Source organism: Choloepus didactylus, chromosome 3 (assembly GCF_015220235.1).
Source record: "Choloepus didactylus isolate mChoDid1 chromosome 3, mChoDid1.pri, whole genome shotgun sequence".
NCBI lineage: Eukaryota > Metazoa > Chordata > Mammalia > Pilosa > Megalonychidae > Choloepus > Choloepus didactylus.
The window spans coordinates 53,607,143-53,709,443 of record NC_051309.1 but is presented as its reverse complement, the minus strand read 5'-3'; the positions used below and the strand labels follow the sequence as shown (position 1 = coordinate 53,709,443).

General features: G+C 37.8%; 2 protein-coding genes across 4 annotated transcripts; both read left to right on the top strand.

Moving 5' to 3' along the window:
• The first annotated feature begins 8,530 nt into the window (after positions 1-8,530).
• Positions 8,531-29,411, top strand: SGCB (sarcoglycan beta). Of its 2 annotated transcripts, none has more exons than XM_037829787.1 (6): positions 8,531-8,633; positions 17,077-17,286; positions 21,674-21,859; positions 22,652-22,843; positions 23,173-23,304; positions 26,358-29,411. In XM_037829787.1, exons 1-6 carry the CDS (start codon positions 8,595-8,597, stop codon positions 26,559-26,561), a joined length of 963 nt encoding a protein of 320 aa, XP_037685715.1. In that variant the 5' UTR covers positions 8,531-8,594; the 3' UTR covers positions 26,562-29,411. The 2 variants fall into 2 exon arrangements, with proteins under 2 accessions (XP_037685715.1, XP_037685716.1); XM_037829788.1 differs by lacking the exon at positions 8,531-8,633 and adding an exon at positions 9,418-9,556.
• A 75-nt stretch (positions 29,412-29,486) lies between these two features.
• Positions 29,487-84,235, top strand: LRRC66 (leucine rich repeat containing 66). 2 transcript variants are annotated; one of them, XM_037829786.1, is made up of 5 exons: positions 29,487-30,120; positions 32,503-33,003; positions 70,196-70,365; positions 80,285-80,474; positions 81,726-84,235. In XM_037829786.1, the coding sequence occupies exons 2-5, from the start codon at positions 32,508-32,510 to the stop codon at positions 83,870-83,872; spliced, it is 3,003 nt and encodes a 1,000-aa protein (XP_037685714.1). In that variant the 5' UTR covers positions 29,487-30,120; positions 32,503-32,507; the 3' UTR covers positions 83,873-84,235. The 2 variants fall into 2 exon arrangements, with proteins under 2 accessions (XP_037685714.1, XP_037685713.1); XM_037829785.1 differs by having other exon boundaries at positions 80,282-80,474.
• Positions 84,236-102,301: the final 18,066 nt, after the last annotated feature.

Here is a 102,301-nt window from a genome sequence, read left to right as displayed (position 1 = left end):
AACATATAAAGATATAATTTGTAACAAGCACAATAAAAAGATAGGGGAATGGAAGGGCATAGGAATAATATATGTGTATGCTATTGAAGTTAAGCTGGAATCAAGCCTAATGTGATTATTATAGATTTAGGATGTTGAATTTAAGCCCAATGGTAACCACAAATAAAATCTCTGAAAATATATACAGAAAGAAATGAGAAGGGTCTCAGAATGGTACACAATACAAAAATTCAAATAAATATGGAAGCAGGAATTAACAGAAAAATTGAGTCAAAAGAAGTATATGACTTAAAAAGACCATATAGAAAAATGAAAGAAAAAGATGCTGCATTATCAGTAGTTACTTTAAATGTAAATGGATTAAACTCTCCAGTCAAAAGGCAGAGATTGGCAGAATGGCTAGAAAAGTATGTCATAACTATATACTGTTTACAGGAGACTCACCTTGAATTCAAAGACACTAGTAGTTGGAAAGTGAAAGAATGAAAAAAATACCATGCAAATAGTAATCAAAGGAGAGCTGGGCTAGCTATACTAATATCAGGTAAAATGGACTTTAATTCAAACAACAGTTATAAATTATATATGCACCTAATGACAGAGCCCAGAAATATAAGCAAACATTGACGGATTTGAAAAGAGAAATAGTAGGACACTTCAATACACCACTTTTAATAATGGATAGAACATCTCAACAGAAGATCAATCAGAAAAGAGAAGACTTGGTCACAAACCAAGTCTGAATATATTTTAAAATATTGAAATCATGCAATGTGTCTCCCCCGACCATAATGTAATGAAGTTATAAATCAATAACAAAGGAAAAACTGGAATATTAAAAAACATGTGAAAATTAGATGACACAATCTTAAACAACCAATGGGTCAAAGAAGAAATCATAAGGGAAGTTAGGAAATATCTTAGGTGAATGAAAACAAAAATACAATATACCAAAACTTATGGAATGCAGAAAAAGGCAGTACTAAGAGGGAAATTTATAGCTCTAAATGCGTACATTAAAAAAAAGTTCTCAAAACAGTGATCTAAACTTACAATGGAAAAATCTGTAAAAAGAAAAGTATGCATCCCATTTCTTTGAATAGAAACACAATTTCTTGGTACCAGTTCTAAAATATGTTTATTCTTTTTCCAGAGAGTTTAGAATGCTTTCATTCCATAGATGAAAGTGTCTTTAATATCCCCCTTTTTATAGAAAATATAGAAACAGTCTCGATAAGATTGTTTCTTGGAGCCACCTCTGATTCATGTCAAGGAGCTAACACTAGAACACATCTCTTGAAATAGAGGTTCAAGCAATTGATCTTCCATTTCTTAGTTCTCTAGTAGTGTTACTCAATACAAGCTTAGAACTTCCATACCTGTAGGAACAAATGGAAATCCTCATAGGTGCCTTCCATGGTGATACCCTCCACAGCGGTTTTGGTGGGTGCTAGATAGAAATCAATTAAGGGATAACTAAAGCCTGAAGTGCAAATATTCTACATTACCGATAAAAGATCCATAGGCTTTAAATTCCAATCATGCACTCAATGTTGATATTCTAGTTTTAAAAGTTGATAAGCCTGCTTTATATTTTTATATGGAAGACAATATCAGATAATTAAAGGATCTTTTTGGAGAATATTTTGATGCTATCGTTTTATTTCAATTTATTTTAGGCTATTCTCAACTAAGCAATTTTTTTGAAAGAAAGGATACAGATCAAACCTTTCATTCACTATCAGATTGCTTGGAGAAGTTGAAAGAACACTAAACTTGGAACATGGACAGCTGCTTTATCTTAGACTTTGTCAATCAGTGGCTTCTTATGACTTTACATAAATCTTTAATCACTCTGAGCCGCAATTTTTCCTATTATAGAATGAAGAGTATGGTGTAGCTCTACTACCTCTTGCAATTCTGATATCCTTAAAAGCTGTTTTTAACCTACTGATCAGGCTCAGGATTGAGCAAATCTTGCCTTTTGTTTCAATTTTTGGTTTATAGCTCAGTTTGACCCAAGCCCTGATTCTGAGAGCATTAGCCAATCACCAAAAGTTGAGTACCCTTGTTGAGTACAGTTTTATTCCATGGTCTTGCTGAAATAACTAATATTCTTAACCTTTAATAAATAAGAGATTTCTCTAAGATTGCACTTTTAATAAATTTAAACTCAGCTCAAACTGGCAAAGTTTTCTTCACTCCCCTAAGCCCTCATTACTCATCCTCATGCTCTCTTCTTTTGGACATGTTAATATTGTTGTAATTAGCAGAGTATATTATACTTATTTATCTGCCTCTTATATAAATTTTTGAGCTTGTTGAAAGAAAGGACAGAAGCTTATTTAGTTTTATGTGCCCAGCACAGTATCTGGAACACAACAGGTCCTCAATAAAAGTTTACTCTGAATTGTTAACATAAGGAGAAAAAAATGGAGAGAAAGAGGGATGGAAGGGATGAAGGAAAGAAGGAAGGAAGGAAGGAAAGAAGGGAGGGAGGGAGGAAGGAAGGAAGGAAGGGCGGAAAGGCAAGAGGGAAGGAGGGACGGAATGATTGGCTGCTTTATATCTGAGTCATAATCCCACTGAGGTAGAAGAAAGCAAATTCAACAGTTACTTGATTGTCTTATGGAGTCATAATTCTACCACCCAGACAGTATTCTTTTGATTTAGAGCAGTATAATGTATCAACATCTAGATGGAATAGGCTGAAAGTACTTAATTTTGTCCACTCTGAATTTTAAGTACATCAGTTAACTGGAGAGATTTTTAATTTGGGATCTTAAGATGCCAACAAAAGATTATCAGAATACATGCAGTGAAGTGAGAGCTATGTGTATGTAGTTCATGCCACACTAAACATAAATATATACAATGAGCTACAAGGATATACACTGGTATCTTCACCTTAATTTCCAGCTCTTCTCACTAAGGACACTTGCAAACCCTTAGCCAGCATGGCTAAAAGGATAGTCTATGTTCTGCACTGGCCTGGATGCCTTTTTAGGTGCCTGATTCCCATCTGTGTGTGCTGTGCTATTCTTGTCCCACAGCTGTCTGTGTTAGGACCTTGATCCTTTGGATCAAGGCTTGTATTATTAGTTGAAGAAAGTCTTTTAGCCTTTGTTGACTCATTTGCTTGAAATTCCCTTTAAATACAATCTTTATATATTTACTTAAGTAATGCTGAGGCACTTCGTCTCTACTCAGTAGTAAAATCTAGCTGCTTGATGATTGCCTCAAAATCAGCTTCTTTGTCAATTTACTCAGTATTCTCTCTCCTGAGTGCTCTGTGTTCTCATTTGATGAGCTTCATTTCGTACATTTTGTTCTCAGCCACATTAAGTTAAAAGAGAGATTTTTTTAAACACCCATTAGAGAAAAAAAGCAAATTGGTTAGGATCTGAGCTGAAGGCAGGTTCCCCATTGGGCAGAAGCCAGGAGGCTATGTTTCCTTTATAATACCAATGAATACTCTCCCTCAGAGCCACAATTCAGAATTTTTCTGTATAATCATTTCATTTCCACTATTGATGATACTACACAGCACAAGGAGAGTTTTAATATATCACAACTGTGCCATTGTAGCACTGAAGTAAATTGTGGAGCATTGGCAGCAAATACAATAGAAGGAAAAAGAATACTGTAGATGTAGTTTGTGTTTGAGGGCTGCCAGAGAGCACTCCTACCTCAACACGGGTTTCCATCATTATAGCTAGTTAAAAAAAAACAAGGCATCCTTGCTCTCCTCAGTGTTTTCAGATCTGCTAGCTGAATGTCATGACAAATACAGGACCCCGTGACAATGGCTGTCAAAGAGGTGAGCTCAGGAAACACCAAGCTACTGCGGAGGTGCACCAGGGCTGGCCTACCTTGTAACATACCCTTAAGCACCCTGGGGTAGGGACATGGGACGGCACGGGGCAGCCCTAGGATGAGAGATGTTGAAATAGCTCCTTTTCACACATTTAAAAATATTAACTGAATTTCCTATGGGGCAGAAACACCCACCTTAAGCATAAGGCAAACTTAGGCTCAGTCCCTGCTCCCGAGGACCTCATGATCTGTTCAGGAGCTACACCCAACGACCATAGTTCAATATGAAAAGCTATGATAGAGTAGATATAAATTCCGTGAAAACACTGACCCTTCCCTTCCCTCCCCCATATCCCACCCCCACCCCACCAGAGAAAAGAATAGGGAAAGTTATGGAAGAAAGTGACATTTAGAGTCAGTTCTGGACAAATGGGGAGGAGTTCATGAGAAAGAGGGAATGAGCAGTAGCAAAGAGATGTGAAATTGCATGCAGAGACAGGGGATGATGAATACTAGTCCAGTATGACTACAGAGAAGGCAGGGAATACAAGACAAGACTGGAGAGATAATCCTGGGTTCAGCTATGATGAGTCTTGCATATCAGGCTAAAGAAATTGATCTTTATTTTGTAGGCAATGGAAAGGCAGCAAAAGATAGCATGCAGAAAAATGATATTTTAGGGTCTCTATTTTATATCACTTTGGAGGTTCTGGAGAATAAATTTGGAGGGTGTTTGAACAGCACCCAGAAAGAGCACTGAGATAACACAGAGATGAGAGTTAATGAGTCCCTTCTCCGGGACAATGTAGGAAAGTGGTGAGCCTTCAAGTGGACATACATCAGAGACACTTACGTGTTAATAATATCCTAAGCACAGTACCAAGTACTGGGTTCAGTACTTAGACCAAACACAGAAGTAATAATACATGTTCCCTGCTCTGTAATGAACTTCTAGTCCAGGTGAGAGAAAACTATAAATTCATGAAAAGTAAAATACAATGTACTATGTTATTAACTATTAAATAGGTGTCAAATTGGTGCAATAACAGTTAAAAATAGAGAGCAATAATGTTGACCTATAATGGTCAGGAGGAGATGGAAGTGAGATTGGTCCTTAATGATGGGTAGACTTTGGACAGAGATTAATTCACATGCATGTAAGGCAGATGGGCAAGTAAATAATTTCAGGATAGTGGGATAAATGTGACAGTAGAGGCATATTTGAGGATCACAGAAAACAGAAATTTGTGGTAGGGAGAAGGTCTGAGAAAGGCTTCCCTGAAGAAACAACCCTTGAGTTGAATTTTAGGGGACAAGCACAATAGCTAGATTAAAAAAAAAAAAAAAAGATCCACATTTACAAAGAGACATTAAGAACTTGATGAGTTCAGACAAATAAATAAGAACTGCACTACAAATGGTTGGAGTGAAGGATAAGTTTGTGGGAGGGGTAGGAAATGAGGCTAAAAAAAAATAATAATAAGGTGGATGGGAACCAAAAAGTAAAAGACCTTATGTGATAACATAAGGTGTTAGAATGTTTGAATTTTATCTTGGAAGCTGTGGTGGCTTAAAGCGGCAAGTACCCCAGGAAAACACACTCTTAAATTCAATCCATTCCTGTAGACGTGAATCCATTGTAAGTAGGACCTTTTGATGAGGCTACTTTAGTTAAGGTATGGCCCACCTCAGTCAGGATGGGTCTTAATCCTATTATAAGAAGATGAAATTCAGATATAGAGAAAAAAGCTACAGGAAGCAAGAAGCTACATGGACAGAATCCAGAAGAGAAGGCAGAGACCAGGAGACGCTGCCCTGTGCCTTGCCATATGATAGAGGAGACAAGGATCACTGGCAGCCAGCCCTAGAACATTAGCCTTCGGAAAGAAAGCATTGGCTTGATGATGCCTTGATTTTGGACTTTCTTTTAGCCTCAAAACTGTAAGCTAATACATTCCCATTTGTGCCACTTTGGATGTATTATGTCTCCCAAAACATCTTTATCTTTAATGCAATCTTGTGTGGACAGGAAATGTATTAGTGTTGATAAGGTTGGAAACTTTTGACTGGATGTTTCCATGGAGATGTGACTCAATCAACTGTGGGCAAGACGGTTCATTGGGTTATTTCCATGGAGGTGTTGCCCCACCCATTCAGGGTCAGTCTTTAATGGATCACTGGAGTACTTCAAAAAGAGCCACATAGGCCCAGATGCACAGAGCAACTGACAGTGACATCTTGAAGAGGAGTTGAAGATAAGAGACATTTTTGAGAACGCCATTTTGAAATGCAAACTGGGAACAAGCAGACGCCAGCCACATGCCTTCCCAGCTAACAGAGGTTTTCCGGATGCAACTGGCCTTCCTTCGATGAAGATATACTCATGTTGATAACTTAGTTTGGACATTTTCATGGCCTTCAGACTGTAAATTTGTAACCAAATAAAAGCCCTTTATAAAAGCCAATCAATTTCTGGTATTTTGCATAACAGCAGCTCTAGAAAACTGGAACACCTAGTTTCTAGGGCTAGAAGCCCTGCCTTGATGTCCAGAACACCTCTGTTACCTGGGAAGGCACATGGCTGGTATCTGTTGATCCTTTGCTCCTGGGTTCTGGTTCCAAAATGGCTCTCTCCAAAATATCTCTGGACTTGTCTCTCTTAGCCTCTTCAGCTCCTGTGCATCTAAGCATCTGAGGGTCCTCTCTTAGCTTCTCTCAGCTCCTGTGAATTCTTGCTTGTTCTCCCAGGGTGTTTCTCTCTAAGCATCTGGGAGTCCTCTCTTAGCTTCTCCAGAGCAGACTCTGGGCTATCATCTCCAAGCATCTGGGTCTGTGTTGGCTCCTGAGCTCTCTTAAATACACCAGTGAACCAATCAAGACCCACTCTGAATGGGCGGGGTCCACACCACTGTGGAAATAACCCAATCAAAGGTGTCACCCACAGTTGAGTGGGTCACGTCTCCATGGAAACACTCAGTCAAAAGGTTCCACCCTAATCAAGACTAATAAGTCTGACCCCACAAGACTGCATAAAGAATATGGCTTTTGGGGGGAATAATGGATTCAAACCAGCACACTAGGATATCAGGCAGATTTCTAAGACATTTATTGAATTTCATCACTACACTAGACATTACAGAGAAGAATGAGTAAGCAACAGACCATCCAGTTAGAGCTCACCATCTTTTAGGTGAAGTCAGGAGGTAAACAAGAGAAAATAGAATGCAATCTGTTAAGTGCTACAAAAGACTAGGAGCAGAGTTAAGGGACAAACCAACTAAAACTGCCTGTGGGAACCTGGAAAGACTTTAGAGATGAAGTGACATTTGAATGGATTTGGGGAGGATAAATATAGTTGTGCTAGCCAGAGAAGGGAAGGACTTTCCAAGCAGAGCAAACAGAGGCAACACATAGGTATTAAGAACTATATTACTAGAATTGGAGACAGGAACTGAAGATCATTCGTCCCATCTGAATTCATAAATGGGACCAGAGCCAGACTATTAACACAATGACTCACTGTAGGCTCCCAAAAGCCCTGGGCTATAACTTATCATCTTCCTGCCTAAAATGCAGTTTTGTACTAGAGATTGGGGCAGGAGTGAGCCTAGAGATGTGAGTCAAGTGGTTCCAGCATTGGTTAAAAGAGATAGACAGAAATGGATGACCAGCTAGGTACTAAAATTAGTAAAAACCAGGGAAGAAAAGGGAAAAGATTATGAGGAATTTACTATGTGCCAGATCACCTAACTTAAACGTCCCTTTCACAAGACCCTCTGATTAAAGTAGGCAGAAAGGTAGATAACTGCTCCAGTCATTGAAAAGCAAAACTGACCTAGTTCCTAGAGAAAGGAATCCTTTGCCAGCTGGGCTCTGGTAAGTTAGACTGCCCTAGGGTCCAAAGGTTCTTACTAGAAGTGATTTAAGCACCACGAGGAAGAATTCTGGCATCTTGGTTGTTACTGTCTTCGCAGCATTTTTTTTTTTTTTTTAATTAAGAAGATTATTCAATTGTATTGACAACAGAGAACAACAAATGCATACTCAAGTTACTGGTACATTTGTTTGGCTTCCTGGTATGCAGTTAAATTAAACTGGGCTCCTGTTAAAGCAGGTTCCCAAGGATATACACCTTCAGCACTATCTCACTAAGTGGAAATTCCACCCCCAGTACCACAGAAAAAAAAAGCATCAGACTTCAACGGCCCTCCAAACTAGGGACCTGAAGTAACCCAATGTTCTCCCTGAGGACCCTCAATTTTCAGGATTTTAGCTACCTAACTGGCAATTTAACTGCCGTCTACATTGTCACTACCACTACCACCACCCCAGTCCTTGTCCACGTGTTTTCTGTATAAAGCCCCTCCCAGCTTCGCCAGAGCGTCCCTGGCCTGTGAAGCAAGGAGGGGTTCTCTGCATGGGGTGGCATCAGCCCTCCGTGATGGGGACTGCAGCAGAAAGGGAAAGGCATCCTCTGTACTTTGAAGGCGCCCTTTCTGGAGAATTCAGAAACGGGAATGCGTCCGTCTTCCGGACCCTTGTCTTCCGTTCTGGGACCGCCGCGGAGCCTGAACCTGCAGCCGCGGCCGGCTCTGAATCTGCCTCCCTGCGGCTACATGGAGCCGAGCCCGGTCACGGCGCCGGCGGCGGCATAAGCAGCGGGTGTCTATCCCCCGCCTCCCTCCACCCCATGCCGGGGCGCAGGCGCAGGCGCGGCCGCGGAAAAGAGGGCGCGGCGGGCACGGCCTGGCGGGGAGCGCGTTGGTGGGCGCGCGAACATGGCGGCGGCGGCAGCGACGGCAACAACGGCGGAGCAGGTCTGTGAGCCCCTCCACTGCCGGGGACTGGAGGAGCGGGGGTGGTTGGGGTCCAGCGGCTGGGGGCCGCAGTAGAGCGGAGCGGCTGGCTGAGGCGCGACACTCGACCGGGGCCGGGTTTCGCGGGCGGGGTGGGCCGGACCAGAGGAGCTGTCCGCAGCGGGTGATGCTGGCAAAGGCCGGGCGAGACCCGGGACAGGGTCCCAGCAGGGGCTCCCGGAGAGGGAGGGGAGCAGGCCACGGCCCTAGCACTGGCCTGGTTGTCCCTTCGGCGAGGGTGAGGAGACGGCGCCGTCCTGGAGATGCCAGCGTGGAGCTCTGCGCCGGGGCGTGCCAGAGAGAGCCGGGCTCAGCTGTCAGCCAAGATGCGTGTAAAAATAACCTCAGCCCCCTGAGCCCTGAGGCTCCCGGGACGCCCGCCAAGAAATGAACAGCTGTTGCCTGAGTGTCAGCTTGCGACCGGTCTTGTCTCTGCCATCCCTGGTACCCAGTCACAGTCATCCCAGGTTTTCTCTTCCTCTTTGATTTTTGGCGATTTTATTTAGTTACCAGTATAAAACTGCCTCGTGCCTTGTGGTTTAAAATCATTTTTTTAATGCCTTATCAATTATTTCCTAGTCTACATTGTCAACTTGTAACAGAATAGTTTACAAAGCTTTTTTCCCCCAAAGGAAGCTATACTTATGCAAATATATATGGTTGTTCATATCATTTATTATAATAAAAATAATTTTTGTAGTCATGTTTTTCCCTTAACTGTTTTCCTTTAAAAACTATTTGATAGTTTCTTCTGAGAAAATCTCAATCTTAAACATTGTTGAAAAAAGAAATACCTGATTCAGGCCGCCAAAATTCTATTGGAAAATCTGTTGGAAGTTGCCAAAATTCTGTTGTTCCAAAATTCTTCGGAAAGATTTTCTGAGGTAACTAATTGTTTTTAGAGACAGTCATGTCATTGGAGGAGCCATTCTAAGGGGTCTAAAAAGCTAGAAGACAAATCTGACTTCAATGAGTTTAATGTTATTCTGCTAAATAAATGCAGAAAAATCAGCTAAAGGCAATAGACAAGCAGCACATCCGTAACATTAAAATTTAAGGGAATGCATGAAAATGAAAGAAGACAAAGCTTCTTGGAGTTAATGATATTAAAACTGTTCCTTGGCTTTTCTGACTTCCCTCCTTATTTATCAGCTTCTATTTTAGTCTGTTCTTTTTTCTGTCTACTGCCTACATATTAATGTTCCCTGAGGTTCTGCCCAGGTCCTATTCTTGCTTTACACATAAACTCAGCAACCTGACTTCAGTTTCCACTTCATATAAAACACCAATGACTTATGCTTTTATGTTTCCATAAAACTTAACTGAATTTTCCACAGGCACCTCAAACTCAAAAATGTGTAAAATTGGACTGCATTATATTCATTATTAAAATGGTTACAGCCTTCCATGCACTTGATTAACCTAGGCAAAGATGTAGCAGAAGGGCTGGCTTAATGAGCAAATGACCTGTGCAACTGCACAGAGCTCCAAGCTCAGAAGAGACCCACTTTAATACTCTGGTTTAATGCTCTGCTCTCCTGGGCATGATGTTTGAACAAGGAGCCCCACATTTTCCTTTTGCTCCATACCCTCAGGTTATGTAGCTGGTCCTACTTAGACCCGTCTATGTCACCCTCACATCCAATCGGTTAGCAGATCCCGTCAGTTATACCTCTTACTTCTCTCCCCAATATGCTTTTCATCTTCAGTGCCACAGCTCAGTCAGGCCTTCCTTTGGAGCGTTAGAGAAACATGCTGTGGATATCTTGGTCTCTAGGCTCTTCTACTCCTTTTCATCTCTTTTTGGTGTGATTTTGCTACAGTGCAAGTGCAATTGTATCACTAACCTTTTAAAAATCTTCAGTAGTTCCCCATGCCTTCAAGATAATGTTCCCAATATTTGTCCTCATGCCCATTCTTTTACTGGCCCACAACCACATGTCTCACCTTATTTATTTATTTATTTATTGCCCCATTCCTCCTCAGCATCCACATGAAGTTATCAAAATCAGTATCACCAGAGGGGACTTGAACTCAGTGTCTTTACGCTGTTCCTTCTGCCTAAAATGCCTCTCTCTGCTCTTTCGCCTGGCTAACTCCTATCCATCCTTCAAGTTTCATTGCAAGCCTCAACCTTCTTTAGAAGAGGAGTTATGTTCCTCTTCTATGCTCTTTGAGTATTGTATGCATAGGTTTACTATAGCACTTAACATGTTGTATTCCGATTGTTAGTGATCTTGTCTAGCTGCCCTAGTGGGCTGTAAGTAAGCTCCTTAGGGTAGGCACTGTGTCTTACTCATCTTGGAAGTCTAGAGTTCCTGGCATATAGGAACTAATCAATAGATGTTAAATGCATCGAATTGAAGATAATAATGTACATGAATTGGCAGAGAAGAGTAAAGAATGGATCCCAGGAGGGAGATGGGGAGGACAATTGAAACAAAGGTATGGAGGTAGAAGTAAGTAACTTTAAAGCAGTGGTGCTGGAGCTGGCTCACATCAACTTGAGAGAGTTAATTGTTGAATCTTTAGATGTTTTGCCGCTGGTTGTTAAACATAGCCATTATTAAAAATTAAATTATGTTCACTTATAATTAAATAAATTATATTAAAAACAAAGGTAAAAAATCCTCGAAACTTGTAACTTCATAGGTATTTTCTACATTTTACTATTACTTATGCTCTTCAGTTATTTCTATTATATCTGTCTGTATAATGGAATACTCTATAATGGCGCGTACATGTCTTCCCAATTCCATGTTATATATCACACCAGTAGCTTGAAATCAGCATGGTGAGAGAAATAACACCCTGAAAATCAGCAAATGCTACAAATCAAGGCTTGATTTATTGCTATGTTGACTGTCTAGATCATGGGCTGGTAAATGACAGTCTGCAGCCCAAATCTGGACCACTGCCTATTTCTGTAAAAAAAAAAAAAGTTTTATCAGAACAGAGCTGTTGTCATTCATTTCCTTATTGTCTGTGGCTGCTTTTGTGCTGCAGTTGCAGGGCTGAATAGTTGCAGCAGATACTGTATGGACCTAAAGCTTAAAATGTTTACTGTTTTAGCTTTTGCAGAAAGTTTTCTGACCTCTGGTCTAGACTTAAGAAAGTGATGGAGAAAATGTTAATGCAGATTAAGTGTAAAAGTGGGTCATTTCTGTAGCTGTTACATTGTTGTGAGTAGCAAAAAAAATTTGAGGAAATATTCTTTCAGTATTCAAAAACTTGTATCCTACAGCAAAGAAGTTGCACACGTCATTAAGGTATGAATGATTTTTTGACAAACATAGTACTAAAGATGAAAGAGATTCAATGTAAATTTTTTAAGTTGCATGTCAAAATTTATTGGGAAAACGGCAAATTGGGATGATACTCCATTGTCACAAAATCGTTGAAAGCATTCAATGGCTATTTGTTGGCTATTTAGAAGTTAAAATAAAGACTATTGCATATTTTACTGTTATTATTTTTAAATTGTGTCCTACCATCCTTTATATCAGTAAAATGTATAATAAACTTATTTATGTACGTATATGGATACATTTTCCCCCAGAGAGCCAGTTGTTAAACATATACCTGCACACCACTCTTTAAAGAATCTATTAGTCAAGTAGAAGACGTGTTTGACAGGAGTAATGAAAGACGTATTAATAAAGAAACAAGGTTAATGAGGACCAATTAAGACTTTAAATTTCATCCGATAGATAAGAAACCACTTAGGTTGTTAAGTAGAAGAGTGAGATAAGGAATTTTTCTCTCTGACATTTCATGTCACAGTCATTTTAAGGAAACATCTGGCTTTCATTTTTCTTTTGAATTTCAGGCCAGAATTGAGGTAGGTATACCAGCGAGTATAATGAAAATAATGAATCCTCTGCACAGAACAGTGTTTGTTACAGAAAATTCTCTAGTACAAATATAGCATAAGACAGTGTAGGGAAACTGAATTTAGGAAGTCTGCTTAATTTGAGAACCAGAAGATACCATGATTTTTGGAATATAAAGGAACCACAAAATGTTTTAAGATGTTGAGAAGGAGTCCTATTAGGTTCCATGCTGAGTACTTCCCATATTTGACCTGATATAATCCTCATTATATCAGGAGGTAGGTGATCATATCTTCATTTCTGAGACTCAGAAAGGTTAAGTAATCTGTACAAGATCCCCCAGCAGGTAAATAATAGCCCAGATTCAAATCCAGTTTTAACTCTATACTATAGTGTATATCTTTGTTCTTTCCACCTCACTGTGTTAACTGCAGTGAAATATTGGACCTTTGAGAGTTATTTAATTGTCATTGTTTCATTTTTCTACACACAAGTATTGAATTGCATATATGGATGAAATATGTATCTATTTGTTGTTGTTAATTACTGCAGGGAATATGAAGATAGTCTTTTCTCAACAAGTTTATGATCATGGTAAACTAGGAATCCAGAATACAGATGCCAGAAGAATAGCACACAATTCATCCTAGCATTTCATTTTTTTGTCTACCTCTCTGTTATTCTTATTAATTGTCCCATCCTCAATTTAGATTCTTCAGTGCTATTATTCTTGGTTCCCCTACTGCTCTTTTGAGCTCCTCAAAGTACTTCCCCGCTTCCCTTAACCTTCATTTGGGAATCTAGTGTTCAGGGACAATTAAGAAGATTCAGTGGTGAGCTGCAACCAGCATTGCTCCTAATGTTAGCTTGTGAAATGTACTCTTTCCCTGTGCTCCTGCTTGAGCTGGCACACCAGTCTTTAAAAGTGGCTGACTTCTTTGCTAGAATATTTTACAGATTTTTTTTTCACAAGTGTCTCTATAGTCTTGTACTTCGACTTTAGAAAACTAAAATATCCTAAACTACTGACTGTCTCAAATCAAGGCTTTTTATTAAATGTTTCTTTTTTGTGGTTGCATGATCAAATCACCATCTAAAGTACAAACATAAGATATATTATATTTTATATATTTAAACATTTTTGCATATGTTACTATTGTATATATTTTATTAACTACTGTTAGAGATGGAATTTACATGTGAAAAGGAAGCCTTACTGGTTCAATACACACTTTCTCTCCAGATCAGATAGTCCCATATACAGTGTGAATCTGACTCTGAATCCTTGTCCCTTTCAGATCTTTAAGCTAAATTTCACCATGTGGTATAGGAAGCATATAAGGAAATACCAAGCTCCTTGCCTTCACTTCTACGTCCTGAGATTGAGCCTCCTTCTTTAGTTTTTGCACATCTCTGATCAATAACATACAAGTAGGCTGGTTATCTTGGATTTAATATGACCAGGATAATTTATTAAGTCTATAAACTATATACAGGGAGATAACTACAGGTACAGAGAGTAGATAAAAAGTTGATGGTTAGAAGCCAAGCTAGCATGGTGAAAAAAAAAGAGTGAATTTGCATGTTAAACAGACCCAGGTTCTAATCCCAACTCTGCCATTTACTTTCTGGATGACTTTGGGCATATAACTTAACCTCTGCCACATTGCTCACAAAGATTATTACTGTCTTTTTCCTTTCTCTGTAAGCCCCCAACCAACCTGCTACAACTGCCACCACATCAAGATTCCTGTAGCTCTCACCATTCATTCTTGGCAGTTGACTTTGCTTCTTACATCCCTAGGAAGAGTGTTTTAGTTTCCTAGGCTGCTCAAAGAAGATACCATGAATTAGGTTGGCTAAATATGGGAATTTATTCGCTCACAGATTTGAGGCTGGGAAAATGTCCAAATCAGGGCATCATCAAAACATTGCTTTCTTCCTGAAGACTGGCTGCTGGTGATCTTTGGCTCCTCTGTCACAGGGCAAGGCCCATGGCAGTGTCTCCCGGCCTCTCCCTTCTCTTCCAGGTTTCCTTGATTTCAGCTTCTTGCTTCCATGGCTTTTCTCTCTGTGTCTAAATTTCCTCTTATAAGGGACTCCAGTAATAACATTAAATCCCATCCTGATTGAGGTGGGACACCCCTTAACTGAAGTAACCTTATCAAAAGGTCCTTCTTACAATGGGTTTGCATCCACTGGAATGGATTAGATTTAAGAACATGTTTTTCTGGGGTATATACAGCTTCAAACCATCCCAAAGAAGATTACTTTCTCTTCTTTATACTCATTACATCCAGTTTTAAATTAAGCAGGAACCCAGTCTTTTAAGGCTGTCATTTTCTCCTGTACTCTGTATTACTTTCTTTCCCTCCTCCTAAAAGATCTTGTCTCCCACGTTATCCTGCCCTACTCTGCTATCTGGGGTCTTTCCCCTTTTTGCTTCTTTCCTTCTGCAATCAAATTAAGGGGAAAAAAAAGACACTAAAGAAAAGAACTTCTCCTTGAAAGTACTTAATCCTGTAGCTACAATCCTACTTTTTTTTTTTCCTACTTCTGGACTCCAAAATAGATGTATATATGCTGGCACCTTTTTGGTACTAACCATTCCTGACTTAACAATTTTCTGCTCAACGTTCATTTTTGAAAGTTATTAAGGCACATTTTGACAAATCATGTTTAGAAACACTGCATATCCTTGGTTTTCATACCATAATTATATTTCTCATTTTCCAGTGTTCCTGCACATTAAAATTTCCCAAGACTGTGTCCTTGACTCTTTGTTCTCTTTTCTCCGTACACTGTTCCTCATAGTCAACTGATAAAGCCTCATGGTTTTAATTCACCTCTATGCTGACATCTCTCAAATCTGTATTTCTAGCCCTGACTAACCTGATACCTAATCCCATGCTTGCAGTTGCCTTTGGGGCAATTGGTTATTTTTCATTCAGTTCGAATTTAACATGTACAGAATATTCTCCCTCCTTCATTCCCTGTATTTAACTAATCCACTTAATAAACATAAGATTATTTTTTTGAACTGGGTTACTAATTCAGTTAGCTTTCTTTTGAAGTATCTTTTTAATCTATCCTTTTTCATTCCTACTGTCGTTGTCCTAATTTAGGTCCTCACTACCTCAAACCTCTGTTTCTAACACCATAACCTCTTAACTGGTATTCCTGTTTTCTATCTCTCCTACATACACTCACATATTTAGCATCTTGGAGCACATGCCATTTGTCTGCTCAAAAACCTCCTGTGATTCCCAATTAAACGGAACAGAAAGACTACAATTTATAACCTGCTACTCAAATACTTCCACAACTTGGCTCTATTTTTCCAACTTGATTCTCTCTGCATTACCAGATCTGCCCCTCTACCCCTCCTCCCATTCCCCTAATAATTCCAGGTGATTCTGTCTCTCCTCCTACTAAACTCTGTAACATGTAGTATCTATACTATTGATTTCAGCACCTCAGCATACAGATTACTTTATTACACTGTTAACTATTTTATGTGTACAAATCTCACCTGCAAGAGCCTAGAGGATCAAGAGTCTGTTCTATATTTGTTTGAATTACTATTTATAGTATTAATATTTAAGCACAAAATGCTTAATAAGTGCCTACCTGATAAATGAGTTTTCTCACTTTTTAGCATTCTGAGATTGGGCAGTATCCATTTCTAGCCATTCATTTTCTACACAGATTATTACTAAGCATGTTATTCAACCATAGACTTGGTCAGAGCTTCTCAAACTTTTTGATCTCGGATTCTCTTTTAAGTCTTAAAAATTACTGAGGATCCCAAAAATCTTTTGTTTTTATGTGTTATATCCACTGATATTTGCCATATTAGTAATTAAAACAGAGAAATTTTAAAATAGAAAATACATAAGCAAACTTTCCATTAGCTTTAATGATGTCATTACACATGGTTGTGTAGCCTCTGGAAACACCACCGTACATTCATGAAAGAATAATAGGATAAAGGCATAATGTCATAGTATTATTTTAAAAATATTTTTTTACTTTTCAGACTCCCAAAAGAACTCAGGGGACCTCCCCCCCCCCACCCCATCCCAAGATTCTTCAGCCCAAACTTTGAGAACTGCTGTTCTAAGACAATCTTAGCATTAGTCAACTGGAGTGATAAACAACAAAATGTGTCAGCCTTTCTAAATCCTTTTCATATAAATGAAAATATATACCCAGACAGATTAATGAATAATAGAAACAAGATTATCTACTGTAGTATATACACATGAACTCTGTCCAGAATGAGCTGTACCCATTTTGTTGACAGTGGAACTATTAAAAGCAGAGAGGGAAAATAAGTTATCAAAGAGCCAAAGAAAAGTTCTTCTATGCTATTTCTCTAAGCATAATAATGTCCATTCTTGAAGCTTGCAACTCATTGTGGCATGTAGTTTACATGAAAGGCAGTTTATTAGTGGAAAATATATCACTAATCAATTCAGCTTTCTTTAGTTATGTATTTGCACTTAATAAATAAAGGCATCAAAAAGAGAGGCTGTGGCTGTTAACATTGTGTCGTACTTCATTTTTAGCCAAGTTCCAATGGTCCTGTAAAGAAGTCCATGCGTGAGAAGGCTGTGGAGAGAAGGAATGTTAATAAAGAGCACAATAGTAACTTTAAAGCTGGATATATTCCAATTGATGAAGATCGTCTCCATAAAACAGGATTGAGAGGGAGAAAGGGCAATTTAGCCATCTGTGTGATTATCCTCCTGTTTATTCTGGCTGTCATCAACTTAATTGTGAGTATATGGTACAGAATATATACATTTTAATTTCCATGGGGATTTTTTGTCTGTTTTACAGTGAAATCATGGGCTTTGTTTCTATGATTTCTTTCAGGACTGTCTTACTTTCTGCTTTCCCATAGTTTTATCTCTTAATGAGTTTTAATGATTATTTTAGATATAAAAAATCAAGTGCGCTAATATTTCCATGTATTGCTTCATTTAGGAAAAAAAAATTCATGGATTCTTCCCTTAAAAGACTTAGCTTGCTTTTAAAAGGGTAGAATCAATGCAACAGAAGAGACCTTTGCCAAGTTGATGTTCTTGCCTTCACCTCTCCTAAAAAATATAATGCCTTTGTTTTCATTCATCTTGTTTGACTAGTCTTGCTCCTCAGCAAGATTTTAAATTGCAACCCTTTGATGGCAGTCAGTGATTATATTTTGTAGTCCTAAGTCCCTAATGTCCAACTTGAAAGGTTCTGGTAGACTAATTCACACTGAAGTGCTGAGGACCTCATATATTGCCTTTTCCAAAGATATTTACTCTTTTTTAAAGAGGAAGAATTTTTAATCCAAGGTTGTGACTATCCGAGGATTAAATTTGAAACCTTCTGGCATGGGTGTGGATAGAAATTTTCAGAGAGAGAGCCCAATGGTATATCAATGACTAATCATGAACATGGTCTGCAGTACTTCTAAAGTGGTTCTATTTATGTTATCTTTAACTTTTAATGCTCTCAAACCAGTTCTTTGTATTTTATGTACATTCAAAACATTTGTGTTTAATTTCTACTTAAATCATAAAGAGCTGATACTACTCATTTCACAGCAGCTACTATTAGTAGCTTCACTAGAAACACACATCCTGAATGATTTTTTATAGGTTTATTTTATTGGAGATTTCTGAAGATGGCAGAATAAAGACATTTTTATCTCCTCCTCTAAAAAGCTCATCCCAAATCAATCAGGTCACGAAACAGAAATATCTTTGAAGAAACCAGGAGGCAACTGAAACTCTGATCCATAATCTATGAAGACAAAAAGTAGGAGGAGGCATGGTAAATAACTTATCAGAGATTAGAAAGTTTAGATCTTACTGCTTGTGTGTACTGGGGAGGGGATTCTGGACATGTTGGTGGAAGTGCCTTGCAGAATCCTGAAAAGCCTGAGAAATTTGTAGAGCCAGTACCTTGGAAAGCAGGGGTGGGGTGGGAAGTGAAAACAGAGCCCGTTGGAAAAATCTGTATAAAGAGCAGTAAGATTCCTAAACCTCCTTTCCTTTCTACCCAGCAGTTATGCAATTACAGAAAACTAGAAGCTTTTTCTTTGGACACGCTTAACCACAGAGAATACTGCCTGAGGATATTCTACAGAGGAAGGTGGGGCTGGGTTTCCATTCCAGAGCAGGGAAGTCCAAATACTGCTAAGTGAGACTTCCTTATCCCCATCCTCCAGCTCCAGATCCCTAGCAGCTAGATCCATAGGCCACAGAGAAAAGATAAAGGAGCTTTCTTAGGAGAAACTGAAGCACATAAAGAGGAGACCTGAAGATACTGACATTTGACAGGTCCCAGCAAAAAAAGCTATCTAGCCTCCCTACCATGTAGTCTTTTAGTGACAAGCACCACCCCATATAAGGAACTTTCTATGGACTTTTTACCACCTCACTATTAAATATTAGTACTGAGCCAGGAATCAATAGGCTTTTCGAGAAAACTACCTGAATTGTAGAATGATGGAGACCAAAACTCCCAAACCCGGGGGGCATGTAGGAACTCAGAGAGATGCAGGGAAATGCAAGGAATGACAGAAAGCTTTAAAAAGCAACACTAAAATCACCATCATCAGAGAAATAAGAAGATATTGCATTGGTGAAACAAGAATAGCATTGCCATTAAAAAGGAGCAATTACAAAATAAAAGAAGAACTCATCAAATATTGTGCTAGTTTGAAGCTGTTATATACCCCAGAAAAGGCCATTTTCTTTTAATCCATTCCTGTGGGTGCAGACCTATTGTAGGTGGAAACTTTTGATTAAATCGTTTCAATTGAGATGTTACCAACCCTATTCAAGGTGGGTCTTAATCCTGTTACTGGAGTCCTTTATAAGAGGATAAAAGCCACAGAGAAGCTAAGAAATGAAATTAAGAGATCACAGAAAAGAGCACCAGAGGAGCTGAGAGAGGGAGCTACTGAAGCCAGAAGCTGAAAGCAACAAGAGAAGAACTAGCAGACGTTGCCACATGCCTTGTCATGTGACAGAGGAGCCCTCAGTGCTGGCAGCCTGTCTTCAGAGTCCAAGTATCCTGTTGATGCCTTGAGTTGGTCATTTTCACAACCTAAGAACTGTAAGTTGTAAGTTAATAATCCTCATTGTAAAAGCCAACCTACTTCTGGTATATTGCGTTTTGTCAGCTTTACCAAACCAGAACAAATATATACACACACACACACACACACACACACACACACACACACACACACAGAGAGAGAGAGAGAGAGAGAGAGAGAGAGAGAGAAAAAATATAGAAATTAGAAGATAAAGAAAAGGAACTCTTCCAGAAAGTTCAACAAAATTAAAGAATCAATCCAGGAAATCCTACATTCTGTTAATAGGCATTTGAGAAAGAGAGAACAGAGAAAACACTGGAGAGAAAGTTATCAAATAAATCAACAAAGTTTCCTAGAATGGATTTTAAGTCCCACTCTGGGTTGATCTTAAAAAGACTTACACCAAGGCCATTATTATGAAATTTCAGGAAAACAAGAACAAGGGGAAGATATTAAAATCTTCCAGAAGGAAAAAAGCAGTTTATATATAAAGAATACAAAATAAGAGTGGCATTGGACTTCTTAAAAGCTATGCTGGAAACTAGAGGGCAATAAGGCAATGGCCTTCAAAATTCAGAGATAAAATAATTTCAGATCTAGAAATATATACCAAGCCAGACTATCAGTTAAATGTGAAGGATTATAGAGACATTTTTAGTCATGTACACTATCAAAAATTTTACTTCATACATTCTTTTTAAGAAAGCCACTAGAGGATGTGCTCTACCAAAAGAAGCCACTGAACCTAGTAAGTTGAAGATGCGGATCCAGGAAACTGGATGTCTGGCACCAGGAGAAAGAGACAAAAGGAAGTTCCAGCATGAAAGTGAAGGAAAAATTCATGATTAGAGCTGTGCAGCAGTCCCAGAGAATAATGAGTCTAGAATGGAGCACAGAGATAGGTGTTCCAGAAAGATTTCCTAGGGGAGAAAAATAGAACTAATGAATTATCTGAGAGATTTGGCCTTATGGAACATTTTATTGAGAGATTTTACAGAACTGTTGGAAGGTTAGAGATTATTTTATCATATTTTCAAAGAAACTAAGCAAACGAAAGGAAGACAAGTATTAAACCCGATCAGACACAAAGTACAAGAAAGGAACTGTACTACGCCCATTGGCTTAGCAGTAAACAACATTTACATGATTGTAATATTGAAAATACTGAAGAAGGATTTAACCAAAACTTGGGATTGATGTTTGGGGAGAGAAAAGGCATAAATGAGCTAAAACTGTCATCTGCCAAAATAGGATGTTAATAGATAAAACCTGAAATTGATGAATGAAGAAATAGCAATACATACTTATCGTCTTAGTTTCCAGGCTGCTGTGACAATACCACACAGTGGGTTGGCTTAACAACAGGAAGTTATTTACAGTTTCAGAGGCTCAAAGGCTTGCTTCCTCCTGGGGTCAGCAGCTTCCTGGCTGGCCAGCAATCTTTGGATTCCTTGGCTTTCGTGTCACATGGTGACATCTTCTGCTTTCTCTTCTAGATTCTGATGACTTATACCTTCTGGCTCTTCCCCATGGCTTTCTCTCTATAAGGCCTCCAGTAATAGGATTAAGACCCATCCTGGTTCTGTTGGCTACACCTTAACTAAAAATAATATCTTCAAAAGGCCCTACTTACAGTGGGTTCAAATCCACAGGAATGGATTAAGATGAATAATGTTTTTTTTTTTTTTTTACCCCCCTGGGGTACATAACTCAATCTGCCTCACATATTATTTAGATATATGAAGATAAGCTCTAGATAAAATAGCTAATATTTTTGGAAGTGGTTATCCTTGGGGAACAAGATGTGGTGTGGTAGAAGAAATGAGACTATCCTCTTTTTTTTTAAATTATAGACCTTTTAGCACTTTTTGAGTTTTAGCCAATTGCATATAATACCTTGATAAAGATAAAATTGGTTTTGTTTGTAACTGGACAACCAGTTGATATGTCCATCTCACTGAGGAAATATTTTTTTAAGTCTAATTCTTTTGACTGTGATCTTTGTGATTTGTTTTCAGGTATGTTATGTGTATGCTACCTATTAACAGTGGGCCTATTTTCTTTTTTAGATAACACTTGTTATCTGGGCTGTGATTCGCATTGGACCAAATGGCTGTGACAGCATGGAGTTTCATGAAAGTGGTCTACTTCGATTTAAGCAAGTATCTGACATGGGAGTTATACATCCCCTTTATAAGAGCACGGTGGGAGGAAGGCGAAATGAAAATTTGGTCATCACTGGCAACAACCAGCCTGTAAGTTACTACATTAATTAAAATATAGTGTGAATAGGGAGAGGGCATTAGAGGAAAATTCTTTGCAAAACTAAGATGTTTATTTTTATCAGAAAGATAATAGTTGATTATTGAAAATCATAATCATAAATAATAAATACATTTAATAATATTGTTGGACTTACAATCTATTAAAGTTAGATGCTTTCTTAATATTCCAGATTTTGTTCAATGACAAAAATTTTCTATGACAAATGCGATTAGTATAAGAGTACATAGTTTACTGGGCAATTTTTACATGCATTGTAAGAAGCCATTCCTTTGAGAGAAAAGTGTTGTAGAATGGCCACAGGGGGCTGCTGTCCTAGGAAGGCAAAACAGCAGGAGAGGATTGATTTGTATAGACTTGTCATCTTTGTGCTAGGCATCCACTAAAAAGCTTTTGGGAGTTTGGAAGAGAATATGCCAATCTAGTCAGGGGAAGACCATGCCCAAGTGTCTGTTACAACGTAGGTTTTCAACCGAACAGAATTTTAAGGTGGTATTCTCACTACCCTCCTCCCACCCCCCACTCCTCACTGTCCGTCTTAGGTCTTGGCTGTATGCCCTGTGACCCACAAATTTGTGCATTGCAGTACTCTAAGCAAATAAGCCTGTAAGCCTTCATTTTAAAGAACTTTTCCCCCAAGTGAATGGAGGGGGGACAAGTATTTGAAGTTATCCTTTTATTGTAGAGTGTTTTCTAAATGTTCTTCATGAATTCAGTCATGGTATTCTTTGAAAACACATTCACCATAAAGTGTTTCTCTAAAGATTGTTTTCCAGCAAGGGACAACGAAGCTCAGTGTGGAAAAGAACAAAACTTCCATTACAAGTGACATTGGTATGCAGTTTTTCGACCCAAGGACTCAAAATATTTTATTCAGCACCGACTATGAAACTCATGAGTTTCGTTTGCCAAGTGGAGTGAGAAGTTTGAATGTTCAAAAAGCATCTACTGAAAGGGTATGACTTGTTTTCTTTTCTCTTTCTGGGAATGTTAATGGCGGGAATTATCGTGCAAAGCTATAAGTTGGGAGGGAAGTTTTACTAGTCTACAGTGGTAAAGAATACTTTACAGAACAGTGGAAAGGATTAGTTCCAGACAGATCTGTCATTAACTGGCTTATGTGATCATTGTCAAGTCTTCTCTCATCTCAGTTTCCACGTCTATAAAATGTAAATTAAAACACTTGCCTTTCATAGTCTTACAGTTGAAATATTTGTCTATCTCTGATAGTAATTCTCATATTAATTTAGCAACTCTTTTCAGCCCTTTTTTTTAAATTTTTCAGATTACCAGCAATGCTACTAGTGATTTAAATATAAAAGTTGATGGGCGTGCTATTGTGCGTGGAAATGAAGGAGTATTTATTATGGGCAAAACCATTGAATTTCATATGGGTGGTAATATGGAATTAAAGGCTGTGAGTATATATATATTAAGATATTAAGAGAATTATTAGTGTCTTAGACACATAAATAAATCCATATAATGCAATAATATGCAATTATTAAAAATATTGGTGTAGTTGTATACTTTTGACATGGAAAGATGTTCATAAAGGTTGCTAAGTGAAAGAAAGTTACAAGGCAATTTGTGAAATATCTCATTTTTATTTTTCAAAACGTATGTATGTTTGTAGAAACCATGAAGGACATGCCAAAATGTCAACAGTAGTTAGGTATGTAGCAAGATAACCAACGATTGTAATTTTATTTTTATTTCTGCTTGCCTGTATTTTCTTATTTTTCTATAATGATTACCTGTATAATTTTAAAAGGCAAAAAAAAAAAAAAAAGTTCTTCTAAAAGAGAATTCTATAAAATCAAAGTAAGTATCCAAGCCCTGAAGTGTTTTCTTAAATAAAATTTTTCGTATACCTTCAAATCCAGTGATGTGAAAAAAACAATTAGTAAACTATAAAATGCATTTTTAATTTAAACATCTATTATTAATTATAATGGAAAAATGTTTGGCTTTATTGTGACTGTTGAGAAGTGAAATTTTCTTTATGCTTCGCAAGTTGTATTTGAGCTTTAACAAATATCATATTTCCTATAAAGGAGCCATAAGTCCCCAAAACTTTTCACCTGCTCACAATTCTGATCAAAGCATATTCAAAATGCCTTTGGGTATCTACCATGTGCTACTTCACTAAAACTGATTAAAGTTGTCTTACTAAGTATTAAATGACAAAAGTGCATTTAAACCTAAGGACTTATAAATTATTCTTTCCTGTTTTTATTAACATAATTTTCATAGTTCTTAGAAAAGTAAGCTTTAAAAAAATTAAGTAATGCTTTCACTTTCATAACAGATATTCTCCCTAAGGCACATATTCCTATCTCTAACTAATAATGATAAACATAAAACATGATTCTTACCAGAAACTCGACAGCAATACTGGGTATATTTTACATGTATTTTAAGAAGGCATGCCTTTGAGAGAAAAGCGTTGAAGAATGGCTGTGGGGGGCTGCTGTCCTGTGCACTAGGAAGGCAGAGCAGCCAGAGAGGAGAGATTTGTATATAGACCATTAGCAGGCTGCCTAAACCTTTTATTTTTTCCACCTAAAAACTTTGGACTAATAATTCTTATCCCTCCCACTTTGTTAATATCACAGATATTAAAATAATTTGAAATACACATACACACATATCAGTTTCTCCACAGTTGAAGGAAAATAAGTGAATATTGAAAAGATAATTAGCTTTATAGTGGCAGTTAATATCACTGGTTAATTTTAAAGTATATGAGCTAATCATTAGAAAAAATTTTATCAGAGAGCTTTCAGATTCTATTTAAAGAGTAAAATAACCACAAGATGGCGGCATTGAAACAAAACTGGAAAATCAGTCACAGCAGAATTATATTTATTCCAGATACTACCACTACATAATCAATTAGCCAATTCCATTACTTTATGACCAACTTTCTCTCATTGTTTTAAATAGCCTTAATAAGTTGATTACTCCCAAATTTGTAACTCCTGTTTCAACAACTTTCCTCCGAACTACGACTCACATATCCAGCTGCCTACCTACCAGTTGGACATCTATAGGCATCTCAAACTTAAGTCAAAAAACTACATTTCTTTCTGTCTTTCCATCTTATTAAGTAATACCCCATCAGCCCATCAGCAAAGCCTTCTTCAGAAGATGTAGAGTCTGGCTGCTTCTCACTACCACCATGGGGTTGACCACTTCATTCCCTGCCTGGATTGTTGGAACAACCTCCCAACTGGTCTCCCTGCTTCCATTCTTTCACTCCTCTAGTCAGTTCTCTACACAACAGCCAGAATGATCTTTTTAAAGATCATGTCATTTCCCTACTCGAAGCCCTCCAATGACTTCCCATATAATTCAGAATAAAATCCTGTCCTTCCCCTGGCCTTACATGTCTGGTGCCTGGCTATTTCTTTGACTCCTACCAGTCACCTGCCTCACTCACTCTGCGTTAGCCATAGTGGCACCTGTTTCTACAACACCAAGCTTATTACTTCTATCTGGAGTGCTCTCTCCCAGTTACCTACCTGGCTTACTCCCTCACTTCATCCAGGTTTCTGTTGGAATGTCACCTCACCAGGGAAGCCTTCCTTGACCACACTGTAAATTAGAACCCCCTCCTGGTCACTGTCTCTACTTACTTGGCTTTGTTTTCCTCATAGCATTTATCTCATCTGATACACTACGTGTTTTCCTTATTCATTTGTTTATTGCCTGCCTCTCCCCCCATTCAAATGTCAACTCTATGAGAATATGTACTTTGCGTATTTTTTTTTACTGCTGTATCTTCAGCACCTAGAATAGTGCCTCACATATTATAGGCACTTAATAATTATTTTTTGAATGAATGAATGAATGAAAGGAAGGAAGGGAGAGAGGGGAAGAGAGGCCTAGCAGTCCCAAAAAAGGAAGGGTTTTGTGGACTTACAATGCAAGAATTTTCTTGGAGCAGTGGGCTGGAAGATGAGAACCTCCAGGCAGTTTTCTTTGAGTGCCTGGTCTTCAAAATTATATGGTTTGAATCTTTTCATTTGTAGTGGTGCAAAAACATTGAAAATTAAAATTCATTCCCTATAGGAGAAAAACAGCTTTTTTCTTATCATCTTCAGAAGTTTATCAATCAGTAACTTTGTGTATTGATGTGCTTAAGAGTGAACAAATGAAAATAATCTGAGATTTTATTAATAGCAGTTTTATTAGACACTTAGGCATTTTGATGTATTGTACCTAATGATCGAAAAATAAGTTGTGTTGCACGTTAATTGACATACCTTATGGATTAAATAAGCCAAGAACTCTCTAGTTGAAACTTGATACTGGTTTGGGGCTTTTTTTCATTGTTATTGTTGTCTTGGCCATAACTTTCTCTTTCCTACTGCCTTTTTTCTTGTTAATTTCCCAGAAAGCTTTATTAACTTTTGTTCTATCCCTGTGCGTGGAAGTAAAATCATATTATTATTATCCTAATAGGAAAACAGCATCATCCTTAATGGAACTGTGATGGTCAGCACTACTCGCCTACCCAGTTCCTCCACTGGAGACCAGTTCAGTAATGGCAACTGGCTGCGCTACAAACTCTGTATGTGTGCTGACGGAACTCTCTTCAAAGTACAAGTAACAGGCCAGAACATGGGCTGCCAAATCTCAGACAACCCCTGTGGAAACACTCATTAGAAGAAACCCAGAGGTCATCAAATGTTCATTATTTTGACTCGACTTTTTTTTAACAGTATGCATCATTATTTTTACAGTGTGTGATAACTCATTGTAATTATTTTATCTGCAGAGCACTGCTCTATTATATAATCTCCACAATTAAAAGATTCTCAGAGATCCTAAATTCTGATTTTATTAAGTTGCACTGCTCTTCAAATTGCAGTTCGCTAAAATAATTATGGAAAGTTAGTAAAATCAAAATTAATCATTTAAATAATTGTTTTTAAAATTCCACTATTCCTTGTCTAAAGGATAAAGGGCTGAAGCAACTGTTTAGACTCACTAAGCTTTTGGTAACTCTAATGGAGATAGACGCACTGAAGACATTTAAAGGTACACCATCTCAATAAATGTTACATGCTCTGTCTTTTCACCTCTAAGAGGTAAAACACAGATTTTTAGTGCATTAACCTTGAACTACAAAAGAAAAGTCATTTAAAAACTGACTTATGTGAGATAGTAAGAAGCTGTGGTTCCTTATTTTTGCACTAAGAAGCAAATACTTAATATTTATAATAGAATGTTTACTTGAAATAATGACAAATTTTAAGTGTTCACAATGTGGTAGAAACTAAATCGTAATTGCAGCCTTATCTTTTAAATAATAATAATGAAACCTGTCATTTACTGAACATCTTATACATCCTAGGCATTATCCTAGGCAGTGCATGTTTAATGTCTTTAATTCTCACCACAACTCTGTAAGGTGTTATTATCTCAGTTTTTCCCCATTAGGAAACTGAGGATCAGAGAAGTTAAGAAATTTTCTTAAGGTCACATAGTAAGTGGCAGATGTGGGATTGGAATCCAGCTGTCATTCAAACCTAGGTAAATCCAATTCCAAATAGTATGTTCTTTTCACTACTTACACTGCATTTTTAATTACTTAAAACACTAGAAAGATAAACAGACTAATTCAAACTTACCTAATCAGATACGAATTAATAGAAGTATGCTTATTCTAGTTAAAATTAAATACATAAATATCATGTCAGCCAAAAAATGACCACTCAGATTTTAATCTACATTAAACCAATTCCAAAGCCAATATTATACTATAATAGTTGTCTCATTTGACACTACGTGTTTTCTTTATTCATTTATTGCCTGCCCCTCCCCCCATTAAAATGTCAACTCTATGAGAATATGAACTTTGCCTTTTTTTTTTTTTACTGCTGTATCTCCTGCACCTAGAATAGTGCTACGGCAGATTGGCCTAGTTGTGGGTGACAGCAGTTCCCAACTGATAAGGCTTGGCACACTCAGTACCAGAATGGGTAACAGGTAGGCCAAGATATTGACATCCTCAGCTCCTGGGGTGAGACAGTGGCAAGTAGAGCAGTCATAGCTCCTGGGAAGGTCCTGGTGGCTGGGAATGGCCTAATGGGTTGGTCCTAGTGTGTCATACAAATATTACCCTAATGGTACCTTTTTTAACTTGTGCCATGCCTTGAAAAATGTTGGGAAAACTGGACTCAAGGGTGCTAATGCAGGAGATAATGCAAGTCATTTTTAAGTAAGTATGAGAATTATCTCTGCTTCTAATATCAACAACTCATTGTAATTATTTTATAACCCTCAAGCCAGTTGATTTTTAATATATTTTATATTTGACTTGATAGGAACTCTCTAGTATTAACACACACAGCATCAGGGACAGGGACCCCAAAGTAGTGTGCTGTTAAACAGGCAGTAGAAATAAATCCCCACCTTTCTTTTAACTATAACAATATTCTGTTATGGTCACTTTGAACTGTATAGATAAGAAAATCTATACAAAAACTAATTTGTATTCAATATTGTTACAGTTATCTCTGATAGAAAACCAAATAACTTAGAGATTATGAATTCATTAAATTATACTAAATAAGGATTGACTTCCTACCTAATACTGCATAGTTCTTAAATTAAAAATAGTGAGATTTATGACCTCTGAGTGTTATTATAGTTGTAACGATATTCAGAACCCATTTGAATATATTCAATATCATTCAGAACCAATCCATTGGAATTTTCATTCGAATGTTCAGTATATTTTTAAATTGTACCTTCATTACCTGTTTGCTTTGTTTAGATTTGTTTTGAAAGTGTCTTTAAATAAATATTTACAAAAACCACAGAAGAGTATATTATATCCTTAGTATAATATAATTATATTATATTGAATATAATTCATGAAACAATCTATTTTTACTCCTCTTTGGTACATACTTGTGTTTTTGATACATCTTCATTCAGTGCTTTTGACTTGAGAGAATATTTTTATGCTTTTATGCGACTGATATATCACAGGCATAGCATTATAGAACACCTTACAGACAATCCTGGCTTTTTCACTGAAATGTAGACTTGGAAAATATATTGAAAAGCAAAACAAGAACAAACTGTCCATTTTACCTATGACCTATTTTGATTAACAGTAAAGCATCAGTTACTCATTCTTGCCACTAGATGGTATTTTTTATAAGCTGAAATGTTCACTTGACTATTCTGCTGGGTGTTCGTCCCCTTCAGTGAGCCCTGATAGGACAAGCAGCAGACTTGGGGGAGGTGGATGACTAAGACAGGATCCTTGCACCCAGGACGGGGGACAGATGCATGCTTGTTTAAGTAATTGTATTGACAAGGGGGACAGAAGAAATAAATGCAAGATATTTTTAGAGACTGTCTAGTGAGCAGACAGGAGAAATGTAAATTATCACAAAGCAGGGACTGCCAATACATGGTCTGCAATATTTAAAATAAATGTGTTTGTATTCTTTTTACATTATGAAAAAGCAAAATAAAGTTTGTGTGTTAGTTTTGAGACTGAAAGGTGGAAATTCTACCTTGTGTTGAGTTTTGTTTTTTTTTTTCTGAGAGGGCAAGAATGTTATGGTGCTAAACTCTACAAAGAAGAGACCATTGAAATGCTGATAATTTTAAGTCTTCCTAAAAGTTTTGAGGAGGCAAAGATTACAAATTATGTCGTACAAAAATAAATCTATAAATCTGTTTCAGATTGCTAACTTGAGTTTCAGTTAAATCAATTTCTAGTAACTATTTTTTTTCTAATAACAAGGTCCTCTGTTTACAATAAAGATTCTATAAATGGTTTGCAGTTAATTTTTTTTATTAAAGAAGAAGGTTTACAGAAAATCATGCATAAAACGCAGTTCATTTTTTAATGGTTATATAGTAACTTATTTCTACTTAATCAGGCAAACATGATGAATTTAGATGTGGCTTGAGAATGGGGCATGGTTAATGCTTATATAATCTCTCTGGAATCCTAGAACTCAAAGTTAAACAGTTGAATCTCAGGTTGGATAGTCCAACTGTCTGCATAGATGCACGCAGTGGGCATATGCATCCTGTCACCGTGGCAAGGAGGCCAGAGCCTGGAGATGAAAGGGTGAAGCTTTACAGCAGGACAGGCTTGATAGAGGATGGGTGGAGCCTGAAAGGCTTCTGTCTAAAATCCCCTGCCTGGCTTGAGTCAGATACAGACCACTTGCAACTACCTAAGGATCTTAAGGTATGCCTTAGAAACAGCATTACTATTGTGTTCTTTCCACATCTTTTGTCATCAGAAACAGCCTCTCATTTTTTTCTTCTAATTATTTTGGTCACCTTTTTCTTTTGTGTAAGGACTCTTCATTTCCTTTCTACTTTTTGTTTTTTTCTACTGCCTTCTTCCCCCTCTCTTTGTAAACAGGCACATGCACACACATACACATAGAATACATTGGTTTCCTCATACTTCAGCTTGAATGTGCCCATTTATAGATTTGATTTTACTTAATTGTTTCCAATTCCCTGAGGTACTTTTTCTGGGGTTTGTCAATAGTTCATTATTTAATATATATAAGTTTTTATACAGTGCATGTAATTTTTTTTTACAAATTAGTACCTATCACTTAAGACATAAGAGTACCCTTATCTAGCTGTTTTCAACTGAAATCTATTAGTTAATGAATGAATATCTTCAACTTAAAAATGAACCAAGTCCAAGAAAAACTGCTTGTGTCCCCTTAAGAAAAAGTATTTTCCAGCCACATCTTTCTCTTAATTATCGCAAAGTAATGTACCTGTGAATGGTAACAATATTCTTTTTGTTACTGATGTTACAGTACTTTGGTGTATAATTAATTGTATATATAATGATTGTAGCCCTGAATATAAGACAAATACCTTTCTGACTGTGCATATTAATTCAACCTGGTATTGGGTGAGAGGCACACTATAAAAGTAAATTACTTCTCCATGTCGTAGGGCACCTTTGCAGTTCACAGCCTTGTGTACCTGAATTTAGATGCCTTTCAAAATATGGGAAAATTGACCTTGTATGAAACAGAAGTTTAAAAAATTACATGGTAAATTTCATTCACTCCATGCATTCATTAATTCAGAGCATAGCTGCAGACCATTAAAAATATAAAATATAGAAAACATTGCCCTTACCTTCTGGAAGCTTCCAGTCTTGTGAGCGCAAAGCAAAACAATAGCAGTGCAGGATAGTATTGATATTCTGTCAAACTGAATGTTACTAACATACAGTCATTCATTCAATAAATGTTTACTGAAAGATTTCTGAAAAAAAAGATGAAACAGAGGCTAACACAGGATAAAAAATCTCAAGGCCATAGGATTTGGACTGAGGAAAGGAAACAGCATTGAGCTTGAAATTGGGAATGAACTAAAAGCTAATTTTAGCATGGGATCCACATATATTTCTTTGCACAAGCTCCACGTATACTTATCAAATGAATTATGTTTAGCTAGATAATGCAAAACCTTGAATGCCATCCTGAGAGATTTGGACTCCAGGCAATAAAGTTTTCAAATGAGGGAATGATAAGAGAAAAGCAGTGGTAGGGGAAAATAGCCCTTTGGAATTAACTAGGATGGGTTAAGAAGGAAAGTCAAGAGGCAGAGGCAGGAAGATCAATGAAGCCTTCTAGTATTTCCGACTGTAGCAAGAGAACTAGACTGGGTATTATAACAGAAAGGAAGGGATGATTTGTTGTAAACCAGCATTCCAGACTGAATAATGTGATAATTCGTGGACTAACTGCCTCTTAAGTGTAGTTTAATTAAAACAAAACACCAATATTATCCATTTAATTTTCTTTTCACATTGGTTTTTTTGTGTGCATACATTTAGCCATCATAATTTTATAAGTACTTGTTTTAAAACTTTCAATTGCTTCTCAAGAATTTTTGGTGAAAAAGAGACTTTATGTTTCTATATCTTGCTACATCTTTGTGGTTCTGAGGCAGAGCATTCTTTTGATAACCCATTTTATTTCTGCTGTTTATATCGAAATGATTTCAAAGTTATTTGAAAAGTCACAAAAGCCACAAAGACAAAATTTGAAGTTCTTAAGAGTCATAAAAAAATCGAGTCCCTTTTGTGAGTTGAACTTTCTACTCATAGTTATGAAGGTTCTCAATTTAGTGTAACTGGATGGCATGTCATTCATATAATAAATCACATAGCTGATTATAATGCTGTAGATAAGCATAACAGACTTTGCTCAGCTCTAATGAACAGCAAGGAAGCAGAAGAGGTCTTTAATCTTGGTAATGTTTCACTTACTCCAAAGAGGACTGCAGGGTGAACAATACTGGAGAAGCAGAAGCAAAGGTGAGGACTAAGTGAAATATATTTTCTGAAAAATCAGAGAGTCCTGTTTTTATAAATGTGACACCAATGTAATTTTATACCCTAACTGTTCTGTTTTGGTAGCTACATTTTAATGCAGCAATTTCTAAGGAACCATATATTCATTTAAATTGGCAATCAAGGCAAGGTAACTTTCCTAAATCTTAAATGGAAAATTAAATATTCTGCTTCTTATTTGCTATTACTTTTTATGTAAGTTATTTTTAATGTCAATCATTTTCTTTTTTCCAGGCATTATGAAAAACCTCTATTTCAGAGTCATTTCCATAGTTATAGGTCTATGTTTTACTGGAACAATGTCAAACACACTAAGAAAAAGCAATATTTTATCCAATTCTGAGTGCCAATGGAATGGATATCTTCTGATGAATTGTTCTTTTATTGGAAAGCACAACGTATCTGTGGACGTGTCACAGAAAGGAGCCTCAGTGGATATAAGTTTCAATTTCATTAGACTTCCCTTACGGTCTAACATGAAACAAAAAGAATGGAAAATAAAACATCTGGATCTCAGTAACAGTGTCCTATCAAAAATAACCTTAAGCACTCTTGCATATTTACATGTTTTGGAAATATTAAACCTCAGCAATAATGCCATATACTCCATCTCATTGGAGCTTCCACGTCATAAATCCTTGTGGATGAAGCACCATAGAAGCAGCTTCAGAAATAGGCTTCCATTTCTAAAGGTGTTAATTCTTCAAAGAAATAAACTCAGTGACACTCCCAAAGGTGAGTACAATTTTCAAAGACGGACTAGAGCAAGAAACAATGAGTATGTGGAGAGTATTGTCTTTTGTCAATATGAATTCTATGTTTTCAGTTTCAAGGAATCAACTGAAAGCAAAGCAAATTGGTAAAAGCAAGTATAATAAAAGGAATTTTGTAGTGAAATTTGAAATTTGAAGTTATAATATGTGTGGTTTATAGTCAATGCAATTTAGTCTCCCATTAGTATAACTTACATTAGAGTTTGATGGGGTTGTCGAGAAACACTAGGAAGTATTTAAGTGATAAAAAATAATGCATGACTTCAAATACTTACTTGGATTATCATGTTTTTTTATTAAATATAGAAAAGCACTGAGAAATAACTAGTTCAGATACTTAAATATGTAACGCAATTTAAACTAAATATGCTGCCATATTTATAATCTTTATCTTCTTAGATTCATCAAAGCAAAATCAGAATTCCTTATCCTAGCTTCTCACAAGATACCACTCCCACCCACCCCCATGTCCTCCTGTAATAATAGTAAGTTCTCATCCATTCTGACTTCCAATAGTCTGTATGTTGGAGTTTCTTAACTAACAACCCAAAGCTTTACTTTTAAAATTTGTCAGGTTCATGAAGCAAAACTTCCTTTGCGCCTTTTATATTCCTGAGTGCTAGACAGTTTCCTTTCCTTGTTTGTTTTTTGTCTTGGTCACTATTTGCTAAGCACATACTTTATATAAGATACAACACTAGAAAAGAAAGTATAAGAATATTGTCATCTTTTACTATCCCAAATTATGCATATCTAGTTTTTCTTTTTTCTTTTTTTTTTTGCTCTTTCCCCAGTTTCTGCCTTGTTTTTAGCATCATTTTGGCAATAACAGCCTGGCAGGTGAAGAAATGACTATTCCAGTTACCATATCAGCAGAACTGTGTAAGAAGGGTGGAGAGTTTTTCTTCCCCACCCTTGTCTATAAAAGCAGTGGCATTTTGTTTAGTATTTTCAGTGTAAATGAGTCACATTTTATTTTGTAATTTTTTGCATTGTTTTTATTATGAAAGGAATACCTGTTAATTGTAGAACATACAGTAATTAAGGAAAAATTAAAAGGGAAGAATTATGGTCACTTGTAGTATATATTTGTTTATTCTTTGTGTCTATATACATTCTTGTTTAAAAATTGGATCATACTGTGTCCATAATATTTCATAACGTGTATTTTGAAATCACAGATTATTTTGAAGTTCTTTTATATAATTAAGTAATCTCAAAAGTAACATTTAAATAGTTGAATAGTTTTCATTGTATTCATATATCATAATTGGTTTAGTCAAACAACATTGAAGTTATTTCATTTTCCTGCTGTCATAACTCTTCAGTGAGCACCACTGTAGCTACATGTATCCATATAATATAACGTGTTTTTTAACTGGTATGGTAGAAGTGAATCTCAATCAACAAATCCAAGTATACTAGAAATATAGCCTTCTTTTGTCTATAACCCAGCATAATTTCTGAATCTGAGTCCCCATTCTACTAGAATCAGTGGGAGGTTGGTTTTAGGGGCACTTAACCTCTGCCTTTTCCCAGGTTTGTAAAACAGCTCTATTTTATACCCTGACAAGGCTCCAGGTTTGTGTGTGTGTGTGTGTGTGTGTGTGTGTGTGTGTTCCTCACCCCCACTAGCCAGAGAAAATTTCTTTCTGGTCATCATAGTTTGGCAAAAACTCCCCCTTTATGTTTCCTCAAAGCCCTCTATTTCCAGAAATTACTTTCCTCTAAAGGTTTAGGCTTTTGGAAAACAAAAGCCAGAAAGAATTGTAGACTCCTCTGCTTTCTGCCCTGCCATGTGCCTCCCATAGGGCAACAAACACAGAGCCTACTTTCTGCTTGAATGGAGAGGAAGGAAAAGAGGAAAACATAGGGAAGTAAAAGGTTAATATGTCAAAATATTATTCCTCCACAAGAGTAAATAGAGAAGTGCTGGACCTCTCTTTAAGGAAGATGAATTTCCCAGAGCTAACTGTGGGGTGGAGTTAATATAATTCTATTTAAGGACCAAATATCCCTATAAACTGCCAGGTAAAACTTTCAAAGGTAAAGAAAAAAAGTGAAATGAGCAAATCCTGTATCTGAAATTCTATTAGAATTCAAGCAAATGAAGTCATAGAGAGATGAATGAAATAGATGATGGAAGCCAAGTACAAGCCCTGAATCTAACTTGGTATAATTAAGAGTCCTTTTATCAATAGCTTTTTGTGGTATGAGTTATTTTACTATAAAAATCATCATACATTTTTTAGTTTTTACTATGCTGAGTCCCTTTAACATCCTTTCCCATTTCAATACTGTGACTATGGTTGAGTAACTCTGACTCTAATCCCATTTTGGAGGGTAAAACCTGGTAAGAGACGTGCTGCCTGAGGTGCCATCCTATTTCTGGCCTTTCCTTTGTTCTTGCACTCGTTAAAATAATAATAAATCAGAGACATTCTGAAAGCAGCAATCAAGCACCTAGTCCTTGTAACACACGTGTACCTTCATAACGCATTTCCCACGTTTTTAATTGGTGACTGTTTATAGAACCAATGAAAAAGTTGTTTTCACTCAGGAAAGCCCACTTTTGTAAGGGTGACATACCATATCAGCGATCCCAATTTCAGCTTTTCTCCTCATCTTTAGAGTGTGTTATGATGTCACCAATAAAATTGTTGGGGCTTAAAAGGCTTTAGGGGAGGCGGGGCAAGATGGCAGACTGGTGAGCTGTATGTTTTAGTTACTCCTCCAGGAAAGTAGGTAAAAAGCCAGGAACTGCGTGGACTGGACACCACAGAGCAATCTGTCTTTGGGCATACTTCATACAACACTCATGAAAAAGTGGAACTGCTGAGATCAGCGAAATCTGTAAGTTTTTGCGGCCAGGGGACCCGCGCCCCTCCCTGCCAGGCTCAGTCCCGGGGGAGGAGGGGCTGTCAGCTCCAGGAAGGAGAAGGGAAAATTGCAGTGGCTGCTCTCATCGGAAACTCATTCTACTGATTCAAACTCCAACCATAGATAGACTGAGGCCAGACACCAGAGACTCTGAGAGCAGCCAGCCCAGCAGAGAGGAGACGGGCATAGAAGGAAAACAACACGAGAAGCTCCAAAGTAAAAGCAGAGGATTTTTGGAGTTCTGGTGAACACAGAAAGGGGAAGGGCGGAGATCAGGCCTTGAGGCGCATATGCAAATCCCGAAGCAAGGCTGATCTCTCTGCCCAGGGCACCTTTCCTTAATGGCCCTGGTTGCTTTGTCTATTAGCATTTCAATAACCCATTAGATCTCTGAGGAGGGCCGTTTTTTTTTTTTTTTTTTTTTTTTTTTTTTTTTGAATCCTTTTTGCTTTTTCTAAAACAATTACTCTAAGAAGCTCAATACAGAAAGCTTCAAAGAATTGAAATTTGGGCACGTCAAGTCAAGAGCAGAAATAAGAGAGCTCTGAGACAAAAGGCAATAATCCAGTGGCTGAGAAAATTCACTAAACAACACAACTTCCCAAGAAAAGGGGGGTGTCCGCTCACAGCCACCATCCTGGTGGACAGGAAACACTCCTGCCCATCGCCAGCCCCATAGCCCAGAGCTGCCCCAGACAACCCAGTGTGACGGAAGTGCTTCAAATAACAGGCACACACCACAAAACTGGGCGTGGACATTAGCCTTCCCTGCAACCTCAGCTGAATGTCCCAGAGCTGGGAAGGGGGAGCAGTGTGAATTAACAGAGCCCCATTCAGCCATCATTTGAGCAGACTGGGAGCCTCCCAACACAGCCCAGCAGCCCAGAACTGCCCTGGGGGGACGGCACTCACCTGTGACATAGCACAGTCATCCCTCAACAGGGGACCCGGGGTGCACAGCCTGGAAGAGGGGCCCACTTGCAAGTCCCAGGAGCCATACGCCAATACCAAAGACTTGTGGGTCAGTGGCAGAGACAAACTGTGGCAGGACTGAACTGAAGGATTAGACTATTGCAGTAGCTTTAAAACTCTAGGATCATCAGGGAGATTTGATTGTTAGGGCCACCCCCCCTCCCCGACTGCCCAGAAACACGCCCCACATACAGGGCAGGCAACACCAACTACACACGCAAGCTTGGGACACCAATTGGGCCCCACAAGACTCACTCCCCCACTCACCAAAAAGGCTAAGCAGGGGAGATCTGGCTTGTGGAGAACAGGTGGCTCGTGGACGCCACCTGCTGGTTAGTTAGAGAAAGTGTACTCCACGAAGCTGTAGATCTGATAAACTAGAGATAAGGACTTCAACTGGTCTACAAACCCTAAAAGAACCCTATCAAGGACAGCAAATGCCACGAGGCCAAAAACAACAGAAAATTATAAAGCATATGAAAAAACCAGACGATATGGATAACCCAAGCCCAAGCACCCAAATCAAAAGACCAGAAGAGACACACCTAGAGCAGCTACTCAAAGAACTAAAGATGAACAATGAGACCCTAGTACGGGATATGAAGGAAATCAAGAAGACCCTAGAAGAGCATAAAGAAGACATTGCAAGACTAAATAAAAAAATGGATGATCTTATGGAAATTAAAGAAACTGTTGACCAAATTAAAAAGATTCTGGACACTCATAGTACAAGACTAGAGGAAGTTGAACAACGAATCAGTGACCTGGAAGATGACAGAATGGAAAATGAAAGCATAAAAGAAAGAATGGGGAAAAAAATTGAAAAACTCGAAATGGACCTCAGGGATATGATAGATAATATGAAGCGTCCGAATATAAGACTCATTGGTGTCCCAGAAGGGGAAGAAAAGGGTAAAGGTCTAGGAAGAGTATTCAAAGAAATTGTTGGGGAAAACTTCCCAAATCTTCTAAACAACATAAATACACAAATCATAAATGCTCAGCGAACTCCAAATAGAATAAATCCAAAAAAACCCACTCCGAGACATATACTGATCACACTGTCAAACATAGAAGAGAAGGAGCAAGTTCTGAAAGCAGCAAGAGAAAAGCAATTCACCACATACAAAGGAAACAGCATAAGACTAAGTAGTGACTACTCAGCAGCCACCATGGAGGCGAGAAGGCAATGGCACGATATATTTAAAATTCTGAGAGAGAGGAATTTCCAGCCAAGAATACTTTATCCAGCAAAGCTCTCCTTCAAATTTGAGGGAGAGCTTAAATTTTTCACAGACAAAGAAATGCTGAGAGAATTTGCTAACAAGAGACCTGCCCTACTGGAGATACTAAAGGGAGCCCTACAGACAGAGAAACAAAGACAGGACAGAGAGACTTGGAGAAAGGTTCAGTACTAAAGAGATTCGGTATGGGTACAATAAAGGATATTAATAGAGAGAGGGAAAAATATGGCAAACATAACCCAAAGGATAAGATGGCCGATTCAAGAAATGCCTTCACGGTTTTAACGTTGAATGTAAATGGATTAAACTCCCCAATTAAAAGATATAGATTCGCAGAATGGATCAAAAAAAAATGAACCATCAATATGTTGCATACAAGAGACTCATCTTAGACACAGGGACACAAAGAAATTGAAAGTGAAAGGATGGAAAAAAATATTTCATGCAAGCTACAGCCAAAAGAAAGCAGGTGTAGCAATATTAATCTCAGATAAAATAGACTTCAAATGCAGGGATGTTTTGAGAGACAAAGAAGGCCACTACATACTAATAAAAGGGGCAATTCAGCAAGAAGAAATAACAATCGTAAATGTCTATGCACCCAATCAAGGTGCCACAAAATACATGAGAGAAACATTGGCAAAACTAAAGGAAGCAATTGATGTTTCCACAATAATTGTGGGAGACTTCAACACATCACTCTCTCCTATAGATAGATCAACCAGACAGAAGACCAATAAGGAAATTGAAAACCTAAACAATCTGATAAATGAATTAGATTTAACAGACATCTACAGGACATTACATCCCAAATCACCAGGATACACATACTTTTCTAGTGCTCACGGAACTTTCTCCAGAATAGATCATATGCTGGGACATAAAACAAGCCTCAATAAATTTAAAAAGATTGAAATTATTCAAAGCACATTCTCTGACCACAATGGAATACAATTAGAAGTCAATAACCATCAGAGACTTAGAAAATTCACAAATACCTGGAGGTTAAACAACACACTCCTAAACAATCAGTGGGTTAAAGAAGAAATAGCAAGAGAAATTGCTAAATATATAGAGACGAATGAAAATGAGAACACAACATACCAAAACCTATGGGATGCAGCAAAAGCAGTGCTAAGGGGGAAATTTATAGCACTAAACGCATATATTAAAAAGGAAGAAAGAGCCAAAATCAAAGAACTAATGGATCAACTGAAGAAGCTAGAAAATGAACAGCAAACCAATCCTAAACCAAGTAGAAGAAAAGAAATAACAAGGATTAAAGCAGAAATAAATGACATAGAGAACAAAAAAACAATAGAAAGGATAAATATCACCAAAAGTTGGTTCTTTGAGAAGATCAACAAGATTGACAAGCCCCTAGCTAGACTGACAAAATCAAAAAGAGAGAAGACCCATATAAACAAAATAATGAATGAAAAAGGTGACATAACTGCAGATCCTGAAGAAATTAAAAAAATTATAAGAGGATATTATGAACAACTGTATGGCAACAAACTGGATAATGTAGAAGAAATGGACAATTTCCTGGAAACATATGAACAACCTAGACTGACCAGAGAAGAAATAGAAGACCTCAACCAACCCATCACAAGCAAAGAGATCCAATCAGTCATCAAAAATCTTCCCACAAATAAATGCCCAGGGCCAGATGGCTTCACAGGGGAATTCTACCAAACTTTCCAGAAAGAACTGACACCAATCTTACTCAAACTCTTTCAAAACATTGAAGAAAATGGAACACTACCTAACTCATTTTATGAAGCTAACATCAATCTAATACCAAAACCAGGCAAAGATGCTACAAAAAAGGAAAACTACCGGCCAATCTCCCTAATGAATATAGATGCAAAAATCCTCAACAAAATACTTGCAAATCGAATCCAAAGACACATTAAAAAAATCATACACCATGACCAAGTGGGGTTCATTCCAGGCATGCAAGGATGGTTCAACATCAGAAAAACAATCAATGTATTACAACACATTAAAACTCGAAAGAGAAAAATCAATTGATCATCTCAATAGATGCTGAAAAAGCATTTGACAAAATCCAACATCCCTTTTTGATAAAAACACTTCAAAAGGTAGGAATTGAAGGAAACTTCCTCAACATGATAAAGAGCATATATGAAAAACCCACAGCCAGCATAGTACTCAATGGTGAGAGACTGAAAGCCTTCCCTCTAAGATCAGGAACAAGACAAGGATGCCCGCTGTCACCACTGTTATTCAACATTGTGCTGGAAGTGCTAGCCAGGGCAATCCGGCAAGACAAAGAAATAAAAGGCATCCAAATTGGAAAAGAAGAAGTAAAACTGTCATTGTTTGCAGATGATATGATCTTATATCTAGAAAACCCTGAGAAATCAACGATACACCTACTAGAGCTAATAAACAAATTTAGCAAAGTAGCGGGATACAAGATTAATGCACATAAGTCAGTAATGTTTCTATATGCTAGAAATGAACAAACTGAAGAGACACTCAAGAAAAAGATACCATTTTCAATAGCAACTAAAAAAATCAAGTACCTAGGAATCAACTTAACCAAAGATGTAAAAGACCTATACAAAGAAAACTACATAACTCTACTAAAAGAAATAGAAGGGGACCTTAAAAGATGGAAAAATATTCCATGTTCATGGATAGGAAGGCTAAATGTCATTAAGATGTCAATTCTACCCAAACTCATCTACAGATTCAATGCAATCCCAATCAAAATTCCAACAACCTACTTTGCAGACTTGGAAAAGCTAGTTATCAAATTTATTTGGAAAGGGAAGATGCCTCGAATTGCTAAAGACACTCTAAAAAAGAAAAACGAAGTGGGAGGACTTACACTCCCTGACTTTGAAGCTTATTATAAAGCCACAGTTGCCAAAACAGCATGGTACTGGCACAAAGATAGACATATAGATCAATGGAATCGAATTGAGAATTCAGAGATAGACCCTCAGATCTATGGCCGACTGATCTTTGATAAGGCCCCCAAAGTCACCGAACTGAGCCATAATGGTCTTTTCAACAAATGGGGCTGGGAGAGTTGGATATCCATATCCAAAAGAATGAAAGAGGACCCCTACCTCACCCCCTACACAAAAATTAACTCAAAATGGACCAAAGATCTCAATATAAAAGAAAGTACCATAAAACTCCTAGAAGATAATGTAGGAAAACATCTTCAAGACCTTGTATTAGGAGGCCACTTCCTAGACTTTACACCCAAAGCACAAGCAACAAAAGAGAAAATAGATAAATGGGAACTCCTCAAGCTTAGAAGTTTCTGCACCTCAAAGGAATTTCTCAAAAAGGTAAAGAGGCAGCCAACTTAATGGGAAAAAATTTTTGGAAACCATGTATCTGACAAAAGACTGATATCTTGCATATACAAAGAAATCCTACAACTCAATGACAATAGTACAGACAGCCCAATTATAAAATGGGCAAAAGATATGAAAAGACAGTTCTCTGAAGAGGAAATACAAATGACCAAGAAACACATGAAAAAATGTTCAGCTTCACTAGCTATTAGAGAGATGCAAATTAAGACCACAATGAGATACCATCTAACACCGGTTAGAATGGCTGCCATTAAACAAACAGGAAACTACAAATGCTGGAGGGGATGTGGAGAAATTGGAACTCTTATTCATTGTTGGTGGGACTGTATAATGGTTCAGCCACTCTGGAAGTCAGTCTGGCAGTTCCTTAGAAAACTAGATATAGAGCTACCATTCGATCCAGCGATTGCACTCCTCGGTATATACCCGGAAGATCGGAAAGCAGTGACACGAACAGATATCTGCACGCCAATGTTCATAGCAGCATTATTCACAATTGCCAAGAGATGGAAACAACCCAAATGTCCTTCAACAGATGAGTGGATAAATAAAATGTGGTATATACACACGATGGAATACTACGCGGCAGTAAGAAGGAACGATCTGGTGAAACATATGACAACATGGATGAACCTTGAAGACATAATGCTGAGCGAAATAAGCCAGGCACAAAAAGAGAAATATTATATGCTACCACTAATGTGAACTTTGAAAAATGTAAAACAAATGGTTTATAATGTAGAATGTAGGGGAACTAGCAGTAGAGAGCAATTAAGGAAGGGGGAACAATAATCCAGGAAGAACAGATAAGCTATTTAACGTTCTGGGGATGCCCAGAAATGACTATGGTCTGTTAATTTCTGATGGTTGTAGTAGGAACAAGTTCACTGAAATGTTGCTATATTATGTAACTTTCTTGGGGTAAAGTAGGAACATGGTGGAAGTTAAGCAGTTATCTTAGGTTAGTTGTCTTTTTCTTACTCCCTTGCTATGGTCTCTTTGAAATGCTCTTTTATTGTATGTTTGTTTTCTTTTTAACTTTTTTTTTCATACAGGTGATTTGAAAAAAGAAGGGAAAGTTAAAAAAAAAAAAAAAAAAAAAAAAAGAAAAAAGACAAACAAGGAGAAAAAAAAAAAAAAAAAAAAGATGTAGTGCCCCCTTGAGGAGCCTGTGGAGAATGCAGGGGTATTCGCCTACCCCACCTCCATGGTTGCTAACATGACCACAGACATAGGGGACTGGTGGTTTGATGGGTTGAGCCCTCTACCATAAGTTTTACCCTTGGGAAGACGGTTTGCTGCAAAGGAGAGGCTAGGCCTCCCTGTATTTGTGCCTAAGAGTCTCCTCCTGAATGCCTCTTTGTTGCTCAGATGTGGCCCTCTCTCTCTGGCTAAGCCAACTTGAAAGGTGAAATCACTGCCCTCCCCCCTACGTGGGATCAGACACCCAGGGAAGTGAATCTCCCTGGCAACGTGGAATATGACTCCCAGGGAGGAATGTAGACCTGGCACCGTGGGACGGAGAACATCTTCTTGACCAAAAGGGGGATGTGAAAGGAAATGAAATAAGCTTCAGTGGCAGAGAGATTCCAAAAGGAGCCGAGAGGTCACTCTGGTGGGCACTCTTATGCACACTTTAGACAACCCTTTTTAGGTTCTAAAGAATTGGGGTAGCTGGTGGTGGATACCTGAAACTATCAAACTACAACCCAGAACCCATGAATCTCGAAGACAGTTGTATAAAAATGTAGCTTATGAGGGGTGACAATGGGATTGGGAAAGCCATAAGGACCAAACACCACTTTGTCTAGTTTATGGATGGATGTGTAGAAAAGTAGGGGAAGGAAACAAACAGACAAAGGTACCCAGTGTTCTTTTTTACTTCAATTGCTCTTTTCACTCTAATTATTATTCTTGTTATTTTTGTGTGTGTGCTAATGAAGGTGTCAGGGATTGATTTAGGTGATGAATGTACAACTATGTAATGGTACTGTAAACAATCGAAAGTACAATTTGTTTTGTATGACTGCGTGGTATGTGAATATATCTCAATAAAATGATGATTTAAAAAAAAAAAAAAAAAAAAAAATTGTTGGGAAAACATCCAGAGAAGGTGCTGTCCAATGCAATTTACAAAAACAGAAGCCAAAAAGTTTTGGAGTACAGCACTGATAACTGAAAAAATCAGTTTAAAAAAATCAAGACCAATGAGATCAGATTGGTCTCCGGTTAAACAGCCTCACCCTCAGCTAGTCATATTTTCAGAGTGCCCACAGAGTACCTGGAAATATATCAGAACCCACATCTTATTGGGATTCTAATTATGTTAACAGACCCCATGGGACAGCCTCACATTAACCCACTAAGCTCCAGAACCCAAGACATAAATGTCTTAGAAATAAGATGAAATAATACCTGACTTTTTAAACTGGTGGAGTAGAAAAATATAACCACTGTATTGTAAAAAACAAAGATATGTTCTATTCTTTCATTGTTAGGAAATCAGTTTTTCCTGATTGCTTGTGAATTGTGGAAAACCAATAATCAATGTTCTCAAGCAATTTAGATTCTAAAGTAACAGACATGTAAAGCATTAAGCTAAGAGGAGCAGGACCTTCAGCTCACTTCTATAATTTGACTCAATCAAGGGCTGACATTATGAAGCAAATATCTTACCCAGAACCATTCCGGATTCTACAGCATTTCTTAATTCTCTTTGAACTTGAATTCTGTGCCAGTTTGAATGTATTAATGTCCCCCCAAATGCCATTGTCTTTGATGCAATCTTGTGTGGGCAGACATATTGGTGTTGATTAGATTGTAATTCTTTGAGTGTTTCCATGGAGATGTGACCCACCCAACTGTAGGTGATAACTCTGATTAGATGATTTCCATGGAGATGTGGTCCTACCCATTCAGCATGGGCCTTGATTAGTTTACTAGAGCACTATAAAGCTCAGACAGAAGGAGAGAGCTTGCTACAGCTAAGAGGGACACTTTAAAAAATGGACAGGAGCTGAGAGAGGAGCTTCAGCTTACAGAGACATTTGGAGACAGCCTTTGAAAGCAGACTTTTGCTCCAGAGAAGCTAAGAGAGGACAAATGCCCCAAAAGCAAATAAGAGTGACATTTTTGAGGAGCTGCAGCCTAGAGAGGAACGTCCTGGGAGAAAGCCACTGTGAAACCAGAACTCCAAAGCAGGCACCAGCCACGTGCTGGTTTCCCAACAGAGGTTTTCCGGATGCCATTGGCCATCCTCCAGTGAAGGTACCCGATTGTTGATGCCTTACCTTGGACACTTTATGGCCTTAAGACTGTAACTGTGTAACCAAATAAACCCCCTTTTATAAAAGCTAATCCATTTGTGGTGTTTTACATTCTGGCAGCATTAGCAAACTGGAACAAAACCGTAAACATTATTTTATGTTTTGAGGTTATCACATTTGGAAGAGAACTTAAGTTCATAGTCCAAAGGGAGTGTTTACTAAGGCAGTGTAATGCCTGGACATCACCTCTGTGGCCTTTCTTCTACTAGACACTGAGATAATTTCTTGGAAACAATAAAAACTACCCCTGGCCACTTAAATGCAAAGGCTAATCAAATTCCTGCCTACCATGGCATATGTCATCATAGGAGAGCAGTTCAGTAAATAATTCCATTTCTGCAAAAGGATCCCTGTAATTTCCTCCCAGTGCCCAACTCTCCTCTCATGAAGTATGTTCTCTACCCTTTGATATCCAAGCCCCAGTTGCTAGTGCACCTCACAACCTATTTCACTCACATGAATGACTCCTGATCATTTACTCACCAAGCAAAAATTTTAAATGAACACATTTTCCTCCAGTTAAGAAATGCAGCCAAGTATCGGAAGAGTTTACTCCAATTTCCCAACTCCATCTTGAGAGACGTTAAACAAACAATTCTGTTCTGAGTTTCCCATCCCAGTCTTTGCTATAATAGTCACTTCCTTGTATTCAGGTATCCATTATTAATTGTAGGAGATTCTCTTTTTCTGTCTGCAATGTTCAGGGTTCATATGAAGTTCAGAGTCCTCGTCAACGATCATGTTGCTACTGTTTTTATTTATGGAGGTCTGTAAAATGCCAGACACCCAGCTTCCTCCTTGTTCTGAGCATTCTCTGATCTGTCCTCTGGATCTCAGAGCCATGGCAATGAAAGAGGGTTCTCTCTTTTATCAGCGCTCTTGGTGGGAGGGAGCGTCTGCCATCCGGAGTCAGCATGAAAATCTCTCCCATCCTGCACAAATGTCCTATCACCAGTTAACCCGCTAACCTTCACTCAGGACTGCAGCAACGGGGGTCTCCTGTTTAGCTGGGCCCTGCGCACAATCACATGGGTCATACTTTGTTGGAGGGATCAGCCCTATAGCCTTGGTGCCTAACGCAGAACTCAGCATATAATGGACACCAACAAATATTTGTAGAATGAATAAACGACTCCCTCAGGGTACTCAGAAAAATTCAAGCCCTGTGTATTACCCTCTTCATGCATCATTTTCATGTTCTTGTCCTCAAAGCCTCCCTAATCCTCTCCCAACTTCTCCCACTGTGTAATAGTCTAATCTTCTAAAAAGGTCTCTGAAAAATCCTTCCCCCATTCCCCATGGTATATGAGGCATATGAGTTGGGCTGGAAATTTAAGCTAGATTCAGGAACACTTAGGGTGGATGGATATAAACGCCTTTAGGATTTTCAGGTTTTCAAAACAGAGGAAATATTGTTGGGGAATAAATTTTAAGGAAGAATTCTGGAGATCCCATATTACTCATAAGCAATAAGTCATCTGCTGCAGTTTAAATCAGATGGGCACACACCCATAAAGTAACTGCCCTTGTTAAACCATATTCCATAAACTATGAGCAGACTACTTATTTACTTAGGGCTACTTATTAAATGACTCTGAGTCTAGTACCTGTTTTGTTTAAAAAGCACATTTGTTCTTATCATCAAAAGAAAGAATTCAAATATATATAAGCCAACCTTCCTCTCATTGTTAACTTCTTAGAATAACGTCCTGCTATGCTTAAACACACACACACATATTACATATTTTTATATTTAAGTTCATATGATACATACTTTTTTACCTGCTTTTTAAAATATCACCTATATTCTCTGTATTTTCTCATACTTGGAACATAGTCCATGTCTTTAAATGGCTACACAATATATTCTATATGTAGATGGGCCATAATTTATTTTTGAACAAATTTAAAGAGATGGAATTGACATACATAAACTTCATATATTTAAAATGTACAGAAGTTTTGACATATGATCCATGAAAACTTCACCATTATCAACATAATGAACCACCCATTACCCTAAAGTTTTCCTCATGTCTTCCTTCCTGCCCTCCCCTACAAGAAACCATTGATCTGCTTTCTGTCACTGAGATTCATTTGTATTTCTATTTATAAAAATGGAAACAGAGAGTATTTGTTTTGGTTGGGCTTCTTTCATTGAACATAATTATTTTGAGTTTCATCTATGCATGTAGTAATAGTTCATTCCTTTTTATTGCTGAGTAATATTCCTTTGTGTGGCTATTCATTTACCAGTTGATAGACATTTGTGATGTCTTTTTTGGCTATTGCAAATAAAGCCAATAGCTAAAGGGATGGAGAAGGATAAACCATTTTAACATGAATCAAAAGAAAGCTGGAGAAGCTATGGTCATTTCAGACAAAGAAGACATCAGAGCAAGGAAAATTGATAAACAAGGGCACTACATAATGAAAATGGGTCAATTCTTCAAGAAGACAAAGGAGTCCTAAAAATGTATGTACCTAGAATCAGAGCATCAAAATAAATGAGCATCAAAAAACTGAAAGGAGAAATTCATTATAGTTGGTGATAACACCCTCCGTCAACTGATAGATCAAACAGGTAGATAATCAACAAGGATATGGTTTACTTGAACAGCATTATCGGTCAACTTCTTACTGGCATTTATAGAATATTCTATTCGACAACAGCAGAATTCACATTCTTCTCAAGCTCACATGGAATATTCAACAAGATAGATCACATTTTGAGCCATAAAACGCACCTCAACAAGTTTGAAAAAATAGAAATACAAAGTATGTGGACTCACCACAATGGAATTAATCAAGAAGTCAATAACAGAAAGATAGCTGGAAAATCCCCAAATCTCTAGAAATTAAGTAAAGCACTTCTTAATAGCACATAGGTCAGAGAAGAAATCTCAAGAGAAATTTAAAACATTTTGAAATAAATGAAGATGAAAATAACACTTATCAAAATTTGTGGGATGAAGCAAAAGCAGTCTTAGAGGGAAATTTATGGTATCAATGCATATATTAGAAAAGAATAAAATCTAGAGAAAGAAGAGTAATGTAAGCCCAAAGCAAGAAGAAGAAAAGAAATAATGAAAATTTAATCAGAAATCAATGAAATTAAAAACAGGAAAACAAGAAAAGAAAACCAAAGTTGGTTCTTTAAAAAGACCACAAAATTGATAAACCTGTAGACAGACTAAGAAAAAAAGAGAGGAGACACAAATTACCAATATCAGAAATCAAAGAGGGGTCATCACTACTGATCCCATAGACGTTAAAAGAATAACAAAACAAAGTCTTTGTAGTGACATAAGCTTTTATTTCTACTGGGCAATAACCTAGGAGTTCACTTTTTAAGAAATAGCCAAACTGTTTTGGAAAATAGTTCTACGTTTTGTTTTTTTTTTACTTTTCTTTTAACTGCAATTTTATTGAGATATATTCACAACACCATATAATCCATCCAAAGTATACAATCAGTGGCTCATGGTCTCATCATCTAGTTGTGCATTCATCACCACAATCAATTTCAGAATGCTTTCATTACTGCCCTCCAAAAAGTAATAAAAATTAAAAAAATAAAAAGAACACCAAAAATATCCCATACCCTTTATCCCCCCTATTGTTTATATATATTTTTTGTCTTTATTGCACACCTGCCCATACATTGGATCCAGGGAGTGCCAGTTACAAGGTATTCGCAATCACATGGACACATGATAAAAGCTATATAGTTATACAATCATCCTCAAGAATCAATTCTGCTGCATTACGGTTCAAAAGTCTCAGTATTTCCTTCTGGCTATTCTAATAAACTAGAAACTAAAAAGGAGTATCTATATAATGCATAAGAATAACTCTCAGCAATATTTGAAATCTCTTAGCCACTGAAACTATTTTGTTACATTTCTTTTTCCCCTTTTGGTCCAGAAGGCTTTCTCAATCCCACGATGCCAGACCCAGACTCATCCTGGGGAGTCATGTCTGACATTGCCAGGGAGACTTACACCCCTGGGAGTCATGTCCCACATGGTGGGGGGGAGAGTAATGAGTTAATTTACAATGTTGGCTTAGAGATACAGACCTCATCTAAGCAACAAAAGAAGTTCTGTGGGGGTGACCCTTAGGCATAGTTATAATTTGGCTTAGCTTCACCATTGGAGAGAGAAGTTTCATAAGGGCAAGCCTCTAGATTGAGGGCTTGGCTTATTAAATTGGGAGCCCCTATTGCTTAAAAGAGTAGCAGGAATTCCCCAGGTGGGGAAGTTTAATAGTTCCACATTTTTCCCCAGTCCCTCAAGGGGACTTTGCAAATACTTTTTTATTTTCTGCCCAAAATATTCTGAGGTATATTCGGGTATTACATTAGAATAACAAGAACTCACTTCCTATTCTAGCTTCCATGTAATTACACTGTTTAAACAAACTGACAAGACAGGTTAAAATAGTGTACTACAGAAAATATAAATTTTATACCAAATAAACCTCTTTTCCTTTGGTCTCACACAGAAGTTGGAGTTTTAAAATACAGTAAATATAATCCTTTACCCTGTATTCTAATTTACCTTAGTCCTAACCAAGTAAACATATCTCTAATTGTATCCTGACCTCTTTTACAGCTCCTTTAACTGCATGGAGTAATGATGACTTTCAGAGCTGCAGAACTCTAACTCTGAGTCTCACATCTCACACAGATACCCAAATTTCCAGGGAACTACAGGTTATACACAAAGAGTTCAGAATTTAGAGATAACAGTCAAAACTCAGGGATAGATATGACTGCTCAAAGAGCTTACAATCAAGAAACCTTTACGATAAGCCTTATTAAACATTCTGTACTCCAGATAGATTGCCCTATCTCTGCCCCCATTCTATCCCAGATAACTTATGCTCTTGAATTCAATTCTTAGCATTTGTTCATTATAGTTAGTTTACATTAGTTAAGTCTTACAATATTTGTCCCTTCATTTTTGGCTTATTAGTTGTACAATTTTTAATTCCCACCAGCATGGTATGCAAAACCCAGTTGTACTTCCTCAGCAATGCCAGGTATTATCCATCTTTTAAATTTTAGCCACACTAATAAGTGTAGAGTGGTATATCATTGTAGTTTTTATTCAGATTTCCCTAATTACTAATGACATTGAACATCTTTTTATGTGATTATTTGCCATCTGTATCTCTTCTTTGGTGAGGTGTGAAGTCTTCAGCCCATTTTAAAATTTTTTATTGTTTTTTAAATTGAGTTTTGAGCATTCTTTATATATTTTAGATACAAGTTCTTTAACAGATATGTAATTTGCAAATATTTTCTCCCAGTCTGTGGCTTTAATTTTCACTCTCTCAACAATGTCTTTCAAAGAGTACAAATTCTTATTTTTTATAAAGTCCAATTCATTTTTTGTTATTTTATAGATCTCAATTTTGGTGTCATATCTAAGAAATCTTTGCCTAACCCAAGGTCAGAAATATATTTTTCCTATGTTTTCTCCAAGAAATTTTGTAATTTTAAGTTTTAAATTTGGGTCTCTGATCCATTTTGAGTTAATTTTTGTATTTGGTGCAAAGAACATAAAGAAATTTTAAGTTGCTCCAAGACCCTTTGTTGAAAAACTATCCTTTCTCCACTGAATTATGTTTTCACTTTTGTCAAAGATGAATTTGATTGGGGCTATTTCTGACTCTCTGTTTTCTTCCAGTGATCTATTTGTCTATCTTGATATGGCTGTCACAGTGTCTTGATCAACTATAGATTTAAAATGTTTTAAAGTCAGATAATAAAAGTCCTCCAACTTTGTTCTTTTTCAGAGTTGTTTTGACTCTTCTAGTTTGTTTGTATTTCCATATGAATTTTATAATCAGTCTGCCAATTTCTACTGGAAAGCCTGCTGGGATTTTGATTGGGATTGTGCTGAATCTGTAGCTCAATCTGGAGAGAACTGGCATCTTAACACTACTTAGTCTTCTGATACATAAATACAGTATATCTCTCTACTTGTTTAGATTTTCTTCAATTTCTTTCAACAATTCTTGTAGTTTTCAATGTGTAGTTCCTACACATATTTTGTCAGATTTTTCACCTCTGTATTTCATATTTTGATGCAGCTACAAATATTTTTTTTTATTTCAGTTTCATATTGTTCATTCCAAGTATATAGAAATAAATTGATTTTTATATTTTGATCTTGTATCTGACAAACTCCCCAAATTCATTTATTAATTCTAGGAGTTTTTATGTAGATTCTGCAGGATTTTCTACAAAGATTCTCATATCTTAAGTTGAAGACAGTATTACTTTTTTCCTTCCAGTCTGGATACCTTTTTCTTTCTTTATTGCACTGGCTAGAACTTCCATTACAATGTTGGCTAGAAGGGGTAAGAGTGGAAACCTGATCTTGTTCCTGATTTTAGGGAAGAAGCATCCAGTCTTTCAACATTAAGGATGATGTAGGTTTTTCATAGATACTCTATAACAGGCTGAGGAAGTTCTATTCTATTCTTAAATGGCTAAGAGTTTTTATGAGTTATGGATGTTGGATTTTTGTCAAATGCTTTTTCTGGATATGTTGGATCATCATATGCATTTTCTTTTAAGTCTTTTAATACAGAGAATTATATCAACTTTCTAATGTTAAGCCAACCTTACATTTCCAGGATTAATTCTACTTAGTCATGGAGTATTATCCTTTTTAGATGTTGTTGGATTCAATTTTCTAAAATTTTGTTGCAAATTTTTGCATCTGTGTTCATAGGAGATATTGGACTGTGGCTTTCTTTTCTTGTAATGTCAATGGCTGGTTTTGGTATAAGAATAATGTGGGCCTCATAGAATTAGTTGGCAAATATTTCCTCCTCTTCAATTTTCTGGAAGTTTGTTTAGATCTGATATTATTTCTTCCTTAAATTCCCCGTGTAGCCATCTGAACTAGAGTTTTTTTGGTGGGAAGGATTTTAACTACAGATACAATTTATTTAATAGATCTAGGGATATTTAGGCTATCCATTTCTTCTTCAGTAAGCATTCATTGTTTATGTCTTTCAAGGAATTTTTCTATTTCATTTAATAAAGTTGTACACAGTGTTCCATTATCCTTTTAATATTTATAGAATCTGTAGTAATACTACTTCTCTCATTCATGATACTGGTAATTTGTATTTCTCTTTCTTTTCCTAATTAGTCTGGCCAAAAGTTTATCAATTTTATTGTTCTTCCTAAGAAACCAGGTTTGGTTTCATTGATTTTCTCTATTAATTTTCTGTTTTCTATTTTATTTATTTCTTTTCTGAACTTTATTTCCTTTCTTCTGGTTACTTTCAGTCTCATTCACTCTCCTTTTTTATGTTTCTTAAAGTAGAAGTTGACATCATTGATTTGAGACTTTTTCTTTCCTAATGTTCTGAATTAGTTAAGTTGGATTTTAACTTTTGGTCTGGAAGGAGATCAAGTGTGTCACAATGGGAAACCAAGGTCATAGTGCTTGAGAAAAGATAGTTTGTAACTTACAGGTCCAAGAGAGAGAGAAGGATGCCAGGAGGGGTCGATGGGAAGTGCACTTGTTTTGAGTGACTCAACCAGCAGGTGGGGAGCACACAAGCAGAGCAAGAGGGATCCATGGGCTTGTGCCTTTATTGTGGTGCAAGGATACAAGTTAGTAGATTATCTGTGGGTGTCAAGGATTGGTTAATTTAAAGCAAATGCATCCAAAAAGGAAAAGGGACTGGGGGCCATGGGAGGTGGGGATGGTTAGCTTATCATTTGGGACCAGCTGTGGGTTTGGGGTGAGTTATGGGTGGTGTGGGTAGTGGCTACAGGTGTGGGCTTGGGCTCTAGGGCAGTTTTTTTTTTAATTCATTTTTACTGAGATATATTCACATACCATGCAGTTAAACAAAGCATATATTCAATTGTTCACACTACCATTATATAATTGTGCGTTCATCCCCAAAATTAATTTTTGAACATTTTCATTACCACACACACAAAAATAATAAGAATAAAAATTAAAGTGAAAAAGAGCAATTAAAGTAAAAAAGAACACTGGGTGCTTTTTTATTTTTGCCCCCATTTTTCTACTCATCTATCCATGCACTGGACAAAGGGGAGTGTGGTCCATATGGCTTTCCCAATCACATTGTCACCCCTCCTCATAAGCTACATTTTTATATAATCATCTTCAAGATTCAAGGGTTCTGGGTTGTAGTTTGATAGTTTCAGGTACTTACTGCTAGCTATTCCAATTCATTAGAACCTAAAAAGGGTTGTCTATATTGTGCATAAAAGCGCCCATCAGAGTGACCTCTTGGCCCCTTTTGAAATCTCTCTGCCACTGAAGCTTATTTTATTTACTTTCACATCCCCCTTTTGGTCAAGAAGATGTTCTCCATCCCACGATGCTGGGTCTAGATTCCAACTTGGGAGTCATATTCCACATTGCCAAGGAGATTCACTCCCCTGGGTGTCTGATCCCACATAGAGGGGAGGGCAGTGATTTCACCTGCCAAGTTGGCTTAGCTAGAGAGAGAGGGCTGCATCTGAGCAACAAAGAGGCATTCAGGAGGAGACTCGTAGGCACAATTATAGGCAGGCCTAGACTCTCCTTTGCAGCAACAGTCTTCCCAAGGGCAAGTCCCATGGTAGAGGGCTCAGCCCATCAAACCACCAGTCCCCTATGCCCGTGAGCACATCAGCAACCATCAAGGTGGGGAAGACCAACACCCCTACATTTTTCATCAGCTTCTCATGGGGGATCTGCATATTGTTTTCATTGCTGTTTTTTTTTTAATTAACTCTTTTTTTTAAATTAACTATTAACTATATCAAAAAATATTTTAAAAACATATAATAAAAAAACATTTCAAACAAACCTTAACAAGGGAATAAGAAAAAGACAACTAACCTAAAATAACTACTTTACTTCCAACGTGTTCCTACTCTACCCCAAGAAAATAACCTAATATAGCAACATTTCTGTGAACTTGTTCCTACCATACCCACCAGAAATTAACAAACCATAGTTCTTCCTGGGCATTCCCAGAACGTTAAATTTACCCACAATAGCTTATCTGTTCTTATTGGGTTATCGTTCTCCCTTCATTAATTGCTCTCTATCGCTAGTTTCCCTACATTCTACATTATAAATCATTTGTTTTCCATTTTTCAATGTTCACATTAGTGGTAGCATACAATATTTCTCTTTTTGTGCCTGGCTATTTCGCTCAGCATTATGTCTTCAAGGTTCATCCATGTTGTCCTATGTTTCATGAAATCATTCCTTCTTATTACTGCATGGTATTACATCATGTGTATATACCACATTTCATTTATCCATTCATCTGTTGAAGGACATTTGGGTTGTATCCATCTCTTGGCAATTGTGAATAATGCTGCTATGATCATTGGCATGCAGATATCTGTTCACGTCACTGCTTTCAGATCTTCCAGTTATATACTGAGAAGTGCAATTGCTGTATCAAAGGGTAATTCTTTATCTAGTTTTCCGAGGAACAGCCAGACTGACTTCCAGAGTGGCTGAACCATTACAGTCCCACCAACAATAAGAGTTCCAATTTCTCCACATCCTCTCCAGCATTTGTAGTTTCCTGTTTGTATAATGGCAGCCATTCTAATTGGTGTGAGATGGTATCTCATTGTGGTCTTAATTTGCATCTCTCTAATAGCTAGTGAAGCTCAACATTTTTTCATGTGTTTCTTGGCCATTTGTTATTTCTTCTTCAGAGAACTGTCTTTTCATAACTTGTGCCCATTTTATAACTGGGCTGTCTGTACTATTGTCATTGGGTTGTAGGATTTCTTTATATATGCAAGATATTTGTCAGATATGTGGTTTCCAAAAATTTTTTCCCATTGAGTTGGCTGCCTCTTCACCTTTTTGAGAAATTCCTTTGAGGTACAGAAACGTCTAAGCTTGAGGAGTTCCCATTTATCTATTTTTTCTTTTGTTGCTTGTGTGTTGGGTGTAAGGTCTCAGAAGTGGCCCCCTAATACAAGGTCTTGAAGATGTTTCCCTACATTATCTTCTAGGAGATTTAAGGTACTGTATTTTATATTGAAATCTTTGATCCACTTTGTGTTAATTTTTGTGTAGGGTGTGAGGTAGGGGTCCTCTTTCATTCTTTTGGATATGGATATCCAACTCTCCCAGCCCCATTTGTTAAAAAGAATGTTATGTCCCAGTTTAGTGGTTTTGGGGGCCCTATCAAAGATCAGTCAGCCATAGATCTGGGGGTCTATCTCTGAATTTTCAATTCGATTCCATTGATCTATCTTTGTACCAGTATCATTCTGTTTTGACTACTGTGGCTTTATAATAAGCTTGAAAGTCAGGGAGTGTAAGTTCTCCCACTTCGTTTTTCTTTTTTTAGAGTGTTTTTAGCAATTCGAGGCATCTTCCCTTTCCAAATAAATTGATAACTAGCTTTTCCAAGTCTGCATATAGTGGGTTGCTGGAATTTTGATTGGGTTTGCATTGAATCTGTAGATGAGTTTGGGTAGAATTGACGTCTTAATGACATTTAGCCTTCCTATCCATGAACATGGAATATTTTTCCATCTTTTAAGATCCCTTTCTATTTCTTTTAGTAGAGTTATGTAGTTTTCTTTGTATAGGTCTTTTCCATCTTTGGTTAAGTTTATTCCTAGATACTTGATTTTTTTAGTTGCTATTGAAAATGGTATCTTTTTCTTGAGTGTCTCTTCACTTTGTTCATTTCTAGCATTTAGAAACATTACTGACTTATGTGCATTAATCTTGTATCCCGCTACTTTGCTAAATTTCTTTATTAGCTCTAGTAGCTGTATCATCGATTTCTGGTTTTCCAGGTACAAGATCATATCATCTGCAAACAATGACCTTTATACTTCTTCCTTTCCAATTCGGATGCCTTTTATTTCTTTGTCTTGCTGGATTGCCCTGGCTAGCACTTCTAGCACAATGTTGAAGAACAGTGGTGACAGCAAGCATCCTTGTCTCATTCCTGATCTTAGAGGGAAGGCTTTCAGTCTCTCGCCATTGAGTACTATGCTGGCTGTGGGTTTTTCAAATATGCTCTTTATCATATTGAGGAAGTTTCCTTCAATCCCTACCTTTTGAGTGTTTTTATCAGAAAGGGATGTTGGATTTTGTTGAATGCTTTTTCAGCATCTATTGGGATAATCATTTGATTTTTCTCTTTTGATTTGTTAATGTGTTGTAATACATTGATTGATTTTCTTATGTTGAACCATCCTTGCATGCCTGGAATGAACCCCACTTGGTCATGGTGTATGGTTTTCTTAATGTGTCTTTGGACAATTTCCGATATTTTGTTGAGAATTTTTGCATCTGTATTCATTAGGGAGATTGGCCGGTAGTTTTCCTTTTTTGTAGCATCTTTGCCTGGTTTTGGTATTAGATTGATGTTAGCTTCCTAAAATGAGGTAGGCAGTGTTCCATTTTCTTCGATGTTTTGAAAGAGTTTAAGTAAGATTGGTGTCAGTTCTTTTTGGAAATTTGGTAGAATTCCCCTGTGAAGCCATCTGGCCCTGGGCATTTATTTATGGGAAGCTTTTTGATGACTGATTGGGTCTCTTTGATTGTGATTTGTTGGTTGAGGTCTTCTATTTCTTCTTTTGTCTGTCTAAGTTGTTCATATGTTTCCAGGAAATCGTCCATTTCCCCTACATTATCCAGTTTGTTGTCATACAGTTGTTCACAGTATCCTCTTATAATTTTTTTAATTTCTTCAGGACCTACAGTAATGACACCTTTCTCATTCACTATTTTGTTTATATGGGTCTTCTCTCTTTTAATTTTGTTAGTCTAGCTAGGGGCTTGTCAATCTTGTTGATCTTCTCAAAGAACCAACTTTTGGTGTTATTTACACTCTCTATTGTTTTTTGTTCTCTATGTCATTTATTTCTGCTTTAATCCTTGTTATTTCTTTTCTTCTACTTGGTTTAGGATTGGTTTGCTGTTCATTTTCTAGCTCCTTCAGTTGCTCCATTAGTTCTGTGATTTTAGCTCTTTCTTCCTTTTTGATATATGCATTTAGTGCTATAAATTTCCCCCTCAGTACTGCTTTTGCTGCATCCCATAGGTTTTGATATGTTGTGTTCTCATTTTCATTCATCTCCATATATTAAGCAATTTCTCTTGCTATTTCTTCTTTAACCCATTGATTATTTAGGAATGTGTTGCTTAATCTCCAGGTATTTGTGAATTTTCTAAGTTTCTGATAGTTATTGACTTCTAATTGTATTCCCTTGTGGTCAGAGCATGTGCTTTGAATAATTTCAATTTTTTTTAAATTTATTCAGGCTTGTTTTATGTCCCACCATATGATCTATTCTGGAGAAAGTTCTGTGAGCACTAGAGAAGAATCTGTATCCTCGTGATTTGGGATGTAATGTTCTATATATATATATCTGTTAAATCCAATTTATTTATCAAATTGTTTAGGTTTTCAATTTCCTTATTTGTCTTCTGTCTTGTTGATCTATCTATAGGAAAGAGTGATGTGTTGAAATCTCCCACAATTGCTGTGGAAACATCAATTGCCTCCTTTAGTTTTGCCAGTGTTTGTCTCATGTATTTTGTGACACCTTGATTGGGTGCATAAACATTTATGATTGTTATTTCTTCTTGTTGGCTTACCCCTTTTATTAGTATGTAGTGGCCTTTGTTGTCTCTCATAACATCCTTGCATTTAAAGTCTATTTTATCTGAGATTAATATTGCTACTCCTGCTTTCTTTTGGCTGTAGCTTGCATTAAATATTTTTCCATCCTTTCACTTTCAATTTCTTTGCATCCCTGTGTCTAAGGTGAGTCTCTTGTAGGCAGCATATTGATGGTTCATATTTTCTGATCCATACTGCTAATCTATATCTTTTAATTGGGGAGTTTAATCCATTTACATTCAATGTTATTACCATGAAGGCATTTCTTGAATCAGCCATCCTTTCCTTTGATTTATGTTTGTCACATATATTTTTTTCCCTCTCTCTCTTAAGGTCCTTTAATGTATCCATGCTGAATCTCTTTAGTACTGAACCTTTCTCCATATCTCTCTCTCCTTTCTTTGTTTCTCTGTCAGTAGGGCAGGTATCTCAAGTAGGGAAGGTCTCTTGCTAGCAACTTCTCTCAGCATTTGTTTGTGAAAAATTTAAGCTCTCCCTCAAATTTGAGGGTGGGTTTGCTGGATAAAGAATTCTTGGTTGGCAATTTTTCTCTCTCAGAATTTCAAATATGTCATGCCACTGATTTCTTACCTCCATGGTGGCTGCTGAGTAGCCACTACTTAGTCTTATGCTCTTTCCTTTGTAAGTGGCAACTTGCTTTTCTCTTGCTGCTTTCAGAACTTGCTCCTTCTTTTCAGTATTTGACAATCTGATCAGAATATGCCTCAGAGTGGGTTTACTGGATTTATTCTATTTGGAGTTCACAGGGAATTTATGTTTTGTGTGTTTGTTTAGAAGGTTTGGGAAGTTTTCCCCAACAATTTCTTTGAATACTCTTCCTAGACCTTTACCCTTTTCTTTCCCTTCTGGAACACCAATGACTCTTATAGTTGGACGTTTTATATTATCATATCCCTGAGGTCCATTTTGATTTTTTTATTTTTTCCCCATTCTTTGTTTTATTCTTTCATTTTTCTATTCTGTCATCCTTGAGGTCACTGATTCACTTTTCAGCTTCCTCTAGTCTTGTACAATGAGTATCCAGAATCTTTTCAATTTGATCAACAGTTTCTTTTATCTCCATAAGATGGTCTATTTTTTTTTATTTACTCTTGCAATTTCTTCTTTATGCTCTTCTAGGGTCTTCTTCATGTCTTTTATATCCTGTGCTGTGCTCTCACTGTTTGTCTTTAGTTCTTTGAATGATTGTTCCGAGTACTGTCTCCTCTGATCTTTGGATTTGAGTATTTGGGTCGGATTATACATATAGTCTGTTTTTTTCATATGCTTTAAAATTTTCTGTTGCTTTTGGCCTTTTGGCATTTGCTTAACTTAATAGGGTTCTTTTAGGATATGTACGCTGATTAAAACACTGATCTCTAATTTTTCAGATCTACAGCTTGGTGGAATACACTTACTCTAACTAACCAGCAGGTGACATCCACAAACCACCTATTCCCATCAGGCCAGTTCTCCCCAAGTTTGTCTTTTTGATGAGTGGGGGTCTGAGTCTTGTGGGGGTCCAATTGGTGCACCAAGTTTGCATGTTTAGTTGGTACTGCCTGCCCTGAATGTGGAGTGTGTTTCTGAGTGGTTACGGAGGGAGGGTGGCTTTAATAATCAAATCTCCCAGGTTTTCCTGGAGATTTAAAGCTATTTCAATAGTTTAAACCTTCAGTTCAGTCTCACCATAGTTGTCTCTGCCCCTGACCCACAAGTCCTTGGTATTGGCATATGGTCCCTGGGACTTGTAAGTGGGTTCCTCTTCCAAGCCGTGCCCTCCTAGGGCCTCTGCTGAGGGAAGACTGTGCTATGTCATAGGTGAGCACCACCCCCCAAGGGAAGTTCTTGGCTACAGGGCCATGTAGGGGTGTTCCCAGCCTGCTGAAATGATGGCTGAATGGGACCTGTTAATTTCCCCCTTTCCACACAGCTCTGCCTTCCCAACTCCAGGACAATTAACTGCAGGTGCATGAAAGTCTATTGTCCATGATAGATATTGCCATGTGTGCCTGTGTTGCTGGAAACACTTCCTGCCACACTGGGCTGTTTGGCGCAGCTCTGGGCCATGGCACTGGCACTGAGCAGGAGTGTTTCCAGCCCTCTGGGAAGATGGCTGTAAGGGGATGCCTCCCTTTTCTTGGGAAGTTATGGTGTTTAGTGAATTTTCTCAGCCACTAGACTTATTGCTTTGTCCCTCAGAGCCATCTTAGCTCTGCTCTTGCCTGGGCCCAAATTGCAAATCTTGAGGCTTTCTGTAATGGGCTTCTTAGAGTAATTGTTTTAGAAAAAGATAAAAAGGAAGGAAGGAAGGAAGGAGGGAGGGAGGGAGGGAGGAAGGGAAGGGAAGAGAAGGCAAGGGAAGGGAAGGCAAGGAAAGGGAAGGGAAGGGAAGGGAAAAGAAAAGAGAAAAGAAAAGAAAAAGAAGGGCCCTCCTTGCAGATCTAATGGGCTATTGAAATACTAAGAGACAAGGAGTTTAGGGCCATTAAGGAACAATCAAGAAAGCAGAGAAACCATCTCTTCAGACAAGGGTCCTCGCCCTCTGGATTTGCATATGCACCTGATTCTGTTTGAGCCCTGCCCTTCTCCATATTATGTTCACCAGAACTCCAAAAAGTCTCCATTTTTATTTTGCATTTTTTTTCTGCCTTTTTTGCTAGCCCTATCTCCTCTGCACTGGGCTGACTGCTCCCAGATCCTCTGGTGTCTCGTCTCAGTCTATCTGTGTTTGGAGTTTTTGATTAGCAGTCTGAGTTTTCAATCAGAGCTGCAACTACAGTTCTCCCTCATGGTTCCCAGCACCAACAGCCCCTCTTCCCATGGGACTGAGCCTGGAAGGGAGGGGCATGGGTCCCCTGGCCACAAGAACTTACAGATTTCACTGATCTTAGCTGTTCCACTGTTCGTGAGTGTTGTATGAAGTATGCCCAAAGTCAAATTGCTGTGCAGTGTCTGGTCCATGCAGTTCCTGGCTTTCTACCTACTGCCCTGGAGGAGTAACTAAAACCCACACCTCATCACTCTACCATCTTGCCCCACCCCCCTCTAGGGGAGTTTATGCTACAAGCCTGGAAAGCTGTTTATTAACCAGGCCAAAAGTCAGTGTTGAGACAAGTGACTTTGTGAAATAAGATGGATGCTGAGGCAGCACACAAGAAAATTGATAATTATAATGCCTAATAAATGTCCCTGGGCTATAAATTTCCCTCTAAGAAGTGCTTTAACTGCATCTCACAGATTTTGGAATGTGGTGTTTTTATTTTCATTCAGATCAAGGTGTTTCACTTCCCTTTTTATTTCTTCTTTGTCCTGTGGATTATTTAAAAATGTACTATTAGTTTCCAAATATTGCAGGATTTTTATTTTTTATTCAATTCCATCCTAGTCCAGGAAAACACTTTGTGTCTTGACTTGACTCTAAAAATTATTTAGATTTTATCTTCTACATACTCATGTGCACTTGAAAACAAATGTATTTTGCTATTGTTAGGTGGAGTGTTTCATGTCAGTTAGGTCAAGTTCATTGAGAATATTGTTCGTCTTCTATATCCTTATTGATTTTCTGTCTCTGGGCTATCAATTATTGAGAGAGAAGTACTAAACTCTCCAGATATAATTGCAGACATATCTATGTTTCCTTACAGCTCTTTCAAGGTTATTTGTCCCCAGGTTTTGGAAGTTCTATTGTTAGGTACATAAATGTTGAGGATTATTATGTCCTCTTGATAAATTGAATCTTTTGCCATTATGGAATGGTTCTCTTTATCCCTAGTGTTCTTTGATCTGGAATATACTTTGATATTAATATAGCCACTTCAGCTTTCTTTTTACTAGTGTTAGCTTGTTATATCTTCTTCCATCCTTTCACTTATAATACCTTTATTGAAATATAATTCACCTACTATAAAATTCACCCTTTTAAGTTGTATAATTCAGTGATTTTTTAGTATATTCACATAGTTGTGCAACCATCACCACTACCTAATTTTAAAAACTTTTCATCAACCCAAAAAGAAACCCCATATCCAGTAGTTATCCCTTTCCATTATCTTACTTTTTGTCACTTTAAAAATCAGTGTTATTAAGGTATAATTGATATACAATAAACTGTATATATTTAAAGCATACAATTTGATATGTTCTAATGTATATATAACCTTGAGAAACCATCACCACACTCAAAATAGTGAACATATCCGCACCCCCAAAAGTTTCTTCATGCCTCCATCCCCAGGCAACCACTGATATGTTTTCTGTCACTGTAGATTAGATTGTATTTTTATAAAAATGGAATCACACAGTTTGCATTGGCTTCTTTGACTCAGCATTGTTATTTTGTGTTGAAGGTATCAATAGTTCACTACTTTTTATTGCTGTTGTATTCCATTGTATGGATATACCAAGGTTTGTTTTATCTATTCGTATGTTAGTGGATTTTTTTTGTTTCCAGTTTTGGGCTATTACAAATAAAGCTGCCATGAAAATTTGTGTACAAATGCTTGTATGGAAATATATTTCCTTTAATACCTAGGAATGGAAAAGATGGACAATACATTAAGTGTGACTGTGTTTTTCTTTTTAAGAAACTGCCACACTTTTCCAAATGTACCATTTCCATCAGCAGTGCGTGAGAGTTCCAGATTCTCCACATCCTCATCAATGCTTAGTTTATTTTCATACATTATCCAATTTAGTAGATGTGTAGTGGTATCTCTTTGTGATTTCAATTAGTATTTCCCCAGTAACTAATGATGTTGAGCATTTTTTCATATGGTTATTTGCCATCAATGGATCTTCTTTGCCAAAGTGTCTGTGCAAATCTTTCACCCATTTTAAAAATTGGATTGAGTTTTAAGAGCTTTTAAAGAGTTTTAAGAGTTTTAAAAATATATTCTGAATACAAGATTTATCTTTTGCAAAGATTTTTCTACCATTCCATGGTTTGTCTTTTCATTCTATTAACAGTGCCTTTTGAAGAGCAGAAATTTTCCATTTTGATACAGTCTAATTTATCTATTTGTTCTTTTATGGATTGTGTTTCAATTTCACATCTAAAAAATCTTTGCATAATCCAAGGTCTCAAAGATTTATGTTTTCCTCTAGAAGTTTCATAGTTTTAGGTATTAAATTTAAGTCTAAAATCCATTTTGAGGTAATTTTTGTATAAAATGTGAGGTATGGATCCAAGTTGTTTTTTATTTTTTTCATATGGATATCCAATTGTTTCAGCACTGTTTTTTTTTTAAAGGCTGTCCTTTTCCAACCTTTTACTTTTAACCTATTTGCATTTTTTATTAGTGGATTCTTTGTAGGCAGTATAAAGTTGGATCTTGCTTTCCTTTACCAATACTGACAATTCTTGCCAGACAATTGTTTAAATATACCTTTTATTTTGATATTTGGCTTCTATTTTTCCCTTCTGGTTTTTGTTCCTCTTTTGCACTATTATACTATTTTCCTATAACATGAGAGCCTTAAAACAGTGTTCTATTTCTTTTCTCCTGGCCTTTGTGCTATTATTGTCATACATTTTATCTCTACATATGTTATAAACCCCACAGTGCTTGTTATTATATTTGTTTTAAACAGTTGATTACCTTTAAAAAAATTTAAACAATAAGAAAGGTCTTTATATTTACTGACATAATTACCATTTCTGGAGCTCTTTATTTTATGTAAATCCAGACTTCCATCTGTTTCCATTTTTCTTCTGGTTCAAGGACTACCTTTAACACTGATTTAGTGAGGTATGCTGGTAATAATTTTTTTTTTTTTTTTTCAGATCTTGTATTTCTGAAAAGTATTTGCCTTCATTTTTAAAAGATATTTTCATTCAGTAAATAATTCTTGGTTGGCAATTTTTTCTTTCAATATTTTAAAGATGTTGCTCTGCTATCTTCAATTTCCGTTTGTTTCAAATGAGAAATCTGCTGTCATTCTTGTTTTTGTTCCTTTTGTGGTATTCTTGACATGCACTCAATTTAAAATATTTGTAGTCAAATGAATTAATATTTTCATTTATAATTTCTCCCTTTGTTTTTATTCTCAAAGACAGCTTCCCCCAAGCTCAACTCCATCCACCTCTTATTTTTATGTGCCGTATGCCCTGTGGATGGCAAAAATTGTCAAACAAGATTTTTCAGAAAGATATTTTTAATCCAAGTGGAATTTATTTTGTTGTGTGGGAATCAGAATACTGTCTGTAGTTGATCTTTAGAATTCATCTATGTCATATTACTTTAAGAGCACCCCAGACCCACCCCAATCAGGTCCAACCTGGATATTGTGCCCGGGGGTTTCTGCAGACCAGAATGTTAAACCGTATTCGTTGCTAACCTATCAATAGCTTCTACCTTCAGCCTCATTCTGGCATGAGCTCATTCACAAGATAGTTTGTCAGCACTTACTAAAATTAGTCCAGTGTAATTCACATGCAACCACCTGAGACTGGAGCACCATGTGCCAGATTTCACTAAAGGATTTTGATTTTATAAATAAGAACATTATTTTGGCAGCCAATCTTAGCTCTAACACTGTGCATACACAGTTTGTTGTTAATCCTCAAGGAATTGTACCTATTTTTGTGAAAGTCACAATTCAAATTTTTAAAATATGTGTTTTATTATAGCAATAAATAGAAAAAAACTTTAAAAATATTTTTATATTTCTCTTTGAAAATGTAATGATATAGAAATAAGAGATTCAATGCTGATATGTTGGACTTAAATAATACCTTGAGCGTCAGTCTGCTATTGCCCACTAACGCTACATAACCTCAAGACCCAGAGGCTTAAATCAGCAATCACATTCTCACTCACTTATATGGGTTCATCCAGACTTGACTCTGAACTATATATTAAGTCCAAATCTGTTCCATGTGTTTCTCATTGTCTTTGGACCAGTAGGCTAACTAAGGCATGTCCTTTTCTTGACAGTGGCAGAAGACAAGACAGCAAACCCCACAACACAAGCACATTTCAAATCTTTGCTCATGTCACCTCTGATAACATCCCATTGGCCAAATCAAGTCACATGGCCAAACTCAACTCAGTGGACTAGGGAAATGTATTTGGCCCACAGGAGAGTGATATGGAGCAAGTTGCTACATAGCGCATCATGGGAACACAGGCTAAAGCACAACAGGAATTTACAGCAAATGACTGTTCCATTGCTTGCACAGCAAAAGGGCCCAAAAGAGCAGGGGAGGAGATCCCATCATGAATGGTCTTCTGGGGTAGCCAAAAACTGCTTGGATTGGGGTTGGTAAGATGGCAGCTTCACACACTCCACTTTGCCTTGGAAACGAGACAAATCTGTGCTGAGTGTGGTATTTATCCACCCCGGGGGGAGGGGACCCCACCATTGAGAATTCCTTCATTGATGAGCATCTGGGGCAGCTTGTTTCCAGTTTTGGGGTTTAAGGTCTGGTCAGGGCTTTCCATTAGACATCATCTCTTCTGGGTTGTGGAATGGAAACAGACTGAAACATCATTGCACAGTAGAAAAGGCGGCTTGAGATAAGTGAGAGCTGGGAGATGGCTACTGAGTGTGTTTCTGTAACTGCCCCAGCAAGTGAATATTTTCTGAAAAACAATAACACCTGACTTCCCTTAAGCTCAAAATATTTGAAGATCATAGTAATCAAAGACAGGTCTCAATTGCAGTTGTGTGAAACAACTTTTAAGTGCAGAAACTGAGGCATGGAGACTCTGGTTCACATCAAAAGTCTAGAAAGAGCTGGAATCAATGTTGCTTTGGGGTTTCTAATGTACATCTCAAGTCCCACTCCAGGACCTTATTTATTCTATTATGCAAGAAGAATCAACCCCTCCAATGCATATGGCAATTTCATTACATATTCCATGGTCCACCATTCTCTTGCCCACAATGTCCTCCCTAAGCCTCCTTTTTTCCATTCTAAATTCAAGTTACATTTCAAGGCCCTGCTCATGTCTCCTTCCTTCCTCCCTCCCTCCCTCCCTCCCTCCTACTCTCTCTCTTTCTTTCTTTCTTTCTTTTATGGGCATGGTTAAAGGATAACAGTTAAGAGATCTGGGTTTCAATTCCAGTTTTGCCTACTATGACATTAGGCAGCTTCTTAATTTCTCTGAGCCTAGGTTTTGTCATTTGCAAAATGGAACTAATCTCACAGGGCTTTACAAAGATTATAAAGAGAAGTTTGTAAAACATTTAGAGCATAAAGAGTGCACAATTAAATGGGAATTTAAAAATAATTTCTTCCCTGCACTCCAGAGCTGGGCATCATCTGCCCCTCCACTGAACTTTTAAGTGGCGTATTCAATTTATTTAGGCATTGATATCTTGCAGGAATCGTAAGTTCACATCCCTATATAAGCTAGTCAAGTATCATGAAATTGTAAGGAAACCATAGCTTCTTTCATATTGATACTGTTTTCACAGACCAATATTGTTTGCATATCAAAACATGTAGAAATATTCTTCATTCCACAAAGAAGACTATCCTCTCCAGGGGCTATATGCAAAATATTTAAGAACTAGTCTTCAGCCTGGGTCCCCAGTTGCATGTCTCTTGGCCATATTTCTGGAGCAAGAGTCTTTCTGGATTGCGTGTGTCGCAGTGAGAGTGGGAATAAGCTGGAATGCCCAGGGCAATGGGGAAGTACACAGAGGCCTAGGCATTGCTATTTATGAGCCAACATGGAAGAATTTCGATATTTTGAAAACTGAAATGAACTTTCTATCATGTGCCAGCTGAATCTCAGCCTTGGTTCTCTCTCATTTTTTTCTTAAAAACCTTCAGGTGAACAAAGATGTCTGTGAGTAAAGCTGAAAGAGGTGGGATAGGAGAATATATGACAGCAGAGGTAAAGATAGATGATAAAGACTGGGATTGTATAATGTGGCAAAAACTGGAGTGGCCAATGACTGTTACTAAATATACAAATATAAAAATGTTTTTGCATGTGGGAAAGCAAATGAATGTCAACCATGTAGAAATTTGAAAAAGGGATGGTATTCAGGAAAAAACATAATCAAAGCAAACTGGAGTCTATGGTCAACAGTAACATTGTAATATACCTCCATTAAATGTAACAAAGGCAATATGCCAATACTAAATGTATATGAGAGGGGGATATAGGGGAGTAATATGGGATTCTTGGTAGCAGTGTTATTTGCTGACCTTAGTAGTATATTGTATTGTATGACATGTTATTTTTCTTTTTATCATTTTTTCTTATTGCTAAAAAAAAAAAAAAAAAAAAAAAAAAAAAAAATTTTTCTTGTAGTAATCAGTATGTTCAAGTGCTGATTGTGGTGATAAATGTACAACTTTATGATGATACCATGAACAACTGATTGTACACTGTGGATAAATGTATGGTATGTGAACATAACTCTATAAAATTGTAGGAAAATATATATATAGGAGTAAAAGTGTTGGAGAAAACATGGTGAGAGGGATGATGCCTCACCTATATGGACTAACTACAATGTGTAAACTCAGAATTGAATCTTAGAACATAGCCTAACGTGGACACAATAATTGCAATAGTCCCTAGATTGTAAGCTCTTACAGCAGTTAACTCTATCGCTGAATTGTAAGGCCTATCTCTAAACTTTGAGATGCTGATCCCCTAGCGTATAACCTGATTGGTCTCTGGAACAATGCATATCTCTAAGACACCTGAAACTCAGAGCTAGAGCTCGGCAGATATGAATGTCAGTATTAGTGCATACAGCCACTGCCAAAAAAAAAAAAAAAAAAAAAAGCTGAAAAAGAGCCCAAACTTCAATTAGTGATATGAATGAAGCAGGTCTGGTTAAGACCAGGGCAAGCCAGGCTAAAGGATAAAGGTTGAAACTGATTGTGTTTTAAAACTTCAACTTTCATATGAGACCAAGGGAATAGATATCTATTTGGTACAGGATCTAAATTTTCTAAACGGTACAACTCTACAGTCGATTTGTTCAGACACCACAATCGCATGGAACTTTGAATAGAAAGTGAGATATGGTAGGTTAGTATAGGCTGGAGTGAAATAGTGACACATCCTAGAGTAATTTGGGCAGACAATAAAAAATATATTTACAGCCTCCCCCTCCCCAGCCCCGAGGATCTGGGGGAAGGTGCGGATGTGTTGGACATCCTCACCTGAACTGGTGTTGATGTTGTCACGAGCATCGGGACTGGCGGTTTGATGTGCTGAACCCTCGAGCATGGGACTTGCCCTTATGAGGCTCATTACCACAAAGGAGAGTCTAAAGTTGTATGTAATGGTGCCTAAGAGTCTCCCCCTGAGTACCTCTTTGTTGCTCAGATGTGGCCCTCTCTCTCTCTAACTGAGCCATCTCGACAGGTGAACTCGCTGCCCTCCCCCCTACGTGGGACCCGACCCCCGGGGTGTAAATCTCCCTGGCAACGCAGAGTATGACTCCCGGGGATGAATGTGGATCCGGCTTCGTGGGACTGAGAGTATCTTCTTGACCAAAAGGGGGATGCAAAATGAGACGAAATAGTTTCAGTGGCTGAGAGATTCCAAATGGAGTCGAGAGGTCACTCTGGTGGACATTCTTAGGCACTATATAGATAACACCTCTTAGGCTTTAATGTATTGGAATAGCTAGAAGTAAATACCTGAAACTACCAAACTCCAACCCAGCAGTCTGGACTCCTGAAGACAATTATATAATAATGTAGATTACAAGGCGTGACAGTGTGATTGTGAAGACCTTGTGGATCACACCCCCTTTAGCTAGTGTATGGATGAGTGGAGGAATGGGGATAAAAACTAAAGGACAAATGGGGTGGGATGGGGGGATGATTTGGGTGTTCTTTTTTCACTTTTATTTTTTATTCTTGTTCTGGTTCTTTCTGATGTAAGGAAAATGTTCAGAGATAGATTGTGGTGATGAACGCATAACTATGTTATCATACTGTGGACAGTGGATTGTATATCATGGATGATTGTATGGTGTGTGAATGTATTTCAATAAAACTGAATTTAATAAAAAAAAAAGTCAAAAACAAAAACAAAAACAAACAAAAAAAAACCTTCAGGCTTTTTGGCCTATCCTTTGTTTCTCTATCTTTGATGCAGACAAGAGGACAAAGAAATAACACTCTCCTGTAAGCACCAAGCAGGCAGCCCTCATTCAGCTCCAGCCAAATGTTTTTGTGCCATTTGGAACTCTCAATTTCCCAAGAGAATCCACGTTTTTGTAATGATTCTTTAATGTTGGCTCAATAATTTTAAATCTCTGTGCAGGCCAAACACTGTGACCTCCAGCCCACTGAATGATGATATATACCAGATAATGCAGGAGTTCAGAAATGTGAATTCTGCCTTGAAAGGACTGGTCATCTGGTGGAGAAGCCGACAGTTAATTTATAATCACATGGTGCTTGTGATGAACTCCTTTGTATAACTAGCAATTTCTTCTTGCATGTATGCCTTATCTCTCATCCAGACTGTAAACTTTTTAAGAGCAAAGATGCTATGCTCTGCTTTTCCTCAGCGCCAAGTGCCTTGCTAATAATATTTTGATTGATTTCTCATCCCGATGGTCACTTTGCTTAGTCTCTACAACTGAGGTGAACAAAGACAACCTCGATGGTGCAGCCGTTTCAATTAAGTCATCATCTCTCTGCAAAATCAGTCTTACAATAACTTGCAGATAGTAAGCTAGGAAGAAAACCTGCTGGAATTGAGCCAACCTGGTCTGTTATGTAGCAGTTGATTAAAGACACATCCTACATGTGAAACTAGAGCAGAAGGAAATGTGAAAATGCAGGCACTTCCTCTCAGGGCTCATATGGGAAATCAAATTTGGAAGACTGCTGTGACTGGCACCTCATTCTCAAACTTCATTTATGTTCAGTGCCAAATGGGCCTCCTGGCATTAGTGAAATACAAAGGCAGAGATCAAAACTCAGAGTATTTTGCCAGGAAACAAAATCTAGCTTTAACTTATTACCTTTGAAAGATGTAAGAATGCCTAGATAGTAGTCATAGTATCAACAATAACATATAGTTAAAAGAAAGGATATAGCTATAAAATAGAATAAGAAAATTTTAAAATTGAAAGAATTCATCCATTTAAATAAAGCATCAAAACAACTTTTCCTCTATTACCATAACATAGATAAGTGTATTTAGTTTACTTACAGTTTAATCAAATAAACAAGTATTTACTTATCACCTCCTTCATTTTTAATTGATGCTCTTATTAGACAAGTAACACATGCTGTTTGAAAGAAAGAATTCAAAAGTACGTAAAATAAAACAAATTTTCCTCCCTTATCCCACCCTACCTTCTTCAAGTATTCTACTCCTAAATGAAGGTACTATTAATGGTTTAGCTTTTAATAGTAACCTATTTTTATTTCCAGACTCTTTTCTCTGTTCATTCAAAACACATGGATGTGTTTGTGTGTGGTAGATTTTTTCCAAAAACATTGGAATTGTACTTTCTACTGTTCTGCACCTTAACCTTTTCCTCCATTATATACACTGGAATTGTATATAATGATCTACACCATCCTCTCTTAAAACTACATAGTATTTCCTAGTATTGATTTACCATAATTTGTTTAACCACATCTCTTTTGAAGGCCATTTAGGTCATCTCTAATTTTTTACCATTATAAATAATGCTGCAGTGAATGTCACAAGCTTAGATTTTAAGTTGCTTTTTAATTTTAACAGGACTATGGACACTGAAGTCATTACAGAGTTTGGATCTGTCATTCAATGAGATATCGCAAGTTGGTTTGACTGATTTTCATAACTGCATACAACTGGAGAATCTTTATTTAAAGAGCAACAAGATATTCAGAATTCACCCAGAAGCCTTCAAAGACCTCAAAAAATTACAGGTTCTAATATCATTTTTATAATTTAAATATGCAAAAATATAAACAATTACATTAGAAGACTATTTCCACTGAAGAGTTTCTTCATGTCCAGTAGTACTGACTATTAATCAAAAAAAGATAAGTCTATTTTAAGATCCCTTCCAAGAGCTGACTCAAAATCAAAGGCAATGGTATTGTGCATGAATTTTACACACCTACAATTCCCAGATGCAAGAATTGGCACATTATTTTTCTAAATCAAACTAAATCTAACTTCAAGTTTCCAGTTTTCATGTGGCAAGAAATTAAATCTTAGTTATTATTGAGGTTCCCTCCCTAAGCTTCAAGGTCAAAGGTCCCAGGGGTCATCTGCAGTCTGGAACACTTGGGGAGGTCCCTCTGAACCCTGGCCAAGGCTGAGATGTCAGCAATACAGGACTACATGGTCCTCTGAAGGCCAGTGACCCCTTTGCATCCATGCCCAAATTGGACACAGTATAATAATAATGATAATGCTAATAGCTCATACTTGTATAGCACTTCCTATTGCCCACACTGTTCTAAATATTGGGCCCACATTTTGGGGATCCATACCTTAATTTGGAGCCATACTGCCTGTCTCTTGGGCACCATATATTTAATCTCCCTGAAATCCTCATAGCTGAGGGTGAGGAACCCCCAAAGCTTTCCCCTAGGTTTGGCAGCTTCAGTCCCTTTTCCTGCAAGCACTTTGCTCCACCCCTTTGCCTTTGGGAGGATGTTGTAAAATCTTCCCTCAGTGCTCTTTTAGAAACACCAGGCTGGCCCCTAGTGGTGGCACCCAGCGGTGACTTGGGAGAGGTTTTAGTTCCCTGCCCCTGTAACCTCCATCACATACCCCATTCTTTGATAAAGTCCAGCATTGTTCAATACAAACATAATGTGAGCCACATATGTAATTTTTAATGTTCTAGTAATTAAGTTAAAAAAGTAAAATGAACAAGTAAATTTCATTTTAGTAATATATTTTATTTCAATCAGCATATCCAAAATATTCTCTTTACAATGTTATCAATACAAAAATTACTAATGAGATATTTTACATTCTTTGTGTGTGTGTGCGTGTACTTAGTCTTCAAAATCTGGTTCAATTGATTGATAACCACACATGACCAGTGGCTGTCATATTAGACAGTGTTGAGGTAGACAACTGATATTTTTTCCCAGTTTTATGTAAATGCTACTCAAGCATAACTGCAAGACAAGTCTCCAGCCTCCACACACTCTTTCAATCAGAATGGCTCCCCTGGGTCCCACTCTATAGAGGGGTGTCTAGTGAAGCAGTGGTGAGGGCAGTAGACTCTGGATCCAGGCTCCCTAGGGTTAAACCTAGGCTTTTCCACTTTCCAGTCACAAGATCATGGGAAAGTTACCAAACCTCCCTGTGCCTCAGTTTTGTCATCTGTAAAATGGAGATAATGTAATTCCTTCCTTATACAGTTTTAAGAGAATTAAATGTTTTAATACATATAAAACTGATTAGAACAGTACTTAGAATACAGTAAGCCCTATATAGACCATAATAAGAATTTCTAAAATGACCATAATATACTATGTCTTTAACATACAAATCTGATTATGCCACTTCTTGTTTAAAAATCCTTCTAAGATTTCTCAATCCCTACCTGCCTTTCCAGATTAAGTCATTCACACTTTGCACATTGCAGTCCTGCCTTTATCTTCACCTCAAGCCTTCCCCACTTGCTGATCTTTTTGCCTGGAAGACCTAACTACTCTTATTAAGCCTTCCAGATTTTGCTTAAATGTCACTTCCTCAAGGTTGCCTTCCCTGGGTGTTCAGATTGAATTGGACCCCCTTTTACACACGATGACAATAATCTGATATACTTTTTCCTCATTGACATAGCTCTCCTGAAATTATTTAGTTTTAGGTATGGCTATTTGTTAATAACTGTATCTCCATAATCCTTCTATGGGGCTGTAACTCTCTGAGGAAACACATCATGCCCATTATCTTTTCTATTAGAAAATGTCTGGTACATAATACAGATTTTTTTTTTCATTTGTAATGCAATTTCATTGAAATATATTCACATACCATACAATCATCCAAAGTATACAACAGATGTCCACAATACCATAATACCATTGCATTTATCATCACAAAACAATATTTGAACATCTTCGTTACTCCAAAAAAAATAAAAATAAGAAAGAAAATAAAAGTAAAAAGGAACACCCAAACATCCCATACACCACCACCCCACCCCCGCCATTATTCATTAGCTTTTTGTCCCCATTTTTCTACTCATTTGTCCATACACTGGGTAAAGGGAGTGTGAACCATAAGGTTTTCACACTAACACGCTCACACCATATAAGCTATATAATTACACGATCATCAAGAATCAAGGATACTGGATTGCAGTTCAAGAGTTTCAGAAATTTCCTTCTAGCTATTCTAGTAAAGTAAAAAGGGATATCTATATAATGCATAAGAGTTACCTCCAGAATGACCTCTCAACTCCATTTGAAATCTCTCAGCCATTGAAACTTTGGTTTGTTTCATTTTTCTTCCCCATTTTGGTCCAGAAGGCTTTCTCAATCCTATGATACCAGGTCCAGGCTCAACCCCAGGAGTCACATCCCATGTTGCCAGGGAGATTTACACCCCTGGGAGCCATGTCCCACATGGGAGGGAGGGCAGTGAGTTTACCTGTAGGGTTGGCTTAGAGAGAGGCCACATCTGAGCAGCAAAAGAGGTTCTCTGGGGATGACTCTCAGGCACAATCAGAAGTAGGCTTAGCCTCTCCTTTGCAGTAACAAGCTTCATAAGGGAAAGCCACCAGACCGAGGACTGGGTCTACTAAACCGGTAGTCCCCATTGCTTGTTAGAATATCAGGAATTCCCCAGTTGGGGAAGTTTAATATTTCCACATTTTCCTCAATCCCTCAATGGGGCTTTGCAAATACTTCTTATTCTTTGCCCAAATTACTCTGGGATGTATCAGGGCTTCACGCTAACCTGTACAAACCAACTAGATCTCATTCCCTATTCAAGGTTCCATGTAATTATGGTGTTTTAGTAAACTGACCATACAAGTTAAATTACATAGTGTGCTATAGAAAATATAGATTTTGCACCAAATAAACATCTCTTCTTTGATCCCATACAGAAGCTGAAGTTTTAAAACACATTTAATATCATCCTCTACTCTTTAGTCTGATCTACCCCAATCTCAACCGAGCCCATTTGGTTCATATATCCAACAGAAGTCTGATCTTTTCAGCCTCTTAACAGGCTAGGAACCTCTACCGTAAGTTTTCCCCTGATAACCTATGCTCCCAGATTCAATTCTCAGAGTTTGCACATTATTATTAGTCCATATTAGTGAGGCATTATAATGTTTGTCTTTTCATTTCCAGCTTATTTCACTCAACCTACTGTCCTCAAGGTCCATTCACCTAGTTGCATACCTCAAAACTTCATTCCTTCTTGCCGCTGCTCAATATTCCATTGTGTCTACACACCACAATTCACCATTCCCTTTATCAGTTGATGTACCTTTAGGCCACCTTCATCCATTGCAAATCATGAATACTGCTGCCATAAACACCAGTGTGCAAATGTCCACTCATGTCCCTTCTCTCAGTTCCTCAAGTATATACCCAATAACAGGATTGCAGGACCATATGGCAACCCCATACTTAGCTTCCTGTGGAAATACCACACTGCCCTCCAGATAGGCTGCACCATTCTACTCCCCCGCCAACAATGAATAGGTACATAACTGCTGCCACATTTTCTCTGGTACTTGTATCCATCTGTTTATTTTTTAAACAGTTTTATTCACAAACCATACAATCCATCCTAAGTAAACAATCAATCATTCCCAGTATAATCACATAGTTATGTGTTTACCACCACAATCTATATGAGGACATTTACATTTCTTCCACAATGAAAGAGGAAGAGGAGATTTAAACATGAAGAATAAAAAAGGATAGAGGGGAAAAATTTTTAAAGTAAAATAAAATACAATGAAAAAGTCATACAACAACAACACCAGGAATCCCATACCCCTCCCTTTTATCCCCCTGTTATAGACATTTAGTTTTGGTATATTACCTTTGTTACAATTAATGTAAGCATATTACAATGTTACTGTTAATTATAGATTCTAGTTACCACATATCCAAGGAAGAATCAGATAAAGAAAAGCTGAAAAAAATCTGGGCAGTTAAACATGGGAAATCCTAAAGGTCTAGAATAAGTTGAACCAAGTGTTAGAGAAAAGCCTTAACACAAAGGCAATCAACAATAAAACCATAAGCAAGTGAGAGAAACTGACTTTCAGAGTAAACTCATCAAGATAATCAGCAAAAAATTACAAGCCATACTAAGACACAGGAAGATATGGCCTAGTCAAAGGAACAAATTAAAACTTCTGAGGAGACACAGAATTTCAAACAACTAATCAAAGATGTCCAAACAAATCTAAATAAGTTCAAGGAGAGGAAGGAAAATATGGTTAAAGAGATCAAGGATATTAAGATGTCAGGTAAGCATAAAAGAAGAATTTGAAAGTATAAAAAGAAACATAACAGAAATTATGGGAATGAAAGATACAGTAGGAAAGAATAAAAATAAACTAGAGGCATACAACAGCAGATCTGAACAGGCACAGAAAGAATCAGCGACCAAGAGGGCAGGACAATTGAAATCTTACAGACAGAAGAACATATAGAGAAAAGAATGGAAAAAAAATTGGCAGGGTCTCAGAGATTTGAATAACAACACAAAGCACACAAACATCTGCATCATGAGCATCTCAGAGGAGAAGATAAGGGAAAAGGGTCAGAAAGAATATTTGAGGAAATAATGTCCCCAAATTTCCCAACTCTTATGAAAGACATAGGTTTACATGTACAAGAAGCACAACATACTCCAAACAATAAATCCTAACAGATACTTTGAGACACATACTAATCAGAATGTCACCTGCTAAAGATAGAAATTTCTGAAAGCAGCAAAAGAAGAGCAATTCATCATATACAAGGGAACCACAAGAACAGCAAGTGCCAATTTTTCATCAGAAATCACGGAGGTGAGCAGGCAGTGGTATGATATATTTAAGGTACTGAAAGAGAAAAACTGCAAGCCAAGAATACTTTATCTGGTGGAACTGTCCTTCAAAAATTAGGGAGAGAAATGGTGGAACTGTAACCCCTAGCATCCTTTGAAATTTGTTCTATAGCTACTTGTTAAATTGTAATTTGAAAGTTATCACTTTTTTATATATATGTTATATTTTAAAATAAGGAAATAACTGAATCTATGTTATGTAAGTCATAACATTTTTGGAAATTTCCTATATAGCTAGTTGTCACATCATACTTTGGAAGATATTACCTTTTTGCATATATGCTATATTTCACAATAAGGAAATAACTGAAACTTTGAAACATTCTTTGAAATTTGCTCTCTAACTACTTGTTAAATTGCACTTGGAAAGTTATCACTTCTATGTATATATGTAATATTCTACAATAAAAAATAGTAAAAAATTAGGGAGAATTTAAAATATTCACAGATAAACAGAAACTGACAGACTTCATCAACAAGGGAGCTGCCTTACTACAAGAAATACATATTAAAGGGAGTTCTGTAGGCTTAAAGGAAAAGACAGGAGAGAGTGGCTCGGAGGACAGTGTAGAAATGACGTTTATCAGTAAAGATAACAACTTAAAAGAGAGACAAAAATAAGATATGAAATATAAAAATCAAAGAATAAAATGGTTGAAATAAGTACTGCCCTTATAGTAATAACACTGAATCTTAATGGTTAAATGCCCCAATCAAAAGAATGGATTTTAAAAAAATACATGAGCTGCCTATATTGTGCTGGTTTCAATCAATTATGTACCCCAGAAAAGCCATGTTCTTTTAATCCAATCTTGTGGGTGCAGACCTATTGTGGGTGGGACCTTTTGATTAGGTTGTTCCTTTGGAGATGTGACCCTGCCCATTCAAGGTGGGTCTTAATTAGCTTACGGCTGTCCTTTATGAGAAGATAAAAGGCAGAGACATTTTGAAGACAGCTCAGAGATGCTTAGAGAGAAAACACCCAGAGATATTTTGGAGACAACTATTAAAACCAGAACCAGGAGATGAAGCAAAGAGATGAAATCCAGAGTTTTCTCTGGAGAAGCTAATAGAGGACCCCAAGATGCTAGAGAGAAATGCACCGGGAGAAACAAGCAAGGACACAGAGTAGCTGAGAGAAAGAAGCTAAGACTGAAGCTCAGAGATATTCTGGAGAAAGCAACAGAAACAAGAAGCTAACCCCAGAAGAGGACCAGCAGATTCCAGCCACATGCCTTCCCAGCTGACAGTGGTGTTCAGACATCGTCGGCCTTTCTTCAGTGAAGGCATCCTCTTGTTGATGCCTTAGTTTGGACACTTTTATGGCCTTAGAACTGTATATTTGTGAACCAATGAACCCTCGTCGTAAAAGCCAGTCCACTTCTGGTATATTGCATTTCTGGAGGCTTTGGCAAACCAGAACACATATGCTGTCTATAAAGGACTCATCTTAGACCCAAGGACACAAATAGGTTAAAAGTAAAGGTTGGAAAAAGATATTCCACACAAACAGTAACCCAAAAAGAGGCAGGGTCACTATACTAATATCAGACAAAATAGATTTTAAATGCAGAAGTTTTATAAGAAACAAAAGAGGACACTAAATATTTAAAAAGGGCCAATCCACCAGGAAGAAATAACAATCGTAAGTTTTTATACACCTAACCATGGTGTCCCAAAATACGTGAGGCAAACATTGACAAAACTGAAGGTAGAAATAGATGTCTCTATAATAATAATTGGAGACTTCAATATGCCACTCCAATTGATAGATAGAACATCTACAAAGAGGATCAGTGAGACAGAGGACTTGAATATTATGATAAATGAACTAGATTTAACAGACATATGTAGATCTTTGCACCACAAAACAGCAGGTGCTCATGGATCATTCTCCAGGTCAGATCACATTTTGGGTCACAAAACAAGTCTCAAAGTATAAAAAGACTGAAATTATAAAAGGCACTTTCCCTGACCATAATGGAATGAAAATAGAAATCAGTAACAGGCAGAGCACTAGAAAATTCACAAATATGTGGAAATAAAATAACATGCTCTTAAACAACCAGTGGTCAAAGAAGAAATTGCAAGGGAAATCAGTAATATCTTGAGACAAATGAAAATAAGAACACAACATATCAAAACTTATGGGATGCAGTGAAGGAAGTGCTGAGAGGGAAATTTATGGCCTGAAATGCCTACATTAAAAAAGAATACCTAAAATGAAAAACCTAGCTGCATACCTGGAAGAACTAGAACAAGAACAGCAAACTAATACCAAAGCAAGCAGAGGGAAAGAAATAACAAAAAAAAGAGCAGAAATAAATGAAATTGAGAATAAAAACAACAGAATTAATGAAATCAAAAGTCAATTCTTTGAGAAGATCAAAAAATTCACAAACACTTTGCAAGACTAAGAAAAAAAGAGAGAAGACACAAATAAAATCAGAAAGGAGAGGGGGAGGTAACTGCCGAGTCCCTAGAAATAAAAAGGATCATTAGAGGATACTAAGAACAACTGTATGCCAACAAATTAGACAACTTATATGAAATGGAAAAGTCTCTAGAAACACATGAAAAAACCTACATGGACTGGAAGAAATAGAAGATCTCAATAGACCAGTTAAAAGCAAAGAGATTGAATCACTCATCAAATACCTCTCAACAAGGAAAATAAATCACAGGACCAGATGACTTCACTGTTGAATTCTACCAATCATTTCAAGAAAAATTAATACAAATCCTGCTCAATTCAAACTCTTTCAAAAAATTGAAGAGACAGGAACACTATCTAACTCATTCTATGAAACCAACATCACCCTAATACCAAAACGAGTCAAAGATACTTCAAGAAAATAATATTACTAAGGAATATTGATGCAATAATTCTCAACAAAATACTTGCAAATCAAATCCAATAGTACATTAAAACAATTATACACCAGGTTCAGTGGGTTTTATGACCAGGTATGCAAGGACAATTCAGCACCATAAAATCAATTAATGTTAAAGAAACTGAAAAAGAGATCAGAGACATGAACGAAATGGACTTGTTTAGGACTAAGGTGAATCAGACTAAGAGGTAAAAGAAGATATTGACTGTGTTTTAAAATTTCAACTTCTGTGTGAGACCAAAGGAAGCAACATTTATTTGGTACAAAATCTATATTTTATGTAGCACACTATGTAATTTAACTTGTATGGTCAGTTTATGCAAACACCATAATTACATGGGACCTTGGATAGGGAGTGAGATTTGGTTGGATTGTACAGGTTAGTGTGAAGCCTTGATGCACCCCAGAGTACTTTGGGCAGAGAATAAAAAGTATTTGCAAAGCTCCATTGAGGAATTGGGGGAAATGTGGGAATATTAAACGTCCCCAACTGGGGAATTCCTGATATTCTTGCAAGCATTGGAGACCATCAATTTAGAAGGCCAAGCCCTCGATCCTGGGGCTTGCCCTTATGAAACTTGTTACTGAAAAGGAGAGGCTAAGCCTACTTATAATTGTGCCTAAGAGTCACCCCCAGAGAAACTCTTTTGCTGCTCATATGTGGCCTTTCTCTCTAAGCCAACCCTACAGGTAAACTCACTGCCCTCCCCCCTACATGGGACATGACTCCCAGGGGTGTAAATCTCCCTTGCAAAGTGGGACATGATTCCCAGGGATGAGCCTGGACCCAGCATTGTGGGATTGAGAAAACCTTCTTGATCAAATGGGGGAAAAGCAATGAAACAAAATTAAGTTTCAGTGGCTGAGAGATTTCATGTGAAATTGAGAGGCCTTTCTAGAGTTATTCTTATGCATTATATAGATATTCCTTTTTAGTTTTTACTTTATTAGAATAGCTAGAGGAAAATATCTGAAACTCTTGAACTGCAATCCAGTATCCTTGATTCTTGAAGATGATCATATAACTATATAGCTTATATGGTGTGACTATGTGATTGTGAAAACCCTATGGCTCACATTCCCTTTACCCAGTGTATGGACAAATGAGTAGAAAAATGGGGACAAAAAGTAAATAAGTAATAGGGGGGTATGGGATGTTTTGGGTGTTCTTTTTACTTTTATTTTAATTTTTATTCTTAGTTTTTTGGGGGGAGTAACAAAAATGTTCAAAATCTATTGTGGCAATGAATGCACAACTTAATGATACTGTGAACAATTGATTGTACACTTTGGATGATTGTATTGTATGTGATTATACCTCAATAATACTACATTTTAAAAAATCAATTAATATAATATACCACATTAACAAATTGTAGAGGAAAAATGACATGATCAACTTGATCAATGTCAAAAAGGCATTTGACAAGCATCCCTTCTTGATAAAAACACTTTGAAAGATAGGAATAGAAGGAAATGTTCTCAACACAATAAAGGGCATACATATAAAACCCACAGTTAACATTGTATTCAATGGTGAAAGACTGCAAGCTTTCCTGTTGAGATCTGGAAAAAGACAAGGATGCCCACTGCCACCACTGTTATTCAACACTGTGCTAGAAATTCTAGCACTGGTATAGTCACCATTCTTAGAGCTTTCACATACATTTAATCCTTATGTCTCTGGAAGGTAGGCTCATAGAAATTAAACAATTTTCCAAGGCTCACAGAGTTGTTAGGGGCAGAGCATGAATTTAAATCCTGTATTCTCTGACTCTCAGGTTCACTGCTAAATTCATATTGCCTCCATAGAGATGTAAGAGCCTTTCTCTAAGTCACTTGCTTTGTCTCTAAATGTCCTTCAGGACAGACTGCCCTGACTTTGTTTCTTCTCCAGCAGGTTGTAGACCTCAGCAGCAACTCTCTGACCACCATCCTCCCAATGATGGCCATTGCCCTCACACTTCCCCAGCTGGAGGCTGACTTGGCTGATAACCACTGGTGGTGTGACCACAGCGTGACAGTCTTCCAAGGTTTCATTTCCGAATCCTGGAGGAAAAAGTGGAATGCAATTTGCAATAAGTCTATAGGTAAGTCCGTAGTACCTCTTCTCTCTCTGAAATGGTTCCATATGAACTGAAAAATGTAGTCTCGGTTAAATCAAGGACAGTGGCCCCTGAAAGCAAGAATACTGACCCATGTCATCAGCCTCAGTCTTGGGCTGCATCACAGAATAATTATCGGTGACTGACTGTTTTCCTCAGTTCATGAATGATTTTCTGTATATGGTCAAAGACATATAATTCAAATCACTCAAACAATTGGATTCAGTCAAGAACAGAAGTTTCAGTAGGGGAGAATTTTCCCTAAAGCTCAAAAATGTCACATTTTAATCCTAATTCTTAACAAATAATTGATCAAAGGACAAACTTTAAAAATTTGAAACATTTTAAATTCTTGCTAACACTCTGAAAGTGTGAACCTGTACACACACAAAACATACATATTTTTAAAATATATTTTTCTTTGATTTGTTCTTTACCACTCTCCCAAATTGCTAGAGTATGTTTGCCAGGGGTTGAACATTCTGGATTTTTTTTTTCACTGTTGACTGTCTCGGCTAAATCTCAAACTCCTAACTGGAAAAAGTCAGGTTTTTTTTGTTGGTTAGTTTTTAATGAGAGCAGGACATTGTTCTATTCAGGACTGCCATTAAAGTGGAAACATGTCCATGCCTACCAGGTTTAGAAGAGATCCGTGAAGATCAAAGAGAAGTTTTAATATTGTCAGCCACACTTGTTTCACCCTTTTGTAAGAAGCCATAACTGGAATTCTGAGTGTGGAGAGCATAATATCTGCAACCAGTAGAGAAACCTGAATATTTTTGCTAGTCACCAACACTGGAGAACAGTGAAGAAATGATACCTCGAGCATGGGTCAGGCCGAGGCAGATGTCGCAGGGGCTAATGGAACGTTCTGGTCAATGTGGAGAGGGTGAGGGCATGGAGCAAGGAGACGCCAGACGGCCGGCCTTCCACCAGTCCTGCTTCTCCTTCCCATTGGGCCGCTGTTGGGCAGGAAGCCTAAGAAACACAGCCTCCAGGGCCTTGGAGCAGCAGACCTAAGCCTGATAGTCATTTGTAAATGTGCATAGAGCCATATACGCACTGTTGGCCTTAGACCAAAAAATGTTTAAAAAATTTTAAAGCTGTTTCTCATCATGTAATGTACACTATAAAATATAGCTCGATAAGGATTGAAGAAGACTCTGAGAAGCTTTTAAAACCACTGGAGTCTTATTTTAATGTCTGCTTATGTGTTTTTTATCCCCCCACTTTCAGAAAATGAGGAAGCATACTGGTGGATTCCCAAAGGCAGAATTTCCAAGGAGACCCACCTTCCACACGTTAATCTGAGTCACATGAAAAACCTCATAACAAGCAAAGCAGAGAGGGGGAAGAAGGCACCTGTCAGCTCTGAGAGCAGTGAGAAGCCACGCCAGCTGCCAAGATGGGTTAGAAGTGCCCGGGATGTTCAAACTGCCAACAGTGAGGGAGACACTTCCCAGGACCTTGCCTTGGCCATCTGCCTGTCGGTGTTCATCACATTCATTGTGGCTTTCTTCCTGGGAGCTTTCACAAGGCCTTATGCTGACAGACTGTGGCAACAAAGATGTCAGAACAAAAGCCCTGCCTCAGAACATGTGTATTCAAATGAGGGCTTCTACGATGAAATCGAAGCTGCAGGGAACATACAGCACCCAATGACACAGCTGTGCCAAGCTTTTCGTGATCCAAACCTCTATCAGAACCAAGACGCGTTTTCAGTGATAGAGCCAAGCCCACATGCTGCTGTCACTCATGATAGAACTCTTGGAACAAGCAGAAAGGAGCCTGGTAGCCGACAGAGCACAGAACAACACGAGGACAACATTGGGGCAGGAAATAGAAGTGATCCCGCACTTCCAAATGACAGTGCAGCCTGTTCCGTTCTCCGCCAACACCCAAATGCTGAGAAGAATGAGCTAATTTCAGCAGCACAGGACCACATCTATAGGAATGATGTCTTCAGAGAATTAAATTATAAAGCTGTGGCCCAGGAAGATTCTCTCGGGGAGCCTCCAATGAGCATCTCTTCAGTAGCTGGCAGATTACAATCTGGCTCTGGTTCACTCTGCAATGATTCTAATGTATTAGACCCATCACTCTCAAGAGAAATGACAGCTTCTCTCTCTAAAATGCTAACACATACGAAATCACAGAGCACTGGAGAGAATGAGGAAAGATGGGGCATTGAAGAGTTACCTGCAGAACCAGCAGGCTCTTGGGTAGAATTTTCTAAGGAAAGGCAAGTGAGCACGTACATTAATTCCCTGAGCACACGGCAGCAAAGTTTCAAGGGGGCCACTGCTGAGGAAGACCTTCCAGCCTACTACAGTGTGGTCACACACAGTGACCCGGGAGATACGGATCCATCGGTCTTTCCTCCAAGATGGGGCAGTGACTGCGATGTCACTCATACTAACAAGGCACCAATGCAGAACCACGCTCCCTCTGACACCCAGTCTGAGTTGGAGACCAACTACAATTCTGATGAAGGGTCTTTATTTACTCTAAGTTCAGTAAGTTCAGAGGGTGCAAGGAATTTGACTGAAGAAGAGACACATGGTGAGGAGAGCTGTAAGGTCAGGGAGCCACTGGGGGATGAGAACTCAGGGGTAAGGGTGGACAGTGTTATGTCATTAGAGAATCTTGAGGACAATGTCCCCTTTCAGAGGATTCCATGGAAATGTGAGAGCCAGGAAGATCACTTTGAAAAACCTCTCATTTCTGGTCCAGACCCTGAGTTGTGTGAGACTCATCAGAAAAGGGCCTCTAACAACAGTAATTTTGAGGACCCAACAGCCTTGCCCAGATCACTGGGCAGCAGTCCTCTAAGTGATGAAATTCCAGGTGTGTTCACTTATGACTGTGTCATAGCTCCTGAGTCAGAGTTAGCAGAATGGCATTGTTCACTGAGAGACTTAGACTTTTCAAATGTGGGCAATTTACCACCAACACCACCATGTTCCCCTGAAGTTCCCTCAGATCTTGATAAGAGCGCCTGCCACAAAAGTGACTCAGACATTTGTACCTATAAACCTTTTTGTCAGGGAACAGATGCAAATCAAAAAGACAGTCCTCATCGGATCACCTCAGGGGAACACATAGGACCCTCACAGAATTCCGAAGGGGACAACATGCAGTCAAACACAATAGACACTCATGCCCATGAGGAGTCTGTACGTCCACCTGAAGACAATAAGCCCAGGAAGGTTAAGCTGAGCACAATTGTTCCAATCCAAGGAGATGAACCTGCTCTTCAGTGTGAAAGAGGAGAGGGGAAATATTTTGAAGACAGTTCCAAGAGCCAGGTACCATTATTACAAGAGCTTTCAAATAAAACCAGTTCACTAAGAACACAAGAGCACTTCAATGATATAGACTGAGGTAAATATTCAGAGGACAACCTGTTGTGGTTAGAAAAGGATGATTCTAACTTTTATGCTCAAATGCAGAACCAGAGCCATCTCATGGAAGTTGACTCTCTATGCGAGGATCAGTTCTACTACCACAAAGACAAGGATGTGCAACTTGATAATCAAGGGAATTCAAGCAACATTTTTAGTATATATTGAAACATTTAGATGGAAATGTCAAACAGATTTTAATGAATTCTGCACAAAGACAAGCACAATTTTTTGGAGGTTGTTCACAAAACTGAAAAATTAAGAGTTCAGAGAAATTCTAAATACTTTTATTAAGTTATGTTAAAAGAGGGATCCTAAAAGTTGGTGGATCTGGGTATCTGAGTGGGGGATATGTTGAAGTTCTCTGAATGGGTTTTGTATTTTATTTTTGCAATTGTCCTGTAAATTTAAAATTATTTCAAAATAAAAAGTTTTAAAAATGAAAAATAATTGCTTTTGAAAAGAAAGACCCTTTTCAAGACCTAACTGTAAATTTGAAAAATCAATTTGCAAGAAGAGAAGTGATGTTTTCTGTAAGGAAAAAGGCACTTCACCATTATCCTTGACTAGCCCTTCCTTGGTGTCTTAATTTGCCAAACTGCTATGACAGATACCACACAATGGGTAGGCTTAACAATAGGAATTTATTGGCTCACAGTTTGGAAGGCTGAAGTCCAAATCAAGATGTCAGCAAGGCAGTGCTTTCTCCCCAAAGTCTGTAGCATTCTAGTGCTGGCTTGTCACAATCTTTGGGGTTTCTTGACTTGCATATCTGCCTCCTATCACATTGCAATCTCTCTCTGCTTGAGTCTGCTCTTCCAATTTCCACTTTCTGGCTTCTGGATTTCTTCTCCTTTTAAGGCCTCCTGTATTATGGATTGAAACCCACCCTGGCCACACATTAAGTAATAATAACAGCTTCAAAAGGTCTTATTTACACATGAGGTCACACCCACAGGAAAGCAGATTAAGATTAAGAACATGCCTTTCATTGGGGACATTATTTAGCCTACCACTCTTAGTGTGGCTGTCTCCAGTCTGGGCTCTCATGAGCTGTATTCTTCTGTTTATCCTCCTATTTCTATGACATTTTCTCATCTTCCTTCCTGACACTTCTCCTCTGCTTGCCCTCTTAAAGAGAGAATTTCTCAAAGGTCTGTTCTCAGCATTTCTTCACGTTCCCTTTGCCACTGTCCTTGGATCCCACTGCCTCAATAACCACCTCTCTACAGGTGATGCCAGATCTGCATGACAACCTCCCTCCCAAGCTCCAGGCCCACATTCTCAACCCCCAATTGCCCAAATCCACAAAGAACCTCTTGGCACCTAAAATTCATCATTTTCCTTCATGAACGTATCCTCCCATATTTCCTTTCTTGGCCAAAAGTACCCTGACATCCACCTAGGAAACCCAGTTAAAATTTCTGACTTATTTGCAGCTCCTTCTCTTTCATTTCCCACATCTGATCAGTTTCTAAGCTCTGTGCAGTGGAAGCTCCTGAATATTTGTACAGAGGTTTAGATATGGAAGTCTGGCAGGGAGCTAGGCAATTCATGTTAAGCCAGTGCTTGCATAGCAAGCACCCTGTTTTTACTTATATATTTATTTAGGGTATACTAAAGTGGAGGGTGAGATTGGCACCAGATTAAGGTCAGGGACCCCAAGCCACCTTTTGGCATCACCAATGGTCCTATGGATTCTAGCTCTTCAGTCACCGTTCACTTTGAAATCTCTACTTTCAAACCCCAAATTAGCTACATCTTTGTCTATCATATGGATTAATCCAAAGGCTCATTGTGACTTCTAGTACTTCTTCTCAGCCCCACACCTCCAATTAATCTTATATCCAATTCATCTCTCCTCTGCTCAAAAACCTTTGATGCCTTTCTACTGCCTATATAACAGAAAAATTCCCCAATCTGGACACACTCTACCTTTACAACTTCATCTCATGACATTATCACAACACCTCACTTTTTTTAATTCTGGTTTTATCATTGATATCAAGCATTTATTCATATTTCAGCAAATTTTTGAGGCCTTTACAAGATCCTGTTCAGTTTCTCTCCCATTGCTCACAATTGTTGTTTCAAATTTCCACTGCCCCTGAACTTGCACTAAGAAAGTTCAAGCTATCAGGAAGAAACTCTCTCACTCTCCTTCTCCATAGCTACAAAGTTTTTATATTCATATCTGCCTTCTCTCCTTTCCTCCAGTCTAAGAAGTCAACATTCTTCAGGCAAGGCTAATCCCTCCACTCTTTTCTCACTGCAATCCTGGGAATGGATCCATTATTTTTTCCAAGTCTTCACTTTATCCTTACCTAATGGCTCCTTGCCACAGACTATAAGCATGCTCAAGTTCCCACCACAGTAAAATTAAAGAAAAGCCCAACCTGCAGCTCCCTCAAGATACTACTTTCTTCTCTCTTTTATTGTTAGGCCCCTTAAAGGAAGATCAAATGACTCCCCATTCACTCTTCAGCCCACTGCAATCAGGCTTCAGCCCCACCATTCCTTTAACCTGCACTGATAGAGCTCGCCAACAACTTCTGGTTGGTATATACCGTGGACTCTTTTCAGTCTTCATCAAGCATAACCTTGGCAGCATTTGACACTTGACCACCCCACCTGGAAACTCCTTTTCTGTGGCTTTTGACATAAAACTCTGTAAAGGTGAGGGTCCTGGCAAGACACAAATGGTAAGAAACAGGGATGACTGGAGAGAGTTTAATGAATAAATTATTTGCAAAGGTCTGTGAGGGACCAAAGGGCTAACAACAGCGGAAAGCCTTTACCACTCTTGAACCTGAAGAGACAGGGGAGTTTTAGTTACAGGGGCCTGTTGCAACCAACCCCTCTTCCATAGCTCCAGCATACAGGCTCCCTTTGATAGGGGAACAGAGCCACAGTCCAGTGGGAGGAAGTCAAGGGAATAAACACCCCAGCCTCTTTCTCCTCGCCCTTCCATCTCCTGACAGTGCCTCCCATTGGCTAACCCAACTGGAAGCCAGAGGTAGGAGAGATGATTGAAGTTGTCCACTGTGGTAGTCCTCCAGGACACAGAGCAACACAGAAAAGGGTAGAGAGTGGATTTGGAGGGGCAAGTGGAGACTATCCAGCATATAGTTCTGATCCTTCCTCTCCCTCTCTGATCATTCTTTCTCAGTTGTCTTTCCTGGCTCCTCTTTCCATGCTCACCTCTTAAATATTTCTATATTTCCCAGGGCTTGGGCCTTGACCCTCTCATCTTCAATTAGATTTCCCTGTGCAAGATTATCAGTTATCACAGTTTCAACCACCATGCTGATATTTCCCGTTTCTGAATCTCCAACTTTGAACTCCTTCTGGAACTTTACACTCTCATCCAGATGCTTACTGGACATCTCCATAGGCACTTTGAACTAAATGTGTCCAAAATGAAACTCATTATCCTCCCCACTCACCAAATCTGATCCTCTGTCTGTGTTCCCATCTCATTATCCATCCCATTGCTCCATCCAGAAACATGCAAGTCATTCTTTTGAATTCCCTCTTCTCACTTCCCACATCTAATTCATTGATCCTTAAGAATTGCCAATTCCAGTCCCTAATATCTGTCAAATCTATTCCTTTCTCTCTGTCCACACTGCCACAGCTTTAGCTCCCACTTTGACACTCCTTCCAGATCTATCATAACAGCACAGCGACCAGTTTCTTTACTTCCCACCCCACATCCCTTCATTATTCCCCACACTACAGCCGAGGGTGGGGATGGTGATTTCTAAAATGCAACAATGATCATGTGCCTCCCTCAATAAGATCCAACAATAGCCTATATGGGCTTTTCTGTTTCTCTAAAGCTCCATGCAACTTGCCATCGCCCAACCTTTGCCTTTGTTGTGTCTGCCTGAAATGCTCTTTCCAATTCCACCCAAACAACCCCTCCTTTGGCAGGCTAGCTCCTACTGAGGTCTCAGCACAAACATCACTTCCCCAGGATGAAACCTTGGACTAAGATTTCCCTATTACAAACTCTCTCATCACACATCATTGTCCTTCACAGAGGCTTATCATAGTAAAATTAAATAATTGTTTTGTAGTTATTTGTTTAATATCTGTCTCCTCTTTTATATTATAAGCTCAATGAGAGCAAAAAATTGTGTCATTCTCCCCAAGGCCTGGTATTTAGGAGTTCCTCAATACATTCTTTTATAGAGTAAATGAGAGAAAGAGCAAACGCATATGGTGTAGAAGGACATCCATGATCTGGCTCTCCTTACCCATCCAGCTTGTTTTTCCAAGCCACCCTCTCAAACTGCTTGCAGCTACACATGAACCAGAGGATGCCATTCTCCCATCCCTTGGCCCACAGGGTTTTCTGGGTTGCATATCTGGCCTCTCCACTAAGCCCTACCTCATCTGCAAGGCAAATATCTACTCTCCTTCCAAGATTCTGTTTAAGGGTCGTCTCCTCCGTGAGCATTTCTCACCTCATTCCACCCAAGTCGACTCAGCCCCTTCCTCCCATTTCTGGGCCTCCACTGTACCTTTTGTGTATTGTGGGAGAAATAAGGCTTCAAAGAACTTGATTGAGATCTTGAGACTCTTTATTCTAGTGGCCAATTTCCAGCTGTTGGATAAAATTCTGTTCAGACAGAATCCCTGAAGCTGAAAGTCACATCTCAGAGCTGGCAGTTATTTTATAATGTGGAAAGTTACTTCCTATTTCTTCAGCAGAGACAAATATATACACAGTTTTGACTATTTTTGTTTGTTTTTGTTCAGACTTCCAAAGATAGTTTCTGGTAACATGGCATAAACATCACAGGTGTTACAGTTAAGTGGCTGCATTTCTCAGTAAGCTCCTAGTTTCTTGTAAAAACAAATTTTAAAAAACCTTCTCAATATGCCTAATGTAAGCTTGGCTAAAGTTGTTTGACATGAGTGACATTTGAGGCCTACCGTGTGCAGGTTTTCAAACACATCTCACTTTTGGGGTCCGCCCCCAAATTTCATAAAACTTTAAATTGCCTAAGATCAGCAAATTCCTTTCACCCCAGTTTTTCCCTCTGTTTTCATGTTACTTACTTTGATTATGTCTCCAGTTCTATTATTATATAAATGATTTATAAAACTCATCTTACTTCTCATTAAGATAAGCCCTTTTGTGTTTCTTTTGCAGAACAATTCAATTTTTGTTCAGCCTAACAATTCCACATTAACATATTTTATTCTAAAAATCATTTTTAAAAATCCATAAAAAATAATATACTTTTACATGTTTCTAAAGCAATTAAATAAGTCTTGCACCAATGGCCACAAACCCAAAATATGAAACATTAAAATCTTATTCTTCTTGAAGAGCAACAAATGCCCTAAATGAATTGTCTTTTTAATGCTGCCCCCTAGAATCCAGCAGGTTCAATAAAGTCATTTTGGATCAGGTTAACCAAACTCAATCTTTAGTCCTCTGGGGTGTGAGGCCTATGCCTCTGTCTTTTTCCTCAGGTAGCCTTTGGTTCTTTTTTGTGATTATGCAGGGCAAGGGGTTAAAAATCAAAGGAGCAACCAAGAGTGATCAGGAATAACTGCTAGAACCACCAAACAGCAAATAAATGCATATTTCCAGTCTATTTAAAAGGCAAAACTCCACTCTACCTTAAGGCTACAAATTCTCTTTGAAGTGCTTTGCAACCCAAGATTAGCTGAAGGAGAAGCAGGTGGGGAGCAGAGAGAAGTTCTTAGATCCTATGAATGAAGTTTTGATGAATTTCATTAGTACTCTACACTAAATTAATATATCATCAAGTACCTGTCTTGTAAGTGGCAGGCACAGACTTATAGTAGAAGCCTCTCCACCAATAAGTAAGGGGAGGGAGTCCCATCTCTCTGTTGTCTGAAAATTTCATCTGATCTCTGGCCACCCGAATCTAGTTTCTACACAAACCTCAGCCAGTATATCTTTTTTATCAAATTCCCACTTTAATGTTCTACTACTCCCTGAAAATTCTAGGTGATAGGGAAATGAGATTGTTATTAAATTTTAAGGCTTTGTGGACTCTCTTTGTAATTCAGCATGTAACAAATGTACCTTAGTCACCATAATGTACAAGTACATCCCAAACCTGAGCATGAAGTTTTTTCAGTCTTTTGTTGACATGTACTACATCTGCCTTTGTGGGTGTGTATGTATCTACAATTCTGAAACTATCCATACAATGGACCATGAATAACATCTCTGCTGATCTGAATAAAAATGTAAAAGAATACTTGCTCTTTTAAAAGAAAAGAGAATTATTATTCCTTTTCTTTGAAAATCATTATTGATTCTGGCTATTCATAAACTCAACATATTTTAAGTAACCATAAGTTTTAGTTTATTTTTTGGTACTCGAATTGTCACAACTTGGTCAACAAGAATCCCTTTTAAGCTGGTTTCTGTGTCTTTTTAACACCCTGTTTCCAGAATTTCTAAAGCACCCTTGCTTTCTGGAAAAAACTTCCAAATCAGTCTAGAATATTACCCCAAGAATTGAATCAGCTTCTATCCAAGGAGCCCTGCTTCCTTTTAGTAGAGAACAAATAGTTTAGGTTTTTCTACTGTAATGAGAAATCTGCTTTACTGAAAAACAAAATCACACACTAAAAACCATGGGGCTTTGGGGATAAAGTAAGTTTGGGACACCACTCAAAAGGTAGGCAACTTTGTAACAAGAGCACTAAGAAAAAAATCATTGTTACCTTCAAAATCAACTTGGACAACTTGGCAGGCAGCTAGGCATGGCTAGAAGCTACAACAGTGGGTATTCAAAATCCACATCAACAGTGGAGTGGAAATGCTGACCACAGTTAGAGAAGAGCTGTAAGAGGTTGATTACCCCAAGATGACAGTGCTATAAGGAACCCAAGCTAACCGCATAGAGAAAGAGATGTGCTACCAACCTCCAGTTCTTCCAGACATCCCACCTTGGACAACATACATTTGGATAAAGGAGATGACTTCATACACAGTCACCATCTGATTACAAAGCGAGAACAACTCAGCTTAACCAAACAACTTCTGGAACTGAGAGCAATGATATTAAGTTGTTTTAAGCCACTGATACTTAGAGCAATTTGTTAACTCACGGTTAACATAGAGGAACATACTGTCTTAGAATATAAACATTAGGCATGGAGATGCATAACAGATTTTTTTGTCTTGAGTATAGTGTTGGGATAACTGTTGCTAGGCTACTTTAGGCTCAGAGATAGGAAAGATCTCCTTTCTATGCATGAGTTCACATTAATACTTTATTATTTAAAAATTTCCCAAATTTCCAAACACTTGATACCCATCAAGAAACTTTTCTTTCTCCTACCTCCTCCACTGACAACCTCTAATCTACTTTTTGTCTTTACAAATTTGCTATTTCTAGATATCATATAAGTGAAATATATTTGTCCTTATCTGCCTTGCTTATTTCACTCAGCATAATGTTTTCAAGGTTCATCCATGTTGCAGCATGTCTCAGAACTTCATTCTTTCTTACTGCCAAATAATAATCCATTGTGTGCTTGTACCACATTTTGCTTATCCGTTCTTCTGTTGATGAACATTTGGGTTGTTTTCACCTTTTGGCTAATGTGAATAATGCTGCTGTGAATATTGGTATACAATGCTTTCAATCATTTTGGGAATATACCTAGGAGTAGAATTGCCAGGTCATTAGTAATTCTACATGTAACTTTTTGAGGAACTGTCACACTGCTTTCCACAGTGGCTGCATCATTTTACATTTCCACCAACAATGCACAAAGGTTCCAATTTCTCAGCATCCTCTCCAGCAATTGTTAATTTCCCTTGTTTTGTTTTGTTTTGTTTTGTTTTAAGTGATGTTTCATTGTGGTTTTTATTTGCATTCCCTTATAATTGATAAATGTTGAGTCTCTTTCCATATGCTTACTGGTCATTTATATAACCTCTTTGGAAAAATGTCTGTTCATGTTCTTTGCCCATTTTAAAAACTGACTTATTATTTTCTTGTTGTTGAGTTGTAAGAGTTCTTTATATATTTTGTATATTAAACTCTTCTCAGATATATGATTTCCATGATTTCCAACTATTTTCTTCCATTCTGTATGCTGTCTTTCACTTTCTTTATAATGTCCTTTGATGCACAACAGTCTTTAATTTTGATGAAGCCCAATTTATCTATATTTTCTTTTGTTGCTCATGCTTTTGGTATCATATCTATGAATCATTGGCTGAATCCTAAGTCATGAATATTTGTCTCTATGTTATCTTCTAAGAGTTTTATGGTTTAGCTATTATATTTAAATCATTGATCCATTTTAATTAAATTTTGCATATGACATAAGGTCTGTGGTAGTTTGGAGCTATGTACCCCAGAAAAACATGTTCTCAAACTTAATCCATTCCTGTGGGTGTGAATTCTTATAAATAGGGCCTTTTAATGAGGTTACTTGAGAGGCTCAGCTGAATCAGGATGGGTCTTAATCCTCTTCCTGAGGCCTTATAGGGAAGGCCACAGAAAGAGAAAGCCACAGAGGGAGGAGCCAGAAGCTGCAAGTCAACAGAACCTGGAAGAGAAGCCAGGAGGGGCTGCCATATGCATTGCCAAGAACAGAAAAGCCAAGGACCATGGATTGCTGGCAGCCAGTCCCAGATTCCACAGTCTTCTGGGAGAAAGCATCACCCCATGACATCTTGATTTTGGACTTCTCCTAGCCTCAAAACCATGGGCCAATGAATTCCCATTATTTAAGCCAACCCATTGAATGCTATTTGCTTTGGCAGCCAAGAAACTAAAGTTTAACAGGGTCAAACTTCATTCTTTTGCACAATTTTTTGTATATTCTCTCTTTTTTTGCATATTGTTGTGCATATTAATACTTTTAAGTTTAGTTTTACATTTATGCTATCACATGCCCACTTAAAATTTTAGTTCCTGTTCCAAACTTTAATTTTAATGCCATCTCTTTCATAATTTATTGAGTGATAGAATTATTTATAACAAAATCAAATAGAATTAATTCTTTGTCTTTTAATACACAAATAAGTCTAAAATAAAAGCATTAATATTAACATAGATAAAACTACTGGATGAATAATAAAATTTAAGATTAAAGTCTTTGGCAGTCATGTTTGAAAACATCCCTTTACTGATTGCTACTCAAATTCCTTTGTTTTGACTTACTTGAGTTGAAGTATAAACAAAGCTTCCTATTGTGTTTAGGTTTTAAGACTGTTAAAAGCCTTGTTATCTTTACCACTGTCAACCTACTATTTCAAATACCCAGAAGTTATAATGTACTTTCTAATGTTATTAGTAGAATCAGAAATAGCTTTTAATAGGGAAAAAAGAAATGACAACTTAAATTTAGTTATATTTGCAATAGTTAATGAATACCTTTTATTATCTAATAGTCTCTCTTACCTACTTGTGTTTTGTGAGTTTTTAAACTTCTCTAAAATCTGTTTCATGATCATTGACATCCAAACAAAAGAAGTTTACATTTCATGTGGGCAAAAAGAGGCTTTTATCATTTAACAATTTGATATAAGAGGGTTCTCACATTCTTAATGAATGGCTAGAAAATACAGCCTAAAGAAATTGTCACTGGAGACAGGGCTGTCACACTTACTTACTTGAGACTTTGTCTCACAGCTATTATTTAGCAAATAAGCACTTAATTGCAGTATCTTCTCTTTCAACAGAGAGATTATTTACATATAATGCCCAATTAAATAAATGTGCTTTATGTAGGAGAAATTTTGTTTTACAGTTCTTACTAATTAAAACATATTCTTTCCTTAAAGACACATGAACTTTTTCTTATTTTTTTCTCAAAAAGCAGCTGATATTAATGGTTGTAATGTATCAGTTATTAAAGGATTCGTCCATGACTTACTTTGGCCCAAATGTTTGTGTTCATTTTTACTTTGGGAGTCCTGGTGCTTTAGTGACTTATTTGGTTGTTACTCAGCAGCAGCTTTCAGCTGTAAGTCCTTACTCAGTAGTGGCATTTAATTATTAAAAATAGAAGTGGCCCACGTGGCTTGACTGCCAACACCCACTGTAAAGACACTGTGCTCGGGCAGGGTGGAGTATACCATGAGCTCAGAGCTCCGGTGACCTGGCTTCCGGGAAGATGGTGGATTAAGAGAGTCAGAGCAAAATTCTCCTCCATGGAAAACACTAGATAAAGGACCAAAAGTGCTCCAGAATAGCAGTTCCAGGGTTCCACCAGCTGGGCAGAGAATTGTACACAAATAGTGAGTATGTACTAGCAGAAGCTGAGAGACTGCATTTAAGACTGGTGAGTGTTAGGCCCAATACACCACCAGGGAATGGGCAGTTGGAGCCGGCAGATGAGCATGGAGGGCACCATTTTCCATGCCCTGTGCAGCCATCTTTGCAGCTGACTGGGGAGCTGACCCTTCACAGCCCTAAGGCCAAGAGCTTGCTTGAGGGAATTCAGGATTTGGTGGGATTGTGACAGCATCCACTCTTCCTACATGGAAGATGGTGGTGTGCATAGCCTAGAGGCAAGGCTGCCATATGGAAGTGCCAGGAGCCCTCCCCCAATCCCAGGGACTCATGGGCACATGGCAAACAGGGACTGTGGGGTATTTGAGCTAGAAGGTGAGAAGCACAGTTCAGCATCTCTAGAGTATTCTACCCACAGCCCCGGGAATAGCCAGGACCACTGTGTCCTGGAGCAGACTCCCTGCCAAACTGCACAGGGCATGCCCCGTCACCCACAGGGCTGGCAGTCCCCATGGAAAATTGGTGCACTGATTGGACTTCCATATGGTTTGGACCCCCACTCAGTGCATGGACAAAGTTGGGGGAGAACTGGCTTGAGGGTAAGAGGTGGCTCAAGAGTGCCATCTGCTGGTAGGTGAGGGAAAGTGCATTCCACCAAGCTGTAACTCTGCCAAATTATAGATAAATGTTCAAATAATCCTGAATATTGTAAAAGAACCATATCAAGATAAGCAAATGCCAAGAAGACAAAAACAACAGAAAATTATAAAGCATATGAAGAAAGCAGAAGATATGGATAACTCAAACATCCAAATTAAAAAGCCAGAGGAGACACAGAACTTGAAGCAATTAATCAAAGAAATACATGCAAACATCAATGTCATGGCACAGGATAGAAAGGACATGAAGAAGAACCTAGAAGAGTATAAAGAAGCATTTGCAAGAGTAAATTTAAAAAACAGCAGATCTTATGGAAATAAAAGATACTGTTGATCAAATTAAAAGTATTCTTGAGGCAGATAACAGCAGATTTGAAGAGGTAGAGGAACAAATTAACAAACTCAAAGACAAGATGATGGAATGTGAAAGCACAGAAAAATGAATGGCGAAAAAATAGAAAAATTTGGAATGGATCTCGGGGAAATGATGGACAACATGACATACACAAATATAAGAATCATTAGTTTTCTAGAAGGGGAAGAGAAGAGTGAAGGTCTAGGAAGAGTATCCAAAGACATTGTTGGGGAAAACCTCCCAACTCTTCTAAATGACATAAATATGCAAATTAAAGATGCCCAATGAATTCCGAATAGAATAAATCAAAATAAACCCACCCTGAGACATATTCTGATCAGATTGTCAAAGGCTGAAGAGAAAGTTCTGAAAGCAGCAAGGGAGAAGCGACATTAAAGGGAAATAACCTAAGACTAAGTACTGACTACTCAGCGGGCACCAGAGAGGCAAGAAGACAGTGGTATCACATATTTAAAAGTCTGAAAGAAAAAAATTTCCAACCAAGAATTCTTTGTCCAGCAAGGTTCTCCTTCAAAATTGAGGGAGAGCTTAAAATTTTCACAGACAAACAAATGCTGAGAGAATTTGTTAACAAGTGACCTGCCCTACAAGAAATACTAAAGGGAGCTTTACCAGCTGAACAGAAAAGACAGGAGAGTGAGGTCTGGAGAAGGGCACAGAAATGAAGAGTTTTCATAAGGGTACCTTAAAGGAAATAAAGAGAGAGAGGGAAAAAATAGATCTGACAAATAAAACCAAAGGATAAGATAGCTGATTCAAGAACTGCCTTCATAGTCATAACATTGAATGTAAATGGATTAAACTCCCCAATTAAAAGATATAGATTTGCAGAATGGATTTAAAAATATGAACCATCAATAGACTATTTACAAGAGATTCATCTTAGACCCAGAGACACAAAGAAATTAAAAATGATAGGATGAAAAAACAATATTCCATGCAAGCTACAGCCAAAAGAAAGCAGGGGTAGCAATACTAACTTCAGATAAAATAGACTTTAAATGCAAGGATGTCATACAAAACAAAGAAGGACACTATATGCTAATAAAAGGGACAATTTGCCAAGAAGAAATAGCAATCATAAATGTGTATGCACCCAGTCAGGGTGCTCCAAAATACATGACAAACATTGGAAAAACTTGAAGGAAGCAACAGATGTTTCCACAATAATTGTGGGAGACTTCAATACCCCACTCTCTCCTATAGATACATCAACCAGACAGAGGACCAATAAGGAAATTGAGAACCTAAACAATATGAAAAATGAATTAGACTTAACAGACATGCATAGAGTATTACATCCCAAATTATCAGCATACACATTCTTCTCTACTGCTCATGGAAATTTCTCCAGGATAGATTATATGCTGGGGCATAAAACAAGTCTCAAAAAATTTAAAAAGATTGAAGTTATTCAAAATACATTCTTTGACCACAGTGGAATGCAACTAGTAGTCAATAACCATCAAAGATCTAGAACATTCACAAATATCTGGAAGTTAAACAACACACTCCTAACCAATCAGTGTATCAAAGAAGAAATTGAAAAATAAATTGCTGAATATGTAGAGACTAATGAAAATGAGAACACAATATACCAAACTTTCCAAAAAGAAATGACACCCTTCCTACTCAATCTCTTTCCAAAAAAAATTGAAGAAAATGGAAAACTACCTAACTCATTTTGTGAAGCTAACATCACTCTAATTCCAAAACCAGGTAAAGATGCTACAAGAAAGGAAAATTACAGACCAATCTTCCTAATAAATATAGATGCAAAAATTCTCAACAAAATACATGCAAATCAAATTCAAAGACATATTAAAAAAATCATACACGATGACCAAGTGGGGTTCATCCAAGGCATGCAAGGATAGTTCAACATACGAAAATCAATCAACACAATACAACACATTAACAAATCAGAAGGGAAACATCAAATAATCATCTAAATAGATACTGAAAAAGGATTCAACAAAATACAGCATCTTTTTATGAAAGAAACAGTTCAAAAGTTAGGAATTGAAAAAAAAATTCCTCAATATGATAAAGGGCATATATGAAAAACTCACAGCCAGTATAATTCTTAATGGTGAACAACTGAAAGCCTTCCCGATAAGATCAGGAATGAGACAAGAATGCCTGCTGTCTCCACTATTATTCAACATTGTGCTAGAAGTTCTAGCCAGAACAATCTGGCAAGACAAAGAAACAAAAGGCATCCAAATTGGAAAGGAAGAAGTAAAACTGCCATTATTTGCAAATTATATGATCTTATATTTGTAAAATCCTGAGGAATCAATGACATAGCTCCTTGAGCTAATAAACAAATTCAGCAAAGTGGTGGGATACAAGATTAATGTGCAAAAGTCAGTAATGTACCTATACACTAGAAATGACCTAACTGAAGAGACACTCAAGAAAAAATTCCATTCCCAATAGCAACTAAAAAAATAAAATATCTTGTAATAAAATTAACCAAGGATGTAAAAGACCTATACACAGAAAATAACATAACTTCATGAAAAGAAATAGAAGGGAACCTAAAGAGATGGAAAGATATTCTGTGTTCATGGATAGGAAGGCTAAACATCATTAAGATGTCAATCCCACCCAAACTGATCTACAGATTCAATGCAATTTCAATCAAAATTCCAACAACCTACTTTGCAGACTTGGAAAAGCTAGTTATCAAATTTATTTGGAAAGGGAAGATGCCTCGAAGTGCTGAAAACACTCTAAAAAAAGAAAAACAAAGTGGGAGGACTTACACTCCCTGACTTTGAAGCTTATTATAAAGCCACAGTAGTCAAAACAGCATGGTATTGGCACAAAAATAGGCATATTGATCAATGGAATTGAATTGAGAATTTGGAAATAGACTCCCAGAGCTACAGTTAACTGATTTTTTATAAGGCCCCCAAATCCACTGAACTGGGACAGAACAGTCTCTTCAACACATGGGGCTGGGAGAACTGGATATTCATATCCAAAAGAATGAAAGTGGACCCCTACCTCATACCCCATACGAAAATTAACTCAAAGTGGATCAAAGACCTCAATATAACAGAGAGTACCATAAAACTCCTAGAAGATAATGTAGGAAAACATCTTCAAGACCTAGTATTAGGAGGTCTCTTCTTAGACCTTATACCCAAAGCACAAGCAAAGAAAGAAAACATAGATAAATGGGAACTCCTCAAAATCAAAAGCTTCTGTACCTCAAAGGAATTTGTCAAAAAGGTGATGAGGCAGCCATCACAATAGGAGAAAATATTTGGAAACTATGTATTTGATAAGAGACTGAGATCTATCTTGCATATATAAGGAAATCCTACAACTCAATAGTATGAACAGTCCAATTATAAAATGGGCAAAGACATTTCTCTGAGAAGGAAATACAAATGGCTAACAAAGCACATAAAAAAAAAGTTCATCTTCACTAGCTATTAGGGAAATGCAAGTCAAGAACACAATGAGATATCATTTCACACCAATAAGAATAGCTGCCATTAGACAGGAAACTATAAATGCTGGAGAGGATGTGGAGAAATTGGAACTCTTATTCGTTGCTGGTGGGACTGTGTAATGTTACAGCCACTCTGGAAGACAGTTTGGAAGTTCCTCAGAAAACTAGATATGGAGTTACCCTACGATCCAGCAATTTCACTTTTCAGTATATACCCAGAAGATCTGAAAGCAGTGAGAGGAACAGATATTTGCACACTGATATTCATAGTGGCATTGTTCAGAATTGCCAAGAGATGGAAACAATACACATATCCTTCAATAGATGAGTGGATAAACAAAATGTGTTGTATACACACAATGGAATACTACGCAGCAGTAAGGAGGAACAAGGTGGTGAAACATATGACAACATGAATGAACCTTGAAGATATAATGCTGACTGAAATAAGCCAGACACAGAAGGAGAGATACTGTATGTTACCACTAATGTGAACTCCATGAAAAAATGTATAATAAGTATCTTATAATGTAGAATATAGGGGACCAAGAGACAGTCAGAAGCTAGTGAAAGGGGAATGATAATCTACTATGTACAGATATGATAATGAGAATGAAATTAATGGTATGGGAATGGTCAGGTGTGACTGTAGTTTTTTAATGGGATTACAAGTATCAGTGATGCATTGAAGGCAAACACGTTCATAAATTGTTGTTTTAAAGGCATGTAGGTACCTGAAGATGGCAAATTGGTGAGCTGTATGTTTTAGTTACTCCTCCAAGAAAGTAGGTAGAAAGCCAGGAACTGCGTGGACTGGACACCACAGAGCAATCTGACTTTGGGCATACTTCATACAACACTCATGAACATGTCGAACTGCTGAAATCAGTGAAATCTGTAAGTTTTTAGGGCCAGGGGACCCGCGCCCCTCCCTGCCAGGCTCAGTCCCATGGGAGGAGGGGCCGTCAGCGCTGGGAAGGAGAAGGGAGAACTGCAGTGGCAGCTCTTATCGGAAACTCATTCTACTGATCCAAACTCCAACCATAGATAGACTGAGACCAGACACCAGAGAATCTGACAGCAGCCAGCCCAGCAGAGAGGAGACAGGTATAGCAAAAAACAGCAAACAAAAACTCCAAAATAAAAGCGGAGGATTTTTGGAGTTCTGGTGAACATAGAAAGGGGAAGGGCAGACCTCAGGCCGTGAGGCTCATATGCAAATCCCAAAGAAAAACTGATCTTTCTGCCCCCTGGATCTTTCCTTAATGGCCCTAATTGCTTTGCCTCTTAGCATTTCAATAACCCATTAGATCTGCGAGGAAGGCTATTTTTTTTTTTACCTTTTTTTTTTTCTGTTTCTAAAACAATTACTCTAAGAAGCCCAATACAGAAAACCTCAAAGACTTGCAATTTGGGCAGGTCAAGACAAGAGCAGAACTAAGAGAGCTCTGAGACAAAAGGCAATAATCCAGTGGCTGAGAAAACTCACTCAACACCACAACTTCCCAAGAAAAGGGGGAAGTCTGCTCACAGCCATCATCCTGGTGGACAGGAAACACTCCTGCCCATCGCCAGCCCCATAGCCCAGAGCTGCCCCAGACAACCCAGTGTGACAGAAGTGCTTCAAATAACATGCACACACCACCAAACTGGGCATGGACATTAGCCTTCCCTGCACCCTCAGTTGGTTGTCCCAGAGTTGAGAAGGTGGAGCAGTGTGAATTAACAAAGCCCCATTCAGCCATCATTTCAGCAGACCGGGAGCCTCCTTACACAGCCCAGCAGCCCAGAACCACCCTGGGGGGATGTCACTCACCTGTGACGTAGCACAGTCATCCCTCAACAGAGGACCAAGGGGTGCATGGCCTGGAAGAGGGGCCCACTTGCAAGTCTCAGGAGCCATAAGCCAAAACAAAGGACTTGTGGGTCAGTGGCAGAGACAAACTGTGGCAGGACTGAACTGAAGGATTAGACTATTGCAGAAGCTTTAAAACTCCAGGAACACCAGGGAGATTTGATTGTTAGAGCCACCCCCCCTCCCTGACCACCCAGACACACCCCATATACAGGGCAGGCAACACCAACTACACACGCAAGCTTGGTACACCAATTTGACCCCAGAAGACTCACTCCCCCACTCACCACAAAGGCAAAGCATGGGAGAACTGGCTTGTGGAGAATAGGTGGCTCATGGACGCCACCTGCGGGTTAGTTAGAGAAACTGTACTCCACGAAGCTGTAGATCTGATAAGTTAGAGATAAGTACTTCAGTTGGTCTACAAATCCTAAAAGAACCCTATCAAGTTCAGCAAATGCCAAGAGGCCAAAAACAACAGAAAATTTTAAAGCATATGAAAAAAACAGACGATATGATAACCCAAGCCCAAGCACCCAAATCAAAAGAACAGAAGAGACAAAGTACATAGAGCAACTAATCAAAGAACTAAAGATGAACAATTAGACCATAGTATGGGATACAAAGGATATCAAGAAGACCCTAGAAGAGCATAAAGAAGACATTGCAAGACTAAATTAAAAAAAAATAGATGATCTTATGAAAATTAAAGAAACTGTTGACCAAATAAAAAGATTCTAGATACTCATAGCACAAGACGAGAGGAAGTTGAACAATGAATCAGTGACCTGGAAGATGACAGAATGGAAAATGAAAGCACAAAAGAAAGAATGGTGAAAAAAATCAAAAAAATTGAAATGGACCTCAGGGATATGATAGATTATATAACACGTCTGAATGTAAGACTCATTGGTGTTCCAGAAGGTGAAGAAAATGGTAAAGGTCTAGCAGGAGTATTCAAAGAAATTGTTGGGGAAAACTTCCCCAACCTTCTACACAATATAAATACACAAAGCATAAATGCCCAGCGAACTCCAAATAGAATAAATCCAAATAAAACCACTCCGAGACATATTCTGATCACACTGTCAAACATGGAAAAGAAGGAGCAAGTTCTGAAAGCAGCAAGAGAAAACCAATTCACCACATACCAGGGAAACAGCATAAGACTAAGTAGTGACTACTCAGCAGCCACCATGGAGGCGAGAAGGCAGTGGCAAGATAGATTTAAAATTCTGAGTGAGAAAAATTTCCAACCAAGAATACTTTATCCAGCAAAGCCGTCCTTCAAATTTGAGGGAGAGCTTAAATTTTTCACAGACAAACAAATGCTGAGAGAATTTGCTAACAAGAGACCTGCCCTACTGGAGATACTCAAGGGAGCCCTACAGACAGAGAAACAAAGACAGGACAGAGAGACTTGGAGAAAGGTTCAGTACTAAAGAGATTCGGTATGGGTACATTAAATGATATTAATAGAGAGAGGGGAAAAATATATATGACAAACATAAACCAAAGGATAACATGGCTGATTCAAGAAATGCCTTTACGGTTATAAGGTTGAATGTAAATGGATAACACTGCCCAATTAAAAGATATAGATTCACAGAATGGATTAAAAAAAAAGGAAAAATCAATATGTTGCATACAAGAGACTCATCTTAGACACAGGGTCACAAAGAAATTGAAAGTGAACGGATGGAAAAAAATATTTCATGCAAGCTACAGCCAAAAGAAAGCAGGTGTAGCAATATTAATCTCAGAAAAAATAGATTTTAAAAGCAGGGATGTTT

Bases quoted from the DNA above. Each gene is read 5' to 3' on its own strand.
- SGCB (XM_037829787.1), top strand. From the start codon at position 8,595: ATGGCGGCGGCGGCAGCGACGGCAACAACGGCGGAGCAG. The intron at 17,287-21,673 runs GTGAGTATATGG...TTTCTTTTTTAG, and splicing joins TGGCTGTCATCAACTTAATT to ATAACACTTGTTATCTGGGC. The intron at 23,305-26,357 runs GTGAGTATATAT...TTATCCTAATAG, and splicing joins GTAATATGGAATTAAAGGCT to GAAAACAGCATCATCCTTAA.
- LRRC66 (XM_037829785.1), top strand. From the start codon at position 32,508: ATGAAAAACCTCTATTTCAGAGTCATTTCCATAGTTATAGGTCTATGT. The intron at 33,004-70,195 runs GTGAGTACAATT...TAATTTTAACAG, and splicing joins ACTCAGTGACACTCCCAAAG to GACTATGGACACTGAAGTCA. The intron at 70,366-80,281 runs GTTCTAATATCA...TTTCTTCTCCAG, and splicing joins AAGACCTCAAAAAATTACAG to CAGGTTGTAGACCTCAGCAG.